Here is a 144,179-nt window from a genome sequence, read left to right as displayed (position 1 = left end):
AGAAACCCTTTTGTGAGCCTATCCAGCCTGTAGATGCTTAAGACCTCAGGTTTGAGAAGTTTGTTCACAGAGGAGGGAAGCAAATCTACTTGCATAATTGAGGTGAAAGGAAGATGGGTACCACACACAGAGACCTTTCAGGCAGAACTACGTCATGGTTCTTGGCTAAACATGGAAAGCAGCAGTCTGATCTACTATTGAGTTTAAGATGGAGACAGAAGATCTGTGACAGGGTTTTGTATGTTGCAGGGATTTCAATGAAACACAGGAAACACAGTTTTGGAGAAACTGATTTAGAGAATTATCTAAATAAGACAACTAATGTGAATTGCTGGGCAGGGGTAGGTCCTATAACACAAAAGTAAGAGATCAATGTATGAAAGGAGGCAGCCGAAAAGAAAACAAAAGACAGCCAGGAGAGAGAAAATGTGTGTATGTATGGGGGAGGGGGGGGGAGTATGTGTATGTATGTATGTGTTAGAATTTAATATTCAACAAATATAAGAAGGGAGGAACTCGTCATAAATTTGTGTTGGTTATGAATTTGGGAAAAAAATTAACTCTGAGTTTCTCCTTAAACCATATACTAAAACTTCTAAATGAATTACAGAGCTACATATTAAGATATTAAATTCCAATTACAGAAAAATTAGACTATAAAATTGAATATCAAGAATGTAAGTTTAGAAGTAATAGAAGAAATCACAAAGAGTAGATCATCAGACTTCATTACATACAATTAAAGTTTCTGCATAGTAAAAGAACCCAAAATAAAAAGGCAGATGAGAAAAGAAATGCTTCTGTAAATATGTTTTTAGAAAAAACAAAGGTAATGATTTTATTCTGTGAAGAACAAAGGAGTATCAATTTTTAAAAGGAAAATAATTAAATAGTAGATGAATGCGTAAAATATTCTCAATAAGATAAAAGGTATTTTATCACTATTCCACTGCTCTTTATTTTTATTAAATAACATTTAACAACGATTACTGCCTGGAATTATGTGAAGTGTTGAACATTATTCTGAGCCTTTCTTGTAAAAACTACTTGAAAATGGATTTACTTCCCAAGAAATGATCAAAATTAAAAATCAGATATGAAAACTGCAGGGATGATTATTTAATCTGTTTGAATATGGAACTAAAACTAAATGGTTATGGAATTTAAAACCAGAATGCAAATGTTATAAACCTTAACCAAGTAAAACCAAATAACATTACAAACAAAAATTAAGATGTGAAGGAAATGGAGATGGGAAGAAATGAAAAGTGCTAGTTTTTTTTTTATCCCCTATAGCAAGGAGTTGGTTAATAATGTGTCTGTTTAAAAGATGTAATTTTAAAAGCTTAACTCCTACCTGTTAATATTTTATAAGCTGTTTCTTCTAAATTTCAGAAGGATCTTTTGGGAAAGGAACAATGGCATGTGATAAACATTTATCTGAAATTCAGTTCTTCCTTCAGTTCTTTCTTCTGTAATATTGAAGGAAAATTAATTTTAATGTTTTTAATCTAAAGATGGCAGCTTAAGAAGAGGCCTCTGCTTTTCTCTACTCTTAAGAGTTATAGGGCAGGCAGACAGGACAGGGTCTTCTCACAGGCAGCAAGCTGTCAGGGCAGCCCTTTCTGAAGAACAGTCTTCAAACAAAGGAATATTTGGTATGGGGAAATTTTATGTAAAGCTGGAATTTTAAATTATTGAAGTGGCTAAAATAAACCCAATAGTTCGAGAATAAAAGTAGGAGGTGAAGGAGAGGAATAGAAAAATAAAAGGGAAGGGAAAATTAATATTTCTTTTAAAATACAAAAGAGAGAAAGCAGTAGAGAAGCATAAAGGCATATCAGACCTTCCTAATTAAAACAGGGGAATAGGAGAATAAAAATATATTCTATCAAGTCAGCAGAAATAAAGACTGGGAAAGAGAGGAAAGAGTAAAAGTAAATAATGGTAAACTTTAAATAAAATGAACAAGGATAAAATCAAGGCTAACACATATTATCCAGAATTTCCAAATCAATGAACAGACTACTAGACTGTGTTAAAAAGAACACTGTATTCTGCAGTTTTTACAAAAAGGTACATCTAGGGTAGAGTGACAAGTGCTGAAAATGAGGGAGACACATAGAATACCAGCAAATGAAAATAAACAAGCAAGCAGACAAAAAAAAAAAAAGGAAAATAGCAATAGTCTCAATATCAAGCAAATCTCAATTTAAGGTCAAAAACATTTAACAGGGTAGATGGTGTGATGATAAAAGATATAATGAATGATGGCATTATAGTAGTCATATACACTGTATACCAAATAACATAGCAGCCAAATAAACTTTCCTGTAATTCAGTATAACTCGAGGCAAATACAATTTGACTTTAAAATATGAACGCACTTTTAAAATTTTATAGATCAAGTTGGCAAAACATAACAAAGAACGAAGATTTGATTAAGGATATCAGCATTTATCGATTACTTGGTTGATTAACTCCATTCTTATAGACAAGGAACTTTTATAATATTGATTACATCTTTAGCCAAGGAAAAAGCTTTGTCAAATTCAAATATCTACAAGCTGCAGTCTGACCATGATTCAGTTGTATTAAAAATCAACAATGACCCTTTTTCCCCCTTTTATTGCCCCTCCCCTCTTCCCTCTCCCCACTGGTAACAACTAGTTTGTTCTCTATATCTGTGAGTCTGCTTCTTTTTTGTTTTATTCACTAGTTTGTTGTGTTTTTCAGATTCCACATATAAGTGATATCATACAGTATTTGTCTTTTTCTCTCTGACTTATTTCACTTAGCATCATGCCCTTCAAGTCCATCCATGTTGCTGCAAATGGCAGGTCTTTATTCTTTTCTATGGCTGAGAAGTATTCCATTGTGTGTGTGTGTGTGTGTGTGTGTGTGTGTGTGTGTCTTTATCCATTCAGCTGTTGATGGTCACATAGGTTGCTTCCATACCTTGGCAATTGTAAATAATGCTACTATGAACATTGAGGTGCAGATATCTTTTTGAAATATTGCTTTTGTATTTTTCAGATATATGCCCAGGAGTGGAATTGCTGGGTCATATGATAGTTCTGTTTTTAGTTTTTTAAGAAACCTCCATGCTGTTTTCCACAGTGGCTGCACCAATTTAAATTCCCATCAACAGTGTACAAGGGTTCCCTTTTCTCCACATCCTCGCCAACATTTGTTATTTGTGTTCTTTTTGATGACAGCCATTCTGCTAGGTATAAGGTGATATCTCATTGTGATTTTTGATTTGCATTTCCCTGATGGTTAGCAATATTGAGCATCTTTTCATGTTCCTGTTGGGTTATTATGGATTATATGAAATCAGGTGTGTGAAACTTTTGAAAATTGTAACGCACTGTAGAATTTAAAGAATCATTCATTCAATAAAAAAAGTCAAAAAATTTACCAATGAAAATATTAAAAAATAAAGTTCTTAAAAATTAAGAAAGTCAGGCTAAATTACAAAGGAAATCCAAATTACAAATTATTTTTAAAAGAATGCAAAGAAGAACAGAACTCAATCGAACTGATGTGGGAGACAGTATTGTTTGATGCTGAGACAGGCAGCCTGGAGGTGTATGATTCTGGAAACACTACTTAACCTCTCTGTGCCTCAGGGTTCTCACCACTGCAAAATAGTGATAATAACAGCACTCCCCCAGAGGGATGTGGTGAAGATTGAATAGAATGCACATAAAACACCTAGAAGTTGGGCACATAATAAGGGTTCTTGAATGGTTTGTATCTAGTTGTCTTCATTCCTCCCTCTACTTAACCTTCTTCCCTCATTCCTCTCCTTCCTCATTTTTAAAATTCTCTTAATGTGTTTCTATTACCTTTGTGATAAAAAATACGTTAAAATGTCTACTGGAGCTATTTCATGGCAAATGACATTATTAATGAAAGTCAAAGGAAAAAGACTTCAACTGAATAAGAAATATAATCATTCCTTAGGTCAGCATATTCTGATATTCATCCTCCTTTCTGCTGGTGGAGGTGTGCCTGAGTGTGGAGAGGGTGCAACTCAACACAGAACTATTTGATTTTGCCTATTGTAGACAGAAAAAATGACCCAGTTTCTGAGAAGGCTGTCTACTGGGACCTACCATAATTTCTACAAGGAGGGCTACAGTCTCCTTTGTCTCAGGGAGAGATGTAGCAGGATGGAAAACAAAGATGTAAGACTTACAGCCTTTTATTTCCAAAAGTCTAATTTCAAAAGAAGGAAGAGAAGATACTGGTGTAGGCTTTTCCCCAAACCTCTTGTGACCACCCCCAAACAGGAAACAGAGTCTGCAGAAGATGAGCAGTGAGAGAGAGCGAGGCGGGGGGAGAACATGATCTGTGGGTCCCAAGACAGGAAGCATCCAGGCAGCATGTTCAGCAACTGAAAAGATCCCAAAAAGAATTGTCTTGGGGGCACACCAGGGCAGCACCCAAGAGGACCCTATGCCCCAAGGGGCACATAGGTGTAAGGCAGAGTGCAGGATTCAGAGGCCATGCCAAGTGGAAAGGTCAGTATCCAGCAGTACCTGACCTCTAAGGACAGGGCACGTGAGGATCAGGTGGGCACCCATTACCGGACATTGGTCCTATGGAAGCCCTGGGATTTTGACACTATCTTGAATGTCAGGAAACTCCAGGAAAGAGTGATATCAAAGTTTCCCAGTTGCCCAGCAGAACAAGGCTCAAAATAAAAATTAATTTGGAAAATAAAGTATCGCTAATACTTTCTTTCACACCTGAGTTTATAGTGAAACTTATACCTGCCACATTACTCTTCCCTGCCTTCAAGGCAAACCCTTTTCCAAATCGTGGACCCATGTGACATGCTACCTAGTCCTGATGTGAGCTCTTCTCTGGGGTCCACAATCAGCACTTCCTCAACAGGGGTAATTGGTGTGTGGAAAAGGTGGGGCTTTCTCTCTAGCGTGTTTTGCAACCCCTTCTAGGAGACAGACCTGGGAGGTTCATGATCAGTTTTGTTGCTCTGTGCTGTAATGTAAGACCACCTCTGAGTTCCTTCCATTTTCCTCCCCTTCCCTTCTCCCACTTTACAGATGAGGAAATTTAGGATGAGCATAGAAATAACACCCCCAGGCCACACAGCTAGATAGAGTGGAACTGTAGTTGCCCAGTGGGGCTCATGAATGGAGAGTCTTCTCTCTTCCCAGGGCAAGGCAAGATATTCCTTCTCACATCCCTGGGGACTCAGCCTGCCTCACCCTCCCAGGAGCTGAGGTCACCAGCCCACAACACACCCTGGACTGCTGCATGGAACAGTGCCCCGAAGACATGACTCCAGGCCCTTAATATGTTCAGGTTTTACTGCTGGTCCCCTGAGAGTAACCTGTTTGTTGCATTAGGCACAGCTCATGAGATGCAATCACAAAGAACCTCTCTCTCTCTCTCTCTCTCTCTCTCTCTCTCTCTCTCTCCTGTAGACTATCATATCCTCTGAGCTGTCCTAGGGCTTGGAATATAGATTGTACTCAATATATTTTCACTGACACTGATTCTATTGATTTGTAATTATTACATTAACATGATAACACAATAATTAGATTCACAATAGCATCTACATATACAAAGCACTTTGTGTATGTCACCGCTAACACAATGACCTTCTACAGGCATCATCATAGATGCAATACAGATGAGAAAACCGAGACCCAAGGTTGCACAGCAAGCAGGGTTTTGAATCCACACTCTGTCTGAAAGCAAATCAAGACCTCACTGTATAAAATGGTGATTGCTTTCCTCTCGCTAAAATCGTCTAATGCCCTTTAAATTTGCTCTGTGGGATTAGTTTTCTTCATCTGCCCCTAGGATTAATTTCCAGGACTTCCCTAGTTATTTCTGGTTATTATAAAGTCCTGTAGTCATTTGAAGTCACAAAGCTCAGTTTTGACTGTGAAATTAGAAGGTCTGATTCTGTGTAATAATCAATACTTCAATCTTAATTTGAAAATAAGATTCACCCGCGGCTAGGGTTTCCCACAGTTACAAAGCTTCTCTCTTCCTGCTCAACTCTTCTACCACTTGTTATCTGCTGTTTCTTCTAACTTTTTAACATTTTGAATATGGAAACTTCCAAGCTCACACAAATGTCAGAGTAGAATGATCAATCCATTACTCACCTTCAACAATTATCACCTCGCCATCCCATGGCCAATCTTGTTGCAACTATAGCCCCACCCACCATTATCTGGCCGATGTGACAGCCCCACCCCCAGTGTTGGCCAATGGAGAAGCTTAAGGGAGGAGGAAAAGGTCTTACCTGAGTATCAGTTAAGCTCTTTTGTATTCTCTGGGCCTGGCAAGTGTTTGAAGCAGATATTTTCTTTAATGGGGGAGATTTGGTGGGTTCTCTAGAGAGTCCTGTAGGTATCTCTCCCCTGCTGCCCCCTTGATGTGAACAGACACATCTCCGTTTTGGTGAGTGGCTTAACCAGGAATCCAGTGGTCCATCTCTAGGGATATTTTCTGCTGAGGTCCCATCAGCCCTGCAGGCAGCCCTATTACACAGGAATGAAGATGACCCAGACTCTCTACCTCATTGCAGAGCCTTCATCTGCTCAGTGGAAAACACTCAGGCAGCCCTTGCCCTAATAAATTCCAGAAGCACAGGCAAATGTCAGCCTGATCACCTCTCCCTCAGCTGGTCCATCCTGCTGCAGGCTTCTCTCCCATCCTTTAGGTTTTTCAGTGGGACTCTTACTAAGGTCACAGAGTAGTTCCATAGAAGTACCTGTTGTTATTCTTCATGTGAGGAACATAAATCAGTATTGCTCAGAGTGTGGTCCTGGCAAACTAGATAAGAGTTTGTGCTGGATTGTAAATCAATGCACTGCTTCCTTCAGCAAGAAAGTCATGCTGTTTACAAAGAAATGTCAGCCGAACTAACAATCGAGTATAGCCATGTACTCGATTTACTTCCTGGTTCAAGTTCCTTATGTCATTATAGACTGCGAACAAACAGCTCATGGACTGGCTTGAACAGTTCTTGGCCATTTACTTTGGAATTTATCCACAGTGGAAGCATTGGAATAAAGCATTTGTTATTCCTGCCAAAATCTGTTCCTCAATCAAAACTGAGGCAGGAAGAATCCTGTTAACAATCCTGTGGTATATAAGAAAGATCAAGGACTTGGACCTACACAGATAAATTACAAAGGTCCAAATTCTAGAAGGATTTCACAGGCGTGGTTCCTGGTCTTGAGCTCCCGTTCCTCTGAAGTGGTCACTTGCAAATCCTGTGAAGTCATCTATTTCCAGTTTGCAGCTAAAACAGACCACACAGCCATGTCCCTGGTTCTTACCTCTTCAGAGCGAGTAGGCCTGAGTTCCAGCCTCGAGTGCTGTCTGCAGCCTTTCTCTCACCTAAGAGGCTACTTTGCTCTTCCAGCACAACAACAAAATGACTGAGGGGTTCATATATAAAGATTCTGTCTCACACTCTCCTTAAGGAGATGCACATCCTGCACTGGTGCTCAGAGTTTCCCAGTAAGGCACAGGCAAACATTCACCACATCCTGAGAGCTCTTCAAAGGGAAGATCCTTCCAGCTGCAACTTCTGGAAGGAAGCTCGCCAAGGAGCCTGTGATGCTGGCGCAGCTTGGCAATTAGGAAGCTCTGAGAGGAACATCGCGGACAAGGTGTTGCCTCTGCTTGCTTGCCCTGTGTCTGTCTCATCACCATGAAGGGCACACTACAGGCAGAGGGCCATCAAGAAGCCAGACTAGGAGAGGTATGTCCCTCGGGTCATCATAATCTTTCCGAAAGGATTCAAAGTGGACCGTTAGAAACCGCTTACCCAGCTCTTCCTGGACCACCCACTTGGGCTTCCTGTAATCCATGATCCAGGTCATTCATTGCTGACCAACAATTCCAAAGAGCATCGGAATTCTGGCTCTCACGCCCCCCCTTGCTGAGGTGATGAGTCACTCCACGGTGCAGAGACTGGCCACGCTCTTCTACCCTCTGCTGAGTCTGGTCTCCCCCTCAATGTGCCTGCCAGGTGCCGGGGGCTCCTGAGCGAACTACGCAGGTGGGCAGCACAGGATTCAAGCGCTGTGTGCAGAGACGGCGAGGCAGAGGCCGTGAGTTAGAAAACTCACGATCTAGTGGGGAGACTGGTGAGAAGACAATCACAGGCAAATGTTGTGTGAATGAGTGCACGAACGACTGAATGGCAAATTGATCAGTCAGTCAAGTAGCCCACAATATACTCTCCACACCCCGCAGAGTGTTTAGAGCAGTAATAGGAGAAAGTGGATACCGTGCACTTTGTAAAGTGAGGCTGATTCAGATTTTTAAGGCAGGAGTGCTGGAATGACCCAGGGAATCTCAGTACACAGTCTTACAGTGTGTCAGAAATAACTTCACCCAAACTGGAACCTTTATTCTTCCTTCGCCTAGATGCTTAGACCTTGGCCTTCATTTTTTTTTTCAAGCATCCTGAATGGACGAGCTCCATGGTCCCTTCTGCTCCCACAAGGACTCTGCAACGGCAGGAATCCAACTCCCCACCTCTCTGCTCTATTTATACTCCTGATGCCTCTTTATGAAAGTTAAAGTCCTCAGAAGCTGAGAGAGGCACAAATGTGCAGATAGCACTATTGATTTCCCCCCCCCCCGGGAGGGACGAGGCTGCCAAGTTTGTATGGCTACAAAGCAGCCGAAATGGCCTGGCAGGGGTCCCAGTCCCCTCCACCACCACCGCCCCCCCGCCACGGTTCTTCTCTGATCCCCACCTCCCACCACCAAAACCTACAAGACCCCTGTTTCTCCCTCCTGTGCTGTGGACCTTCCAGACCCAGAAGCCGTCACAGCTGCGGTAACGAGCCCAGCAGTTGGTTTCTGCCATTTTTATGTTTAGGCCCAAAGAGAAAATGAAAGCAAATAAAATTCAGGCCACTGCTGTTGATCTCCAGTCATTTCTGAGTATTGCTACAGCGACCTGCAGGGGGCTTTGCAGCCACTCTTTGCTTCCTCGTCACACCCTCCTCCACCTGACTGTGTGGCCCAGGCCATCCAGACAGCATCAGCACAGTGTCCTGTCATGAAAAAGCTTCTGTCCAAGGCTTTGGAGGAAAGAACCACCCAGGATCCAGGGCCAGGCAATCAGCTCTGTCCATGTGGCCCATTCCCTGACAGGCCAGCCCCACAGCCAGGCTGGGTCCTAAGATGACACACAGAGGGAGGCTGAGCAAGAAACCGATTGCTGTTAAACACTGTTGAAAATACAGGGAGAAGGAAAGGAAAGAGACCTGCAACATCTCAAGAAGTTTTACAGCCTGGACTTCCCCTGCTTCCGTCTGAGGAACTGGAAGACTTTTCAGCAGCCCAAGTCGTGCAGTCAGGGAGATTTGATTTTGGTGGCTCCGCCCCCTTCCCCTCCAGGCTTTTCACGGACCCTGTGTGTCCCCATCCCCCGCTCCATCCCACCAGGGACCTGGCTTCCTGCTCAGTCCAGTGCTATCATTTTCTTTTCCTGTGATGCATCCCAGAAGGAATGGAGTTAAAATGCATGTGCTTGAAAAGCTGCTTGACATCACTAATTATTAGAGGAATGCAAATCAAAACTACAATGAGGTATCACCTCACACCAGTTAGAATGGGCATCATCAGAAAATCTACAAACAACAAATGCTGGAGAGCGTGTGGAGAAAAGGGAACCCTCTTGCACTGTTGGTGGGAATGTAAATGGATACAGCCACTATGGAGAACAGTATGGAGGTTCCTTAAAAAGCTAAAAATAGAATTACCATATGTCTCAGCAATCCCACTACTGGGCACATACCCAGAGAAAACCATAATTCAAAAAGACACATGCACCCCAATGTTCATTGCAGCACTGTTTACAATAGCCAGGTCATGGAAGCAACCTAAATGCCCATCGACAGATGAATGGATAAAGAAGTTGTGGTACATATATACAATGGAATATTACTCAGCCATAAAAAGGAACGAAATTGGATCACTTGTAGAGACGTGGATGGATCTAGAGACTGTCATACAGAGTGAAGTAAGTCAGAAAGAGAAAAACAAATATCGTATATTAACGCATATATGTGGAAACTAGAAAAATGGTACAGATGAACCGCTTTGCAGGGCAGAAGTTGAGACACAGATGTAGAGAACAAACATAAGGACACCAAGGGGGGAAAGTGGCAGTGGGTGGGTGGTGGTGGTGTGATGAATTGGGAGATTGAGATTGACATGTATACACTAATACGTATCAAATAGATAACTAATAAGAACCTACTGTATAAAAAAATAAAATTCAGGAGAAAAAAATAAAATGCATGTGCTGAGTTACAGGTGACAGTAACATACGGGCCTGGGATGGGGAGGGGGCGCTCAAAGCTCAGCTCAGGTCAGCTCTGGGGGCTGCGGGGGGCTGGAGCCTCAGCCCCTCACACAGCCTGCAGTCTAATAACAGTTGCAATCATGAGAGCAGTGCCCATCCATTCCAGCACACGTGGGTACAATGGGTATTGACTAATACCCACTCCTGTGTTAGCACAAGATGGTTGAACAGCAAAACCCTCAACTGCTGCTGGAGTGCATGGTGGATGGCGCGAAAAACTTTATGGGAAATGTCTTCCAGGCAATAGGTAGCAAGTTCAGGGCTGTTCTATTTCCACCCGAATCAGAGTAGTCTGTAAAAGCCTTCACACGCCAGCAGCACAGGGAGTGGGAGGTGTTTGTCATAGGCAACCACTGTGGCCATTCATTGCTGAGTGTATTCTGACTGAAGGCTCCTGCAGTGTCCTGATCTCTGCAGCAGAAAATAGCCACAGATGCAGCTGGGCCTGCAGCAGTGCAATTCATGAAAATGCACAGCAACGGGGTCCCAGTGGCAGCCTGGTGCTGGCCCACCACCAAGTTCTCTCCACCCCTTTTACTTCTCTCCTCAGATCCCTCTAGTCGTGACGTAAATCCTTCTCTCTCGCGTGTTTTGTCCAAGATGCTCTCCTTGTCTGCTTCCAATCTTGCCGCCTCTTTGAGGCTTAGACCTTGAGAAATAAAACCATGAAGACTGCTGGCTATTTCTGCTTTCAGTTCTCCCTCATCCTTGTAGATCAGAGTCCGAGCATCCACTTAGCTGGAAGAAGGAGAATAAAGCAACTGGGTTACTATAGGTTCTGCCACTAATCATTCTCATCATCACTGATCTGATTCCAGGTTCACCAGTTCATACCCCACAGGAGCAGAGAACTGCCATGTTCCTTCCCGAATGCATATGTGTCCTTAAGGCCAGAGACGATGTAGTTTGAGGTGCGATGCAAATTTAACATGTACTTAGTGATTAAAATTAATGCTTATTGAATAGTTCTAAGTACTGTAAGTATGAATAGTTATAACTGTTCCAGGTACATTGCATGCATTGTTCAGTTCATACTCATAGCATCTTGTAAGGGAAGCACTATTATTGTTCTTATTTTAGAAAGAAGTCGAGACACAGAGAAGGCAAGTAATTTTCCCAAAGTCACACAGCTTGGAATTGGTGGAATCATAACTCAGATTCAGGCAGGCTGAGAGCAGAGCCTCTAGCTCTTCACCACGAGGTTTTACCACCAGGCCCCATCCTGTCCCACCCTATCTGAGATACACTCCAGATGCCGTGGGACTAAGATAATAATGCAGAGGTTAGGCAGTGCCTTCCTTCCCTGCCCTTCCCAGCTGCCTGCCCCTCTGGACCCTCAGTGGGCCAGTGAGAGTCTGGTGACTGCAGGGATGGAGGAGAGGAAGGCCACGGCTGGTGCTCAGCTGAGTTACACAGGCACAGACACGGCTGGTTTGTTGAATTTTTATAATACTTCCAAGCTGACAGAAAGTCACTGCCCAGCCCCCTCCCTGAGAACTGCTCCTCTCCCCCCCACTCCGGATCTAGCAATTAAGGGGTAAGCCCTGGCCTGGTATGGGACCTCTAGAAGGCAGCCCCTCATCAGGCTGCCGGGGCCCAGAGAGGTTGTTCCAGATTATCCTCTCAGCCCCACCTTGGCCCACCACTCTTCCTGAGTCAGGTGTCAGGGGTGACAAAGGAGACTGAAGCCCTCAGTGGCCTCCTGAGTGCCCAGCTGAGCCTCTTTGCCTGCCCTGGCCATGTGCGGCCTGACTCCTGACCAGCTTTGGTCTCTGGTTCCTGGTTTTTCCCAGCCCAGGCGGGTTGGCCAGGCTCCGAGGGGCGTGGCTCCTGCCAGCCCTTCTCTTGAAGCTGAGCTCTACTCCTATTTCTCAGGCATGGAACCAGATGGGTGCCTCAGTCTGCTTCTGGCACCCCAGCTACAAGCTGCAGCTCTCAAACCTTCCCCCTCCCCCTCCCCCTCCCTCTCCCATCAACTCTTCTGCCCTAAGTCTTGGTGGCATGAATAGCAGGTCCCTCTTGGGAAGGGGAGTGGGCACCCCTGTGGCCCTCCAGCCACTAGTATGGACTGTCCCACTCCTCACTTCCTGCTAGCAGCTCTTTTTTCACCTGGTTAAATCCAGTTCAGCATTATTGGGAAGTTACTGTGTGTCGGGTGTTAGTGTTACATGACCTAGTTGAGAAAATTGTCCTGTGCTCAGCTGATGGTAGTAACTGCTTAGCTATAAGAACTGTGCATCCAACACTGTCCCTAAGTGCTTTAAGTTTATTAAACTTAATCCTCATGTTAAACTCATGAGATAAGAACTGTTACTAAAGAGGACTCTGAGGCACAGAGAAGTTAAGAAACTTCCCCAGATCACACAGCAAGTCATGGAAGTGTCTGGATTTGAATCTAGCATCTGTAGCTGCAATTGCCATGCTGTGGCTGATGTCCAATAGCAAAAAGGGATAAGTACCAGGACAGGAAAGACCTAAGTTCTCCCCAGTCCTTTAGACATATGAATTCAAATCCAAATGGGCATATTTAAAAAGTGCTTAAAATTGATTGGTTTATCCCAAGACTTCTCACATCTCAAGGGTAGCTTCAGAGCAAATGGAATTGGCCAGCTGCTAGATGAGGAGCCCAGGTTTTCAGGGAGAATGTTCCTTTCTTGGTTACTCGGGAGCCTTTCACCCTGTTTCAGAGAGAGCTCCAGGCTGCTGGAGGAAAGCAGAGCATTCCGGTTAGCCCTGGAGCAGTGCCCACTGGCCACCCCTGCCAGCAAACCCAGGGGCTGCACAGAATTTTTCCTTCTCTCCAGCGAGCCCACAGGTAGAGGCCAGATTTTCTAGGTGATCACAAATACCCTCTTTCTCATGCCCCAGGAGAGGGAGCCAGGACAGCATCCTAATGGTGCAGTGGCAGTTCCTGGGGGACCTGCAGTTTGGGAACACCTCCCGCAGACAGTGCCAGCTCTCTTCAGATAACTGGCTAGATGGCGCCACCTGCTGGAGAAATGGAAAGTCTTCTCTCTGGCCACAGCATCAGTGAGCCCTGCTTCCCGTGGCCCCTTGCCCTGGTCCCTGCCTACCTCCTCCACCCCTGACCCTGGCCAGAGAGAAGCCTTCAACAGAAAGCTCGTGCCAGGAACACAGGTGTCCACCTCTGGATCTTCCACCGGATCAATCAGCACACTGTGCATTTCTTTATCTGCCCCGCTTTCTTCTTTCTGCTTCTCAGGGCTCTGACCATCCTCCCAGACCATCCTCACTGTCACTCCGTGGTGAGGAACTCTAACTCCTTAAACTCTTTCAACCTCAGTTTCCTCATTTATTACGATGCAGGACTGTTATGAACAAGATAGTGCATCTGTTCCAGGCACTCAGCAAGGTTGGACAGGGGACCAGTGATTGTCACACATCGGCCTAAATGAAGCCATGTGCTGAACATACGTCATGGCTGGCCGGTGACATATGGGAAACGTATGTGGGTAGATATTCTCAGGTTCTCAATATTACTGGACGATACCATTTCCTCTGTAAAATATCTACAGAAGAACAGAACCCTTTTGAGATAAGTGTTCTGGACTGTTCATTAACTACCTATGGGCTTGCAGGGTGCAAGTCTCAAATTGTAGCCCCAGCAAGGTAATAAATTACTAGTAACACTGGGACCATAGAGGTTATAACTGCAACACTAAGTTCTACTATTTCACTTAATAAACGTTATTTTTCTTCCTTTACTAGTTTGCTCCTTGTTCCCTATAAGCTTAGTATTTTCCATCTGTTAAGGGCTGAACTGTGTCTCCCCCTTCCACTCCCCCCGCCAAAAATCATATGTTGAAGCCCTAACCCCCACTATATTAGAATGTGACTGTATTTAGAGATAATTACCTCTGTAAAGGCCCTATGTTAAAATTAGGGTGGGTCCTAGTTCAATCTGACTGGCGTCCTCATAAGAAGAGAGAATATGAAAACACAAAGGGAAGCCACAGACTGAAAACAATTTTTCAAAACAAAGAGCTTGTATTTAAATTAAAGGACTCTTACAGCTTAGTTTTTTAAAAAAGAAAAAAAACTAATAAAAAATGGACAAAAGTTTGGGACAGACATTTCCCAAAAGAAGATATACAGGTGGCCAATAGCACATGAAAAGATGCTCAACATCACTAGTCCCCAGAGAAGTGCTACTTAAAACCAGAATGTGGGGCTTCCCTGGTGGCGCAGTGGTTGAGAGTCCACCTGCCGATGCAGGGGACGTGGGTTCGTGCCCCGGTCCGGGAAGATCCCACATGCCACGGAGCGGTTGGGCCCGTGAGCCATGGCTGCTGAGCCTGCACGTCCGGAGCCTATGCTCCACAACGGGAGAGTCCACAAACAGTGAGGCCCGCGTACCGCAATAAAGGAAAAAAACAAAAACAAAAAAACCCAGAATGTGATACTACTACACACTCGCTAGAATGACTGAAGACATCAATAACAAGTGTTGGTGAGGAAGGTGAGGATGTGGGAACTCTCTCCTGCATGGCTGGTAGGAATGCAAAAAGTTACGGCCATTTTGCAAAACGATACGACAGTATTTTATAATGTTAAAAACTCATTTACCACACTGTCCAGCAGTTCTATCCCTAGGTATTCACCTTACAAAAATAAAAATATATGTCCCCATGAAAACATGTATGTGAATAATTATAGCATTATTCATAAAGGCCCCAAACTGTAAACAACGTTAAGTAATATAGACTTACCATGGAATACTACAGAGCATTGAAAAGAAACAAAATATTAAGACATGCAACAACATAAATGAAACTCAAAAACATTATGCTAAATAAAAGAAGTCAAGCAGAAAAGACTATGTACTGAATGATTCCATGTGTGAAATTCTAGAAGAGGCAACACTATAGTGACAGAAAGCAGATCAATGGCTGCCTGGGGCTGGGGTAGAGGAAGGGGATCAAGAAAAAATGGGCACAAGGAACATTTTTAGGGTAAAGGGACGGGGTTTTTTTTTTTGTATTTTTATTTATTTATTATTTTACCTCTTTTATAAACATCTTTATTACATGTATTTTAAATTGAAATATATTTAATGTATAACCTTGTATAAATTTAAGGTGTACCACATGTTAATTTGATACATCTATACATTGTGATACGATTGCCACTGTAGTGATAATTAGCACCTCCAACACATTACATAATTATCCTTTCTTTTTATTGGTTGGAATCATTAAATTCTCATCTCTTAGTAAGTTTGATGATTATAATACAATATTGTTGTCTATATTCACTACACTGTGCATTTGATCTCTAGGTCTTATTTACTACTTATTGCAAGTTCGTACCCTTAAACAACCTCTGTCCTAAACACCTGCCTGAAGGATTTTTAAATTAATATTTTTAATCTTGAGATTTTAAACAAGGGGAAAGTGAATAAAAAAATCTATTCCATTATATGTATAACATGCCTCCAAAGGGTACAAAGAAATTAATAAACAGGGACTACCTATGGGAAGGAGGGCTGGAGGAGATGATATATTTTTATATATACCCTTTAAAAATCTTTCATATTAGAAACTTTTGAATGTATTTCCTAAAGACAAAATAAGCTTAAAAATAAGCTTTAAAATAAAATAATAAAATTAGCTTTTTTTATAAAAAAGGGAGAATATGTAAAATTTAATTGTAACTGGAATCACGGGTGTACAAAGAACGCCACATGGCACCTTGTTCTGATTCCTTAAAATCTACTTATTTAGAACACTTTTAGAATAGAAACATCCTCCAGTATATAGTAGCCTTCAATGTAACATTACTAAGAAAACAGAATCGAGGAGAGCGGAAGCTGAATATTCTATCATGAGCAGGCAGTGTTAGGTACAGGGAGAGCCTTGCCTCTCCTCTCTGAGCTCTCAGCACGCTTTTCATACCCTCTTTCACTCAGCTCCAGCCACAGTGGCCTTCTCCCCGTTCCTCAGTCCAGCCTCAGGCCCCTTATTTTGGATGTAAAGGGACTATTGTTAATATTGATTAGGACGGAAGTAACAGGATTGTGTATACTTAACAGAATTCATTAAAGTGTATTTTTGAAATGGGTGAATATTATTATATACAACTATAACTATTTCCATAATAAACAAAAAGAGGACAAAAAAAGAGAGACACCAGGAGTGCATGCACGGAGAAAAGACAGTGTAAGGACACAGCAAGAAGGCAGCCATCTGCAAGCCAAGGAGAGAGACCTCAGGAGAAAGCAAACCTGCTGACACCTTGATTTTGGACTTCTTCACCTCCAGAACTGCAAGACAACAGATTTCTGTTGATTAAGCCACCCAGGCTGTGGTGTTTTGCTATGGCAGCCCTAACAGACTAAGACACCACCTTAGTACAATAAAGACAGCAGCTGTTCCAGGAGATAGGACTTCCATCCATGTGGAGATCAGCCAGGAGGCAGGACTCGGGCTGGGATGGACTCGCACTTACAGCCAGGCAGGGCCTGAGGACACTGGGCAGCCTGGCAGGACCGGCCCAAGGGCCCTGGAGGATGCCTGCCTGGATTTCTGCTTCTCTCTGTCGTTACTAGAGAGTCTCCGATTCCCCGTGCAGAGGAAACGACTCATAAACCACAGTGCCCCACTTTGGGGGTCACAGCAGGGCAGGGTCACCCCTCTGCGGGGCTTTAAAGAGAGGCTGAATTTTATGGCTGTGTGAGGTGTTTACAACAGAAACATTTGTGTCTCCAACTGCTCTCAGGTTGCTGAACTAAATTTCCTCTAAAACTGAAAAGTACCCATCCATCTGCTTGATGGTGACTTCCCCGGAGGCAAAGAGAACAGAGGCTTGGGCAGCTGGAATGGGGTTGGGCTGGGAAGGTAATGACAAGTCAGGCCAAGGCTGGGGTGGTACTGTGGACGTCCCTCTACAGGCAAAGCAACTGTATATTTGATCAGAATATAGTAAAAAAAAATAAAAATGTTAAAAATTGTCTCTGATTTGTGAATTCATTTGTATGATAAGTTTTACAAACATTTATAAAATCAGTAACAGTTAATTACACATTCAAAACATTTTATATTGAACATGGTATGTCGAGAAAGCATACAGATATCATTTAAAAACTTTTATCAATTAAATCAAGAGTGTCAGGTCTCAGCTTGAGCCTAAGCTGGATCCGGATCTGGTTCAAAAGAAGCTGGTGAACAAGGACTGGGGGCTTCCCGCTCAGCGACGGGGAAATGGACCAGGACAGGCTTGACCCAGGATCAGAGAGAATGGTCCAGGGATGTGGGAGGAGTGACCACACAGATGTTGCAGAATCCGCCCACAGGCCAGTCCCAGAAACTTGCTGGCTCCTAAAGGGAACAAAAATCAAATCAAAAAGCAGCCTTTCCCTTAAAAATGCTGAAGACCCAGGCGTGGGCAGCACCTGCATTGGTCCCGAGGCAGGTTAGACTCCAAGCATTCATGGATTTGTTTTCTGTGTACTTCCTTCCTTTCCCCCAGTTACCCTGGGAGCACCGCAAGATAAAACAAAGACTCCAAGAGACAGACACCGATCCTGGTAAAAGACAGCAAGTCTCCAATGTGTTTTTCCCAAACCAGGAGCTTTGATTTTGCTCCCTGAATTTCACTTAAGACTAAGGCTGGAGAAGGAAGGGAGAGGCTGATGGAGACAAGGACAGAGGAGAAATGTGGGGAGGAAGCAACATGGGAAGGAAAAGAAAGACCAGCAAAAGCAAAAGCCCCAGGAGCCACAACTGAAAGGGCCCCGGCACAAGCTGTCCTCCAAGGCGACTCCCTCACCAGCCCGTCCTTGGACAGCAGCCCTGGACTCCTGTAAACCCCTGTGAACAGCTGCTGTGGGCCTTGGGCAAAGCTGGTGGGAGTGCGAAGAACAAACCTCGGCATGACCATCATGGAATATTCCTATGGTCCAGGGCAACGGGGGGCACAGTCCTGGTGTGACAATATTGTCTAATGCCTGGTAGCCAAAAGGACAGGGAAGCACCCATCCCATCTTGTCACAAGGTACTGCAGCGCTGGCCGGCGTCATGAGGCCTTCAGAGCCCTATGCGTGGTATCTGGCAGAAGTGGACAGCCCCCAGTGGGAGATGCCGGCTCCTGGTGAGAGCCGGAGGGAGCAGAGAAGCAGAAAGGTCTGGCAGAAGCAGCTGCGCAGCAGAAAATGGCCAGGAGCAGAGCCAACCGTTGGGGAGCACCCTGGAGCTCCAGGAGCACCTAGATCGAGGAGGGAGGGCCCAGGCCCTGGGTGAGCAGGTAGGGCAGGTACCCTGGAATCAGATGGCTCAGGTTAGTGTAACCCCGTTTGTGCTCCCAGCCAGACTAGTGAGGAACTGGGCTGATCCAAGACACGGCTGAAAATGCAACTAGCATCTGGCAAAATCCGTTTGTCAAGTTTATGACGTATCTGGTAGAGAAAAAATGATGACAGGTTCACCACAAATTATGCACATAGAAAAGTAGCATACGGTTTTTAATTCCGGGAAAATGAAAAGCTGTACAAGAAGGAGGATGTAATCATAGGACCAACTTGACCTTTAGTGAGCAGTATTTTTCATTAAACTGAGAAGACTTGGGTGGTTGAGAAGAGGACTGGGGGCAGGAGACAGGACAGCTGACTCTGCATCAATTATCTACATAGATAATTGCCTAACACTGAGAGGTCGAGAGACAGCAGTCTAATCTTGTAATTCAGAAAAATAAATACTAGGAAAAATAGCTAAAGAATTGAGGCAGGTTGTTTTTAGGGAGCCGCACTGAGTGGAACAGGAGAAGGGGAAGCAGGGGCCTCTGGGTCCTGCCTCCAGGCCTGTGAGTCATCTTGGACCCGTGAACTCTCCACTCTGGGACTCACTTTCCCCATTTGTGTCATGGTGGTGCTGTGTAAGTGATCTCTAGTGGCTGTCCGGCTCTGGGGTGTGGGGTTCAAAGCATATGGCTTTATGGGGATGTATGCACTGTGGGTACTGGGCGTGAGAATAAATGCACTTTTCATGATCATAATGACCTGAGTGTCACACAGAACTGGACCAGACCAGCCCCAGCATGCCTCTCAGAATGGTGCTCAAACTACAACAGGCGGCCTCAGCACTTCCTTAGCTCAGCCCAAGGAAACTCTGCCCACCTGCTCCCAGGCTCAGGGCCCGGCCACAAGAAGGCACCTCTGGAGTCACTGAACCACATTCTTTAGTGCAGATACTGACAGTCATCCCAGCAGGACCCATCTTTATCTCTGCAACCTCCTCTTCGTACTCCCAGCGCCCGCTTTGACCTCCTCCACCCCCATCCCATATTTCATCCCCACAAACAGACCATATTAGCACCCTATCTGGTGAACAGGACATGCATCTACATGTAGAGGGACCGAATGAGTGAATGAATGAATGAAATCATATACTAACTCCCTGTGCATTGAATGTCTTTCCTATGCACCAGAATTGAAGGAATTATGGCAACGAAGAGATACAAAGCAGATGGAAACTGACATGCACACTCCACTCAGAGAGAAGAGGGAAATGACAGTGAAAAAGACATCGGATTCCTTGTCTAAGCTTCCTCTAGAGGCAAAACTATTGTGGGGAAATGAGGGAAGCAGTCCCTGTAGAAAGTAACTTTCTACAAATCTTCCAGGAAATCTTCCAGGACCTGGTACCCAGCAAAGGTGCATGTGGCCATATGGCCAAATGACCCTTTCTTTTACGCATAAGGCAAGTCAGGATGGAAAATGCTGGTTATCTTCAAGACTGAAGCTCTGAGGGGAGAAGAGAATTAGCATGTGTTTAGGACCTACTCTACGTCACCAATTTTTATGTATTTTCTCATTTAATCCTGACAATGACCTTGTGAAGCAGGAACCATGACCCTGATTTACAAATGAAGAAACTGGACCTCTCAAAGCTAATTTATCTTCCTTTAGTTCACATAGCTAGTGAGTGTCAAAGTTGGGATTCAACCCAAAGGCCAGGTCATGACAAAACGCACTGTTGTCCCTTATAAGTACCGACTTGCACAGACTTACTCCACACAATTCTCGACCTGGCTGAGGAGGGACATGCGGTGTGAGGCCCCGAGAGGGAATGTGTGCGAGGTGCCTTCTCTGTGCCTAGCTGCCACGTGCAGACACTAAGCCACATTTTCCAGGCTGTGGTGTAGGTGGAAGGTCACAGAAGTTTGTTGGCCAGAGGGGGACCATGTTGAAAGGGGCACAGGAGAGGGGAATTGGTGCAAGTGTATTCCTTTAACAAATGAGAGACTCAGTCACGTTATATTAGCTCTATTCCCTACCAAATGGATCTGTCCGTTTTTTCCGTTTCCGTGTATTCTAAATGCATTTAAATGAACTGATTATTTAACAATTTCTATGGGTTTTCTGGTGTTTGTTTTTGAAATTTTTGTTTTTGTTTGACAGTGTTGAATCATCAAAATATTGTAAAGCATTTTTCTGGCTCACTAATTGCTACACTCCTGCCTAATTGCCTGCTGTTTCATTTCTTCTTTGTTAAAATAACACAAAGTTTTCTGTTTTGTTGCTTCCCCAAAACAAACGGTGCTGCTTCACTACCCCTCCATCTGTGCCTTCACCAGGATAACAGCACACACAGCAAATTCCACAGACCATCGGTCCTGGGCAGGGGCTGGGGAGCAGGAACTGGGAAGGACGGGATGGGAAGCACAGTGGCCGGCCTCTTCCCTGCATTCCTGAAGCTCCTTCCCCAGCCCCCCGCCTCACATTATCTAATGGATCTGCTGACATCTTCAGCACCTCTTAGTTGCCTATACACTCAAGTGCCCTATGCCATGAAGCTGGGGAACCTAGAAGCCCCTGCCTTTAGTTATAGAGACTCCACATGTAGCTCTATTTATCCATCCAGAAACTACAGCCTTAAACCAACTAGCCTCACCAGTGCCACAGAACTGTGCTCCGTTGACACCTGAAGTATGGGTCCCACGTGATGCGCAGCACATGGGCTCTTCGTAGCATCCTATGTTTCTGACCTCTCCCTGAGCCTCCCTTCCCCAATAGGAATGGGAATTGGGGATATGGATACATTTTTCTAAGCACACCTCTGCCCTTTCCATAGAACCTTGCCAAAACCAGTTGTTGGTTGGAAGCCAGTATTATGATCCTGGCCTTCTATTCTTATGGAAGAGAAAATACTGAGGCCCAACGAGGGAAAGTAGAGTCCAAGGTCACAGTGTGAGTCAATGGCAGAGCTGGGACCAGACCTGGGAGCTGGACTTCAAAACCAGTGCTATGCTAATTCCAGACTTTACTCCTGTGAGAGAAAACTCAACACCCTGATGTTCTTCTAAAGACCTGAGGATGCCTGGAAAAGTGGAGAATGTTAGCTGGGAGACCTGGCTTGTCAGCAGCATTTGTGCAAAGGGTCAGGGCTTTGGGTTGCCTGGAAGGGTCTATGAGTCAACACTATGATAAACCTGCTATAAAGTAACCAACAAATGTAGAATCAAAGTATTAATACACTACCTAATGCGACATATATATGTTATATATATACTATACACACACACACACACATGCACACACGTGTGTACATTTAGCTTAACAAAATTTTGCTGCCAGAGTAAGGGACATGATCATGTTTCCTAACCTGACCCCATGTGGAGGGTTGTGTTCACTTTAAGAGGAAAATTGACAAACTGGAGCATTCCCAAAGAAAAGCAACCGAGAAGCCAAGCTAACTCAAAATAATAATAATAATGTAAATTATTAATTTAATAATTATTAAATTAATAATAATTTAATACAATAAACATGTATCTGACCTCAAATAGCTGAAAAATAATGTGAAAAAGAAAACAGAATTGTTCTGGTCATTTTGGAGAGCCAAGCTGGAAGCCAAGCTTTCTCTTTGGAGAAAGATAAAAGTGAATTTTAACCACTGGAACTCTTTAAAATATGAAGATTATCATGTAAAGTAGTGAGTTCCCCATCATTTCAGGTGTCCAAGCAGAGACGTCTCCAGGGAGACACCAGAGGACTTACCGAGTGTGCTTTAGAAGGAATTCAAGCAACAGAGATGAGTTTGAACTAGATCAAGTGTATCCTGCCATCTGATAAACTCTACCTTCCTTTCCCTGAGGCTCAGAGCGAGAAGAGGGAGGAAAGAGGAGAGGGTAGTGGAGCTGAGCCTCCTTTTGGAGGTAGGGTCAGAGCAGCTGCAGGTGTTTTCACCAGTCTGTATACCTCTTAATATCCTTCTATATTAGCCAGGATCCCTCGGTTGCACAATGTAGAAGCTCATGCATTTTTAGGCAAAATACAGGTGTTTATTGTAAGAACACAGGGTGTCTTGTGAAAACTGGAAAACTCTCTCTCTTTCCACCTCTCCCAGAATATCATCCATCCTCTCTTTCTGCAGTCCACTTTATTGCATTCTCCAGGAATCTGGTAACATCATCTAGGGATGGAGAGAAGGGGGCATGTTTGAGTCAGATCAAGGAGACAAAAGTGACAGTGCTTGGCTACGGATTGGATATAGGACTTCAGGGCTGACTCCCACTTTCTGGGGTGAGTGACTGAACGGATGAGAAGGCCAGTCATCAGGACAGAGCATCTACAAAGAGAGGATGGGGGTGGGGAGACAATGAGCTCAATTGGGGACCTGTTGAGGTGATACTGCCTTTTCAGAAACCTTCTCCTCACCACTTAAATCTTGTCTTGATTTTTATAGGGTGCCTCTTGAAACCAGCTGTTGCTTACCTGCCTCTGTTGTTGGCATGTCATGGCAGCTCGGTTTCAAACATGTGGCGATTTAGGGAAAGTATTTCATGCACTAGAAGAAAGCCTGGAGTGAGAGCAGTGCTGGGGAAATGGCACAGGAGTTGAAGAAGGCAGACTCAGTGCACCAGGAGTTTTGGTTGCTCAGATCCTCAGGGAACTCCTTACAGGAAAAGTAAGTGAATTCTCCGTGGACAAAGCCTGCTGAATCTCTGCAGTACGGAGAGCATGCGGGGACAGAGGGAAGGAGGAAACCACAGCCAGAGGTCATGCAGGAGATGGCTGTGAAACGGTGGAGGCCCTCCGGCCAGCGTTCAACCCCAGAGGAGGCTGACTCTGGGGGCAGAACGAGTGATTTCTCCATAAGAGCAGCCGAGTAGGGTCCTCAATGCCTTCTTGCTGTCCCACTGGGCCCACAGGACAATGATGGGGGTATTTGTCCCAGGGTGGGAAGAATGAGAGGTGGAAACATGAGGATAAAGGCAAGGCGGTGCCTGGTAGGAACCACCCAGGAGGAGCCCTGTGGTCCCCAGGTGAGGTCGTGCCTTCTCCTGCCCCACAGCCCAGCCTCTCTGCACCCCACACTGACCTCCAGTCAGGCTCGCCTGCCACCCTCCCCTGCCCCGATTCTCTTCCCATGGGAAAGCCACTACATTGGTGGGGAAAGGAACACTGCGGAAGGAAGATCTAAGGAAGTCTGTATCATTGCCTATCTGAAAAATGAGCTAAAGCCCTAGTTTGTAGTGCGTATAATCTGTGTTTTAATAAAGGTTCTATAGATAGGATTTCACGCTACAACCGAGATCCTAGAATTCTGGCATTTTTTAGGTGCTTTTATGATATGGGAGGGCATCTGGTCCTGCAACAAGATGTCCTTGTTTGGGCTAATGCCCTTGTTGACTTTTTCAGTTTTGTGGTTATTCAGCTGGGAATGTGTTGTGACATTACACAGGGGCAGCACAGACCAATTACACATAGCGCTCTACTCGGCTGGTTGGAAGTCTGGGAATTAAAACACCCTTTACTGCTCTTTATTTGATTGATTAGGGAGGTAATTTATTTATGAGGATTGCTTTAGCTGCAGTAGCATGATGGCTGGTTTTCTAATGAGACGATGACAGGATATAGAATTTTCTATGTGGTGAGGGCCAAATGCATGGGTTTTAGATCCAAGTGACCTGAGTTGGAATCCTGCCCCCATCATTTACTTGCTGGGTGACCCTGACCTCCCTGTATCTCAGTCACCTCACTTATAAAATGGGGGCAATGACATCTGCCTCATGGGGCCACTGAAAGGATTAGATGAAGTAAAGCATGTAAGATACCTGCAACATAGTAGATGCTTAATACAGGTGACATTTTGTCCCTCCTAGAGAAGCTGGATTGGAAGGACAGCAACTAGGAGCAGAGAACCTGGATCCAAATGCCATGGCCCATCCTTCCAGCTCTGAAAAGCTCTTAGTGTCTGAGGCTCACCTGCCTCATCTGTAAGAGAGGATTAGTATAATTGTCCTCTCCAGTGACTTCTCACAAATGCTATGAGGCCCTCCACTTATATGGCTGAAAGTCCTTTAAGAGCCACGAAGCCCTCTTAGTTATTGTGATGTAGAAGGATGTGTGTGAAGGGTCAAATGGAGAGCGGAGGGCATGTGTTTGTCTATATAGGATTTGTATGTGAAAGACAGTCATTCAATATTCAACAGATAATTGTTAGTGTGAGTTTCAGCTATATCGACTCTAGGAGTTAGCATGGTCCGCAGGACTGTATGGAGGTGGGATTTGACCCTGCGTTAATTCAGAGGAAGACATTGGGAACACTCTTGACATGAAGTCCCCCAGGGGGGAGACAGAATTGTGGTGCACATGCCTGGCTGCAGGCCAAGGGGCCACTATGGGAGAGGTGAGGTGAGATTCCCAGGAAGACTATCCTTCACCCCAGACGCTTGTGACAGATGTCTGAGCCTTAAAGTAAGTGAATCTGAATGGGCTGTATCTTAATGATCTTCTACAACCTAGCAGTGGCCCTGGTACCAAGCAGACCCACAGTAGTATATTTTGAATGAATAAATGTGTTAAGTGTGTCTCTGTGGGATGCAGAAAAGACAAGGCACAGATAGATTTGGAATCTAGGATGGCAGCAACATTGACTTTTAGTGCCCTTGGCATTGAGCTTTGATGCCTAATGAGCAGCAACTGGGCTTAGATGGGCACTGGGTCGTGGCCCTCACTTTTTGAGTGGGTGAAGGAAGGAGAAATCCCCATAAAAGGTGCTGGAGGACAAGAGGTAAAGTGCAGATATGTTATGGTAGCTCAGAGGTCTCATTCTCAACACTCATGTGGGAAACCTTCTGGCTGCTTCAAGAACTGGCTAGAAGGAACTTGAGAGGAATCACCGTTTCCATGGAACAAGTAGTTAGCGAAATACTTTTTGATGCCCGGGCTGATGTATATGTGTAAGGAATGTTGGATAGGAACAAAGATGCATGAAGTAGAGTCCTCATTCCTAATAGAGTTTATAGTCTGGTGGTGAAGTGGACACATACATCCTTGATGTAGGATGGAAGGAAGTATTGTAATTAGGGTCAGAAGAGAGGCCAAGGACAGGTGACATAAGTACTCAATGGAGGGTAAGTGTCACCTGGCTCAGGACATCTGTATAGGGGTGGGCTTTGACCTGAGGAGGACTGGACCAGGGAGATGAGGTAGAGGGTCATTCAGTTGTCATTCTGAATCCCTGTGAGGGAGGATCCCAGTTGTCTCCACCAATGTCATGTGCACACGCTGTTCCTCTCAACAGTGGCCAGGAAGGTGGGATCATGAGAGGAAGACTTGGCCGCAGGGCCTGTGCTTCTTGTCCCTCCACTCAGATCTTAGAGGTACCATCCCAGGTCTCCCTTATCGGAGCTCTCTGCAGCTCGATACTGACAGTCTGGCTTCTACAGAGCCACCTAATTAATCTCCCAGAAGCATGACTATTTATGTCATGACTCTGCTTTCAAACTTTCAATGACTCCCAGTTGCCTCTGCAAAGATTGTCAAACTTCCCTGATGATAAAAATCACTGGAATATCAGGACTCCCCCGCAGAAACTCCATATCAGGAGTTGAATCCATTTCTGAAACAAGCACTCCAGATGATTCTTAACCTCAAGTAAACTTGAGAAAACTGCAGAATAAATTCTAAACTCATACACCTAAGACTCCCAACCTAAGTATTGGCAAATGGCACAAGGTACCCTGAAACTAGCAGGAAAAAGAAAAGATCAAGAAAAGCTATTGTATGGGGCAGAAATCATGGGGTAAGCCAAAATATAATAACTTTTATGGGAAATATTTTTGAATGTTATTCTAAAGAGTAGGATATGATTCCTCGACAAAGGAAAATGATCAGAAAAATGCATCAAGCAGCTACCATATGACAACCGTTTTGTTAAGCACTTTATAAACATTTAATCTCACAACAGCCATGCAAAATGTGTGTCATTAGCCATTTGTAAAAAAAAAAGAAAAAGAAAAGAGAAATTAGGTTAAAAATAGAAGATATTCCTAGTTTTATGCTAATAAATGACAAAACTAGAATTCAAACTCAAATCTGACTAATTCAAAGACCAGCTTCCCAGACAAAATTTTAAATCAAAATAAAGAAGATAATCTAATGATAATAAAAAATCCAAATGGGTCAAATGTACCAATTTAAAATGAGACTCCCACATTGGATTCATTAAACAATATGCATCAATATCTTGTCTTAGACACCTTTCAAACCAAAGAGTAGAGAAAACCTTAAAAACATTCTAATGGGGGAAAGACACACCAAGCAAATATTGAAGTCAGAGAAAGCTGGGAGAGCAATCTTCATACCTGACAGAATGGAATTCAAAACAAGAAGAGTAACAACGTTATATATTGATCAAAGGCAATAGCAAAATAAGAGAATACAATTAGGAATATCCATGCACTTTACAAAACTTCAAAATATACAAAGAAATAACTGACAGAACTGTGGGGAGAAATATATAAATCAACAGTTGCAGATGAGAACTTAATACCCCCTCCCAGAAATTGATAAATAAAGCAGTAGAACTGGAGCGAAAGCATGTTGGGTTGTTATTGGGTTGCGCGTTCATTCAGGAAATGCCCGAAGGAACCTTTTGGCCAACCCAGCAGAATATCCGAATAACGCGATTATTGAATATAAAGGACTTCATACCCAGTAAATACAGAGTATGCACTCCTTTTCAGTTGAACATTTAACATACACCAAGAAATGAGCATGTATTAGGCCATGGAAGTGTCAGTAAATTCTAAGGACTCACTATCACCAAGGAATGTTCTCTACTCATAATACAACAACATTAGAAATTACCCACAAAAATGTAAGTTCAAAACCTTATGTATCAGCAAACAGGATTACATATTACTAATAAATTGGGGGCTGAAAAATCGTAACTGAAGTTAACTCAGTAACAATTAAGACACTCCATTTCAAAATTTGTGGGAACAGCGGAAGCAGAACTTTTCAGATATTCATAAATTCATCAAGAAAAATTTAAAAAGTGAAAGCAAATATTCAATTCAAGAAGTTGCAAAAAATATAACAGAGCAAATAAAAGAAATAAGAAAGCAGAAAATGATAAAGGCAAAAATAAATGAAATTAATAATTTAAAAAACAGACATTTAACAAAGCCAAAAGCTAGTTCTTTGAATAAATTAACAACATAGACCTTTGGCAAGACTGATCAAGATAAAAGGGGGAAAATTAAAATAAACAACAGAATGAAATAGGAACTACCAACAGACTCAATATAAATGAAATGATAATAAATTGAACAACTATACACTAAAAAGTCTAAAAACCTAGATAAAAGGAGTAGATTTCTTACCAATGCTTCTGGCAGGGGCAGAGCATGGTCCTGACCCAGTGAGCAGCATAGTCCCCCTCCCCAAACCCCTGCCCCACAGACTAATGATCTGAGGCCAGATACCAGCAGATACCCTGAGACCCATCTCTAAGAGGGCACCCACCTTCCATCACTCTAGAGCCAGAGTTTTCCAAAAGCCAAATCTGACCAGATTTTAAAATAATTTTTAGGGCAGATAATAACGTGTGAACACCCTGTCCTTAATATTTTATTCAGCACTCTAAATAAATTTCACAATCCAAAAAAAAAAAATTCTGACCAGATAACACCCCTATTTAAAAGCCTTTGGTGGGTCTGAGAAACTGTCACAGCCAAGGGCAGCCAATGGAGACATGGCAACTAAATGTAGTATGATATCCCTAATGGGATCCTGAAACAGATCGGGGACATGAGATAAAAACTCAAGCAGTCTGAATAAAGTATGGACTTTTAGTTAATAATGATATATCAGTATTGGTTCATTCACTGTGACAAATGTACCATACTATTGTATGATGTTAATGATAGGGGAAATTGGGTGTGGGGTTCACCCAATGAATCCTCTGTTCTATCTTGTCAATTTTTCTGTAAATCTAAAAACTATTATAAAATTAAAAGTTATTGAATTATGAAGAAGCTAATAGAGGAGAAAAAACCTCAGTGGTTCTCCATCACTTCTAAACCCAAATTCCTTATCTTGGGAAACGCAGCCCTTTGTGAACTGGCATTCCCAGGGGGGCAGAGACCAGTGACCAAACCAGCAAGAATGGAGAGAGACGGGAAGCCTGCTTCTTATCAGGCTGTGGAATACGATGGAACATTAAACAAGACAGGGCCCAGCAGAGGCAGAAAAGAGAATTCTGAGAAACGGCTTGAGCTTGGGAGGGCCCTGGTTTTGATCAGCACAACAGCAAACATTCTACAAGGTTCCCCAAAAGTAGCTTTGGCATGCCTTGGGGACTTGTCACCGCTGGAGGGACCCCTGCTTCCCTGCTCCCTAATCTTGAGACCTAAGGAGGTGCAGCAGCCCTGGCTGGAACCCCAACATTGGCCTAATGGGGGTGCCCCCACCAACCAAACCATCTAGATATGGTCAGTCATGGTTCGGTCAGATCTAAATGGCCTGCCTGGATTCCTCATCATTGCAGCCACAGATCATTTTCAGATGTCACCCTCAACCCTTGGGTCTTACCAAGCACTGGACAGTAGCCTCAGGGGTCCTTGCCCAAGCTTGCCCCTTCCAGGTCAAGTTCCCAGGGCTCAGTCCAAACTAACTCAAAGATTGCCACAATGTTATAAGGGAAGGCTGGAGTAGAATTGATGACTTCTAAGAACATTTCCAGCTCTAAAAATATTCTCTGAATTTCTCCACCAAATCTGCACAGCTGGACTCTTAAATCCTCTTGTCCTTCCTTCTCCAGACTCCTTATCTTCAATTCCTCCATAGCCCTGCTGCAGATAAATAAAACCCCCTAAGAGCCTCCAGCTTTCTTACCACCCAGACCCCCATGAGAAGAGGATGTCTGTGCTTGAATACCCAGGGTGGGCTACACAGGAAAAGCCAGGTGGTCACACACAGAAGCTACTTTGCAGGTTACAGACTACATTTCCATCCATATCCCCCCATTCATCTTTTGGCAAAATGCAGAGAGAAGGTTAAGAATGAGGAGGAGGGCTTCCCTGGTGGCACAGTGGTTGAGAGTCCGCCTGCCGATGCAGGGGACACGGGTTCGTGCCCCGGTCCGGGAGGATCCCACATGCCGCGGAGCGGCTGGGCCCGTGAGCCATGGCCGCTGAGCCTGCGCATCTGGAGCCTGTGCTCCGCAACAGGAGAGGCCACAACAGTGAGAGGCCCGCATACCGCAAAAAAAAAAAAAAAAAAAAAAAAAGAAGAGGATTCCATCAAGTCAGGCAAAATTAATTAGCTGCAATTTCACTGTTGAGCTGCCAGGTAAATTTCACAGTGTGAGCACTCTGAGCTTCTGCATTAACGCGACAATAACTTCTTCTAAGCATTCAATATCCCATTTTACTCCATGCATGGGCAAGTCTAAGAATTAGGTACTAGTCCAGTTGCCATGCTTCGTTTGGAGCTGGGGATAATCAAATTTTATAGGCTGTTTCTCAAAGAGAAACACAGTAGCTGCTGTCGCTGTTTTTTCTCCTCCCACCTTTAAATGGGAATGATAATGTCTACCTCATTGGATTGTTGAGATACTTCTAACACAGCACCTGGCACATAATTAGTGCTCAGTATAGCTCTATGTGGCAACAACCTCATGGCACGCACCCAACTGCAGTGAAGACATCAGAAGAAAAACTTTAGAGGAGTGAGGGATGGTGGTATTTGGGTTACACTTAATGATTCAGAAAGCATAGAAGGAAACAAAGCTTGGACCCCACATATGAGGAGCAGCAGGGTGAACTGGAGAAAGGACACACGTCCACGCTCTGTGAGCATGGCTCACCAGCAAGCACATGTCCCACACCACCTGAGCCTGACTCAGAGATCCCTAGCCGCCGGGAAGTCTTCTCTGTGTCAAATGAAATCTTCTCAGTAAACCCAGGTGGACCCTAGCTCTTCCCTCTGCTGCTACATAGAGCAGTTTTACATCTACTTTCAAATGGTGGCCCTGCAAGAAAGCACCTCTTGTCCTCACTAAGGACCCCTCATTCCTTCCTCAGTCCCCAGTGCCCAGACTGAAGCTGTGTTACCTTGTGCTTAACTGCAAGGGCTCTGAAGTCAGACAGATGTGGAGAGAATCGAGCTTGACGCTGGTCCAGTCATTTTACATTCGTAAGACTTAATGCCTCTTCTGTAAAATGGAGAATTAATAGAGAAGATACCTCATAGAGTCTTGTGCATAACTGAACACCAGTCTTAACTCACATTAAGCGCTTACTAAATGTTAGCAATTTTCATAAAATGGAGAATTTAAAGAAGATAAAGAGTTTTGTGCACAGTGCTAGCATAAGTCTTAATGCATATTAAGCATTCCATTAAATACTAGTAATTTATTCTTCCTTTAAACTCTCTTGTATCTATGATTCTGACACCTTTAACCGTTTTGCTAGGTAGGTAAGTAGGTAGATAGATAGATAGATAATAGAGAGATAGCTATACCAGAGGCTCTCTGAAAGTGTCTAGTTTTCTCCTACCTCACTGGCTGATACCAATTGGTGTCCTTTGTTAATTCAGGCTCTTTGGATACTTCCAAATGGTGGGTGCCCAGGCTCTGTTCAAGGCCCTCAAATTTCCCATATCTACCCCTGGCTTTTAATAGCATCCCTGTGCTGAAGACCACCTCCCAACCATTTCAGCTCTAGCTCAGATATTTCTGTTGAGTTCCAGATTTGTACATCCAACTGTTTACTTCACATTTCTCTTTGGATGTTGTGAAGTAAAGAATTTAACCTTGCCCAGAAAGAGGTCTAGTCTCTGCCCTTTGCTTCTGGGAGGTTATCTCTAAGCCTTTGAAATGTCACGCCTGACACGAGTGTCTTTATTTGCCTGAGAGTCTTGGATCATGCAGAATAGTCTAAGCATGTGATTTAGGGCAGGGGATTTGAGTTCCATGGTATCAGTGAACCCCAGAGACTGGAAGTTAAGATCGGCCACATGAGCAATCGATCATGCCTACACAATTGATGCCAGTAGAGACTCCAAACACTGAGGCTCAGATGAGCTTCCCTGGTTGGCGAAACTCGGTGCATATCGTTACACATTAATACCGGGAGAGTAATGCTCTCCTGACTGCGTGAGGAGAGGACAATGAAAGTTCCATGTCTGGTAGTTCTGGGCTCTGCTAGGAGCTGCTTCTCTTGGCTGATCTTAATCTGTATCCTTTCCTTGTAACAAACCATAAATATGAGTATAACAGCTTTCAGTGAATTCTGTGAGTCCTTTTAGTGAATTATCAAACAAGGCAGTTTTTGTTTCTTGTGGGTTTTTTTTGCGGTACGCGGGCCTCTCACTGTTGTGGCCTCTCCCATTGCGGAGCACAGGCTCCGGACGCGCAGGCTCAGCGGCCATGGCTCACGGGCCCAGCCGCTCCGCGGCATGTGGGATCCTCCCGGACCGGGGCACGAACCCGTGTCCCCTGCATCGGCAGGCGGACTCTCAACCACTGCGCCACCAGGGAAGCCCCCCACCAAACAAGGCAGTTTTTAAAGTCGCTGAGCTTGCAATTGGTGTCAGGGTGAAGGTGGTCTTATAGACTGTGCCTTCTAACTTCACAGTGGGCAGATTCTTGTGGAAGTCTAAATGGCCTCTCAAACCTAATGTATCCAAAAGGAATCTCGATCTGCCCTTCTAAAAAGTAAACTAAGGATATTTTTTAAACCTTCAAAACATGGCTCCTAATGTCACCCACCTTGCTCATTTCCATCAAACCAGCAGAAGGGACAAGGACATGGAGCAGGCATGGGGGATTTTCAGAGGCCAGGACTGGGCGGGGCGTCTGTTGCTTGCACTCACATTCTGTTGGCTGAAATGTAATCAGACAGTCACACCTAATGTGTGACTAATGTGTGTGGCTAGAAAATATACAAGACTTGGGCACCCGGAAGAAGCAAACAGCTTGGTGAGTAGTTAGCCATCCCTGCCATATGTCACACTAATAGGACTAAAGCTCAGTTCCTTATTTCTGTTCTTCAAACACACTAGGTTGATTCCTGCCTCAGGCTCTCCACTGCTGCTCCCTTTGCCTGGACCTCCGCGCCTGGCTCCTTCTTGCCATTCAGATGTCAGCTCAAATGTCACCTTCTCAAAGAGGGCTTTCCTGGCCACCCAGTCAAAAGTAGCCTCCACCCACCAGTTACTTTCTGGCATAGCCCCTGTTTCAATTTGGTCACACACTTAGGCCAGCATCTGAATCAGTCTTGTCATTTCTGCATTTGTTTATTATCCGTCTCTACATTAGGAAATCCATGAATGCCTGACCCTGGCAGGTGCACACTAATATTTCTGAACGAATGAATGAATGAATGAATGCTTCTGTATGCATATTCCAATTGACCAAACATCATCTCAACCATGCAGATGAGATCTCCACAGAGCAAAAACACCCATCTTTTCTCTGGTTCTGCTGTTTCTCCGAGTAGAAACCATGCTGTCATGAGCCCTAAGACTAAAACCCTCCAGCCTTTCTGAGGCGGGTCCTAAAGCTCTGCCCCTCTGACTTGTACTTGTCTACCTGATATTACGGTCCTAGTGGTGAACTCAGGAGTTATTCCGGTTAAAACTCATTTTATTTTATCCAAATGATACAGTTTGTCTCTGGGAGTCTATTTAATGCCCCACTGTATTTGTTCTTTCATCCAAATTGCATCGATACATGAATGGATGCCCCCCATAGAGAATGGGAAGGTAAACAGTGTTCTTTCATCTCCATCTATTAGCCTTGCCCCAAACTTCACATTTCAGATGCTGTCCTTGTTCAACTAACTGCAGAAAAAATGAATAAGCCCTTGAGCCCACCTGTCCTTATTCATTATGAGTCTCAGACTCTCAGCAGCTTTGTTCCTCCTGACACTGCCTGGCAAGGTCGGCGTCCTGCCTGCGCACCCCTCCTCCCATCTCTTATGTACACATGTGCCCTGAAGAGCCTCAGGAATTTCTTCAGAGCCTTTGGGTGTCAACCACTGGGCTTTGCATCAGACACGCCAAGATCTTAAGCACGGCTCCTTCACTTACTAGCTGTATGACTCTGGGCCTCTATTTCCTCTTCTCTAAGATGGGGTGATCGTGCTCATTTGCAGGGCTTGTTGTGAGGATTAAAGAAAATAAAATGTGTAAAGCACCGAGCCTAGCACAGAGCCGGACTCCGACAGAGAAAGTTCACATCCTCAAAATAAGATGCCCCGGGCTTCCCTGGTGGCGCAGTGGTTGGGAGTCCGCCTGCCGATGCAGGGGACGCGGGTTCGTGCCCCGGTCTGGGAAGATCCCACATGCCGCGGAACAGCTGGGCCCGTGAGCCATGGCCGCTGAGCCTGCGCGTCCGTAGCCTGTGCTCCGCAACGGGAGAGGCCACAACAGTGAGAGGCCTGCGTACCGCAAAAAAATAAAAACATAAGTTGCCCCTTATGGGTTCACTGGGTCCTTTATGGTCCTAGCATCCAGCACAGCGTGTGTTGAGGAAGGACGGTTGACTGCCCCCTTCCTTAGAAAGGTTCCACGTTGGGCACACCTCAGCCATCATCTGGTGCACTCACTACCTCAGACAGGGGCAGAGCACTTACACCCCATCAGGCACGGGCTTACGGTTCATGACAACGTCTAAAAACAGGGTTCAGTAGCCTCAGTCCCTGCCTGGGCGAGGGCCAGGGGTAAGGGCGCGGAACAGACTGCCTACCCACGCGTTCCTACTGAACTCTTCACCCCTCTGTCCTATAGGCCTGACCAAAATCAGGTTCCGAAGGCTTCCATAGAGCAAACAAGAGAACCCGCCAGCCACCCAAGGCATGGTCCTACAGACAGGCCCATAGCCACCATCCCTGGCTGGAGGGGGCCTGCCCTGCAGGAACATGAACTGCTTTCTCCTCACTGACTAGAAGAGAGGTGAGAAGCCTGCAGGTGTGCGGGCTGCTTAGGCACAGCCGGGGTGAAACCAGCTCAGGCCAGGAGTTGGCATACAGCCACCTCACATCCATGTTCCCCCCCCAGCTCGAGGTGTCTCTGTCCTGGGGGATTCCCTTCTGTACAGGTTGCAGAGGAAAGACCAACACAATAGTGAAAGAAAAGGCAGCTCAAAGGTACTCCCTCCAGGAATAAAAGGAGCTGGAGAAGAATGAAAGACAGATCTTACTCTTTTCACTGTGGCATTTTTTTTCTTATAAATCCTTGTATGGGAAGGATCACTCTTCGAGGTTGATGGCTTTCATCACAATGCGCTTTCTTAGCAGCCGCGTAGCACAGGGAGGTCAGCTCGCTGCTTTGTGACCACCTAGAGGGGTGGGATAGGGAGGGTGGGAGGGAGAGGCGAGAGGGAGGAGATATGGGGATATATGTATACGTATAGCTGATTCACTTTGTTATACAGCAGAAACTATAAAAAAAAAAGCTGTAAAGCAATTATACTCCAATAAAGATGTTAAAAAAAAGAATGCACTTTCTTCCCACTCAGTCGTGGGGTCTGCAGGTCACAAGGTAGAGAGGCTGACAAGGTGGCTACTCTTCTAAAATCTTAAGCTGCAGCCATGTGAATAGCTAAAATAAAGCCTTCCGGGGCTCTGAGGTTCTGGCCTTTTTAAAAGTTGAATTTATAGGCTGCTCTGCTTCCAGATGTCCCTTGCCAATTCTAGCTTGCGCAAAGAACCATAAACCTTGAGTGAGAGGCTGGTATTCCAGAGCCTCTCAGGAGGCAGCGATTCCGGTTCATCCGTCCATGTACTCATCGTGTATCCACGCACCCATCCATCCATCCATCTAGGCATTCATCTGCTCTTGCAACAGTGCTTGGCTGAGTGCCAGCCTCTGGCCTGTAAAGTATCAGTATAGCAGGAAACTCACAGCCGTGGTCCCTGGTCCTGTGGAACTGGCATTGAAGGTAGATGGACAAGTAAACGAGTGTAGCAGGATGATTTGTTAGAAATACACTGTAACCTCGTTTAGAAATAACTGCGTCTTATCCCCCTGAAGAGATAGCCAGGGCTTTCATTCCTGAAGTTTTGGGCTTCCTTTACCTGTGGCTGGCTATGTACATGAATAAGCTTTTGTTTTAAAAATTCTGGGTGAATGGTCCCTCACTGGCCACTGAGGGCCACCCTGCAGCCACTGTTTGCAGCCTGCACAGGGCTTTTAAAGACACTGGATCTGGGCAGGTGGGAGACCCCAGATAATCCTGTGTTGATGTTAACCACTCAGCCTCTGCAGGCAGCTGGGTCTGTGCATCTTCTCTACACGCAGTAAAGAGAATTGGGCTGGCAGTACTTCTCGATCTTGGCTGCAAGTCAGAGTCACCTGGAACTTTTAAAAATCACTATGCCCAGATTTTATCCAGACCAATTAAGTCAGAGAATCTGGAGGTGAGAGCCAGGCATCAGTTTTTACAGTTCCCCAGAGGCATCCAATGAGAGCAGCTAGTCTTAGGTGAGGCGTTTTCTGCCTTGAACGTTGGGGATTGAAAGGAGTCTCGTTTCAGCCCCTCAGGATGGGCTGCAGAAGGGGACAGTCTGGGTTTCTGTTCCTAGTGGGAACCAGACCATCATCACAGGGTCCTTCCCAGGGAAGCAGTGACAGCCATTAACAGAAGGAGCAGAGAAAAGGAAACGGGCAGCCGCCGTGGTTCATGGAAGCATCAGGGCGCTTGTCTGAGGAGAACGCAGGAATGGCTGGGTGAGCAGAAGCTCAGAGCTGGATTTTATATTGTTTAGAAAAACTAGGAAATGTGTCACTTTTTGTACCTCAAGTATCACGTAAGTAATTCCTCCCTTTAGCCCACTCAGTGGTCACGCAGGGTAGCAAGCGCTAAGAGCGAGACAGACCCCTGCTTGTGGTGGCAGAGGGTCACCAAGCTGGTTGGTGCTTCTCTCCTTTTACCAGCACCCCTCAGCCACCCACACCTGCCCCACTCGGCTCCCAGCCACGCCTCACTGGGTCATGTCTTCTGGGCACTTTAACTCCAAGGTAGAGGGAGGTGGTAGGTTGGGGACCTTAGGCTCCAGGCAGCCAAGTCCTTCTCAGACTGTGTTCGCCTTGTACCTATGAATCTCAAGCATGATGCTCTTCCTTAGGCTCCCATTCTCCTGCTCACTTGCCTGCTGTCCCACCCCCACCCCATGCTCCAGCCTCCTACCCCAAACAAGGAAGGTGAAAGCATCTGAAATGATTGCCCAGCCCCTTTCCCGTGTGCAAAAAGCCCTCTCTTCCACCCCTTTGACTTTCTCCTGACGCATGTGGCTTTAAGAACCTTCCCTTGCATACTGTTGAGATTATTTACTGTATTTCATAGAAATAAAAAACGGTAAGCTTGTTCTCTCTGTTGGCACAGCCAACGAGGAACAGCTGGCAGCTTTGTAAATGACTCCGTTAAATCCCAGCTCTGTAGTGGGCCAAAGATTTCCACAGCCCAGTGCCTCTCAGCCTCGGCTGCAACTGGAATCACCTCGATGGATTTTTGAAAATAAGGTGCCTGGGTCCACACCCCATCCCCACAGATTTTGTTTTAATGAGTCTTCAAGGGATGAGCAGGGCTGTACATGAGGATCAACTTTTCAGCACCCCAGGGGATTCTACAGTGTGCCCCGGGGTGAGAACCCCTGCGGTGGAGCAGACCAATGTCTTGCCTGCCAGGACTCCCGCCTCATCATCCAAGAGAGCATCTCTGAAGTGCTGTGATCGGGGATGGGACATGATGAAATAAAGCCACATCCCTCATCCTCCAGGGGTCCTGCAGGTTCCCATCTGGTACTCTCACTGCCTCCAAACTCACCTCCAGTTGTTAAGGCACTAATGGGGGCACCCCATCTCTATGCAGATATACTTTCCAGGATAAAATATCTTTGCCTGGTATGCTTTTCAGTAGCAAACCTTTTCTGAGCATGTAGAATAAGATGGGTGCAGCACACATGAGGCCCAAGTCTGGCCAACGGGGGAGATAAGCAGGTGACCAATGGTGACCTGTACACTAATGCCTGTAAATTCAAGGTGTACAGTGGACTTTCAGAGAAGGAACAACAGTGGGTGCTGTGGTGGAGACAGCTTCCGGGAGCAGGCAGGTCAAAGGTAGGGTAGAGTATAGAGAAGGGTAAGGCCAAAAGGAGGGCTTCCTAAGAAGAGGCAACGAAGTAAAGCCCGAGGACAAGAAAAGGTGTAACAATGGGAGGAGATGATGGGAGAAACTGGGCGGAGAAAAATGGTTCTGTGGTTCATCCCTTCCCGCTAACCTACCACCACCCCATGGACTCAGGCCACTGCCATTTCGTCTTTGGATTTTTGCACCTGCCTCGTCCTTCCCCGTAGATCCCTCATGGTTGGGGACATGGGTCGTAGGAGAGGACCATGTGCTGAACCATAATCCAAACTATCGCTCGCTCGCACCCAACCAATTTACAAAAATTCCTTAGTATCAGCTGATTTCCAGACCACGTTCAAACGTCCCTACATGTTTCACAAATGTTCTTTTTATAGGTGATTGGTTCAAATGGAGATCCAAAGAGTGTCCACACATGGCATGTGGTTGATATGTCTCTTAAGTTTCTTTTCATCCAGAAGTTTCTTTCCCACCCCTATTATTTTGTTCATGCCTTTTCTTTTTCAAAGAAGTCAGGTCATTTGTCCTATAGAGTTTCCCTCATTCTGAATTTGGCTCTCTACATCCTCATTTGAGGTTTAATTTAAAAACACAGACAAACAAAAACTTAGGCGGAGAATTACCAGCACAGGCAAGAGGCAGGGAAGCCTACCTAAGGAATACTCTCTAGAAAAAACAGGAATAACCAAGCCATTAGCTTCCATTTAGGTTTATGTCTCAATTTGTGGTTTGAAGTGAGAAGGAAAAGTAGGATTCAGCTATTGAAGCCTACTCATAATTCCAGACTTTCGGAACGTGGTGAGAAAAACAGTGAATAGAAAGAAAGGATGCATCAGATAGGAGGAAAATGGCACTGAGGTTTGAACCAGCTCAGAAGAGGTGAAGAAAAATTAACAGCAGTGAAAGAAGTTTTTCTAGTCGCCCCATCCTCCACGGACACATTTCCAGGGCAGATGGGAGCAAAGCCTTGCCCAGCCATAGCCCGTGGCCTGCATCACTCCCACCCCCTGGCATGTTAAAATCCTTCAACAGCAGGGATGGGATCTCACCCCCAATGGAATCTCAGCCCCAGTTTCCTCCAGAGCTTTGGATAAAGCAGGAGTGCAGGAACGGCTTCCAGGAATACTCTGCATGCTGACTCGTTAGGCAACCTGTCATGAAAGTATAAGACCCCCAGGTCTGTCACCCCAGGAACATGTCCTACTGCACCTGGCACCAGAAGTAAATGGAGAACGGAGGAGATGCAAGGTTTAAGATGTACTGAGCCAGAAGTCAACCCGTGAAGAAGTCTTCAAGTCATCAAAGGTATACAATTGATGGTGGAGGCCAGAATTCTCACTGACGTTTAGTCAAAATGCAAGTTCTCTCCTCTCAAGAATAGACTCAAGAATATAGCATATAAGTTATAAATGCACCATATATTTTCTCTGGGTTGACGGGTATTGGGTGAAATACAGTTTCTTCTGTTTTCCTGTTTGTATAGCACAATCCTGTAGCGAGACTACAGTATGTCTGTGTCTGAAGACGTATGGTTTACACATCCCAAATATCAAGATTAAAACATAAATTTTGACCAACTCTGTTAGAGGAAACAATAGCTTATCTTTTTAATTCTTTGCTTGCAAAATATTATCAAATGACAATTTTACAGAGGTATGATCAAAGAGTATGAAGCCAAAAAATGTAGGAATTTGAAAGCACTATAGAGATGTGTTAGAGAGTTATTTAGTGAAAATATTATACCGTCTTTCTGAATTTGAGGCTGTTTGTGGTATTTGGCAACTTATTCAAATTTGTGTTTTGTCGTGATTTCTTTTCATATTTTAAATATTCACTTTTGTACCAGAAAAAAAAAATCTTAGGCAGAATAAAAGTGAAAGTTATAAAATAGATGAATTAAGGAGTGATAATTAGCTTTGCACAGTTTGATTTAACAAAATAATTCTTTTAAATAGAGAGTGTTCTCGTGGGGCGTTTTAATTATGACTTAACAGAATGTTGCAGCTTGAATTGACCCGAGGTGATCTTATGCACCTTATTCCTCAGATAGCTGAGGGAACTGAGGCTGAGAAAAGGAATCCAGGCCGAAAATCACACTGGGAGTTCGTGGCAAAGGCAAAATTAGAACCCAGACCCCCACCCCCGACCCCCAAGCCCTGTCCACATGCTCCTGCATCCATGCGCATGTTTACAGGCTGCGGAGAGGTGCGTGGGCTTTTCCAAGGGGTTAGTGCCATCACTTACCCCGAAACGCACACGTTGAGAAAAGCTGCCTCCACCTCTGGACCACAGAGCTAGGTCCTCCAGGCTAAGCAAGCGGAGAGTAAGGCTTTTTCGCCGTAGTATGCCTACATTACACCCTTCCTATTGCCATGGTCTGAGCTTCCCACCCGTTTTTCCTGCTGCCGGGGACGCTGCCTAGGCAGATACTGCAGGTGCCCCCTGCTGGCCAAACCGAATATCACAGGCCAGTCCGCCCTCCCTTTTACAGATTTCTGGCGCTGTCTCCAGCGGTTTAAAACCTGTTCATGGATATGGGGCTGAAGTAGAGCAATTCTCTACATAGAGGGGAAGGAAGATGCTCCATGAGACTTTGTCCTGTTCATGCTCAGTTGAGACTATGGCAATCAGAACTGCACCCACAAGATCCTGAAAATATGAAGCCCAGGTAGTGAAGCCCAGAGCAGTGCCTTGAAATTTAATGTGAACAGGCATCACCTGGGAATCTTGTTCAAATGCAAATTCTGATTAGCCGGGTCTAGGATGGAGCCTGGGATGCTGCATTACTAACAAGATCCCAGGTCATGCCAGTGCTGCTGGTCCAAGGACCACACTTTGAGTAGCAAGATTGTAGATGGAAGTGCTTGGACTTTGGAGTCAGACAGAATGGTCTGAACCCCAGGTTTTCCACTTACCAGCTGTATGATCTCAGACAAATGTGGTTAAGTCATCTTGAACCTTGAATTCTATGTCTGTAAAATGGGCGTGCCCACGCCTGCCTCACTGGGTCTTGCGTGGATTGTATAAGTGCCATATACACCTACCTAGGATGGTATGCAGTACGTCATGGATGCTCAGTAAATAGTGTCTATTACCATAATGTGGGTTTTCTCCCAATAGGTTCACGTCCTCAGCAGCTTACTGCTCGTGGATACTGCTAAAAGGCTTTGATTTACTCAAACATGTAAACCATAGCATCTCAAACTTATGGACATCACAGTTTCATTTATTAGACCCTCACTGCCAAGGTTAGATCTACTTATAATTGTAAACCCTGAGGCTTTTGGTCAGTTAGAGCTGAATCCTTAACAGTCGTCTCAGCCGTCCCTGATGAATGTACATCTCTCACATCCAAACTAGAAAGATACAGAAGAAGTAAGATTGATGCCTCATCGCGATACTGGAGGTGAGCCGTATTTCACATGTGCTCTAGGCAGACACTGGGACGTGACCTGCAGATAAAATCTTAAGAGAAGTGCGTAGGAAGGGACTTAGTGCTGCGAGCTGGAGGGTCTTGATTCACATACTAGCATCAGTGTTCTGTCACTGAGCCGCCTCAAAAAACCCTCTAAGTTATAGGAGCCTTAGTTTCTTCATCTGTAAAATGAGGTGACGAAAATAATGCATCCAGATTAAACGCAGAATGTGAACTGCTTTGAAAAGGATCATCCCCCTTACCTTGGTTCCCCTTACGTGAGGGGAGTTAGAATTCAAGATAAATTGGGACCCTTTCTCCACAGTTAGTTCTGGACCCAAGGACCCAGGAATTTAGAAGCAGCAGATGTTACAGAAATATTTGTTTGTAATTAAAATGTACTATGGTTTATTTTACATCAAAGAGTTTAGGTCATGAAGCGTCAAAAGCCCATTCCCCCCATCTGGGTTACATTTTGAAGCAAAGAGTGATTGAACCAATGTAACCCCATCTCCGTAGCAGAGCCTGTGAAAGCCTTCTGCCCTGGCCTCTCCATCCCGTCCCTGACTCCATCCCCAGGAACTCCAGACTCCCAGATCCTGGTGCCCTTTTACACCTCTGCACCTTTTCACATGCCCCTCCCTTGTCCTTTGCCTCAATCCTCCCCAAACTTCTGACTCAAGAACCAGTCAAGGATCTTGGTTTCAACAGAATCTTTCCCAGGTGACGTAAGCAGTGAAATCACATATCAGAGGCTATCAGGGAGCTGACAGAACCAGCTAGAAGGCGGGAGAGAACAGCTGGGCAGGTGGGGGGAAATTGAGGAAATCACAGTCAGAACCACAGCCAAGACTTCAGAGCAAAACAGCCAAGGGACGACCCCTCTGCTGCCACCAGCAAGCACTGGAAGCCGTAGGTGTGTGCATCACCCACGCCACCACCCTGGAGGCTGGCCCTGCCCTGCACTGCCACCATCACCGACCCAGGAAATGAAACTCAGCAGCTGCAGTGCAAGTCCCAGACAGATCTGTCCAGTTGGGGGACTTTGCCCTTCTTACCAGGAGGGCAGGAAATGGGGGTATTGGGCTTTTCAACTTCTGTGGTGGAATCCTGTATTCCAGCCAGACACACTCAGGTAAAGGGCTCAGAAGCCAGGCAGCCAGATGGATGACAGATACAAGGCTACAAGTCTGGCATCACAGTGGTGCCGAAACTTCCCCGACACACTTTTCTCTGTGTCCCCGAGCTGTGCTCCCAGCACCCCTTAAACTTGATTGTGTGGTTTTATATTTTTCTAACTAGGTTTCTGTGACTGCCTTAGGACAGACTCCCCAAAAAAGCAGACCTTGGGAGGGGAAATCACATACAAGTAATTTATGAAGGAAGCTCTCCAGGGAAGATATGTGAGGGAGTGGGGAAACAGGACAGGAGGAAGAGAAAGCCAAGCAAGGGGGAGATCTTGGGTGAAAGTGAAGCAGAGGTGCCTTCAAGCTGACCCCCACAGGGGACCTCAAGAGCACAAACTACACCTCAGAATTGCCTCAAACCAAGGCAAGGGGCTGGGTTCCCACACTTGATGCCCAACAGGCATGAGTTAAAGGCAGCCAGGGTTGAAGAAGGAAGGTATCAATATAAATCCAAGGCACATCCTGCAAAGTGGCTTCAGTTGCCCTAGCACAGCCCTCCAAGAAGAGCGGCAGGTGCGAGCTATTGAAAGCACGATGTTGACAGCAGCGACAGTAAAATGGGGTCTGAGGGGATGGGACGGAGCTCTGACGCCGTCTGCTCCAGTGACCCCACTAGACTGGGAGCCCCCTCGACGGCGCTGCCTGTGGCTGATTTGTCCCTACGTTCCCAGCACCCCACACAGGCAGGAGCTTAGGAGGCACCGAGGAAGTGTTCGAAAAGTGAATAAATGCTGGCTAGAAGGGGCATCTTGCTTTCGGGCTGCAAAATGAAGCAAAGGGATGAGTGCAGACCCTGACGGGAGGCAAGCAGGCAAGGGTCCGGGAATTCCAATCTGGGATTTATAATCCCTTCGTTATCTTGCAACTCCTGGCCACACGGTCTCAGACAAAGGAGAGAAAGAATTCATGGAGTTCGCAAGGTCAGAGGGCTTTGGTCGTCAGAAAGGATTCAATGTCGGGTGAGCACTTGTCTCTAGAAGGGGAACAAGCATTTGGAGTTCTCAGACACTGTGGCCCACAGCTACCCATCCCCTTGGGAAGAGGCTAGAAGCTGGAGCTGACACAGATGGCTTCTGAAGTCATGTGTGATACCCAGAGGACATGGGCGATTTGCCATAGCAGCTCACTTCTTGTCGCCTACTAGCAGGGGGAAGGCAGGACTGGACAGGCCTGTAAGCCCCTGACGAATGCGCTTTCACAGTAGAGTCCCCAGAAGGATTCATCCAGGCTGACTCTGGAGAGAGGGCTATTTTTAATCCTATGCCTTTGAATTGGCCAACCTCAGAGAAAGAGGGCAGAGCCAGTGGGGCGGGGGGAAGGGGCAGTCTCCCTCTCCCATTTTAGGATAAGAAGAGGGTGGAGTGATTTAGCAAAGGCTTGATTTGTGATGCTAGAGAGATCTGGGTCCTTCCAGTCTGAGGCATAGATGGTAGCCCCGGGAATGTGGCAGGGCACCGAGAGAAGGGACCACCAAGTAAGGCCCTGCTTAGGGTCACCATGGCCCAGGTCGTGTCATCAGCAGGCCAGTGCTTAACACCACCATTGGCCTCTGGAGCTAAGGGCCACCGGGGTGGTTAATTTTATGTCAACTTGGCTGGGCCACAGTGCCCAGATATGTGGCCAAAGATTATTCTGGACCTTTTTGTCAGGGTGTGTTTGGATGAGATTAACATTTAAATTGGTGGACCTTGAATAAAACTGCTTGTCCATGATGTGGAGGGGCCTCATCCAATGAGTTGAAGGCCTGGATGGAATTAAAGCCTGACTTCCCCTGAGCAAGAGGGAATTCTGCAGCAGACGGTCTTTGGACTCGAACTGCAACATCAGTTCTTCCCTGGGTCTCCAGCCTGATGGCCCACCTTGCAGATTCACATATATAAGTATAAAGGCTACATGGAAGTGCCCAGAAGGATGGGGTCAGGCAGTGTCACAGAGTGTCCACAGACCTGGATAGAGAGAGTTCAGAAAGCAGGCAAACGTCTTCCTGTGTGGCTTACCTAGAGGGGCTCTGAAGCCAGGGCAAGACTCTCAGCAGGTACAGTGTGAACCTTATGGCTGGGAACTCAATGGAAATTTCTGCCAGGGTCCAGCAGGAAGACAGGACAGACCTCAGAGGTAAGGTAGGTCTAGATACACCAGTGGGTATTGACTAGGATGGAACATCTCCTGAATGGTAGACCCCCAGCAGCCCCATCACACACCAGGGTAAGTCACAAATCCCCCAGTGCTGTAAATCCATCCTGGGAAGAAAAGGGACTGTGAATTGACTGACTTTAACCTGAAATAACCACATTTTATTCAGAAAATGGGAACTTGATATAAATTAGGTTCAATTACAGAAAATTAAAGTGGCATTTCTTGCACAGCTACCTGAATTATGAAGGTTGTAAGTGTCATCCATCATCACAAAGACAGCACGTCCACACTGTCCTGTGCCCCACAGGGGGTGGGGGGGGTGGGGACACTTAACCTCAGCAACGTAGACTCCATTTCCTTAAAATAGACTAATGCAGAGGCCCCAGCCCAGACCCAGGTGTCAGCATCTCTAGAATAGAAATATTATTGTCTATTTGTTTGTTTGTTTTTAAGATCCCTGGAAACTGCTTTAGATCTTCCTATTCATTCCCACCATGTAATTCTGTGCATAGACAATTTACTGGCTGGGCAGACATAAGAAGACAATTGAGGTCCTTTCCTCTCTTTGCTAGTTTGTTTCCTTTTTGTTGTTGCAAAGTTTCAAATACAGTCAAATTAGACTCTGCCTCAAGTCCAAACTGTAGTTGGGCTTCACTTCTTCCTTCTAATCTGCCAGAAATTACACTAGAAATTTCATCCCATGCTCAGATTAACCAGTGAGGAAATGACAGCAGTCATTTTGAACGGCCATCCCCTCGTTCTGCCAAAACCATAAAATAACTACACAGAGAAACTGGACAGAGCTGCCTGGTGGGTGGGACCCAAAGTCTCCACAGTGTCCCAGCAGCAGACCCCTGGCTTCCAGCCCCAGAAGGACCCGTGCAGGAATGCTGAGCCACAGGTCCAGGTGAAGAACCCCTAGGGATGCTCAGAGTGTACTGACTCCAAGTGTGTGCTTTTCTGATGAATCTCCCATGTCACCTACTGTTACTTTGTCTTTGGAGACCCAAAAAATGAGAAACTCTACACTGTGGGAAAAGTGAAGAAAGTTAGAAGAAGTGAAATAAACCTTTAACTAGAGACTTCAAATGATCACAGACAGAAATGTACCAAGAATGGGCTCATTGCTAAAAATGAAACTGAGATGCTGGAAAGTCCATCAGAAGCAGCATAACCAAGGAATGTCAGGACGTAGAGGATGCCGAGGTCCTCCATCCTGGGGTCCAGTGACCACCACCAGGCTGTCTGCCTCCTCGGGCACGGAGGGAAATGTGAGGGTCACCTCGTGGTGGAGGCACTGAAACACTACAGCCAAGTTTAAAAGCTGGAGGTTGGGTAATGAGATATGGCTTCTGTCTTCAAAGCAAGATAAAGAGGTCCATTAACAGACTTTGCAAATGGATCTAGAAAGGTGCCAGTGGTGGATGGAACAGGAGAGCAGGCAGAGACACTATCTCTGAATATGTGAGAGGACCCATGGCTGGCAAGAAGAGCTGGGACACTCTCGGACTAACTTTGCCCCCAACCCAGTACACTCTTGGCCCTTCCACCTTGGGGGACTGACTTATGTAGATTTCACCAAGCGTTTCAGACCCTCTGGATGTAGGCTGGTTCAGCCACTGGGGTGCCCAGCAGAGATTAGAAGGAGGGAGGAGGGTGAAGGTATTTTTTTCTTGCCCCAGCTGCCTCCCTGCAAGGCCACCTGAGGCTGGCTCTGTCCCTGGACACAGTCCTGACCTGCTCAAAACGGCCATCTGTATGCGTGTCTCCCTCCTCATGCCGTAACTGCTCTCCCACACACCCCACCATCCTGAGGGGCTGTGGGGTAACAGCTGGGACGCCACCAAGCCACACACAAGTCACTGCACTTTCCACTGTGGGTCCCCTGCGCCCCCCACTTTTGTGAATGAAACCTCATCAAATGGCCCTTTGTTGAGGCCCCCTCTTCTTCCTGTTGGGGCCCCAGCTAATATAGACACCGACAGCCCCTCAATCTTTTCTTGGCCATTCTCAAGTGTCTGTGGCAAAAGACAAATTACATATGCAATGGAACCAAAAAAAAATGATTCCATCTGAAGAAGAAAAAGACAAGACGAAAAGCTTGTAAGAACCTATGAAATGTGTCTCTAACTTTTTCTCCCTTTTAAGTTACCATTGTACTTTTGAGTACAATTGATTAAAAATTAGTGTTAAGAGGCTTTTTAAATTGCTGGGAGAAATGGTACCTCCCTTAAACCAATAATTGAATTGCTTAATTGAGAACATAAATCTCATTGTGAATACTGATCGTTTCTCTTAAGGGCGCTGTGTGCTACACCTACCAGCCTGGGCTCCATTGTTTTATAGACGTGTCAGGTAAGTGCTTTTAACACAAAGTATTCCTCCCTTGGTATTACTAAGTAATAACAGTTAAGTTGTTCCTAAAATGATTTTTGCATTTCTGTTTCAGCTGTGAGTTAGCGTCTGCTTTCTAAGGTTAAGAATGTTTCTAATGCAGAGCATCGTTAACTAGTTTTCCAATGGTGCACATGTTCAGGGAGTCCATGCTTCTTGAACAAATTGCTAAGCGATTAATGGAAAATGATATTTTGTTAGGCTGACTTGGGGAAGTGTCTTGATTTATTCCTAAAATAATGTGTTAGAGTCAGGCTCCGGGCTACTAAATCACAGACGTTTTTATGGATTTTAGTTATTTGTTCGAATACTAATTTTTGTATTCAGCGTACTATTTTGGTTGTTCTGTTTGTTTTTGTTTGCCTGTAAGCCATAAATGGTCTTTACTTTTCAAGAGTCCTTAGAAACTGGAAATGAGGAGAGCGGTTCCATTAGCTCAAAGAACTTTCCGTAGTTCTGTTCAACACCCAACTACCAGTAGAAATACGAGGCTGGAAACAATACACATGCCACATATAAAGGGGTGGGCCCCCCACCTTATTAAATTGCCCAGCAGCTGCTCAGAGGGAAAAGAATCACTAAAGGACGGCAAAATGAAAGGCAGTAATTATAGCCAATCAGAACAAGCCAAATGGAGAAACCCACCAAAAATCCATGAAGATGTGAGAATAAAAAAGAAATTAACCAGAGTCATGCCAGCACAAACAGCAAGGTGTAATATCGCTGAAAAGAGTCAAGAAAAGATAGATGAGGAACAAAACAAGTTATGGAAAGTCCAGGCAGAATTTTTGGGCAACACCCAAGTTATCGGTACAGATTGCTCTTGCCCCATAGGCTCGCAGGAGTGTCCAAGACGCTTGGCGGATGACTGAGAATCAGGGCAGAATGTGTCCCTTATGATGAATTTGGTTGTGCAAATGTTCAGTGTGTGTGATAAGGGAGGGGTAGATTACCGTATGCTAAAGAGCCCCCCCCCCGCCTTACACACACAGCCCCGAGTTTGGTTCTGAAGGACCCTGTGGATCATAGGGGCTTTTAAGGCTTTTTCCCTAGAACACACACACACACACACACGCACGCACGCACGCACGCACGCACGCACGCACGCGCGCGCGCACCTTGGCTTGTGCGAGTTTTTCCTCTCCCTGGAAGCCTCTTCTGTTCTTCTACCATTATTGCTGATCCCCAATGAGTCCCCCTTCCCTCTACACTCTGCTGCCACGCCCTGCCTGGGTGGGGGATGAAAGAGGGGGTGTCCACAGAGGGGAGAAGCCCCTTGGTGAGTGGGTTAAGGGTCGACCGTAGACCAGCTTGGCCACCTCCTCCTTCTACAGACCATGGGTGCCCTTGAGGCCTTTTCTCCTTCAGCTCCCCTCTGGGGGTCCCTTTGATTGCTGGGCCTCTGACACTGGTGCCCCCAGGATAACAAATTTCCCTTCAGAAGAGTACCTGGCACAGCCATTTTTGAGTCTGGCTCTGCAACCTCACCATCCTCCACTTTACACAGTCTCCTGGAGACACTTGCTTAGCGTCACAAAACAAGAGTCTTTCTCCCTCCAAATTTATGCTGAGGGTACAGGAGGGGGCATACTCCCCAGGCACTCAGGTCTTCCTGCCCCTGTGTCCCTTGTAAGGATCCCCTCTCAGTAGCCCTTTTCAGCCCGTGCTTCTTAGATATCCCCCCCACTCCACAAGTGTGCAGGTCCAACTCTACCACACAGGGACCTCCCCGAATCTATACCCCAAGATACCGTTTCAGCCCTTGAAATTTATCTGCCATTAAGTTGCACAGTGTTTTTTGCATCTCCTCCTTCTGGTTATAGATTGTAAGTTTTCCCGCTGCTGAATCTTGTAGCTGGCTGACTGTTCTTCATTATATTTGTAGGGCCCAGGGAAAAAAAAAAAAAAAAGACAATTCCTTTATTTGAGTAGCCTGACATTTATTAGCATAATAAAACTCTCAAGATGAGATTGCAGTTTTCCAGACAGTAATTTCATTTGCAGGACAACTTACAAGGAATTTATTTTAAAGCCAGGTAAAACCTAAAATCTGTGAGACGTGCAGAAAGTGCAGGCCCCAAATAAAAGGAAATAAATGTATTAGGCGTGGAAAAGCTCAGCTGTTGTCTCTCACATGTTAATTAGGGGTGACAGGAACACCAGCTTGGGGAATCAGGTTCTCAACCCATCTCGGTCTACTTTCAAAGCTGCTTTGGAGTGAGAACTTTCTTCTTGTTAGTTTCTTCTAACACCTTGAAAATCATCACATCACATCCCCCTGACACGTCCCCGCTAAGCATGAAACTGTTGCTGTTGTTAAAGAGGTCGTCATCAACGATACCCTCCATTTGACAGAGCTTTCGTATTTATCATTTAACTGACCTGCCAAAAGGCCTAGAGTTGGCCATATAGAAAATTCTCTCCTCAGTTATACTGAACTTTAGTGAGGTTAAGTAACATGAACAAAGTCACATGGTTGGTAAGTAGCAGCCAAAGCTCTAATTTGATTCCTCTGAGTCTAATGGAAAGAAGGTAATTTTAATAATAATAATAATAATAATCAGGTTTTAAAGCACTTTACAGTTCAGAAAGCAGGTTCCCTCCATCACTTTATTGCATTCATCCAGGGGCCCTGTAAGGCAGGTAGATAGGAGAGAGGACGTGGAGTCAGCATGCAAATTTGATAGTATTGAGCACGTTTGTATGATGGGTCCTTACCCTGGCTTCCCCAAAAGGCTGAGCCTGCAGCAGGTGCTTATGTGCTGCTGCTTCACTCAGGAGCATAGTCCCAGGGGAGCGGGAGAGAGAGAAAGGGGAGTGAAGCAGAGAGGGAGGAAGAACACACAGGAGGGGGTGGTACTGATCCGGCCACTGCTTGGTTTCATCGTGACTAGTTGCTCAGTCTTGCAGGACTGTCTTGATACGTCTTGCATGTGAAGAACTGCCTCTCAGAACAGTCCCTCCAGAAGGGAAGAGGAAGGGAGAAGAATTGATCACCATCCTCTGTCTCCCATTGATCAAAGGTTCCCCTCATGGGGAGTTAACCTCCAGGCTCTCCTTGGCTGCATGGCGTCTTAATTCCTCTGCAGTAACAGAAGAGAGGCCCATAGCACCACACGAGGCAAGGCACCATTGGCCGATCAACACGGTGGGAGAGCCGTGCAGATCTGGTTTCAGCGGTGGCAACTGGAGTGAAACAAGTGGCCAAGGTGATCTGAGAAACAGGTGAGGCAAGGAGTGGAGTAGAACATAAGAGATGCCTGATACAACCATCAAGTAAGGTAACCAGTTCATTGATGGCCACAGAGTCCATTCATCCTTTTACTCCCACCAAATACAATGCTGCCAGCATTATTATACTAGTCAGTTTCAGGGTGAGATTTGAACCCAAGTCTTCTTGATTCTAGAGCCTAAAATAATCCCATGATAACATGCCATATACAAATATATATTTTATATATATATATATATATAATCCATAAATATAAAATACGAGTATGCACAAATAGACACCATCGCTGAAAGTTACTGAGTTACTGGGAGAGTCTTCTTGTTAATATGAAGAACACACTCAGTATAAATGGACAGTAGAATCAAAATCAAAAGAAGTAGGAAGGGGCTTCCCTGGTGGCGCAGTGGTTGAGAGTCCGCCTGCCGATGCAGGGGACACGGGTTCGTGCCCCGGTCTGGGAAGATCCCACATGCCGCGGAGCGGCTAGGCCCGTGAGCCATGGCCGCTGAGCCTGCGCGTCCGGAGCCTGTGCTCCGCAACGGGAGAGGCCACAACAGTGAGAGGCCCGTGTACAGCAAAAAAAAAAAAGAAGTAGGAAGGCAGAGGTAATCATTTGAGTAACCTGCATAAACAGGACCACATCCTAGAAAGCAAAGGCCTTATCAGATGTCTACAAGCCATTCTTGAATTTATAATTCCCCCTGGGGCTTAGGCATATCTGTAGGAATACATGAAACCACTGCCTCAATATTGCAAAACCAGGGCCAAGATATGATTCCAAGACAGAAGAGGAATGGCAGAAGAGGGAAATACGAAGGCAGGGCAGTATCAGTCATCTCTTCTGGAAGCTGGGGCTCAGACGCCTTAGGTAATTCCACTGATAATATCAATGAGAGTGACAATGAGTATCATTTAAAACACAGTATCTATGCCTTCCATATAAATCCTTTACAATATTTCTTCTCTAATCCCCATGACTTTATAAACAGTGACAAATAGAAAACAACTTACTAGAAATCGTTGCTGATGAGTGTTGGAAAACTTTCAGAAGAAGTGCAGTCATTCAACAAACATTTATTGAATGTCTAGCATATGTTAAACTCAGAGTTCGGCACTGGAATTATTTGTATAATTAAAACATGATCCTTGTATTCTAGGAATTCAGTTTAGGGCAGCCATGACAAAAAGGCTTCATCTTCTGAGGTTGTATCTAAATTTTTCAGGAAAGAGTTGCACCAGCTGTTAGCAATTTCTGTCCTGGGCACTGGGTCAGGAACCAGCAGCACGTACACCATATATTTCATATTCCTTGAAATATGCTAATCTACTTGTCCCTGTGGATGGTGGTGGATCTTCCAGAAGGCCATAAGAATTTGAGCTGGGAAGTTCTTGAGTTCAAAAATAGGATGCCCCACGGAGTCCAACTGAGAAGGGGGAAAAATATCATTCAAACAACAGATGGTAGTCTGGCGGGCTGTCCCTCTGTCCACAGGGTTCCTGCAGCAACTCTCCCCCTGAAACAGTGATAATTTCCTCCTAAAAGGAAAAAAAAATGGAAAATTCACTTATAATCAAAAAAAGGAAATAAAGGTCCACCAGAGAGAGACCAGTTCGAGATAGAAAGACTAAGAATATGTATCTGCCTCCTCTGCATTCAAATTTATAGAAATGGCAGGGAAAATTTGCTTTTAAAAAGAAATAAATCCATAAAAGCATGGGAAAATAAGAAGGAGGACCACCAACAGAACAAAAATGTTGGCGAACACTTGAAAACCAAAGGCAATACAGGATGAGATTGTCAGAGGAGTGAATGTGGGGCAGGGGCAAGAACAAGTGTCAGTGGGACAGGCTGGGGAACTCCAGGTGGCAGAGGGCTCTGCCTCAGGCAGGTCAGGAAGTGAGGAGAGGCACGCAGTTCCTTGGGAAACCAAAGAGATCCAACTAGTTCAGACATCTCCACGCCCAAGGATGAACTACTCACCGTCAATTCCGTCCCTCACTTCATGAACAGATTGGATTTGGGAAACAGGGACTATATCCACGGATGAATAAACAGGAATTTCAAAGTTCAAAGATCCCCTCAAAGCCCCAAATTTATAAACATTTAAGGAAGATCATAACCATAAAAGAAAGATGCCAAACTCAACAATCGAAATGACTCCCAAGGAAATATCAGGTTTATAAAGCAAACAGAAAGAGTCTTTAAGAGATGCGTATTAATCTCCTCACTGGAATAAGAAGATAAATCGTCCATGAAACAAGAATGGACTATTATAAAATAGAAGAACCAGTTAAAAAACCTGGAAATGAAAGGGATGCCCATTTAAGTTAAAAAAATTTTTTTCAGTGGACGACCTGGAGAGCAGAATGGACGTAACTAAAGAGCAATTTAGTCGCCAGAAGAATTGACACATCAATAAGAAAGAGACATCTAAGGAGAAAAATGGACAAAAGACATTAACACAGTTCACAGAAGAAATCCAAGTGGCCATTGAACACATGAAAAAATCCTCAGCATCAGTGGTAATCAGAGGAATACAAGCTAAACAACAGTGAGATACACTGCCCATCTTATGGGAAAACATTAAAATGACTGATAATCCCCAGTATTGGCAGCAGTGTGGGGAAACAGCCTCATAGAGTTTGGGAAGAAGCATGAATTGGCGCTACATTTCTGGAGGGCAATCTGGCAGATCTTTTCAAAATAAAATGTGCTTAGTCTTCTATCCAGCAATTCCAGTTTGAGGGATCCATCCCAGAGAAAGACTTGCACATGTGCCCAAAGTGACACATGCAAGCAAGTCTCTGCAGCACTGTTTGCGATCACGAAAACCTGGAAGCTACATAAGTGACAAGCAAGAGGAGGATGGAGCACGAAACTGTAAGATACATCCACACCAAGGATGCGGTGCATGCACGGACATGAAAAGATCCCACAGGTGTACGTCATGACAGCCAGCACGTCCTGACAGCTTACAAATGCCAGGTGTGTTGTTTTAGTGCTTTACACAGTGATATCTTATTGAAACCTCCCAGTGACCCTGAGAGGTGAGTCCTATTCTTAAACCTACCTTACTGAGGAGGAGACTAAGGTCCCAAATTTGAATAGTTGCCCAAAGTCACACACAGTAATGAAGTTGGGATTTAAAACTTGGCAGCCCGATCTCGGGGACCATGCTTTCAAAAAATACATTCTATGAAATATTAAGCAAGTTTTAAAAAATCCAATTGCTAAGCTCTTGGTAAAGGATTATCCAATTTGTGTGAAAAATAACAAAACTATGGACATACATTTTGTTATATGCATAACAAAAAAATTCATGTACATAAATTTCTACATTAATGCCCAGGAAATACCTGGATAGGGAAACAGCAGACTGGTAATTCAAGATGGAGGATAAAAATGGGGGCTTGAAATGAACAAGACTTCCGCTTTGTACTGTATTTGATTTTTCTTAGAATGTGATCATAAATTAATTGTGTAATTAAAATGTTAATTTATAAAAGCTGACCACCAGATCTACACAGGGGCATAGACAAGATCTCTCTTCAGTGTTAGAAACTCAGTTGCCAGCCTCAGACCCTACATTTGGGAGAGGGTAAAGACCTCCAAAGACATCTGGTCTAGCCTTCCTATGCAGGAACCTGTCCATAGCATCTCTGAGAGACGGACATTCACCCTTCCAGGGACAAGGAGATCATCACTGCTAAGCAGCTTGTATTGGACAGAGAGAGCACACAACGCAGCTTAGAGGAACAAGCATAAGCTTTAGACGCAGACAGCCTGGGGCTTATCTCCTGGATCTAGCTGGTACCAGCCATGAAAACTTACACAAGTTACTCAAACTCCCTGACCTTGGTTTCCTGATCTATGAAATGGGACTAATATGCCTCCCTCCCAGAGCCATGGTGAAGATTAAATGAGAACACGGATGAGAGCAACAGGCAGAACGATCGACACAGAGAGGGTACCAATATCCACGCACCCCTCCTTCCTCTTTCCTATAGTTGTTAGAAGGCTCTTCCTGATGCAAGTAGAAATCTGCTTTCATCCTGGTTAGCCTAGTTTTCTGAGCAGTCCTCTCCTCCCAGCATCTAGGTATTTGTAATTGGGGGTTTTCTATGTGCTTTACTTATAAGTTCAAGTTAAGAGCTGCCCTAGGGCCCTGGGGACATCCATGAAGAAAAAGTAATACAAATCCAAGAGTCTCTGTTATAGCAAAAGCCCAGTGAGGCGGTCAAGTAATGCTGTGAACATTTCTACGCCTGCAAAGCTCAGGGAGATGGGGGACCCCTGAGCTGCCACAGCTCTGTCTCCCGGAAATCCTGAGCCGCCCCCCGCTTCCGGGTCACTGAGCTTCACCTCTGGCTTTCTCCCAGTTACTACTAATGCCAACAGCCACGTTAACACAAAAGTTGTTTCTTTTTATATACATCGTTTGGAAGAAAACATCTTTCACAATGAGAGGTCCACGACAGGGGACCAAATAAGAAAAAGAGTTGTGGGAAACAAGAACACGCATACATACCACTTCACAGTTGGCGCCGTTATGTACATCCCCCCATTTAACACTCACAGGATCTGAGTTAACTATTATTTACATCCATTTGCCCGGTTAGCAAACTAAAGCTCAGTGAGACTAAGGAAGCTGCCTGAGGTCACACACACACTAAGTGGCAAAGCTATCGTTGGAACAAGAGGCATTGTAACTGAAAAGCTTCTCTAACCACAGGGTTGCCTGCCCAGCTAACTTGACGAAGCTGTTGAAGGCCTGCCTAGAATGTCCTCAAGAGGGACACCCTGGAAAAAGCTGGGGCTGAGACATGGGCTGGGACAGAAGGCAGGTCAACCAGCCCCTAAGTGTTGACAGCAGGCAGCACTCAGGTACTCAAGGTGAGAAGCGGCTTGGAGACGGGCGTTTGAGGTGCCCGCATGAGTAGAGGGTCAGCCAGAGAAGAGCAGCGGCCCCAGAGCCTGGTCTAGACCACCTCTTGTCTCTTCTGCCAGCATGGTCTAGATCCCTGTGACCCTAAGGACCTTCTGGGGCTGCTTGCTCACTCTCCATCCCCATCTCTTAGAATGCCCACAGCCTGCCTCTCCCTGCCCACCCCCATCAGCACCCCTAAGAGAGATACCTTGTGGAAATCAATGAGATCCGTGAGCGTTGCATGGCGATTGGGGTCCACTCCCAAGAAGCTGTAAAAATCCCCAGAGGCATCCACGAGAAAATGCTTGAACCCTTTCTGCAGGCGGTAGGAGAGGGTGTAACCCCAGATTTTCTCACTGACCCGGACCAGAAATGCGCCCTCAGTCATATTCTCAAGGAGATCTTCAGCATCTTCTCGGCTGATAATTCCTGTTTTTTTTTTTAAAAAGAAACAAGTCAGCAGATTCTGCAACCCCTTCCCCAGCCAGCTACCCTCCCCAGATCATTCCTGCCCCTCAGCCTTGGTCAAAGGTCTAGAGAAGGGAGGGGCCTCAGGAGCTGTCCAGCACTTCACTTATTCTACTGAGGAGACACCTTGGCCCGGAGCAACTAGCAGTGAGCCTGGGGACAGAGTTGCTACTCGGACCCCAATTTAGCAAGCTTTCCCCCAAATTAAGCCACACTAATTTGGATTAATTGGGTAAAACTGGGTAAGCAAAGAATTAGTAATGAGCTGGAATTATAGCACCTATCGATTACAAATACAAGTCAACAAGAATTGCCCTGTGGAGAGTCTTAAGAGTACTGCTTTAATGACCAGACCGGAATGACTTACGATTACTGCCTCGGTTATCTCTCTGGTACCCATGAGTGAGCACCTGAAAACAGTTATTTCCTCTTAAGAAGTAAAAAGACTTCCTCTGTCTACCTGTGGACACCAGGCAAACAGTTTCTTAATAGGGGCACATAATTAAGCTCCACTTCGGCTCAAAGAACAAAACGTCCTCAGGTTCTGCAGTCCTACACAATGTGATTTCACCACAGTTAGGAGAGTCAGGTCTGACCTTGGAGGTGTTTGTACATCAGGGTCAATCCCCCAAAAGGCTCTTCAGGAGCTGCTCTCCTCTAGGGAGTGAACGAGAGGCCATGTGTCTGGTAGGTCAGGCTCTAGAGGGGGCGGCGGTGGGAAGAGGAGGGGTGTCAGGAGACCTAGATGACCTGCCCACCTCTGCCCTCACCTGCGCATGGGACCTTCAGCCAAGCCCTCAACTTCCCCAGTGTCCTTTGACGTTTACGTGGCAATCTTAATCTACCTACTTCAAGGGCGCATCACGACTTTCAAGTGAGACCAAGAATTGAAACTAATTTCATAAACAGAAGAGCTATAGAAATGTGGGCTCCTGCTCTCAGCTGTTATTTGGGGGAAAGGTAAATTGCAACACAATGTCCTCTTACACACCTACTTGTTTGCCATCTGCATTCATTCAGCGGGATTATTTATCGCCAGTCACATAGCAGAGGGTAGAAGGTAGATGGGCTGCTCATCATCATGACCCTGAAGGCACTGCACGCTGTGACTCCCCCGCACTGCACCCCTGGTGCCATTGCCATGCTTCACTGTAGGGACACTCCCTTCCCATATCCTTCCTACTTAACAGGAGGTGTGGCAGGACTTCCGTGTGCCCAAAGCAGAGGACACAGAAGCAACCACACTGTCACATGTCCCCCTTTTAAGACAGCCAACACAAATGGGGGCCACCTCTTTCCTCCTTGCCCAGGACTTACCAAGAGGCAATCAAGCCAGCCACCCGCTCCCCAACCAGGCTGTATAAGCAGAAAACCAGGGAGAGAGAAGGAGAGAAGAGGGTGGGAAGCACTCCCACCGCGGGCTGCCCGAAGAATCACACATACATGCCATGCAGGAGGGAGGATGCTCCTTGGATGGCCTCGGTGGGTTCAGCCAGAGAGGCAGGGACAGCCAAAAGAGGACCAGCCGAAAGGGCACGCCCAGGGTTCATCAGAAGACTCAGCACTGTCCCCCACCCTCCTCCCTGGCCCAATACCAGAGGACCTAGACCCTAAAGGTGTCTAGGGCAAGGAGGTAAGTAAGGGGAAACAGAGATGGAGCCAAGGGCTGCGAGGAAGAAGGACCAGAAGATGTCACCTCTGTCCCAACTCCAAGTACCTCAAGCTGAAGCCCAGCCTAGACTTGGGAGTTGGAGAGGAGGGGAGTGTTACAATGGGCGGAGGACTGAACAAACTTAAATATGACCTTTTTAATACGCAAAAGTGACCAGTAACCCCAAAATGACAATGCCATGCATCTCTGCCATCTAAAACCCTTGAAGGGCTTCCCACTGACCTCCGTCTGGCAGAGCCTGGCTCAGGAACAACGGACACCAGGCTCTGAATGCCCGATTTGTCCCAGCTGACCCTGAATCCTCATTGAAGGATTCCTCTTTTCTCCCAGGAATCACAGGCTGCTGGTCACCTACACTCTACCTTTGTGTGGGTTAGAAAAAGATGTCCCTCTGGGTGATTGAACTAGAAAAAGGTGCCTCCCTGGGCCAAAATGGCTAAGCTCACTTTTCTGTATTTCAATCCATTCTCCCCCAAACTAGCCCCCTTGGCTTCCCTTTATTCAGTGTACAACTTGCTTAACCCCGTCAGGAAATCATTTTTATCCCAGGAGGCTCCTAGAACGTCCCACCTCTGGACTTTTATAACCTTCTGTCCAAACTCTACGGTATATTAGTAAAGTGGCTGGGAATAGCTCAAGGACAGAGCCTGTGATGGCCGTGGGAGTGTTCTGTTCAGCCTCCCTTACAGAGAGACCCTGCTTCAAGGAGCAGCAATGCTGGTGAGCTGACAGCCTCCAGCTGCTAGTCCTTCAGGATCCACTGTGCACAGGGGGTACTATGTGCCTGACTCGGACAAGGGGTACTATGACGGAGCCCAAGGGGTACCAGAGCTGCCATGCTTACCCAATGTGGGACTCCTCTAGCAAGCAGTCTTTCCTCAAGAGCTTCCCATCAACCTGACCAAGATGTTCTCTGAGCTGCACTCCCATATCAGGTTCTTCCTCCCAATAATCTGTCCTTCCTTCCCTCTGCTCCTTCACAGGTGTCAGACCTGTACCATGTTCAGAAGACTCTCCCCATCTGTCCTGCTCTGTCTCCCCTTTATCCTTCACAGACATTTCCTCCAATAAAGCTCTTGGACTTCTGCTTCTGGAAGACCTGAACAGACACAGAAATCTTATCTTTGTATTCCAAGTGCCTGGAATGTTGGGGGCTTGTTTGGAGCAGTGATCGTGCACATGGACTAAAATCACAGCTCAAGGACTTGATCAATAGGTGGCTTTGGGAAGGTCACTTAAGCCCCTCTGAAACCCAGTTCAGTGACCTCATCTATTAAGTGGTACTGATTATAACACCTACATCATACGGTTGTTTGAGAATTCATTACGTTAAGGCATAAATGTGCTTATCACACATGTGAATGTGCCTGAGAACATAATGACTACCCGATACAATGTAACTCATTTGCACTGGATACACTGAGTACACTACACACATGCTAGTGTTGGATGTTACCTTGAGCTGGTAGCAGCAATGGTCATAGTACTGCCAAGCTGTGCTGCTCACTACCCGCACGCACAGTCCTCTCAAACAGAGGCTGCTGAAGGTGACTTCCTCTGAAGGGGACCACTTGGGTCCCTGGGCCCCAGCCTGGGATATTCCTGGGAGACTCTCCAGGTATCTCAAATAGTAAGCATCTGTGAACTCTGCCCCCTCTTTGATACCTACCTGGGGATCAGAATTGTAATTTGGCCCAAGACCAAAGGTGATACAGCCTCATAGTTCAGGATGGCAAAGAATTTCACAGAAAACCTGACTCCTAAGAGAATGAATTGGTGGCTGAGGGCCGTGTAGGATGATGGTGAGGAGAGGCTGTTAGGTTTTCCTGCCCCGTTCACTCTGCTCTCCATCGCTCTCTCTCTTCTGGATCACCTCGAAGCCAAGTGTACTAGGAATTAGCATTAATCATATCCCATCCCATCCCACCTCCTCTCTGAAATACTCTACAACCTCCTGGCCAGGGAAAGAGGGGAGGGCCTCACCTCACCACTTCTGGCTGGGGAGTGAGCTTACCGCTGGGATCATGGAAACTTTCTAACTCTGCTAATGACTAGGATCTTCTGCTGAGGGAGATGGCCTTACCAGACGATGTTCCAGGGTAAGTTGCTCTGGAGTGATTATTGGAGTATGCAGCTACACGTTCCTTCTGAGCCAATTCTCACCCCCAGACAATAGGAAATGTAGTTTTTCCAGAAACACTTTCTCTCCTTCCTTCCTTCCTTTTTTCCTTTTTCCTTCCTCCCTTCAATAAACATTCATCAAGAACTCTCTAGGAACCAGGTCCCATGCTGGGCACCTGGGAGTCAGTATTAAATGAGAAATAATTCCTGCCTTCCAGAATCTCTGACTCTGGACTGAAATCAAGATTAGCAAAATTTTTTTAAGAGCGGGCGGGGGAGGGGTGGTGCTCGCTGTAACTAGTGGCGATAAAGGCTATAGGGTGTGGGCTCAGGGAGGCGACCCACCCAGCCCTGGAGCCCAGGGATGGAAGCTCCAGTTAGACTGAAAACAGAAAGGTTAAAACAGAGAGGCAAGGAAAGGAGGGCAGTTTGCAAAAGGAACGAGCAGGCGATTCTTTGTGGCTGGAGGGAAGGCTAAAGTAGGAGCTGGGGGGAATTCCCTGGCGGTCCAGTGGTCAGGTCTCTGCACTTTCACTGCTGAGGGCTCCGGTTCAATCCCTGGTTGGGGAACTAAGATCCCGCAAGCTGCGCAGCGCAGCCAAAAATTAATGAACTGTTTTAAAAAGTAGGAGCTGGGCAGTGGCAAGACGTGTAGAGGCTGGCAAGGGTCAGGCCCCAAAGTGCTCTCCATACCATTAAAAAGGATTATGGACTTAATTCTGAGGGCAATGGGGAGCTACTGATCTTCCCTAAACAGAAGAATGTGAGAATGTTCAAGGGTGGAAAATGGATTGAAAGGTATGGATTGGAGTCATACAAGCCAGGGATTTCAACTCACTGGGGGCTTTTTCACCTAAGTGTTGCTTCACAGCTCCATTTCCACAGTTGTGACATTGGTATCCAGCTCCCAAGCCACTAGGCTACCAGAAACGGTTTCTGTTTTGAAGCAGAAAGGCAAAAGGATACACCAAGGGTCACATGAGAGGCCTTCTATCAAAGCCAGCACTGGGCAGTATCTGGGGACTCAGTGGCCCTCATCTCATTTAGCCTTCCTAACAACCCTACCGTCATCAGTTCATAACTGAGGACACTGAAGGTCAGCAAGAGTAGTGACTTACCCAAGGTCACAGAGCTATTAAGTGGTGGAGCCAGAATTTGAACTCAAGTCCTCGGACTCCAAGTCCAGTGCTCTTTGCTCTACACCAAGTTATCTCATGCAGAGGACAGCAAGTGCTGTGAAAGACACAAGAAGGAGGAAATTAATGAGGCCTGTAGAAGTCAGGGCAGGATTTATAGAGGCAATGAAGGGGGATGGGAAGTGCACCTTGAAGGCTGGGTAGATGCTAGGTGAGCAGAAAGGAGTGACGATGAGGTGAGAGGAGAGAAGAAGGGGTAAGTGAGTGAAGCGTCACAGTGAAGACCAAGAATGACACAACCATGGGATATTTATATAAATGTGACATAAGTTTAATCTACATCTCAGGAGCTTAAGAGACATGGAGAATGGAATGAAAGGTCTAACACATGTATAAGCTGAATCCCAAAAAAGAGAGAGGAGAATGAAGAGGAGGGAATATTAGTCAAAGACACATAACTGTGAAATGGCACAAAGCTACTCAATGTCTCATTTTGTCAACCGGAGAGAAAAGGCAGATTACCTGCAAAGAATAAAAAATTAAACTGATGGTTGACTTCTCCACTGCAACAATAGAAGCCAGAGGACAATGAGATAATATTTTCAGAGTGCAGAGAAAAAAATAATGGTGTTTAATGAAACTCTTTCAAGGTGAAGGGGAAAATAAAGACGTCTTCAGAAAAAAAAAAATTTGAGGTTTGACTACTAAGAAAATTCTAGAGGATATACTTCAATTAGAAGAAATATAATCCTACACAGAGAATCTGAGATGCTAGAAGGAATGATGAGCATGGCTACTGTAGGTCAATTTAAAAATATATATTGACTTACATTAAAATTGTAAGTTCAACATTAGTGTATCTATAATTATAATTGGTAAAGTCAAGATTATACATGGTGTGAACAGAATGCTGTATAGAAACTATATGTAAATTATTTGTCAGCATTTCACGCAAGTGTGATTATTTTCTAAGGCCCTTCTTGCTCTGGTTTTATGAAATATGTGAATGTAGTATTTTCATCAATAAAGTTTAATACGCTAAGCATTAGTTTAAAATTTGAATGAGAACAATGTTAGGTAGATATGAAGTTATTTACCACATGTTGTAATGATCATGTTTTGAATTGATTTCAATATGCAGTATTTGAAAAATGTCAATACATACAGAAAAGGAAATGAGTGCAATTAAGTCAATATATTTTTAAAGCAATTTTTATAATTTAGCAGACATTGCATCTTAATATAAGTAACTATTAAAATCGTGTCCTTGTGAAAAAATAAATAAAAATATATATTGACTTACAAAATAATAATAATGGGTAATTTGAGGGTTTGAATAAGATAGAACTATAATACTGGACATCTTATCAGTTGAGAGAAGGGTGCTTGGAGTTTAAAAAATCTGTTTGTTTAGGAAGAGGGTAAAGATATATATTAACTTTATAATATATTAAGTATGCATGTTAAATCACCTGAATTAACCACTAAAAGATAGGCATTGTTGTTCTGTTGTTCTCCAACAACAGAAGTGGGAAAATGCAATGAGAAAAAAAAATTTTTTTTTTCAATGAAGTGTGAAACAAGCCAATAACTGAAAAATAAATACACTATAGTTCCGTTTATATTAAATTGAAAAACTCACAAAGCTAAACAGTCTAGTGTTTGGAGATCAATATATAAACAATACATGAAGCAAAGAAATGATGGACAAAATACTGAGGACAGGGATCGTATCTGGTGGAAGGAAGAGGGCTGCCTGGTGAGAAGCACACGGGCTTCCAAGGATTGGTGATGTTTCCACTCCTTAAGTTTTCATTCTGCCCTGCTTTTCACCAGGGTCAGCGGCAGAAGCAAACAGAGGTGTAACCTGGAAACTGAGGCAGAATCCCAGCATACAGATGGAGGCCCTTGATGGGGACTAAGGGGAACAGGGCACTGGACCTGAGCGGGCCCACAGGTCCCTGATGTGTCCAAGGCTTCTCGGGAGGTCAGAGGCAATCCGACTAACTGCAGCGCCCTCTATGGGGACACTGCCCAAAAAGACAGGGCCAAGGTCAGGGGACAGAGGCCCTTCAGGGCAGCAGCCCCCTTCCCCACGGTTGCATCAGGCGAGGGTGAAAAGGTGGGGCAGGCAGATGGCAGCATGTACGCCCGCACAGCAAAGAAGCCCAGGCTCCCATCACCCCCACATTAACACCACAGGCAGGAGTTTGCAGCCAGCACACCTGTGAAGTGGAGCCGGTGCTCCTGACTTCTGTCTGTTACTGCACCTCGAGCACAATTCCCGAGCATTCTTCCTGCCACCTCGCCTAATCATCTCCCTGGATTCCACACACATGCTCTCAAACACCAACTACTCCACGTTCACTATCAAAATACTCAATATTTGCTCCATCAGTGCTATCCGGTGGCAGCCCCAGGAAAGGAAAGGCGCTTTAAGCATACTTGCAAAAGACCCTCTGCTCTAATGGACCCATAAATCCACATGTTAGCAAATCCTAAAGCAGACCCGGGATTCAGTTCCCAACCCCTCTGCCACCTCCGTACCTCCGTCCCTGAAATCGTTAGCTTGGAATTGAACCTCAGTAACCAAATGAGCTCCTTTTATTTCTGTTAGAGCTTCTCCCTGAAAAGAAAGGCAGGCAGGCCAGACAGGACGTTTTACTTTTTATGGTCTCAATTTATCTGACATGCGTATTTCTTAAAGCTTTCACCAAAGCTACACCTCACCGGCCAACAACTCCTCCATTACCTTTCTCATTCATTTCTGTGACTTTCCTTCCCCTTTCTTATTGCCGTACTTTCCAGATGGTATCATTAAGGGGGCTGGAATTATTAATCGCTTCATTCTCAACAGTTTCTCAGAGCATCCTAAAGCCACACAGATTGTGATGAATGAGTTCAAATGCCTTCATTTTTTATAACTCTAAATGAAATTTAGCCACAGTTAACTGCTGAGACGAGTGTTTCTCTGGACAAGCATCTTGGTTCCAGATATATTATGCACAAGAGGCACCATCCCACGCCCATGACTGCCTGCTCCAAGCTGACATGCCAGGTTCAAATCACTGATGCCGCTGTTCATGACATTGTTGCAACCACCCAGCAAAACGACTTCTGAAACTGGCTACACAAGGATCCTGTGTAGCACTAACCTCAACTGGAAGCATAAATTCATTATTTGATTCACGCCAGTCTCACTTACTGTGAGTTCCACTAGGCCAGTTATTTTCCTCAATATGGTGGACATAATTGGTCTTGCCCACTCAGGACCATTTGCCCTTCTTCTGGCAAGGGAATGGTGAGCTTCCTTTGTGAGGCCACACCATCCCACTCGGTCTATACAGTTGCAATGGGATAGACTCTTCCCTGCTCTAGGGATGGTCATGTGACTCAAGCCTAGCCAATCAGAGAGCTCATCCCTCTGGCCATGGTGATTGGTTCAGGAGTGGGCATGTGACCAAACCAGAGCCAACAAGGCAGAATAATGGGACTAATACCAGAAATTATTTGAGAGAAAAGTATGCCCTATCTTCTGTTGGATTCGAACCTAGGAGAATGAACGCACACATGCAACCACAGGCTGATGCATTGCTTGAGAATAAAAACAACATGGAGAGCAACAGAGCTGAGCGATGGAGAGAGGCCAGTTGCTAAAAACTTAAGCTCCCTGGATCAAGCAAAGCCTGAAGCTGGCCTGATGTTTGGGTTTTTCCAGTCACATAAGCCAATAAATTCTCTTTTGAGGATACCAGTACGATTATTTTTCTGTTAATTGCAAGTGAATGTAAGCCATTCGGGGAGGGAAGTTGTCAGTTTTGTTCACCACCACATGCCCTGTACTTAGTACAGTGTCTCACAGACAACAGAAGCTTAATATTAATAATCAACAAATGATTTAACTGCCTTACACAGGGAGCCTGCTCCCTGGTGCCCCTGCCCAGGGAATTCAACAACCCCAAACTCTGACAACTCCCTGTTTTACTGCATTTACTCCATGAGGACTCCATTTATTGCATTTATTGTGGAGACTGGGATAGCATCCCTCAGGAAGTCTATGGGAGGCGGCCCCAGATGCACGAGGAGCAGACACTTGCCCCAGCCAAGAATAAGGCATGGCAGCTGAAACAGCTGTCCCCACGGCCCAGAGATGGCTGGATGTCTCCTAAAGGAACAGCCATCTCTTCATCCTCAAGGAGACATCCTGGACTGGAAAGGAACTGACTCTCCTGGGCACTGCGTGCCCCAGGGCAGTTTCTTAACCTTTGGAGCCTCTAGTTCCTTACCTTGAGATGGCAGCAATGCCACAGTGCGTCACAGATAGGAGCGTGGACTGTGGAGCCAGACCACCAGGGTTTGAATCCCACCACCCCCACTTACTAACAGTGAACCGCAGGCAAGTGGCATCACTTCTCTGTGCCTCAGTTTCCTCATCTGTGAAACGGGGCTAATGCTAGTAGCAAGCACACAGTGTTAGTATGAGCATCAAAGAAGTTAAAGTATGTGATGTGCTTAGAAGAGGGCCCCACATACTGTAAGCACCATGGACCTAACTGCTAGTATTATTACCTCTTCCAGAAAGTTGTGCAAAGGGTAAATGACATACTGGATGTTCGATATTTACTGGACACAAAGCTAGCACAAAGGAAATGGTCACTGAATTACCAGGTAAAACATAAAAGCCAGTGTGAGCCCACACGAGGCCAACCAACCACACTTTGTGGATATAGACCAGTGCACACCTGACGGAGGAGTGGTACCAGGTCAGGTACCCCCTGCCCAGGGATGCCACCAGTCCAAGTGGTGCCTCTGGGCACCTCCACAGCCCCATGCAGGGGACAGGGCCTGGAAGCAGGGAAGAAGGGGTTGGTGATAACTTCATGAGATCAGAGAAATTATAGAAAAATAAAAGTGCATTTTCTTTGTGCACTTAACTAAACTTGAAATGTGGCTACACAAATGTTGGTAATGCCTTACTGTCTGCAGGGGGCGGACAGCATATTTGTGACGATTACAGGAGAAAACACACGTTAATTGCAAGCCATGTTGATCCCCTGCAGGAAGTGTTTCCAGGAGGTTGAATCCTAAAGCAGGGGACACCCTCCTGCCCCGTGCACTCCCGGGGGGCTGATGAGGGGGAGTGTGAATCACAACACCCAAAAGCAGCATCACTATTTTAAACGAAAGCTGTAAGCAAATGACGCTGACACGTGAATGTATAAAGAACTTAAGTACTAAACAGAAGGTAATTTGGGTCTAATAAACTTTTTTTTTTTTTTTTTTTTTTACGGTACGCGGGCCTCTCACTGTTGTGGCCTCTCGCGTTGCGGAGCACAGGCTCCGGACGCGCAGGCTCAGCAGCCATGGCTCACGGGCCCAGCCGCTCCGCGGCATGTGGGATCTTCCCGGACTGGGGCACGAACCCGTGTCCGCTGCATCGGCAGGCGGACTCTCAACCACTGCGCCACCAGGGAAGACCCGGGTCTAATAAACTTTTAATAATTAAGCATAAGTATTACATAAGTCATTTCCAGAAAGCTTCTCAACTACTGTACTGACCATACTTTATTCTCTAGCAAGTGTCAAAGCCGCCATATTTGTTTCTCAGATAAACAGAGAAAGCAGAGCTCACAGTAGGAAGGGGTGGGAGAGAAAAGTCGTGTCATCTGATCTAATCCCCATCATACTGGACAACGCACGCTTTCACTGTCTTGACTGAAGAGCCATCTGGCCTCTGTTTACACATCCCAGCAGTGGGTGCTCCCAGCTCCTGGAGGTAGTTTATCCCATCTCAGGACAGCTAACTGCTAAAAAGATGATCAGACTGAACCAAAGCCAGCACCTTGTGATTTTCACCCAGTGTTCCATTGCTTGAGGCCGCTGACCTTGAGGACATTAGTGGTTTGAAGACACAGCAGCTGTGCCACCCACCCCAAGTTTTCCACCTCAACCCCATGCCTGTTGTCACAGAAATGTGAGGCCAAGGGCTCTGGCATGAGCTGGAGCCCTGGGTGCCAGGGCTGGGATGAGCTTGGGGCTGGGGACTGGTGGGAAACTAGACTACAGGTCCCAGAGCCAAAAAAACCTAACGGCAGTTTCCTGGGTCTAACCTATGATAGAAACTTCCCGGAGTTAGCAAGGTAGGAGGAATCTCTTGTAACCACCAGAAATACGATGAGACTGTCAGAAGTATATTAAATCAATTACATCAACAGAAATCAAGTTTATTGTCACTCTGTGCTTCTATTTAATCCCGATAGAAAATAAAAAATCAGTTCTATCAAATCCAAGCCATCTAGGTCCCCCAACCCCTGTCCCTTCCCACACATTTTAGTTACCCACAGCTGTGCATCAGAGAACAATCTCAGCAAAACATCCAAACTAAAAGTGTTAGGTAGACGAGACACCAAGGGTCTGAAATCAGAAACACGGAATTATAGAGAGCAGAAAGGAAAGAGTTACAATCTTGGGAACACCATTACAGTCGATGCTTTCCTAAAGCAAAAAATAATTTCGCTCTCTTTGTAATCTTTTTTTTGATACCCTATAGCCAGTGCACAGTTCTTTTAAAAAGAAGGAAAAAGATTCCTTTATTTCTTAGTTGAAACAGCTTAAGCAAGAACTTAAGAGAAAAGTAGGTCAACTGACCTACTTCTTTTCTTCTTTAGAAATGTTTGCATTTGGGATCAGAGTTGGTGGAAATTTTCCATTCCAAATTCTGCTCAGGAAAGGAAAATGAGCAATCTGACTTGACGAGATGGATCATGACATGCTAATCATCCTTCCAAATGACCCACGTGTTACCCCTCACAGCTTTTAAAAAAATTTCAAGATGGGTATCATATTTAGAATGAAAAAAAATTCAGACTTTTACTTTTTGTGGGGAAGGCTAAATATGTACCATCTTCCTTTTGTGAACAGTCGTTTGATGTCATCAGTCTCTTTACTTCCAAGTGAGAGCAGCGGCATACTCTCAGGGTATGCAGCCACATTTACATGCTTCAAACCCCGATATGCGTCTCCAAGGGCTACCGTGTTGATTTATTCCATGTAACAAGTGGAAGCATTTAGTGCAAGTTCTGAACACTTTATAAATACCATACATGTAATCCTTATAACACCACCACTACTTTCTCTACCCCTGGTTTCTTCAGCTAGTCCTTGCTTCACATGGATGTGGTGCCTGGGTCCACACCACCCGGGTCCCCCATTCCGGCTGCCACCTCTCAACAGGTTCCAAAGCCTCACGTAGTTTCCTATCCTTCCACTGATCCTGAAAGCCGAGGACAAGAGCCTAGCTGGCTCACTCTCTCCATCTCAGCCCCAGACACTCTAGCCCCTGAGAATGACCCCAAAGACCAAACAGGGCACTCCCAGATTTCCCCTCAAGCTGGGCCAGGAGACCAGTGGCAGCTCTGCTCTGGAAGGCCCACGGATTGAGGAGGGGTGAGATTTAAGAGAAAGAACTCAGGCCGTGCGTAACAGAAGTTCAAGTGAATATACAGTAAGGGATTGTGGATCCAGAGGAGGCGCTTTTTCGCCCCAAGCTCCCTGCCTGGCTAGCAGCATATTCAAGGGGCCACCAGAGTGGAGGAAGAAAACCTGGGGTCCAGAGGCCCTACATCTTGTCCCAGCTCCCATGCTTACTGCTGGGTGAATAAGGGTGACTTCTCAAGCTCTCTGGTCATCAGCATCTTCATCTGTAAAGGGCTAACCATGACCAGCTCGAGGAGAAGTTGAGAGCACCTGTGAGATGGTGCCCGTCAAACCACTCTGCACGTCTACACAGCCAGGCAAACACACAAGACTTCACGGCAGCAGCCAGTGATGAACACTGATCAGCCAGTTCAAGCCTTTCCTGCTCTGTGCAGCTCAGAGAGGATGTGCTGTCCCAGTGCATGCAGTTGTGGGGGACCGGGGCCGGGGGCAGCGAGCAAGACCCCATTCCCACTCAGCCCCGGCCTCCCCAGGCACAATCCTTCCCACCTCCTAGGGGCTGCCGCCCTGCAGGACTCCTGGAAGGGTCATCCAGACGGGGTGCCCACTGCTGTGCCTCAGTTCCTGGACCGCAAACAACATCAGTAATAGGGACACAAATAAGGAGAAGAAGCACAACAGTCACTGGGAGAAGAACACCTCGCTCCACAGCCCGCAGACTCCCGCCCGGGCACCTGCTCTGCGGCCAGCCTCACGCCCTGGCCAGCCTTCCCCATTCTCCTGACCGCCTGAGAAAACTTTGGAGGTCCTGGGGCAATGCCAGCAGAATCACACTGCATCCCAGATGCTAAGGAGAGAAAGCTCTCAAGGGCCCTCGGGCCACCCATCTGAGGAGTCCAGTAGCCATCCTGCTGCCCAATAGTAGCTGCAACCACCTTTCTTCTATTGAAGTGAAATGTGTCTCTTTAGAACTCCCAGCCCCCGAGCCCCTTTAATAATCTCCCTTTCTCCAGACAGGACTCCAGAGATTGGGGAGTAGTGGCTCTGTTCCCCCCTTCTGCAACACAAACATTTCCCCAAATAATCACTAACAATGCTATGACTTCTACATTCTCCCCCCTCCCCCCTTCAAAGACATTCGGCTGCGCTGTGGTCAAGAGCAAGGTGGACAAGGAACCTGAAGGGAGGGACCCAGCCTAGAACCCTGCAGCCCTGGGACCTTCAACACTCCTCTCCTCCACGTGTGCCCTGAAGTCGCAGCATGGGCAGGTAGGAAGCAGTGCCCATTCCACTTAGGAGCTCTGCTTTGCACGGAAAGCCACCCCTGGCTGCTGGACCCCCGCAGGCTGCACCATCCACATGGTGCTTGTCAGAAAAGGCATGATGGGAACACCCCACCCGAATGCAGGACAGGCCATCAGGAGATCCACTCCGGAGCCCCAGCTCCACCATCCACTGCGCAGCCAGGAATCTGCCCCATCCACTCCCCGCCAAGCCCTAACTAAGGGCCAGTCGCAGACAGCCAGTGGGTTGCTGCCAGGACAATGAACCACGGACCAAGTGTGACTGTTTTCTAGACTGTTTTCTTTTCTCAGGAAAAGAAATGGGTTCTGACTGAGCCAGTGTTCAGACAGAGGATATTCTTAATAGTTTTAGATACATGGTGAAGTCCAAAAATAGATACTTTTTTCCCCCAACGTCAAGCTTATATGCACTAGCTTTTCTCAGGAGTATTTTTGTATACCAGAAGTCTCTCTGAGAACCACTGGAACGTAACAATGAACCGAGGAGAAACGAGGAAGGACTTTAACATTTTCTCTCTCTCTTTAACAGAGGGGACTTTATCAAGAGCCCCGTGGTCCCAGCGGGGAGCCAGTTCCTCCTTCCCTCCCGCTCTGTGCTCTGAGCCCACGTCCCCAAACTGTTTCCCGGGGAGGTGGGGTCTCTAGTGGCCCACCTCAGTGCGTCAGCACTCACGCCAACGGCTCGTTATGGCGGACAGAGCGCATTTGTTGGCTTGATCTTCATACGTATCCTGTGGAGTCAATGTTATCATCACAGATGGGGAATTTAAAGGACATACCCAAGGCCACAGAGCTGCGAGGTTCTAGAGGGGCCCCAGATCTTCAGACTCCTTGCCCACATTGCGCTTTGGATTACACCTCGACACATCCAAATAACGTTTGATAGAAGGGAAGAAAATAGAAGTCACAGCAGTCCTTTTTAACCTGCAACTAAAATCCATCTAAATTAACTAGGAATGCTTTCCCCAGGAGAGAAAAGATTTATATTGGGATTGCGATCGATGGCATTATCGGCTCAAATTCTCCTCCCCTCCCTGTCTCCATACCCTTTGACGCATGGCTTTGCAGTTCCTCACACGAAAGGAGCAGAAGATATTTCCCAGCGCCTCAATTCTGTGACGTATTGTGGCCAATGGCACGAGGTGAAAGGGACAGGATGCTGGTTCGGAGGCTAGACTTCTGGAGCCTAGCATGCTGCCACGTGCTCTCTGGTTCCTGAGAAGCGCATGCCTGGGCTAGCCTGCCAGTCCCAGGAGGAGCCTGAGAGCTACACGGGGCAGAGCCGCCCCAGTGAAGATGTCCAGCCAAGACCAGCTGAGAGCAGAGCCCCAGCCAACTTGCAGCAGACTCCCTACCAATTAGACTGTGGGGTTTCTTCTCCTGGACAGATTAACATGGGGGAGTCCCACCAAGGATGCTGTAGGGAATTGCTACGTCAGAAGAGAAGTTGGACCTACCAGAAGTTCCAGACTTTGGGGTTTTAGGTATAAGTAAAAAGGGTGGAAACCAACATGGGGCTGCTCCCTTTTTGCTCTTCTGAGCAAAGGCAATATATAAAAAAAAAATACTGCTTACTATCACCATCAATTCATAAGACATAGGACATTTTAACACTAAAACTGAGGAGAGGATATCATCTTCGAGTACAACACAGTCCTTTTCAAGCAAAGGTAGTTGGCCACCCTCCATATGTGAGCCTTTCCCTTTCATCTTGTCACAGATCAACGAAAACTTCGACACATAGCTCTCGTCCGTGGACTAGCAACGTTCCTGCACGCTTTATGGCGGAACTGTGAGAAGAACACGAAATCAGTTACGTAAATTTCGAGACTTAAATCATGGTTCTGGGGCTTCCCTGGTGGCGCAGTGGTTGAGAGTCCGCCTGCCGATGCAGGGGACACGGGTTTGTGCCCCGGTCTGGGAAGATCCCACATGCCGCGGAGCGGCTGGACCCGTGAGCCATGGCCGCTGAGCCTGCGCGTCCGGAGCCTGTGCTCCGCAGCGGGAGAGGCCACAACAGTGAGAGGCCTGCGTACCGCAAAAAAAAAAAAAAAAAAAAAAAATCATGGTTCTGTTTCTTCTGTGACAATATAAAAAGTACATGTCTTTTTCATCAGGATAGAAAATAAAGCTAAAGATAAATGTAAGCACCTCTGCTGTGCCTTCTCCGTTGGCTGCCACAAGTGCAGCAGAGCAGCCAGTGGTTCTGACAAACCCCAATCGCGACAGAACTTTTAAGTTGCACTACGCAGGTGCCCAAGATGCTAGTTTTGTGTTTCCATGATTATGATAATATACAAATGAACAGGAAAGCAGTGATGCAAATGGAACCTCTCACAGAGGCTACAGGGACACATAACAGGAACAGAAGTTAGAGGCAGGGAATCCCCGGGACCAGCTCCCGGGACACAGAGCTAGGCCACACGTGAACGTCGACTGTCGACTTTCTGAGCCATAAAGAGCTACCCCATCCTTCTGTTACATTTGTGGAGGCCCAGGAGAAGGAAGGGGTCTGAAAGTGGATGGTGGTCCCAACAGATTCTATTACCATTCCAAACTATCCGTACCACAGATGCCAGGCTGGCTCTGGCCAGAGGAATGTGAGCAACCATGGCACACGTCAGTTCCAGCCAGAAGCTCCGGGAGCCAGTGTGTCGCTGGCCATGCCCCTCTTTTTCCCTCTGTCATGAGATCACTGGCGTTTCCAATAGAAGCAACTCCTTCTGTCTGAGGCCCAGATTAAAGTTCACGACCAACTCCCACGGGGCATGTCACATGGGTAAGAAATGAGTCTTGGCTGGCAGACGTCACTGAGACTTTGCGATCATTTCTCACTGTAGCATCACTAAGCATAACCTGACTGACGCGATGGGGATGCTATTGAGGTGAAGAACTCAACATCAGTGGCAACAGAGAAAGAGGGTTCATTTGTCTCGGATGCGTTTCTCTACCTGATCCCTGAGCAGGTAAGAAGCGGAGGTGAGGGCTGAGTACAGAGATGCCTAAGACACAGGGCCCCGGCCCCTTGGAGCCCATGGCTAACCGGAAAGGCTAGCCTCACCTCTCATGTGGCTGGGTTTTCTCATTGCTCCCAGATGAACCTCACTCATCAGGCCCTGAGGGGACTCACACACCTACCAGGCCCCATGCAGAGACAGAAGATGCCTCTGAGGAGCCCTGGACGGCCAAGGAGGCTGTGAGGTGAGGGCAGTAGGCAAGAGCCGTGTTCATCCCTTCCCAGCAGAGAGGGCAGTGCACGTCCAGAGCCCTGGGGCCCGCAGTCCCCTGGACTCGCGCTCACAGATGTTGTGCTTGGTCTCTGACCATCTCCATCAAGGTCACTGAGTGTTTCAGCACGCGCCCTGGGGAGATCAAAGCTTGTGCCTTGAGCTCAACACACTCAGTGAGCAAAGAAAGGACAGACGTGGGCCCTCTCTCTACTCCACCCCAGGCAGGTGAGCCAGGAGCGCTGAGCCTTAGCCCTGGGAGACCGGCCAGTCTTCGTGGGGCCGGAGCGGAATTAGCGGAGTCTAAAGTCCTCGACTCCTCTGATTGTGGTGGCCCTGCAGGACCCCGCACCAACCCCAGAGGGAGGCTGAGATGTGGAAGTGATCTGCCCCTGCCCCAGGGATCCGGAAAGCCACCCTACCGTGGAACCAGGGGGCGATGGCTTTGGTGCTCCTCTCAAAGCCCGCGCGGCGAGGCAGCTGCTCCTCCTTAAACCAGCGCACTATGACTTCTCTGGAGACGGGACACAGGGGCCGCTCCCAAGTCCTGCTGAGACAGAGACCGAGCGTGGCAGAGTCAGGGAGAGAGCAGGGGGCCGCGAGACGGGAAGGAAGGAGGGGGAGGGAGTGGGGGAGACCACTGTGAGAGTGAACAGTCCCGACGCCCACACTCACGCCTGTGGACAGGATTAAATGAGTCCAGGTACTTGAAGGCGCTTTGCAGGTCATAATGTACCAGCTGTTATTGTTTTCCCCAAAAGAAAACTGTTGTCACTTAGTTTGAAAAAAAGCCACGCAGGTGCGAGTGCGAAGTAGGATAGGAGGGCATGTCAGAGGGAGAGAAAAGGCATATTTGCCCTCTAGAATGGCCAGGGCGTAAACAGCAGCGTCTATGAAGAAGGATCGTAATGTAATCGGAGCAAAATTATTCACACGTGCGTGTCCTCCGCCCTCCCCAAACCCGCACTGAAGAGAACTCTCATTTTGCCCCTCCCCGTCTCACCCACCACTGCCGTCTACGGGGACACCTGGCTTGGCCAGCTAGCCTTCCATGTTTTATGAGGCAGAACCAGGACAGTGAACAGCCTCAATCTGCTCTGGAAACGGCTGAGCTTCACCACCAAGAAGTAAGAGGGAAAAGGACAGAGGAAAGGGAGAGGGGAGGAAAGAGTCGCTGCACGGGCTGACTTTGGATGGAGAAGCAGGTGTGGAATTGAAGATCCTGGGAGGGAGATGAAGAGGGGCACCTGAAGAAGGTCTGAGTCATAAATCAGATGCTTTCTGCTATTTTCTCATAAGTAAGCCCAGATTTTACTTGTTATACTGTGGTTCCTGAACGCATACAGCGACGGGGCCACGTGAGCCCCACTGATATGAAGCCCAGCAAGGGTTTGACAGCACATTCCCCGTAACAACACACACCCCTGTGTGTAGAGGTGATATGCAGCAAGATCACACTGCACTGCTGTATGGGATGAAAACAGAGCTTCAGCAGACTTTGGGCCCAGCGTGAACAACCACAGCTTTCTCACCCTTCCCCCCTGAGCGACAGCAACCTGGCACAGGCTCACACTGTCACTGCTGTCTGTCCACCTCACAGCACTGGCATTTAGAATTCACCACCACTGTCGTCGTCTCTTATGAAATAAACACCAGCACGATGTCCCCAAGTCTTTGCATTTCCCCCGCACCAACCAACACTTCGATGCTGAGCCCAGCACTTCCTGGCAAACCCCAGAAGGAGCCCCTATTTTTACCTGCCCTAAGATGAATCCACACACACACACACAGTAGTGAACACTGTAGATTTTAGAAAAGATGCAATAAGACAGAGGGTGAGGTTCCATTGAACAGCCTGAAGCCATCATCAGTGGAGTCTGTTCTCCAAACCCCTTGCTTCCCGCTGCCACCTCTGCAGGCTTTTTTTTAACACCCCCTCCAACCAGCTTTGCTCCTCTGTGTCCGCCCTTGAGGATTTCCCTCTTCTCAGGAACCTCAGGTGCTCTTCCTCTTTATGAAGCGGCACACTGCAGCCCTGCCCCAGCCTCTTCCTTCACACTTGCATTCCCCAATAAATAACTGTGCTCAGGGGGAAGAAATATCCTCTGGTTTCTAGGACTCACTCTCCTTAGAAGGCAAGAGGAGGTTATAAATAACAGCAAGGAAAATTCGTTCACTCTTGTCCCTCTGTTTCTAAGCAGAGAATCTGATTCCCCAGAATATAAATGCTAGGACCAAGTGCTCCAAGAGGCCACCTGGCCAGAAGCCTCACTCCTGCACCTGGAACTCTCTCCCATCAACAATGTGTCTGCCCCCGGAATAACCGGGCAAGCGTGGGCTGGCCGCCGGTGCCACGCTTGCCCGGTGCTGAGGCAAGCTGAGGGCAGTGCTGAGGGCAGTGAGGCCACGGGGACCTGTTCCATGCGGCAGCCACAGGAAGGAGGCTGAGGCATGGCTTCTGGTGCCTGGGTCTGCCGCTCCATCTGCATGGTCCCTGATCCCCCTGCTCCACCCAAGGCAGCACACTGTGGCTGTCACTTCTTCTCCTCTACTGACAGCCACACACAGCGAGCCTGGAGCCAGACTGCAACACAGTTCATGCAGCTCTGTCTTCTGGGCCTGAAGGACAAATTATATGTCTCCTTTAAAAAAAAAAGCACAAGAGGAAGAAGGCTTTTCTAACTATGTCTCCAAATCCAGGAAACATAAAAGAAAATCTGACCTCATAAAAATAAAGAACTCCCACATGACAGAAAACATCATCATAAAAGACAAACGACAAATTGAGGGGAAAAAATGTTTATCACAAAGAAAAGCATCCCTAATATTTTCCCTAATATTTAAGGAGTTCCTAGAAACAGATGGCGAAAAGACCAATAACACAATGAAGAGGCAGGAAGGGAAATGAACAGACAGATAGAGAAATACCAAAGGCCCTTAAACATATACAAAATACTTCATCTCACACATAAACAGAAATGCAAATTTAAATTTTCACTGAGATATTATGTCTCATACAAAACAAAAATCTGACAACGCACTGCTGGCAAGGCTAAAGGATGAGAGTGTTCATTGGTACCACCCCTGTGGAGGGCAAGTTGATGAGAACTATCAATACTATAAGTGCATGTAGCCCCTAACCCAGTGGCCCCACTTTTGGGAATCTCTCTTGTAGATAATAGTTGCGTGTCTACAAGGTTACTCATTAAGGGCACTGTTGGTAATAACCAAAGATTTCAAACAACACCAATGCCCTTTAATAGAGGTTTTGAAAAATAAATTAGAGCACAGCCAGGCAGTGGAATACTATGCAGCTGTAAAAAGAAAACTAAATAAAAATAATCAGGTAAGAATCGATATGTAAAGACCTCCAAAATTTATAGTTAAATGGAAAAAAAAATCAAGATGCAGAACCATGTGTATGATAGGCAAACTTTTATGCAAAAAAAAAAAAAAAAGAAGGAGATACAACTTTTCACCTTGGCAGTTGCAAAAAGGAACTGGGAGGACACATAAACTAAGAACAGTGGTTCCCTGTGCGGGGAAGAGGGAACTGAGTAGATGGACGGCAAGGATGGGAGTCAGCCTTTCCTCCATGTATCTTTTTAAACTTTCTGGTTTGTGAATCATATAAATGACAAGGAAGGAGGAAAGGAAGGGAGGGAAGGAAGGAAGGAATGCAGATGTCAGTTCTCCCAAGGCTGCAGGGAGAGGGAGGGGGTTTTATGAATAATCCTAGATCCCAATCAAAGCAAAACCCAGACAACCCTCTGTCATCTGGGGCTGAATGGACTCTTCTGCAGGTTTATTGTGGTTCAGGGAGCGGCAGGCACTCACCATCCAGCCTCTGAGCCCTCCCTCGGGCAGCAGACAATCAGCAATAATGAGGAGGGGAACCAACCTTAGGGCTGGCCTGAGGTGGGCACAGGCGGCAGGTCGAGAGGCTCCAGGCAACCTCTTGATCCTCCGTCCCAGCAATCATGGGCAGTCAGTCACCTGAGCGCCCTTGCCAAACCACTCATCAGCCCAGCGTGTAAGGACCCTCCTGCACTCAACTGCGTTCATCTGCAACCGGCTATCAGAACCCGGGATGCACCAGCATCACCTGTGGTTACAAAAAGCAGCAGCGAGTTCTGGTTCCAGGCTGCTGGGCCACATTTAACCCATTTGAGGTCTTACATTACAAGTTCTTAACCTGGGGTCTACGGATCTTTTAGAGCTTGAAATTATATGCAGACGTTTTGGGGTATTTACATATGTGCATTTCGCAGAGAAGAGGGTACACAGCTTTCTTTAGATTCTCAAAGGAATCCTAGACCCCAAAGAGGTGAAGCCTCCCAGAACTCCAGAGTTGGTAGAAATCTCCAACCCCGACTCCTCTCCCCAACTCCTGCCCCATTACACAGACTAGGGCACTGAGGCCAACAGAGGGGAGATGACTAGCCCCAAATTAAACAGCAAGTCGGAGGCAGAGCCGGACCGGATCCCTGGTGCCCTACGCCCCAGCCGGAGGCCCTCCCCCAGACACACCGCGCATGCGGATGCGGGATGCGAGGTCCGCGACTCACCTGCCAGGCACGGCCAGGGGTGAAGGCGGCCCCGGGCCCAGGAGGTGGTGGTAGAGTCTCGCCTCCTGCTCATGGCTCTGGCCGAGCTCTCGGAACCTGGAGCTGAGGCCAGCGACCGTGCCCTTCTGGATGGCGCGGAGGGAGTGGCGCCGGTACTCTTCCCGGGCGCGCTGGGCTCGGCGCCTTCTCTCCTCATCAGCCGCCTTGGACCGACGCACTGGAAAGGAATAGAGAGCGTGTTCACCCAGACCTGCAGCCCAGGCCATGCACTGAGCAAGCCAGTACATGGCCAGGAGCCCTGGGACTCACCCAGAATCCCAGGATTCATCCGGATGCACCCACGTGTGCTGCGTGGAGGCTTGGCACCCGGCAATGGCAGGCCCGACCTGAGCCAGCAGCCCTGGGTTAGCCTGTCCCTGTGGGGATAAAGACACTCATGACAGTTTGGGGTGGTCCAGCTGTTCCTGTGGCCCTGTTCCAGAATGAGCAAGCAACTTTTGGATGGAAATTTACACCTCCATGTGTAGTTCTTCCTGGAGTGCCCTGCTCAGAGCAGCTTCTCAAACCCTGTGCCCTGCCTCAAGGACACCTGTCCACCTTGAAGTGGTTAGCATCTCAAATACCACTGCCACCACCCATGCTGATTACAGCTTTCTCTGTGCCAAGCCCTGAGCTCCGGGCCCTCCCTGCAATATCGCATTATAGACGCTTCCTCCAGCCACCAAGGGAGGAGGGCACATCACTATGTTTGCACAGAAACCCAGCCTCCGGGAGGTTAAGCAACTTGTCTGAAGTTAAATAGCTAATAAGGGGCAGAGCCAGGGTCAGAACCCAGGTGTGTCTGGCTCTGAAACCCACGCAGCTCTCTACGCCACTCCACCCCACCTCTCAAGCTTCCTTTCATTTTAAAATGAGGTGTATCTGACACCAGAGCCCCTGCTCTTTCCTACAAAAAGCCACAAGAGCATTTAAGACCATCCCATCCAACCTCCTCATGTTATTCACGTGGAAACTGCTTTCCAAGGAAGGACGCTGACTTGCCCAGCTGGGTCAGTGGCCAAGCCTGGCCGGGAACCACCCTGTCTGCTACCACAGGATGAGTTGTTGGAAACTCTGGAGTCCCAGTTACAGTGCCCTTTCTCTTTGGTTTCCTGTGGCCTTGACAGCTGGTGGGTGAGTGTGTTGGAGGGAAGGGAGGGGATCCTTTGACAGGTGTGTCACGCCACAGGTTCCAGAATGCCACAAGGCCCCTCTCTCTAGCCTCTGTCTTTTCATGTTCCTCAAGGCAGGGTGGACATCTGCAAGTTGCTGCTTCTAAAACTCAAAAGGGAGTCCTGGGGCTGGGAAAGTGCCGAGAGAGGGGACAAAACCCGCTGCAGGTACGGTCTAGAATTAAAACCAATTATTTTGTAGTCTGATTGCATCGTGTCAGGCCCCTGTTTGCCTCTAAAATCCAGTCCTTTTGTAGAGAACTCGTGGAGCTGGCCGTGTCCTTCTCGTTATGCAAGACCTGGGATTGCCCTGGCCCAAGCAGGTCCCCCTCCCCCCGGGAGTAAAATCTTACCCACAGTCTAATTCTACTCCAATCTCCATCCAATACCTGTGCAGCGAGCACCTACAACCTACCAGTCAGAGAACTGTGTTCTGTTAGCATTTGGAGGATACAAGGCACATGGCCCTCATGCTGAAAGAAAGCGCTTCTCCTTCTCAAGTTGTCAAAGTCCACCCTCGAAACATAACATCCCCCAGATCTGAGGAAGGCAGCAGGAAGTCTGTCCCTCAGAAGGTATTTATGGATGTGGAAGTCACATGCAGAGGAGCTAATAAACTGAGAGCTCCAGGGCAGGAGGGGAATTTTCTTTGGTCTATTCACTGATGCATTCTAGTGCCTAGAATACATATGTATCAGTCAGCAGGTGATAATATGCTTGGATGGCTGTGCCCAATTAAGTACTTAACTCTGCCAGGCCCTGAACTGGATATAGAGACAGCAAAGACCAGACGCTTCCCTCAAGGCACTCAGAGCCTAGCTGGGAAAATCAGACAAATAAATATCTCTAGCACAAGGAGAACAGGGACTGATCAAGTACTGTCAGAGTTTAGGGGCGGTAGCACTCACATTCTATGAGGAAGCCAGGAGCCACCAAAGGAGATGGAGCATTCCACTGGGTCTGGAAAGGTCAATAGGAGTTCTTCCAGAAAAAGAAGGAGGAGTCCACCCCAGGGGAAAAAAAACCCTATATTTCCACTCTAGGTACTAAGAACACCATAGTGCCTGCTACCACAGGCTCAAACAAGGCCAGGTTTCCCAGCACAGGCTTTGCGGTCACTAGACTACAAACTAAACATAGAAGCTTGTGCCCGCTAAGGGCCAGTGACCTTTGAGTGTTGACAGCCCCTGAGAGACAGTCACACTCAGTGACAGAAGGAAGTCACGTGCAAACTACGAAGACAGATTTTGGGAACTTGGCTAGGAGAGTGCACAAGCTGTGGGTCACAGAGGGACTAAACCCAGCCTCCTAAAACCCAGCTCTAGTTTTGCCACTGTCTGCCTCAGAAGCCTTCAGTGGCTCCCAACGCACACAGGACAAAGGGCAAACCCCGTGGCCCCTAAGGAGCATCCTGCCCGCCCCACTTTCTTTCCCAGCCCAGTGGGCCTCTGAGCTCCTGCCCACACTCTGTGTCCAGGCGCCACCGAGCTCCCCACCATTCTGCGGACTCTCCCCTGTGCAACTGTGTCCACCGACTCGGACCAACCGTGATGCCCAGGCAGAGGCCTGGAGGGCACTTGGAGGTGAGGATGCAGCTGAGGCTGCAACAGGAAGCCAGCCCTGCCGCCCAGGGGCCGATGTGGAGTCAGACAGGTTAACGGCAGCTCCGAGAGGGCTCTCTTGGGTCCTTTTCTTTTCTCGTGTTCTTTTTTTGAGACATAATTGACATATGTAAGCTTAAGGTGTACTATGTGCTGATGTGATACACTTAAAATATTACAAAATGATTACCACCATAGCATTAGCTAACACCTCCGTCAGGTTCCGTAGTTAATTTTGTGTGGTGAGAACATTTAAGGTCTAGTCTCGGGGCTTCTCTGGTGGCGCAGTGGTTGAGAGTCCGCCTGCCGATGCAGCGGACACGGGTTCGTGCCCCGGTCCGGGAAGATCCCACATGCCGCAGAGCGGCTGGGCCCGTGAGCCATGGCCACTGAGCCTGTGCATCCGGAGCCTGTGCTCCGCAACGGGAGAGGCCACAACAGTGAGAGGCCCGCGTATCGCAAAAAAAAAAAAAAGATCTAGTCTCGGCAACTTTGAAGCATATAACATATTGTTGACTGTAATCCCTAGGCTGTGCATTAGATCCCCAGAATTTATTCATCTTCTAACTGCAAGTTTGTACCCTTTGACCAACATCTCCCTAACTCCCCCCCACCTCCCCCTTCATACCCCCCCACCCCCGGCCCCTGGTAACCACCATTCTACTCTCTGTTTCTACAAGTTCGGCTTTTTTAGGTTTCACGTATAGGTGATACCGTGTAGTATTTTTCTCTGACTTTTTTCAGTTAGCATAATGCCCTGAAGGTCCATGTCTGTGGTTGCAAACGGCAGGATTTCCTTCATTCCCGTGGTCTTCATCCAATCATCCGTTGACAGATGTTCATGTTGTTTCTATAGCTTGGCTATTGTGAATAATGTTGCAATAAACACGGGAGTACAGATATCTCTTTAATAGCCTGATTTCACTTCCTTTGGAAATATACCCAGAAGGGGGATTGCTGGGTCATATGGTAGCTTTATTTTTAATTTTTTGAGGAACCTCCATACTGTTCGCCATAGCGGCTGCACCATTTGATATTCCCACCAACAGTGCACAGGGTGCCCTCTTCTCCCATCCTCACCAACACCCCATGCCAGCTTTCTTAAGAAAGCTCTATGCCTCTAGGCCTCACTTTACACCTCTGTCAAAATGAGAATGACATGAATGTCTGCCACACTGAGTTACTATGAAGATTCAATGAAACATAAAATTCTATAAACTATGAAGTACTTTTTTTAAAGCAATGTCTTACTAAATCAGGCCTCTGAACTTGATCCTTTCTTCAAATTTCCCAAAGCCTGATTCTGGAACCTAGCTGCCTGGGTTCAGATCTCAACTTCATTTACCAGCTGTGTGACACTGGACAAGTTACTTAATCACCCTGGGCCTCCGTTTCCTCAAAAGTAAAATGGACATAATAAGAGTCCCTACCTCATAAAGTTGTTATGAGTTGTTAAGAGAGCTAATAATATAAACCACTTAGACCTGTGTCAGGTACCTTTTAAGCACCATGATAAGCGTTAGCTAAAACTTTTATTTTCATTAGCCCTGGCATTGCCATGTTCAAAATGTAGCCATAAACAATTCTTGGCCAGTCCAGGAGGGGGCACCCTTGATGCTCGGTCACATGAAATCTGGGTCTGTTTACAAGCAGTGCGAGATCTTAGTTCCCCGACCAGGGATTGAACCCGGGGCCACAGCAGTGAAAGTGCCGAGTCCTAACCACTGGACTGCCAGGTACTCCCAGCTTACCCTAAATTAAGCTTTGAAATCTTAAAAGGTTGCTTCTGTTCCTTCTCTGAATCCGGGATAGATTCGAACTGTATCATATGACTGCCATGGAAACCCTCAGCCAGAATCTGAAGTTTTTTCTTCTATCCCATTGAAAACAACCATAAGCATCTGTGCCCTGAAGCAGCAAGTATCGGACAGTCCTTGTCCCCGGAGGACGCACTGCAGAGACGAGGGCCCCAACCGAGTCACCGGCTTCCTCCCACGGCCCAAGTTCCCAGGGCCTGCACTGCATGCAGAACAAAGGGGGGCCATGGCCATCTCCACTTCTAAGGTAGGTTCCAGGGTCTCCTTTCTCCATCTCATCTCTCAGAAATACATAAAGACAGCTGAGCAGCATGAAAACACTGAGGACCAGAAGAAAAGCTGAATTTAGAGACTGAAAAAATGGACCAACCACAATAAGATTCCTCTTCACACCTATTTGGATAGCTATTATTTTTTTAATTTTTAAATATAAAAAAAAGATGAAAATAGCAAGTATTGGCAAGGACATGGAGAAATTGGAACCCTTATGCATTGTTGGTGGGAATGTGAAATGGTGCAGCTGCTGTGGAAAATAGTACAGCAATTCCATAAAAAATTAAACATACAATTACCATATGATCCAGCAATGCCAATTCTGGATATATACCCAAAAGAATTGAAAGCAGGAATTCAAACAAATATTTGTACAGCCATGTTCATAACAGCATGATTAACAATAGCCAAAAGGTGGAAATAACCTAAATGTCCATCGATGGATAAATAAAGAAAATATAGGATACACATACAAGTAACAGTATCCAGCCTTCAAAAAGGGAGGAAATTCTGACACAGGCTACAACATGGATGAATCTTAAAGACATTATGCTAAGTGAATAAGCCAGCCACAAAAGGACAAACGTTGTACGATTTCACTTACACTCCACTTATTGCACTTAGAGTAGTTAAATTCACAGAGTAGAAAGTGGCGGCTGCCAGGGGCTACAGGAAGGGTGAAATGAGTTTTAGTTTAATGGGGACAGAGTTTCAGTGTGGGAAGATAACCAACGTTGGAGGTGGGTGGTGGTCATGGTAGCACAACACTATGAATGCCACTGAACTACACACCTAAAAATAGTTAATTTTAAGTTGTATATTTTACCACATTTGGTTTTTTTTACTTTTTGGGGGTGGGGGGAGGGCCGTGCCGTACAGGATGCGGGATCTTAGTTCCCTGACCAGGGATCAAACCTGCGCCCCTGCATTGGGAGCACGGAATCTTAACCACTGGACCACCAGGGAAGTCCCCTACCACAATTAAAATGAAAAAAACAAAAGGACATTCTGGCTTGGGGAACACCAGGCTGAGAATGAAGAGGCCAGAGCACAGCAGGGTGTCACCATTAGCTAGAAATGTCCCCAGCTGTGTCCCTGCTGCCATCCCTCCGTTCTCTCACCTGCAGATCAGGGGGAAAGATCCCTTCCATCTCTGCTCTCCTAGCACGAGGATGCACACACATCTGCCCAGCGTGGGACCACCTCCCAGAGCTAAGACACCACCCTCCAGGACTGCCTGGCCTGCAGCCCTGCTGCGCAAAAGAAACCAAGTCCCACAGTCTGGGGAGTCCAGCCACACCCATGCCAGAGTGGGAGTTTCAGCTGTCCCAGGCTCGGGGGTGGGGAGACAGCTGAGCATTCTGCTTGACTTTGCTCCTAACTCTCTATCTAGCCCAGGACAAGTTTTCATCTCTCTGGGTCTTAGTTTTCCCTCCATGGAAAATAGAGACCACCCCCCGCTTCGTCCAAGGGCTGCCAGAACGGCCAGGCTGCTCTGGAATCACGTCCTTGCCTGTGCCGCAGGCTCCTGCTCAGTTCTCCAATGCTGAAGAGAAACAGCAGGAGTTGGGTTTCCTCTTGGCAGCATCTCTGGGAGCAGTTGCATAGCTCCAGAGATATGGCCAGGCTAGTCATTGCAAGAGGCAGGGTTTTTAACACTTTAAATAACACATTCGGGCACTAAAAACACACTTATTCAGCACATGTGTATAGTGCCTCCCTGTGCCAGCTCCATGCTGTGCAGGCCCGAGCTGTGCATTGCACAACTCCAGGGGGCGCTGTCGCCCACGACCATCATTGATATGTACAGATGTAACAACTTCCTGGTAGATGGCAGTGTAGCGTCTTATAGAATCAGTGCCTTTTTCTAATTTTCACAAGGTCACCATATCAGCTGGCTGCCTGGCTAGGGGATGTGGATAGAGCAACCAGCAAGGCACAGTCCACGCCCTTGGAGAGCTTACTGCCTGGGAGAGGAAACATGCCAGCAAATGGTGAATGGAGCTGTGTGGGGTGTGCACAGGGTGCCGCGGGGCCCCGGAGAGGGGGCACCTCATCCAGGCAGAGAAATCCTCTGGAGAAGGACATCTAAGCTGATGCCTGTGGACACACAGGATTCAACAAAGAGAGGCCAAGGAGAGGCTATCCTAGGCAGAGGAAGCTCAGGGGCAGAGGCCCAGAGGCAAGAGGGAGTTGGAGCATCCCTCTTAGAATGGCTGGGGGGAAGCTCCTGTGGGGAGGGGACAAGAGGTGAAGATGCAGAAACAGAAAAGGCCATTTAGGAGACCAATAAATACCGGCTAATTAATTTTAGTGCTTTACCAAAGGGTGATGGACGCCACTGAAAGGCTTTAAGCAGGAGAGGAGGATGCCCGTTTGCACTTTTCAAAGACTGACTTGGCTGTGGTGTTGGAAATGAATCTGACAGGAACAAGAATAGAGGCTTGGAAACGAGAAACCTAGGCAAAGAGCAATGGGGTTAATGTCAGGACAATGGGAAGGAGGGGAGTAAATTCAGAGCATACTGAGGAGGTCAAACCTTTACAACTCGGTGGTTTGGGGATTGGTAGTGAGCAAAAAAGAGAGACCGGAATGACAGCCAAGTTTCTGCCTCTGACAGTCAGGTGATGAGGCAGGTGGGGGAAGAGGAGGATGGAGTTTTGGATGTGTGGAGTGAGAGGTGCCTATGGGATTCAGGGGGGAAGGTCCAGGGGCCACAAGGTTCTGGAAGATCATTAACTGTTGCTCTTCATGAGACCCGTCTCTAGAGCACTTGCCCATGGTTCTCCCTACCTCTGCCCAGATCGAAAAGACTCAGTGCTGAATAGAATTCAGATGAGCCAGTTACAGCCTGCCGAGAAACCAAACGCTTCAAAGCAACATCAATTTGTAGTAACCCCTTAGGTGAATAGCACAATGTCTCTGAAAATTAGGGAATAATCCTATATACAGGAAAAGGCACCAATAAAGATTTAAATTGTGTATGTGTGTAGATGTGTTTAAATTCTGCTTCATGGGAACCTTGGACAACTTGAATTACTACACCTACACTTTATTTCCTCATCTGTAAAATGAGGGCCTCGTAGGGTTACTTTGAGACATCAATGAGATTGTACATAGATGGGGCTTGGACAGTTCCGGGCAAATGGAGGAGGTTCATTAAATATTATCTATTGTTGTTGTTATGATCATGTTGACTGTGAGATAAGGGGACTGGAATACCACCTTTAAGATGGGTCCAGCCCCATTAAGGCACAAAAGGTGGGGAAGTGGTGTAAGAATGGGGGCTGGGTAGAGTCAGGAGCTCTTGTCAGGGAAATGGGAAAAATGAAAGTTCGTGAGAAGGGTACGTTTCCTGACCCCTGGGAGAAGGGAAACAGGTGGTCCGGATGCTGAAGGATATACATACAGGCCTCTGGTGACTCAACCTGCTGGAGCAGCCGTCACCTGGGGAGAGGACGTGTTTGGTGCCAAGACAGTGAGATCTGATGAGCCTCGAGGAAACCCAGTGAGGCTCACCAACAGCTAAACAAGGCCAAAGTAAGGGGCTGTCTCTACCTGCACCCCGAGGCTTCTGAGATCACCTGTCAACCATCCTTGTTCTGCTTGCAATCCTGATTGCTGCCAACAGTGACCCCCTGTGGCCACCAGGAGGAACTTCAGGGGTTCCTTAAGACCAGAGCGCTCCCCATGCCAGCGTGAAGCTCCGAAAGACTTCATTTTGGGGACAATATAAAGCGCCCAGGGATTCCTGAGTAGTTCAAGAGGGGAGCAGGACATGAATCAGGCATGTGGGGACTCACGCTGGCATCATTCTGAGCTGTAAAGCCAAAAATATATGGCGCCTGGAGTTTGGGGATCAGTTCAAACTTACGTCCAAGGAGCAACTACACAATTTCCCATCCCGTCAGCAGAGAGAAAAAAAATCCTTCCGTGCTATCCTTCAGCTTTCCTTCAAGCCCAAAACTCTTCTCTGCCCACCCCGTCGGCAGACCCACACCCCATCTCCACAGGCCCCTTCAAGCTCTGCCTGTGTCAAGCGCACAGCATTTTAGAATCACTGACTTTAAACCCAGACTCCAGAGCACATGCCCTTTTATGAGCGAAGAGAACAGAACCAGCATAACTGGACTCCCTACTGGGCCCGAGCACATATTTTCTCAGCTCTGACCAAAACCCCACAAGGCGTGCGACACTAGAGTGCTAGTTATGGGTAGGGGGGGCCCACAACCGGGATCACGCAGCTCAAAGAGGGAGGGGAGGAGTGAACAGTCACACAGCTCCAATTTTTGTAAATGATACCGTTAACCAAGTCAGGCCGGCTCATCTCTAAATCTCTGGATGACTAAAGATTATCTAACTCGCACTCTTCCAAATTCACAGTTGAGAAATTATTAAGTGAATTTCTGCCTGATATATTCAGAGCTTCTCAGAAGCCAGAGCCTGCTCTGCTGTTTGAACTGAATAACTAACTCTGTATTCAAGTGATATTAAAGGGAACAATTCCCTTTTTTTCTAACTTGGAGAATTTAATTTAGGTGTTTTATCAAAAACTGCTGCTCCCAGTAGATTAATGGCCCACTATATCTTTCATATTAAGTTAATTGAGTGCAGAATGGCTTTGCTGGATTTGAATGACAGCCTCCAGAGTTTAGCTCATCATTCTTTAAGAAAGCATAAAATGAGGAACCCAAATCATGGGCCTGAACGATCACATCTTTTCTCTGTTCAGGGTAGGTTTTTCCATTTTCGGTTGCCACACAGTACATTAATTAGCAATCAGGCAGCACTAGGGCCAAATGATTTCCATCCTCCGTCACCAATGAAACACCAGCCCAGCCCATAACTTTCCATCTCATTGTGTAGCTACAAAAAAGAGGGACACTTCGTGAGTGACAGCCCTTCACAACTTAGAGAGCACCTGTGCTTCCTCCCTCTCATTTCACCCTCAGCTCTCCGTGATTACCCTCAGCTCACAAATGAAGAAACTGAGAAACGGAGCAGAGCGAGAACTTGCTCGAGGTCACACACCAGGAAGTGGCAGAGCTAGGACTGGGCTCCCAGCCCATTGCTCCTTCCCCAGACCACAGTAGCCTCGTGTGACTTCACTCTGTGATCGTTCACTATTTTTTTCAGTATAAATTTTGTCCTGCCTTCTTTTTTCACCCATCTCTTCATCCATTCCAAATTTAAACAAATGAATTCTTCGTTCGCTCTTGCCCATCTTATCTTTCTGGCCTCATTTCCATCATTACCCACCATGAACCCCAGGCTGCAACCACATCAAAGCATGTGTCGTGTTCTATGCACGTTATGACCTTGCTTTTGCTCAGAACTGTTCCCTCGGCTGCGATGCCCTTGCCTGCCTTATTTACCTCCCCACATTTCCCAAACCAAATGCCATTTCCTCCAGGAGGCCTTTCCAAATGTACAAATATTCTGTAGCAAAATATTATAGGATTCTTGCATCTATGTTTATCAAGGGTACTGGCTTGTAATTTTCTTTGCTTGTATTGTCTCTATCTGGCTTTGGTATGAGATGATGCTGGCCTCCTAAAATGAGTTTGGAAGTGTTCCCTCCTCTTCAATTTTTTGGAATATTTTGAGAAAGACTTGTATTAATTCTTTTTTAAATGTTCAGTAGAATTCATCAGTGAAGCCATCTGCTCCTGGACTTTTCTCTGTTGGCAGATTTTTTATGACTGATTCAACATTCTTTTTTTGTTTTTTTCCAAGGCCAGTATGTTTCTTTTATTATTATTATTTTTGTCTGACTTAAGATGGTTGAATGATTTCATTTTCATTTATAAGCATTACAAGAATTCCCATGCAAAAACCAAAACCGTATATGCCTAATTCCAATCGGCCAAATTCCAACCCATGAGACTGGACATTCAAGATCAAAATCAAAATGCTGCTTGACCTTTCCAATAGTAGACATCACGGTCATCCTTTGAGAGATCGGCAGGCCGCTGAACTCCCAAACGCTACAGTATGCCATGAGTTCATACCAAAACAGGGAGCCAATCGATGCCTTGCAGCACCTAAACCTGGCAAGTAATTTCATTCATGAAGACAGGACACCTCTACACCAAGGCTGCCACCCACAGTTATCTCCTGGTTCCTGCTGTGTAGAAAAACCTGCTTTTGAACAGGCATGGTATCTTCTATTTGGGGACTGATATTAATTTTTCCTTCCAGTTTTCCTCAAAACTCTCAGTAGAAGCAAAGAGACTTTACAAAAAAGCTTACCTCTATAATGTCAAAAGAAATACAGTTGACCCATGAATAATGCGGGGTCAGCGGCACCGACCCCTGTGACGTTGAATACCCGTATATAACTTTATGATTCAATATTCTTATTAGTAACTGGACGGTTCAGATTTTCTATTTCTTCATGATTCGGTCTTGGTAGGTTGTATGTTTCTAGAAAGTTATTCATTTCTTCTAGGTTATCTAATTTGTTGGAATATAATTGTTCATAATAGTTTCTTATGATCCTCAGTATTTTTGTGGCAGTCGTTAGGTAGCTGCAAATCAAAGTCACGATGAGGTAGCACTTCCTACCCATTAGGATGGCTATAAAGCAAAACACCACGAAAAACAAGTGCTGACAAGGATATGAAGAACTTGGAACACTCACACATTGCTTGCAGAAATGTAAAATGGTACAGTCACTTTGGAAAACAGTATGACAGTTTCTCAAAATGTTACACATAGAGTTATCCTATGACCCAGAAATTCCACTCCTGGATATATATCCAAGAGAAATGAAAATATATGTTCACACAAAAACATACACAAATACTCAGAGCAACATCACCTATAATAGCCAAAAAGTGGAAACAACCCAAATGTCCATCAACTGATAAATGGATAAACAGAAATGTGGTGTATGCACACATTAGAATCCTATTCAGTCATAAAAAAGAATGAATGACTGATCCATGCTACAATGTGGATGGACCTTGAAAACGTGCTAAATGAAAGAAGTCAGACACAAAAGGTCACATAATGTATGATTCTATTTATATGAAACGTCCATCACGGGCAAATCCACAGGGACAGAAATTAGATTAATGGTTTCCAGGGGTGTGGGGGGCGGGGGGAAGTAACAGCCAGTGCGCAGAGTTTCCTTCTCTGGTGATGAAAATATTCTAGAATTAGACAGTGGTGATGGTTGCACAACTCTGTGAGTCTACTAGAAACCACTGGATTGAGCACTTTTAAAGGATGCATTTTATGGTACGTGAATGACATTTCAATTTTCTTAAGTCTGTTTAATGAATCTGGCAGGTGACTAAGAAGTGCTGAGGACCAGAATGCTGGCCAGCAGAAAGCACCTCACATCTCTGCTCTCCCTGCTGTGGCCCGAGGTCCTCTCACTCCCAAACCCAGCCTGAAGCATGTCACTCACCTTTAGAAGCTTCCAGTGTCCACCCATATTAATCATGCCTTTTTATTTTCTGTATTTTTCGAAGTTTTGACATCTGGGGCCTTGCCGATCCTTCAGAGACTGCGCCTCCAAGAGCTAGCCAATTCTAGTAGAGGACTCACCGGCAAGTGTGCCTTTCAAATGCAAACTAACCAATGCAAAGCCCACCTTCCAACCATCTCTTTTATCTAGTTCTTACACTCCACAATCTATCCATCTGCCGTAATCACCCCAGGGCCAGGTATCAGAGAACTAGAGGCAGCCCCTGGACCCCAGAGCCTGCTGAAATTATTCATATTGGCTTAGCCAATCCTAAGCCTGTTTACCCTGTTTACCCTGCCCTACCTTACCTTTTCCAAAGAAACCACAGTGAAGGCTCTTGCCCACTTTTTCCCCTTGCTCCCTCTGTCTCCTGACTCACCCTCGTGCTTCCCCATGTGGCCCTGCTCGGCATGCCATGCTCTCCATGTCTAGGAATCTGTGAGGAAAAACTTCTTCCTGCAAGACAGTCATTTCCATGTCTGAATGTCTAACCATACCTGATTAAAGCAAATCTCAAGAACATATTAAGACACCACCCTGCAAACCTGGCTCCACCCTCTCTTTCCCACCTAACTTCTTACCACCCCTGACACTCTCCAAGTTTAAGAGTCACCCCATACACCTCTAAATTCCTAAGCACACCACATTTCTTTGTCATATTCTGGGCACTCCTTCCCAAGGGCCCTCTTCAGCTTCTTTGTCTGTTACCCCTACACCGCCATCAAGCCTCACTTCATAACTCAACTGGAACAGCACCAGGATAGCCACCATGTGCTCCAACAGAACGTGTGCATTTTCCCTCAAAGCCCTTAGCCTGTGTGTCTATCTCCTGTCTGGCCAGTGACTTCCCCCAAGATAAGGACCGTGATCCCTCATCTCTGGATCCCCAGGGCTTAGCACAGAGTCAGAAAAATATTGGTAACTCAGTAAATGTAGGGTTTTATTCTTTAGTATAAGAAACCTCCCCAACAGGCAAGTAAGTTCCTTGAGGATGGAGCCCGTACTCCCTGGGTCCTTAGCAGGACCACACACATGGTTGACCCCAGGCAAAGGCTTCTGGGCTGATTGAGTGAACTGGAATGATGACTGAGCAAATAGACAGGTGGGAGGAGAGTGGGTGAAGAAGGCAGGCCGGCCCCCCAGTCCCCAAGAGACAAGCTCTACTCACGCTGTTCTTCCCACTCGCGTTCCTCTTTCTCACTGGGGTGGCTCTGCAGCTGGGCCTGCTTCAGGGTCCAGTAGAGTTCCTTCGCCCTCTGCTCTTCCTGGAGGCGAATCTGCTCTTCTCCTCGCTTCCTCTCCTCTTCCTCTTTCCTCTAAGATACCACGGGGACAGGATGACGTTAGGTGACGGTAACAGGACACGGGCAGGGAAGGGCTGAGCTGTCACGGGAAGAGGTGGGCCAGTGGTGCCCCTCCAGGCTCTGTCTCTACGCACATGAAACGGTGATACTTACACCCAATCAGCCCATGGTAAGGATCAAGTGGCCTGAAATATGTGAACGATTTGTAGACTCTAAAGCTTTCTGCAATAGTAGGACTTTGGGCCACCCTTGGTCACACTTCCATTCTGGGGGAAGAGGGGAGGGGAGGCATGGGGAGGGGCCCCTGGTCTTCCTGGAGGCCAGTTAAGCAGGATATGATTATATCTTAACCTTATTTTCAGCGAAGATATTTCAGAGAGAGAGCAGGTTTGGGGGCCCCAAATCTCCAATTATTGTTCTGCTTTCAAGCTCCAAAAAGGCCGTGTGTGTATTTTCCTCTACCTTTGTTTAATCAAAGCAACATGCACACACATGTCAATCATGCATTATATGCCAAAAGGCTTGTTGTAAAAAAAACATCTATTCTCCAATCCACTTCACCCCAACCTACCCCGCCCTCATCTACTGCCCAGAGGTCACCATCCTCGATTATTTTAGTTTTCCTTCGTGTGGTTACATCCGTGTCTGAATAATGCTGCTAATTCTTGATTTTTCCATTCTAGAGATTAACTACTACCTTTCTTTTTTGGTACATGAGTATTTAGCACTTATATTTCCCACACAGGTTCATACCCATACTTTTCCTCTCCTTTACCCTCACAATAGATTTACATCACAATTTGTGGTTAAATCAAAGATGGGTGCAGAACTAAATATAGTTCACTGTAACGCCAAATAGGGTGCTATTTCCACCAATTCTAAGAATTACATTTTTTAACTTTCTAGTATCTCTAAAATATGTATGTCTTACAACTTACTACTTGCCTTTTTCATAGCCAACAGTTTTTTTCTTTCTTCTTAAAATAATCATAGATTTTACAATTAATGGCATGTGAAATTCAGTAAAACATGGCAGTGTGATGATTTTTTCTTTCGAATAATTTTCTTTCCTGAGTTACTAGTTGCTTTATCTTGAAGTAGAGTGTTGAATTTTTGCCAAACTTCTCTAAGATCTGCAGTAAATCTTTCTCTGTGTTTAACCAAGTGCTTTTTTTTATAACAGGCAATACAGCAGTGATCTTTTCCAAGGAACGCCTGCCCCCCAGATGCACCTCTCCTTCCCCATCTCAGCTGGCTGCCATCTAGGTCTCCTGTCCGTCTGTCCTCTCAGGACTCGCCTCTCAGCCTCCCATGAGTTGAAGCCCCTGTTTCTTTGTTCCATGTTTTCTTTCTTGTCCACGTCCTCATTTTGCAGCAACATAGCTCACAACACCTCTCAGAAAAGGATGCACAGAGAGACACTTGTCTGAATATATATTTATATATATATGTATGTATTTATCTATATATATCTATAGATAGATCTATATATAATCTATACGTCTATATAGAGTCTTGTCTGAAAATATCTATATGCTACCTTCACATGTAACTTCTAGCTAAGCATAGAATCTGATTAAAAATAATTTTCCTGGGCTTCCCTGGTGGCGCAGTGGTTGAGAGTCCGCCTGCCAATGCAGGGGACGCGGGTTCGTGCCCCGGTCCAGGAAGATCCCACATGCCGCAGAGCGGCTAGGCCCGTGAGCCATGGCCGCTGAGCCTGCGCGTCTGGAGCCTGTGCTCCACAACGGGAGAGGCCACAACAGTGAGAGGCCCGTGTAAGGCAAAAAAAAAAAAAAATTTTTTCCTGCAGAAGTTTCAAGACTTTACTATCTTGTCTTCCAGCATCCAGTACTGCACTTGGATTCTCATTCTTCTGCATAAGGCACTGATTTTTCTCTTTATCACTGAATTCTGAACCTTTTTTTTTTTTTTTTTTGGCTGCGTTGGGTCTTCGTTGCTGCGCGCGGGCTTTCTCTAGTTGTGGCAAGTGAGGGCTACTCTTCATTGCGGTGCGCGGGCTTCTCGTTACAGTGGCTTCTCTTGTGGCAGAGCACAGGTTCTAGGCACGCGGCTTCAGTAGTTGCAGCGCGTGGGCTCAGTAGTTTTGGCGCACGGGCTCTAGGGCATGCAGGCTTCAGTAGTTGTGGCACATGGGCTCTAGAGCGCAGGCTCAGTAGTTGTGACGCATGGGCCTAGTTGCTCCGCAGCATGTGGGATCTTCCTGGACCAGGGATCGAACCCATGTGCCCTGCATTGGCAGGTGGATTCTTAACCACTGCACCACCAGGGAAGTCCCTGAACCTTTTTAATAGATGTGCCTTGATGTGGATTTTCTTTCATTGATTGTGTTAGGCAATCAGGATGCTTTTGATTGGAGTGTCAGGTTCTTCTAGTCTAATACATCGCTGCCTAGAATTTTTGTGATAATTTCTTCTCCTCTCATTTTGCTTTTTTCTTTTTAGAACCCCTATGTGTCAACTGCTAGACTGTCTGATTTGACCCTATAAGTGCCTTATCATTTCTCTTTTATTTTCCGTCTCTTGTCTTTTTGTTCTACTTCCTGGCTGATTTCACTGACTTTATCCCCCAAACCTTCCACTGAATTTTTTATTTCAGCTAGCACATTTGTAATTCCCAAGCCCTCTTTCTTATTCTTTGGTTTTCTTTTTGCTTCGTTGCACCCTGAAATTGTGTCATGAATGCAATAGCTCGTCTCTGAGGATTTTAGAGATTTTTCTCCCCCATATTCTGATTTAGATCTGTTTCCTCTCTTCTTTGCTTTTTTGTTTTCTTTTAAGTTTGTTTTATTTGGCGCCTGTCATTCGTGTTGGAGGCTTTCCTCTGATGTCTGATGTTCCCTGACTGCTCACATTAAAGAGAAAAAGTAAGTATGTATCTGAAACAGAGACTCAGAGTGTGTAGTCAGGGTTTCCTTGAGAGATGGGCTTAACTCTAGGAAGACTGGATGAAGGATCAGCCATTTCATTGAGGACCCTCACATGTAAGTATCTGGAGGTCCTTCCTCTGAGACTATTCATTGTCTTCTCTGTCCTACCTGGGTGGTATGAGACCACCAGCATCCCAGGAGTCTGTGGTGGGATGCAGGCTGCAGGTAGAACAGCCCTTAGACTCAAGCAAGCAGGACCCCTAACCTAAGCCCCACACTTCATGGGAAACCGATGCTTTGAGGTGTCTTTTTGCAAATTTCCCTTGCAAGTTCCCCCAAGACTGGCCAGAGATAGTACCCCCAGGACTGGCAGGGGCAGCAGTGTGGTCCAGGTAAGATGCCCCAAGCCCAGACCAGGTCCCACATGAGTCCTAGTGCCTGCTTCTCCCCTTCAAGGTGCTCTCTGACCCTCTCCTCCATGCAAGGGGTTAACCAAGTGCCCCAAGGAACTCCAGGATTCATATTTATGGAGTCATCCTGGGGCCCAGTGGCCAGGCCCTGGTTCCAGGAGGGTGGCCCAGCAAGCAGATGAATCCTATTGGCCAACACAATATTTTTATCATAGGATCACATGAGACAGGGCCACCAGAATAGAGCTAATAGGCTGATTTTATGTAGTTCAAGTTCTTAATTTGCTATAGACAAAACCACCACCAAAAAAAAAAAAAAAGTTGCCAGCCTGTACACCCTACAGGCAACCCTGGCTGCAGGTCCCACTGTTCAGAGTTCAGACCTTTGCTTGCTCCCCCTGTTTCCCACTTGGCCCCCATCTGCTCTCTCCACTCAGCCTGATATGCTGAGCCCCAACCTTGCCCTTGCAACTCCCCATCTCCTCCTGGTTAGAGGAAGGGATGAAGTAGCCTGGAAGAAACAGGTGAAAGCAGGGACCTGAGGGTCCAGCCACTCCACATAGAAACTTGCCACCAATCCCACATTCTCAGCGCCATCCTTCATGTATCTGCTGCCCCCAAGTCCCGAGCCTGTGGGGACTCTGGACCGAGTCGGTTCAGTGCCACCAGCCCTCTTCCTGCAGGAGCCCCGCTGACCCCCGCACCGCTCTCCCTCTGTCTTCCAGAAACCAAACTTCTGTGGACATTTTCTCATCTGTTCTTCCCTTCTCTCATTTTCTCTGTTTTTGTGGCTCATAACTTTTTCAGTCCACTGATATTTTAATGGATCAAAAAAAAAAGAAGACAGTAACTGTGAGTTTTGAGTCCCTCATTTAAAAAAAAAAAGGCAAGGATTTTGTTGCTTCTGAAATGGCACAGATTGAGGACTTTTCTCCAATTCAACGATTTTTTTAAATTCTAAAACATAGACAAAATTCCAACTTCCTATTGACCCACTCTCTAGGAGTCAGGAATTAAGGGCTAAAGAAGTTGAGCGGCTTCATCTAGTCATTCACCAAATCCTCACTGAGCACCCAGGAGGCTCGGCCTGCTCCAGGCACTGGGGATGTAGCCATGAACAAGGCAGACACAGCACCACTCTCTCGGAGCTTGCCTTCCAATGACAGAAAAACACTCATCAAGTAAAATAAAAAATATATCAGAAATAATAAAGCGTGCAGAGAATTAAAACAGGGTAAGTGATAGAGTCTGGGAGGCTACTGTAGGCTGCGTGACCAGAAGTCCTCTCAAAAGGGACTGATCTGAGACCTAAATAATAAGAAGGCTGATGAGTGAGTCTCAGGGAGAAGAAATTTCCAGAGCAAGGGAACCACAGGTGCAGTGGCCCCAGCACTGGAAACAGGTTTGGCATGTTTGAGTAGAGAATTATCCACTGTGGCTGGAAGGAAACCAAACAAAATTCTATCTTTAATGAGTTTGAGACGCCATCTGACATCCAAGAGGCCTGCCGTGGGCAGTGGGACGCGTGATCCCAGGACTTGAGGGTGAGTGCAGGCTGCAGATGTTGACTGAGAGGTCCTCTGCTCGGGGTGATGTTTCTCAGCCATGGACTTGATGTTATCAATGCGAGAAAGAAGGCAGATCAAGAGAAAAAAGCCAGGGTGTCTTGAGCGCGCTGAGCCATTTTAAAGTTGGGAGAAAGAGCTGGAGCCAGAAAAGGAGACTGAGAAGGCAGACCAAGGGGTAAGATAAAAACCCAGAAGGGGCGACGTCCGTGGGGGAAGCCAAGAGAGGAACGCATTTCAAGTAAAAAGGGAGTTGTAAGCTGAGCTCAGGCTGCTGAGACATCACAAAAGATAAGGATAGAGAAGCAACAAGGGACAGCAGGACGTGGTCTCAGGACGTGATGGGAGATCTTGTCAACAGCAGCCCTAGTGGTGCGACGGGCAGCCATCCAGGCAGCGTGGCGGAGGCAGGGGAGTGACCACAGACAACCCTTTCAAGACATTTCCTGTAAAAAAGGAGCAGAGACAGGAAGTGGCAGCCGGAGGGGAACGTGGGGTTAAGATAGAAATGGGGAGGGACGGTGTGTTGGTTGGCTGGTTTTAAGATGGGAAATACTAGAACAGAGAGTCAATGACTGATGCAAAAGTGGAACCAAGGTCTGTCTGACTCCAAAGCAGAAGTTGAATCTTATCCCAAGCCTGTATTTCACCTTCATCAGTCACTAGCATCTCAGAAGCACACAAATGAAGCACCACACTGGCACGGCACTTCACAGCTTATACAGTAGGTTTCTATTCCTCCCCCAGGAATCCCCAACCTGACTGTGGTCACCACATCACGCAATACACAGGGCACCAACCAAGACAGCTTCCACCCGGGGACTACAGATCCATCATGTGTCCCCAGGAGTCTTCCAGACAGGCGTGGATTTCAGGGAAAATCCAGGCAGTCAAGGCACGTCAGAGCCAGAGGGGCTTCAACCCCCTAGTCCTACTCCCTTGTAAGGATAAGGGGTGTATAACAAAGTACTTATAGATGGCCATCTCCTCCCTGTGTCTTCACATGGTCTTTCCTCTGTGTTCATACATGCCTGTGTCCAAATTTCCTCTTCTTTTAAGTATACCAATCATAGGGAATTAGGGCCCACCCTAAAGACCTCATTTGAACTTAATTTCCTCTTTAAAGACCTTAGCTCCAAATATAGTTACATTCTAAAATACTGGAGGTTGGGACTTCAACATATGTATTTAAGCGGACACAATTTAGGACACTGAAGGGTCATGACTGGCGTACCGTAGATAAATAGCATTTGACCAACCACCTCAAATTAAATGCAGTGTTCCTACTCCAACCAGCTGTGGTGACGTGAAGCAGCAAGGTCAATGGCAGTGCCCACTCCCCCGACCCCAACCCGGCAACCTCCATTCTACTCTCTGCTTCTACAAGTTCGACTTTGTTAGACTCCACATTTAAGCGAGCTCATGCAACATCTGGCTTTCTGTGTCTAGCTTATTTCACTTAGCATAATGTTCTCCAAGTTCATCCGTGTTGTCACAACTGGCAGGATTTCCTTCTCTTTTAAGACTGAATAATATTCCACCGTATATACATATATACTACTTCTTTTATCTATTCTTCTGTCTATAGATACTTAAGCTGTGTTTGATGAAAAGGCACAAAGTTTCAGTTATGCAGCATGAATAAATTCTGGACATCTAATGTACAGCACGAGGACTATAAATTAACACTGTATTGTATATTTGAAATTGTCTCAGGGTAAATCTTAAGTGTTCTCATCACACACACAAAAAGTAACTAGGTGAAGTGATGGATATGTTAATTAGCTTGACTGGGTAATCATTTCACAAGGTACCTGTATATCAAAACATCACATTGTACACTTTAAACACATACAATTTTGATTTGTCAATTACACCTCAATAAAGATGGGAAAAAATTACTCCCAATAAATAAATAAATAGATAGATAGACGGATGGCAGTGCCACTGTTCACTCAATCCTTTCCTCCTGAGATTGAGACAACACCTAAGAGCCAGAAACCTGCATCAACCTCCATCTCAAAGGAAAGCAGCTGGTAAGTTACCGTGACAAAGGCAAGCTCTTCACGGGGAGGCGTCGACAAAAGCAAACGCTTTCAATTACAAATAAGGAGTACTATATATTCTCGCCCTGGTTTTGCTAAAATGCTCAACCTTCACAGCTAAAACTGCCTGAAAACTTTCACTGCTGCTGCTTTCAGAGTCATTTGGCACATCTGTGATGACTGAAGAAAAGGCCATCTTTCTTAGGCTTGGCAGCCAAAGGCCAATGCAGCCAAAAGGCAGATAGGCAAAAACACCCGCCTTCCACCTTAGGAGTCGATTGCTTTTTTCTGGCAAGCCCAAAGCCCTCTGAGCTGTCCAGCTTATTCAATCCCCCTTCTCCTGATAACCCATCAGTAACAGCACACCGCAGGAGCCCACAGAGGCCTGGCCCGTCTCACCCCAATGGAAAATGTCACGGAGACAGATGCTTTTTCTGGAAGGTAGAGTCGTTTTCGTTTTTAGCCTGGCCCCAATGATACCATTGTGCCTTGTGGGATGATGTACTCCCAAAGGACAGGGCCAGGCCTGTGTCGTTTACTCCTCCATCGCCAGTTCCCAGCACAGGGCCTAGCAGATACTGGGTGCTCCACAACACTGACCGAAAGAGTGAGTGAATTAACGAATTGATGAAGAGAGGGTTTGTGACGATCCGTGATGGGGAAAGGGTAAACCACACCACGCTGTCTGGTTGATGCCAGCCTTGTCCAAGAGAAACTCAGATAAAGCCTACAATTTGGGAGAGAAAATGGAAATTGGAAGGTTTTCCCACCAGTTATAACCTGATTGGGAATAAGGCAGCGATAGTTTCTCTAGTTGTGGAGGATGTCACGAGGTGGCCAAAATGAACTCCAGCCTTAAAGGAGAAAAAACAAAAAGAGAGTGGCCTTGAATAGAAAACAGAGAAAAATGAAAGGACAACTTAGCTGTATGGTGTCTTCCTCATCAGGGAAACTGGGAGGAGGCGGGAGGGGGCAGGAGACTTGGAGGTGGAGAAAGGAGGTCACAGGCCCTGAGGGACAGGGAGAGAGCGGGATCCTTAACCCATGTTCTGTGGTCGGAAGCAGAGGGAGAAGCATTCAAAATCAGTCTTATGGGTTAAGAAAGCAGGGGAAAAAAATGCAAATTTTATCTGGCCTCATGATCTCCTTTTTTCTAAAAAAAAAAACTTCTATGTAAATCTCATTCAAATGGTACCAGCCACAACAGAATGGTTTTTAAACATGTTTTTAGCTGTCTGTATCTCCTATTTTGAAGTTCCCTCTTTAACCCTACACAAGGTTCTGAGATTGCTTTCCCCCCATTTTCTAAAAGGAATTTCCTATGACCAGGAGAATTCGCAGAACACGTCTACAAACTCAGCACAGGCTGCCCAAAGTGAGCCCAGCCAACCTCCCTCCACCACCAGGCTTCTCATCCAGGTTCTCTCCTCTCCTCTAGCCCCCACCCCTCTCCCCCTTCTGGGTGGTAAAAAAATAAAATAAAACAAACAAACAACAACAAAAACCCCCTCAGCACAGCCATTCCAAGCACATTCTCTCTCCTCCAAGCCTGCACCTCCTTCCCAGGTCCCCACGGTTAGAGGGTGGTGCCCTGTACCCATCCCTCAGCCTGGGGCTCAGACACTTTGCTCTCTGCTTTCCCTCATCCCGACATCTAATTGATGCCAAGCCTTGTTGATTTCACGACCACCGTTTCTCTCTGCCCATCCCCTTCTATCTCTCCATAGTCACAGACTCTGTCCAGACCCTTATTTCCCACTTTGACCACTGCAAAGATCTCCTAATTGGCCTCTCTCTCCCTGCAAACTTTCATCACTTGAATCACACCATCCGCACCAGTTATCCTCATAAAACTTGATCCAACCATGGCTCTCTGTATCCTCACAGGTCTGCTTTGCCCACAGAAAACAGTCCACCTCCTTAGCGTAGCATCCAAGGACTCCACAGCCTACCTTTCCACGTTTACATCTGGCTCCACCCATTGTGTGCTTTTTTCTCTGCCCCCAGCGGACCATTCATCGTTCCACAGATCTCCTTTCCATTTCCTGTCTTTGCTCGTGCAAGACTCCTGGAGAGACCTTCGCCCTCTATGGTCCCCTGGGCGTGGTTAGGGCTGAGGGCTGCTCATAGAGTTGTCTCTCCCCTGGCGCCCTGTAAGCTTTTTGAGAGCAGGGAGTTTATTACTACCACCACCACCTTCCCCCAAACAACCTGCACTTAGGTTCTCAGGGGGAAAAAAGTATTATATTAGATGAATATTATCGCTGCATTGCTGCATGCAAGACTCACATTATGTTAGAATCTTGGTGTTGAAAGACACATAAAAACTATCTAAACCAATTTCTAGCCCGATGCATAAATCCCTTTGGCAAAGCTGTTGTAGTTATCTATTGCTAAGTAACAACAAGCTATCAGCAAATTTAGTGGCTTAAAACACAACCGTTATATGTGCTTGTGATTCTGTGGACTATTAATTCGGGCGGGGCTTGGCTGGGTGGCCCTTCAGCCCTACATTGTGTCAGCCAAGGTCAATCACTTGGTTGAGGTCATTGACTGGAAGAACCACGAAGGCTTCACTCACGTGCCTGGTGCCTCGGTGTTCCTCCACGTAGCCTCTGTTTGGCTCTAGCCTGGGTGTCCTTGCAACTTGGCAGTCTAGGGCAAGGAGGGCTTCTCATGAGGCAGCTTCCAAAAGTGAGCATTGCCAGAGGGGCAAAGGTAGAAGCTACAAATCTCTTACAGCCCGTCCTCAGAAGTTACACAGAGTCACTTCCACCGCATCCTACAGACCAAAGCTCGCCACAAGGCCGGCGGAGACTCAGAGCATGGGAAGCAGACCCCACTTCTCAAAGGGAGGTGAGGCCAAAAACTTACCGAGAGGCATATTTAATCCACCACAGAAACCTTTTCAGATACTTTCAGCCTACACGTAACCATTTCCTGTGATGAAGAGCTCATCACAATACACGGGTAGTTCATTTACAGACAGCTCTGACAGAAAATATCCCAGCTCATAAACATGGACTGTCCAATGCCAGAGTCTGATCTGATGTTCCTTAATGAGCCCCTCCAGGGCCTCAGAGATGCTACCTGCACTTCTGAGGCTCCTCAAAATGCAGACATATCCGTCAGGGTTATTATGTATATTAAACACATCCACACTTAGAAAATTAATTTTTAAAACCCAAACAAACACATAATAACAACAACCTTCTTTGGAAATAACACCAAAGCCTGCATTTGGGTCCCTCAGTGAACCTGATGCCTGGCCACAGAGCTTTATGATCCTTCCATGAACCCCGACACAGAGCCAGCCCACAATTTATACCCGTCGATCACTGAGGTCCTCAAGAAGAACATCAACCAGGAAATCTCTGCTGGGAACTGAGCCCCAAGACCCCAGCTCCACTGAGCTACCCTCCCAGCATCTGGGACTCAGCTCACCTCTAGGGAGGAGGGAGTCCAGAAATTGGAACAGGTGACTTTCACTGTTGGAGACATATAAAAAGTATTGTTTTTCTTCCCCAGCAGATTTAAATAATCATATGCAAAATCCAACAATACAACCTAAATACCTCTCCACTGTGGCTTAGATCTGAGTTACTATTATGGAATCATATTGTTAATTTCAATCAGTGTGATAATGATTATTGTGGCTGTGACAGGACGTGTCCTTTTTCGTGGAAGATCCTTGCTGAAGGGTTTGATCAGGAGGCAGCAAACTGAGGCTCCCAGGCCAAACCTGGCTGACATGCATTATCAAAAGCCTCACTGGACCACAGCCACACCCTTTTGTTTACATATTGTCTGTGGCTGCTTTTGTGCTACGATGGTCTGGGTGAGTAGTTGTGACAGAGGCAGACCCAAAAAGCCCAAAATATTGATTATCTGGTCCTTTACAGAAAATAGTTTGCTAACCGTTGGGTTAGAGTTACTATGTCTGCCACTTTCTCTCAAATTGTTCAGCAAAATGACAGCAACCAAACAGTGCATACATGTATCTGTATGTGTGTGTGTGTGCCTGCGTGCATGGAGAGAGAAGGAAAGAGAGTGAAAATGTGGCAAAATATTAATAATTGGTCAATTTAAGTAGATAATATATGAGTATTCATTTTATTTTTCTTTCCACTTTTCTTCAAGTTTGAATTTTTTTTTTAAATAAAGTGTTTTAGAGTAAATATTGCTTCACTTAAAAACTCAAAAGATGGGAATTCCCTGATGGTCCAGTGGTTAGGACTCTGTGCTCTCACTGCTGAGGGCCCGGGTTCAATCCCTGGTCGGGGAACTAAAATCCCACAAGCCATATGGTGCAGCCAAAAAAAACAAACACTCAAAAGAATCTCCTAGAAAAAAATGCAACTCATAGGAAAGTTAACTAAGGAGACCAGTAACAATATAAATATATAAATAGCAATTGCAATAAGTTTAAAAATAATGAGCACAATAGCAATAAAAAATATTAAACCTAAAGTTTAATTAGAAAAGAAATGTAGGGCACCTAAATAAAACAATAAATTTTACCAAAGTCCAAAAATTAGAAGCCCACAGGTACGTACGTCATTGAGAATGTTTGGGATTGGGTGGCCAGTGCATTAATAGGTGTTTAAAAAAAAAAAACCTATATCAAAGACAAAAAAGCACCTTTGAATAAAAGGAAGAACATACCACATTCCTGAACAAGAAGATTTACTTGTTCATATTATAAAAATGTTCAGGGGCTTCCCTGGTGGCGCAGTGGTTGGGAGTCCGCCTGCCGATGCAGGGGACACGGGTTCGTGCCCCGGTCTGGGAGGATCCCACATGCTGCGGAGCGGCTGGGCCTGTGAGCCATGGCCACTGAGCCTGCGCGTCCGGAGCCTGTGCTCCGCAAAGGGAGAGGCCACAACAGTGAGAGGCCCACGTACCGCAAAAAAAAAAAAAAATGTTCATCCTCCACAAATACAGCAATAGCATTGATGCAATTCCAATAAAAACCACCACGTTGCTTTTTTGATGTTGGGGGGAGGGGGATAGTGAGAAAATATTTCAAAAGTATCTCTAACAGGAAAAAATGGATGAGATTAGCCAAGGACATTTTAGAAATGAAGAGTAATGATAGACTCTGACTTTAATAGATGGTAAAATTTATGTTAAAGCTGCATATAATTAAACAATTAAATCTGGCTCAGGAATAATCAGTCAAGGAAGAAAAAGCCACGAAAAGATCCCAAAGTAAGTAAGAATCGAGGCAGCAAATCCAGTGAGAGGAGAGAGGATGGTTTACACAGTAAATGATGTTAGGATAACGGGCTAGCCATTTGGAAGAAAATAAAGTGAGAGCCATACATCATACCACACTCCAGAGTGAAGAAAAATTAAGTGCAAAGAAATGAAATAAGGAAAGATATATAAAACAGTGTCGATTAGTATTTTTATAAGCTTGTGATGGCACAGATCTTTCTATGCATAAAACAAATAATAAAGAAAATGATCGATATAGTTGGCTAATAAAAATTTTAACTTTCTGTACATCCCAAACCACTATAACCAAAATTAAGAAAATAGCAACAACAACACTGAGAAAAAATATTTGCAATAGAAATGATATTAAGGGGTCAATGTCCCCATTATCTAATCATTATGGGGGGAAAAGTTTTTAAAAATTCAAAAATGAGCAAATGCCATTAACATACAATTCACAAAATAATACAATTGTTGAGATTCAGCATGATTATCATTTTTTTCTTTTTGTTTATAGTATTTTCTGAGCTTTCTATCCCCCCAAAATGCATTATTCCTGTAGAAAAAAAAAAAATCTCAAAATAGGAGCCAGGAAAAAATTTTTTTCTTTTTCGGGAAACCTAAGCTTCTTGCCAGAGGACAGTAAAGCTCCTTTAACAGCTCCAAACTCTCTCAGAATGAGTAGATACGCAAGGTTACAAACAACCTCCTATCGTGGGCAAAAGATATACATTTTTCATCTCCTCGAATCCTCCAGAAATCTCAGGTAGGGTGTTGTTACTACCCTAATATTACCGACAAGAAAGTGAAGACTCAGAGAAGTTCAGCAGCCACTCCCTTTTGCTTCCTAAGCTTCCTAAGCTTCCTAAGGTCACACAGCAGTAAGCAATAGAGTTGGAACTGGATCCCAGGCTGGTCTGACCACAAACTCAGCTCTTTTCAGGCCTCGTTTCAGGACCCTTGGGTTGGGATGCAGAGGGATGAGTTCTGATCCTGGCTCTGTCCCCAACCACCAGTACACACAGCCTTCGCAAGTCTCTTCCCCTGTCTGACCCTGATTTCCTCATCTGTTCAAGGGGAAGTGGATTGGCCCAAATGGTGTGTCAAGTTCCTTCCTGCTCAGACATGCCAGATTTTTGTTCTCATAAAGCACTCATTAGCCAAGGACCGGTCGAAACCAGAGATCAACCCCAGGGGCCTGGGGGCTAGAACAGGTGGCCTCACACAGATGCCCAGGCACTGGCCCACCTTGAATTCCTCATGGATGCGCTCCTCCAGGATTTTGGCAGCCTTGCGGTCCTCCGTCTCCACTTTCCACTTCTCCACCAGGATCCGGGCTTTCTCATTGGCCAGAGCATCCCGGAACTTCTTGGTGATCTCTGCCTCCTTCTGTCTCCTTCCAAGAGAACACCAGCAGGTATCAGGAGGTATGGGAAACTGAAGGACCACATGCCAACAGAGCTTCAAATAAAAACCATGCGCAATCATTCTTGGCCTATCAGAACGGCAAATATCTGAGGTTCACAAAACTCAGTGTTAGCAAAGGTGGGGAGTATAAATCACCAGAATTGCTCTGGAAGCCAGAAGATAAAACCTCAGAAACCCCATTTCTCACTCAAGTTTACAAAGGTGTAGGGAAAAGCTCATCAGAGGGTTTTTATAACATAAAAAGTGGCAAACAACCCAAATGTCCCTCAACAAGACCAATAAATTGGGTTTCTCACGTAATGGGATACTATACAGTAATCTTAAATAACACTGTGGATCTATATTAATCAATTTATGAAGGTGTGAATAAAGCAGCTTACAAAGCATGTATTGCCCAAATGCTCACCATGGTTATCTTAGGTGGTGGGTACTGAGTTGTTATTTAATTGATTCTTTACAGTTTTCAATGTTGTTTACATGTTACAATTTTATGATTAAAACACTGTCATTAAAAACTGGGGGAAAAATGTTGGAGTCAACTTCATACAAATTTCCAAGTCTGGCAAAAAATATGTCAAATGTGGTTTATGAAAGAAGTCTGACCCCCCAGTATCCGTAGGGGCTCAACTGTCCATTTTGTGTGAGAAATGGAGGTAACATGACGAGGAACAAGCAGATTTTAAAAGTGAATTCAAATTGCTCTGCTGTCCTTGGGACAACTCAGTGAGGAAAGAGGCAAAAGGATATCATACGCATTATCTCAGTAAATCCAACTACATCCATATAGAAAAGGTGTTGTGATGCCCAAACCACAGATGTGAAAACTGAGGCCCTGGATCAGCTCACCACGAATTAGTGGAGCCAGGATTTGAACCCAAAAGGTCTACCTGATGTAAGACTAGTGCTTGGGTCCCCTAATCTTAGCAGAGCTCCAAACAGCCAGCCAGCTGCCTGGCGCCCCCTCCCTCCCACCCGTAACCTATTGTCCTTAATGTGAACCCACCCCAAGCCTCCGTGTTCAGGACCCGCCCCAGTACCCATTGGCACCTCTCACCAGAGCTCCTCCGCCTCCCTCTGTGCCTGCAGCCGCGCCCTCTCTGCAATCAGCTCCTCAGAGATCTCTTCGTAGGGCTTGTCTCCAGGGCCTTCTCCCATGACCCAGACCCAGACTTCGCCATCTGCCCCCAGGAGCCACTGGATGTGCTTGTCACTCGCTGCCTCACAACACAGGAAGAACAAGGAAGGAAGGAGAAACAGGTCTGAGTTGTACTGAGTCAGGAATGACCTGGGCTGGCCAGGGGTGCACAACCACCACGCCACCCTACAAAACGTGGTCATCTGCAAAGAGGATGCCAGAGAGACATTGACCTGAGTGCAGGTCCACGGCCATCTCCCTCTCCCACTCCCACTAGGAAGCAATATGTCAGCCAAGTCAGTCTGCTGGAGCAGGTGTTCAAAGCTGGAACTGGTGTCCGAAGCCCAGAGACCCTGAAATCTTCAGCACAGAAGACATCAGGTGACAGCACTCGCTGAAGGAAGACTTGTGTCACTCCCAAGCCAAGGCAGTTAGGAGCCCGGGAGTCTTCTCTCTCTCTCTCTCTCTCTCCCCCTCTCTCCCTCCCTCCCTCCCTCCCTCTATCTCTCTATCTATCTATCTCTATCTCTATCTCTATCTCTGTCTCTATCTCTATCTCTATCTCTATCTCTCCTGTCCATTGGCTGGAAATAAGGAACTGGAGATGGTGTCATTGCAAGATGAAGCAGCTGGCCCCTGAGTCTCCCTGACCCACATCAGCCTGTAACCTGAGCAAGAAATAAACCTGTGTTGGATTAAGTCACTGAGATTTTTCAGTTTGCCTGTTCTAACAGATTCCATTGATAACCATGACTAAAATGGAAATCTAAAGTGGGGTACTGGCTGAAACAGGAATATCAACTAAGTGTCACTGCCTTACCAGTGATGTTTAGAGGCTGAATGGCTGGAGATCCACGTGATGCAGGAGCAAAGCACCTGGTAAAGTTATCAGACACTATCACTTAAAAGGCAGACCCTCCTGCCTTCTGAACCTGTCCCCGCTAAGGGAAGGTACTGGAAAATAGAACTTTGGTAGTGGGTTGGTTGCTAGGAGCTGTGTTTGGCAAGATGTTAAGTTCAAGGAAGAATTGAGCATTTTGCAAGTAGAAATGAAAGGGAATAAAGAGAATATAGAAATCCGGGACTTTGTAGGTTTGGAAAAGCCATCTCTTTCTAGGCATTTTGCAAGTAGAAATGAAAGGGAATAAAGAGAATATAGAAATCCGGGACTTTGTAGGTTTGGAAAAGCCATCTCTTTCTAGGGCCCAAACTGCAAGAGATGGGATTTTTAAAGGTTCTGCATGAGTGGCCCAGTAAAACTTTTAAGGTGAATAAAGGGCCCTAGGACACAGATCTCTGTGATGGTCATGAGAATGTGCTCCATGGACATGCCACAACAGGGAGCATAAGTGACTGTGCACTCCAGCTCCCATGCCCTTGTGTTTGCCCGAGGCCATGCTTCCAGAGGAGGCTCCCAGCCTTTGACTGAGCATGGCAGGCTGGTTCCTGGGAGACATGGGACTCCACTGACGGGCAACTCCCCGGAGGCCTTGACAAACCTTCCCTGGACTGCGTGGCTGCCTGGAACACCTCCAGCCAACCTGCCGTCCCCCTCTCCTTCACTCAAGGTCACGCCTGCACTGCCATGCCACGGCTCTCCCAGCCTGCTCCTTTTTCTCTCACAGGCATTTCCTGAACAACAGCCTTGTGTGATTTTCTCCCAACCCTGTCTCTGCCCCTCACAAGCACTCTCAGACTGCAATCTCTCACACTTATTTTTCAAAGAGCCTAACGTAGATGACCTTCAGTTGAAAGGTAGAGGCATCAGGGTGAAGAGGCAAAGAAAAACAGGCAATTTGCGAAATATGTCTAGAGAAGAATCTTCGCTGTTGCTCCCGGCACATGGAAGCAAACAGATCAGAAGCTTCCCAAGTCTCTGAGTCTGGACTAAAAAAGCCTCTGATTGTTCAAGACTTAAACAACCATTGGGCACCCAGCCTCGATGACCAGGGGGCAGGTTTCAAAGGCTATACTGGTCCAAGGAGGATGCGACCCTCAACACTCACTCTGGATGTGGCCAAGGGGCATAATGAACAAGAGGAGCCTCCAGGGCACAGACAGCATCCATTCAAGGCCATCCCTTCACTGCCAGGGCAGGGGGACCTCGCAGAGCCTGACCTGGAGGATTGCAGGATGCTATAGACTAGTGACTGAGTGGGGCTCACACTCCCCCCTTTTCCATAGCGGATATTCTGACCCTGCTCCCCCACTGTACATCGTGTCTTAAAGGTGGGCCGTGTTAGGATGACATGTCTTTTTAGCCATATCAGGACCTTAGAGTGCCTAACGCAGAACACGTGTAGACTGTGAACTTCGGGTTGATGCAGTGACCGGGTGAGACTTGCGGGCATCCCCTTAAGGAGGTGGTGAGTGTATTTATGCAGAGAAGAACAAAACAAGTGAGTAACCAGAATGACAGTTTGTGACAGTGACCACGCTATGTCCAGCACCCCAGCTCCACTCCCCGAGCCCACCAGATGACCACTTTTCTCAGGTTCCCTTCAATTCCATGGGGCCACGTGACTGAATTCTAGTCTGTGGAGCGTCAGGGGAAGTGATTTGTGCCACTTTCAGGCTGAGGCTGGTTGCAATCTGAGTGCCTTTTCCACATTCTCTCTCCCATCCCTTCAGTGGGAAATAAACGACTCCAAGATGGTGGAGCAAAAAACAGCCTGATCCATGAGTCAGTGTTCGAAAGCAAGCCAGGCAGACTGCTGCTACCTAATCCACATCAAACTGTGACCTAATCAGAAATAAACCTTCATTACGTTAACCCACTGGAATTCCAGCGTTTACCTATTGCAGAAGGCAGCATTAATTCCCCCGGCATTGGTATATTTTTAGTATGTTAAAGCAATATAGTAATAGAGGAATATAAGTTTAATTATGACTGATAGAACCAGGGAAGCAACCACTACTAGAATTGTAGGACTTCCAAATTAATAGTGGGCAAAAGTAAATAAGAGGCTTACCAATCCTGCAAAAATACTTAAAGGGAAAAGAGAAAACAACAGAAAATGTGTAGTTATTATAGCAGGCACCGTCAGTTACTTCCTCATCACCCACTCTAGCCACCTTCCTGCCTTACTAAAAACCCCAGTTTGTTTTGGGGAGTAACAGAGATCCCTTGGTTTCAGGAGAGGCAGGTGTCTACCCCAGCCTCAAAGGACAAATAAAATTAGTGTAAACCCATCATGTAAATTTATTCTCCTTGGCAAGTAATCGATCTAGGAGTGACCAGACATCCCCGTTCTTGACAAAGGAGATGCAGGCAGAAGTCCCAATGACGGGGACTCATTCTCGAAACAAAAGGTGAAGACTTCTTAAGGTTGCTGACAAATACTGTTTGATTCCACTCATACAAGGTACCGAGAATAGTCAAATTCGTAGAGTCAGAAGGTACATTGGTAGATGCCAGGGGCCGGGGGAGGGGAGGTAGGAGGAGTGGGGAGTTAGTGTTTAAAGGGGACAGAGTTCCAGTTTAGGAAGGTGAAAAATTCAGGAGATGGATGATGGTGACAGTTGCATAACAATGTGAATGTACTTAGTGCCACCGAACTGTACAGTTAAATATGGTTAAAATAGTATGTTTTATATTATGTGACTTTTACCACAATAAAAAAAAACATTAAAAAAAAAAAAGGTGAACACTTCTTAGGAGAAGCCCCTTCACTCTTTACTCGTTTACCTCACCTCCTTCTTCCTGCGTGGAATGAAGAAGTGATGCCAGGAGCTGCTGGAGGACTTTTGCAGCCATAAGGAGAAAAGCCACATACTAAGGATGAGTAAGCAGAAGGACTGAAGGAGACGGGGCCTCGATGATCTTGCTGAGCAGCTAAACTAATCTATCCATTGCAGTACACCTCCAGAATTCTTATCATTTGAGAAAAATAAGGAACTCCAAGGAATAAAGTTCTGTAGTTATTCAATGAAATGTGGTAATATAAATAAATATGAAAGATTTATTTAATTAGGCAACTATTAATCGTGCATTCTGTTACTTATGGCCAAGCACATCCCTAACTGATACAGATAACAAATGAAAAATAACACAGAATCCCTAAACCCTAAGTATATTAATTAACACAAAAATGGGAAGAGAATTAATTTCCCTATTAAAGATCTGAGACTGTCAGATGTAAATAAAAAGTAAAAGACAAACACTGCTTTGGGAAAACCCTAGATGTTCTCCTTACTGGCTGCAAATAATACTAAATCCTTCCTTGGGGGTGGTGGGATGAATTGGGAGATTGGGATTGACATATATACACTAATAAGTATAAAATAAATAACTGATAAGAACCTGCTGTATAAAAAAAATAAAATTCAAAAAAAAAAAAGGAAAAACACACTATTTAATGTCATTAATTAAGTCATCACTTTTTGACCCTACTTCTAACAAGGCATATTTCATTATAGCTTCAGTGTCAATTTTCTCTTCTTTTACTAAATTAAAATTCCACTAGAATGGTCACTAAATTAAATCTCTACTGGTGAACATTCTAACCCTGTAATTCTGGGCATAAGGGTGTTTCACAAGACAGCTGTCCTTAGAAAATGCTGCCAGTTTTTTATATATATATATATATATATATATATATATTTTTTTTTTTTTTTTTTTCTGTACGCGGGCCTCTCACTGTTGTGGCCTCTCCCGTTGCGGAGCACAGGCTCCGGACACGCAGGCTCAGCGGCCATGGCTCATGGGCCTAGCCGCTCTGATCTTCCCAGACTGGGGCATGAACCCGTGTCCCCTGCATCGGCAGGCAGACTCTCAACCACTGCGCCACCAGGGAAGCCCCGCCAGTTATATTTTTGAATTTAGGTTAGATAAAGTATTCCCAAGTTTTCTCCATCATGGAAAAACAATAATAATAATAATAAATCCTTCCTTCTCTTGATGGAGAAAAAAAAGTAAAATCCAATTCTGTACTATTTAAATAAAACACACATGTAAAAAAGAAAAAGTTTAAAAATAAAGATCTAGTTAACAATAGACCATACAAAGGCAAGCAAAAAGAAAGCAGAAGTGGCAATGTCAGACAAAGTAAATTCAAGGACAAATGTGTTAGACCAGACAAAAAAGTATATTACGTAATTATAAAAGATGCAACCCACAAAGAAGACATAACAGTCATAAAACTTTATACAACAAACAACATAGCAGACAACTGCATAAAACAAAAACTCCTAACAACACAATGAGAATTTCAAAATGTATATATACTCATGGTGGAGAGTTTCGCTATATTTATTTACGAGGCTGGTAGACCAAATAGATTTTTAAAATTAATAATATAGAGGATTTGAATAATATAGTCAACAAATTTTACTTAAGAACTACAGAACTTTACTCCTTAAACATTGACAATATACTTTTCTTCTTCTGATCTTGCAATTATGAGAAAATTTTATAGACCGCATCGTCAAATAATAATACAAAACTTAGAAATCAATGGAGTAAAATAGCCATCAAGAAAATATCTCCTAGAGGGCTTCCGGGAAGATGGCGGAAGAGTAAGAAGCGGAGATCACCTTCCTCCCCACAGATACACCAGAAATACATCTACACGTGGAACAACTCCTACAGAACACCTACTGAACACTGGCAGAAGACCTCAGACCTCCCAAAAGGCAAGACACTCCCCACGTACCTGGGTAGGGCAAAAGAAAAAAGGAAAAAACAGAGACAAAAGAATAGGGACGGGTCCTGCACCAGCGGGAGGGAGCTGTGAAGGAGGAAAAGTTTCCACACACTAGGAAGCCCCTTCGCGGGCGGAGACTGCGGGAGGCGGAGGGGGGAGCTTCGCAGCCGCGGAGGAGAGCACAGCAACAGGGGTGCGGAGGGCAAAGCGGAGAGATTCCCGCACAGAGGATCAGGGCCTACCGGCACTCACCAGCCCGAGAGGCTTGTCTACTCACCCGCCGGGGCGGGAGGGGCTGCGAGCTGAGGCTCGGGCTTCGGTCGGAGCGCCGGGAGAGGACTGGGGTTGGCGGCGTGAACACAGCCTGCAGGGGGTTACTGCACCACGGCTAGCCGGGAGGGAGTCCGGGGAAAAGTCTGGACCTGCCGAAGAGGCAAGAGGCTTTTTCTTCCCTCTTTGTTTCCTGGTGCGCGAGGAGAGGGGATTAAGAACGCTGCTTCACGGAGCTCCAGAGACGGGCGCGAGCCGCGGCTAAAAGCGCGGACCCCAGAGACAGACATGAGACGCTAAGGCTGCTGCTGCCGCCACCAAGAAGCCTGAGTGTGAGCACAGGTCACTATCAACACCCCCTTTCCACGGAGCCTGTGCAGCCCGCCACTGCCAGGGTCCCGGGATCCAGGGACAACTTGGGAGAATGGGAGAACGCACGGCGCGCCTCAGACTGTTGCGACGTCACGACGGCCTCTGCCGCCGCAGGCCCGCCCCGCCCTCCATGCCCCTCCCTCCCCGCCGGCCTGAGTGAGCCAGAGCCCCTGAATCAGCGGCTCCTTTAACCTCGTCCTGTCTGAGCGAAGAACAGACGCCCTCCGGCGACCTACACGCAGAGGCGGGGCCAAATCCAAAGCTGAGGCCCCGGGAGCTGTGAGAACAAAGAAGAGAAAGGGAAATCTCTCCCAGCAGCCTCAGAAGCAGCGGATTAAAGCTCCACAATCAACCTGATGTACCTGCATCTGTGGAATACATGAATAGACAACGAATCATCCCAAATTGAGGAGGTGGACTTTGAGAGCAAGATTTATGATTTTTTCCCCTTTTCCTCTTTTTGTGAGTGTGTATGTGTATGCTTCTGTGTGAGATTTTGTCTGTATAGCTTTGCTTCCACCATTTGTCCTAGGGTTCTATCCGTCCGTTTTTCTTTTCCTTAATAATTATTTTTTTATTTTAATAACTTTATTATATTTTATCTTACTTTATTTTACTTTATCTTCTTTCTTTCTTTCTTTTTTTCCTTCCTTCCCTCCTTCCTTCCTTCCTTCCTCCCTCCCTCCCTCCCTCCCTCCCTCCCTCCCTCCCTCCTTCCCTCCCTCCCTCCCTTCTTTCTTTCTTTCTACTTCTACTCATTCTTTCTTTCTACTTTTTCTCCCTTTTATTCTGAGCCGTGTGGATGAAAGGCTCTTGGTGCTGTAGCCAGGAGTCAGTGCTGTGTCTCTGAGGTAGGAGAGCCAACTTCAGGACACTGGTCCACAAGAGACCTCCCAGCTCCACATAATATCAAACGGTGAAAATCTCCCAGAGATCTCCATCTCAACACCAGCAGCCAGCTTCACGCAACGACCAGAAAGCTACAGTACTGGACATCCTATGCCAAGCAACTAGCAAGACAGGAACACAACACCACCCATTAGCAGAGAGGCTGCCTAAAATCATAAGTCCACAGACACCCCAAAACACACCACCAGATGTGGACCTGCCCACCAGAAAGACAAGATCCAGCCTCATCCACCACAACACAGGCACTAGTCCTCTCCACCAGGAAGCCTACACAACCCACTGAACCAACATTAGCCACTGGGAACAGACACCAAAAACAATGGGAACTACGAACCTGCAGCCTGCAAAAAGGAGACTCCAAACACAGTAAGATAAGCAAAATGAGAAAACAGAAAAACACACAGCAGATGAAGGAGCAAGATAAAAACCCACCAGACCTAACAAATGGAGAGGAAATAGGCAGTCTATCTGAAAAAGAATTCAGAATAATGATAGTAAAAATGATCCAAAATCTTGGAAATAGAATGGACAAAATGCAAGAAACATTTAACAAGGACCTAGAAGAACTAAAGATGAAACAAGCAACGATGAACAACACAATAAATGAGATTAAAAATACTCTAGAAGGGATCAATAGCAGAATAACTGAGGCAGAAGGACGGATAAGTGACCTGGAAGATAAAATAGTGGAAATAACTACTGCAGAGCAAAATAAAGAAAAAAGAATGAAAAGAACTGAGGACAGTCTCAGAGACCTCTGGGATAACATTAAACGCACCAACATTCGAATTATAGGGGTTCCAGAAGAAGAAGAGAAAAAGAAAGGGACTGAGAAAATATTTGAAGAGATTATAGTTGAAAACTTCCCTAATATGGGAAAGGAACTACTTAATCAAGTCCAGGAAGCACAGAGAGTCCCATACAGTATAAATCCAAGGAGAAATACACCAAGACACATATTAATCAAACTGTCAAAAATTAAATACAAAGAAAACATATTAAAAGCAGCAAGGGAAAAACAACAAATAACATACAAGGGAATCCCCATAAGGTTAACAGCTGATCTTTCAGCAGAAACTCTGCAAGCCAGAAGGGAGTGGCAGGACATATTTAAAGTGATGAAGGAGAAAAACCTGCAACCAAGATTACTCTACCCAGCAAGGATCTCATTCAGATTTGATGGAGAAATTAAAACCTTTACAGACAAGCAAAAGCTGAGAGAGTTCAGCACCACCAAACCAGCTCTACAACAACTGCTAAAGGAACTTCTCTAGGCAAGAAACACAAGAGAAGGAAAAGACCTACAATAACGAACCCAAAACAATTAAGAAAATGGTAATAGGAACATACATATCGATAATTACCTTAAATGTAAATGGACTAAATGCTCCCACCAAAAGACACAGATTGGCTGAATGGATACAAAAAGAAGACCCATATATTTGCTGTCTACAGGAGACCCACTTCAGACCTAGAGACACATACAGACTGAAAGTAAGGGGATGGAAAGAGATATTTCATGCAAATGGAAACCAAAAGAAAGCTGGAGTAGCAATTCTCATATCAGACAAAATAGACTTTAAAATAAAGACTATTAGAAGAGACAGAGAAGTACATTACATAATGATCAAGGTATCGATCCAAGAGGAAGATATAACAATTGTAGATATTTATGTACGTAACATAGGAGCACCTCAATACATAAGGCAAATACTAATAGCCATAAAAGGGGAAATTGACAGTAATACATTCATAGTAGGGGACTTTAACACCCCACTTTCACCAATGGACAGATCATCCAAAATGAAAATAAATAAGGAAACACAAGCTTTAAATGATACATTAAACAAGGTGGACTTAATTGATATTTATAGGACATTCCATCCAAAAACAACAGAATACACATTTTTCTCAAGTGCTCATGGAACATTCTCCAGGATAGATCATATCTTGGGTCACAAGTCAAGCCTTGGTAAATTTAAGAAAATTGAAGTTGTTTCAAATATCTTTTCCGACCACAACGCTATGAGACTAGATATCAATTACAGGAAAAGATCTGTAAAAAATACAAACACATGGAGGCTAAACAATACACTACTTAATAACGAAGTGATCACTGAAGAAATCAAAGAGGAAATCAAAAAAATACCTAGAAACAAATGACAGTGGAGCCACAACGACCCAGAATCTATGGGAGGCAGCAAAAGCAGTTCTAAGAGGGAAGTTTATAGCAATACAGTCCTACCTTAAGAAACAGGAAACCTCTCGAATAAACAACCTAACCTTGCACCTAAAGCAATTAGAGAAAGAAGAACCAAAAAACCCCAAAGTTAGCAGAAGGAAAGAAATCATAAAAATCCGATCAGAAATAAATGAAAAAGAAATGAAGGAAATGATAGCAAAGATCAATAAAACTAAAAGCTGGTTCTTTGAGAAGATAAACAAAATTGATAAACCATTAGCCAGACTCATCAAGAAAAAAAGGGAGAAGACTCAAATCAATAGAATTAGAAAGGAAAAAGGAGAAGTAACAACTGACACTGCAGAAATACAAAAGATCATCAGAGATTACTACAAGCAACTCTATGACAATAAAATGGACAACCTGGAAGAAATGGACAAATTCTTAGAAATGCACAACATGCCAAGACTGAATCAGGAAGAAATAGAAAATATGAACAGACCAATCACAAGCACTGAAATTGAAACTGTGATTAAAAATCTTCCAACAAACAAAAGCCCAGGACCAGATGGCTTCACAGGTGAATTCTATCAAACATTTAGAGAAGAGCTAACACCTATCCTTCTCAAACTCTTCCAAAATATAGCAGAGGGAGGAACACTCCCAAACACATTCTACGAGGCCACCATCACCTTGATACCAAAACCAGACAAGGATGTTGCAAAGAAAAAAACTCCAGGCCAATATCACTGATGAACATAGATGCAAAAATCCTCAACAAAATACTAGCAAACAGAATCCAACAGCACATTAAAAGGATCATACCCCATGATCAAGTGGGGTTTATTCCAGGAATGCAAAGATTCTTCAATATACGCAAAACAATCAATGTGATACACCATATTAATAAATTGAAGGAGAAAAACCATATGATCATCTCAATAGATGCAGAGAAAGCTTTCGACAAAATTCAACACCCATTTATGATAAAAACCCTGCAGAAAGTAGGCACAGAGGGAACTTTCCTCAACATAATAAAGGCCATATATGACAAACCCACGGCCAACATCATCCTCAATGGTGAAAAACTGAAAGCATTTCCACTAAGATCAGGAACAAGACAAGGTTGCCCCCTCTCACCACTCTTACTCAACATAGTTTTGAAGGAAAAAGCAATATTTGCTTAAATTTTGGATATGAGTTGTGAAAGAAAAAGAGCAAGAAAACTCTAACTTTTCAGCTTAAGCAATGGAATGGATGGTCATATTACTGAAAAGAGTAACATGAAAGAAACTGCTTGGATAAATCAACATTTCTGTTTGGGCTAAATTAAGTTTGAGACGTCTATTAGACATCCAATAGGCAGTTGAATAAAACAGACTTCAGAGGAGAGGCTGGAACTAAAATATAATTTTTTGAAGGCATCAGTGTATAGATATTTAAAGCCACAAAACTGGACGAGAGCAGGTAGAGAGTGAGTGTAGACAGACAACAGGAGAGGTCGAAGGACTGAAGCCCAGCACACTCCAACACCTAGATAGGAGGAGGACCCCCAAGGAGATGAGGACAAAGAAGCCTGCGAGGCAGGAGAACAACCGAAAGAGAGCAGTATCCCAGAAGCCAAGTGGAGAAAGAATTTCAGGAATTAAAGGGAGGTCAGCTGTGTCAAAGGCTACTGATGGGTCATTGGGATGAAGACTTGAGAATTGACCATTGGATTCAACAACATGGAAGTCACCAATGACCTTGACAAAGGTGGTTTTATGAGTCTGTGAAAAGGAACATTTGGACGCTTGGAAACTCTTAGAGGAAAATATAAATGCATATCATTATTACTTTGGGGAAGGGAAGAATTTCTTCTATGAGACATAAAAAAATAAACTATGAGAGACAATGTTGATATATTTGAATACAGATTAAAGCTTAAAGTTTCTACACACAAAAAATGCCATAAAGACAATTAAAAATCAAGTCACCAACTGAGAGAAGATACTTGAATACACATAACTGTCAAACGATTGCACCAATTAATAAAAGCAATAGTAACAGCTAACATATACAGAAGGCTTATCTGCTAATCATGGTTCAACATATTTTACATGTATTAACTTATTAATGTCTAGAACAATCTTTCTCTACTAGGGTCCTGTGAGAGAAATAAGCCCTATAAAACATAATTTGAATGGTCATTTTTTTTTCTCAGTTCTCCCAAGAATGGAATATAGATAGTACTAGTCTAGATGCATTGTAGAAAAGCTAACTCATTGCATACAGTGTATCCTTTAAAGCATCTGTTATCAAATAATTTGCTCTCAAGACCCCTTTATATTCTTTAAAAATATTGAGTATCTCAAAGAATTTTTGTTTATGTGGGTTATATCTATCAATATTTACCATATTCAAAATTAAAACTGAGAAAATTTTTAATATATATTTACTTAAAATAATAGCAACTTGGGACTTCCCTGGCAGTCCAATGGTTACGACTCCGTATTTCCACTGAAGGAAACGTGGGTTCAAACCCTGGTCGAGGAACTAAGATCTCACATGCCACAGGGCGTGGCCTAAAAAAAAAGTTACTTCAAAATAAAAAGTTTAAAGATTTTTAAGCAAAATAAAATTAAAACCCAGGGGCTTCCCTGGTGGCGCAGTGGTTGAGAGTCCGCCTGCTGATGCAGGGGACACGGGTTCGTGCCCGGGTCCGGGAAGATCCCACATGCCGCAGAGCGGCTAGGCCTGTGAGCCATGGCCGCTGAGCCTGCGTGTCCGGAGCCTGTGCTCCGCAACGGGAGAGGCCACAACAGTGAGAGGCCCGCGTACCACAAAAAAAAAATAAAATAAAAAAAATAAAACCCATTGGTTTATTTTGCACTTTGAATGGATCTTTTACTCATGTGTGGTTTTGCAACATTCCTCATTGGTCCTTGGAAAATATTGGTTCACTGAATCAAGCAGATCTTCCAAATTTATGATATTATAAAATAAAATACCTATTTTATTTTATAATATCATAAAACTGTTTGTTAATATTACTATGAACCTCAGAGAAAAGCCTTTATGTATTGGGAATCTAATAAGTTCATTGTAGCTGATACAAGTTTTCCAAAAATTCTAATTTTTGCTTGAAACCTGGAATTTTATCACTGGAATAAATTTTATCCATTGTTTTCCTTGAAGTGACAGATTCACTTTATTCATCTGCAAATACCCAAGTCTGAAAAAAGACATAGTTTGTCAGTCTTCTTTCAAGTAAAAATGGCATTCCATGAGTAAAGAGGCTAGTTCAGCACATAACTCAAAAAATCACACAGTGCCTTTCCTCAAGACACCCATCATACTTCAGAAATGCTTTATGCATCCTTCCATTTTGTCATACAATAAAATGAATAAGGTTTACTGTTTCATCAAGCAGTGAAACCATCATTAATTTTACTGTGAGTGTATGATGATGAAAAAATACAGTCATTTCACTCCTACAAGACTGGAAAGAATAAAAAAGTGTGATGACAAATTCTGATTGTTGAAAAGGATATGGAGCAATGATAATTCTTATAAATTGTTGATGGCTGAAGGCACTGATACAACCACTTTGAAGATATTTGGCAAATATTTAGTAAAGTTGAACATGCTACTCATTATTACCAAGGAATAGCACTTCCAAGTACATACATTGCCCAGAGAAACCTGAACAAGAAGGTTCATGGAAACATTGTCCAAAATATTAAAAATCAGGAACAACATAAATGACTAATCAAGGAAAACAGATAAATAAATTATCGTATGTTCTTATAATGCAGTACTCTATAGCAAGAAAAATAAATAGGTTTGAACAACACAAACATATCTCCTTAAAAAATGCAGAACCAATAAATTAAGTTAAATTCAGATTGCATACAGTATAATGTCATTCATATAATGATTAAGCAACCTATTGCTTACAAAATATATATTAAAGTATGGAAAAGATATAAGGATGATACATGTTGAATTTATAAGAGGCTTGCTTATGGGGAAGGAGATGGGGAGTGAAATTTTAGAAAGGCATTAAAATGGGTCTCAACTGTATATGACGTACTTAAATAAAAACAAAGAAGGCACTAAGTTAACACTTAATAAAGACATTATGGGTCCATAAGTACTTATTATATTATTTTCCATTTTACCTATATGTTTAAATATTTTATAATGAGATATTTTATAAGCTTTATTTTTAAAAAAAGATGTGGGACTTCCCTGGTAGTCCAGTGGTTAAGACTCCGCACTCCCAATGCAGGGGGCCCGGGTTCGATCCCTGGTCAGGGAACTAGATCCTGCATGCATGCTGTGACTAAGACCCGGCACAGCCAAATAAAATAAATAAATATTTTTTAAAATATGAAATAAAATTTTTTAAAAAGATGTAACATGAATAAACTAAGTTCTCAATCTAAGACATAAAAAGAAGAACAATAAAATAAAAGCAGGAGAAAATAATTAATGAAAATACTAATATTAGTGAATGCAAAGCATATACATTATAAATACAACCAAACATTTGTTCTTTGAAAAATGTAATAAAGTAAGAAACCACCTAGCATGCTTAAATTAAGTTAAAACATATATATATGTTATATGTCATATATATGCCATATATATGTTTATATATATATGGAATGTGTATACAGTATATATAATATATATGGCATTAGGAATAAGAAGACAATGTAAAATAAGAACTGATTAAAAGAGAATATCATGTGCTATTCTGTGTTAACAAATTTGAAAATATAGATATAGGTATAAATCTTCATGACCTTAAATTAGACAATGGTTTCTTAGATATGATACCAAAAGCACAAACAACAAAGAAAATATATATCAATACAATTTGGACTTCATCAAAATGTGAAATTTAAAACTTTTGTGTTTCAAAGGATGCCATCAAGAAAGTAAAAGTGGGCTTTCCTGGTGGCGCAGTGGTTGAGAGTCCGCCTGCCAATGCGGGGGACACGGGTTCGTGCCCTGGTCCGGGAGGATCCCACATGCCGCGGAGCGGCTAGGCCCGTGAGCCATGGCCGCTGAGCCTGCATGTCCGGAGTCTGTGCTCCGCAACAGGAGAGGTCACAGCAGTGAGAGGCCTGCATACCGCAAAAAAAAAAAAAAAGAAAAAAAAAAAAGAAAGTAAAAGTGCAATCCGAAGAGTGGGAGTAAATATTTACAGATCATGTATCTGATAAGGAACTTGTGCCCGGAGTGTATAAAAATTCTTACAGCTCAATAATAAAAAGACAACTCGGTCTAAAAATGGGCAAAGGATCTAAATATACATGTCTCCAAAGAAGATATATAGATGTCCAATAAGCACAAGAAAAGATGCTCAAAATCTTTATTCATCAGCGAAATGCAAATCAAAACCACAATGACATAACACTTCACATCTCCCAGGATGGATTTAACCAAAAACATAGATAATAACAAGTACTGGTGAGAATGTGGAGAAATTGGACCTCTCATACGCTGCTGGTGGGAAGGTAAAATGGTGCGACTGCTTTGGAAAACAATCTGCCAATTCTTCAAGTTATTAAACATAAAGTTATCAAATGATCCAGCAATGCCACTCGTAGGTACACACCCAATAGAAATGAACACATACATCCACACAAAAACTTGTACGTGAATGTTTATAGAAGCATTATTCATAATAGCCAAAAGTGAAAACAACCCAAATGTCCATTAAGAGATAAATGGACAAACAAAATGTGGTACATCCATATAATGGAATATTATTTGGCCACAAAAAAAGAATGATACTGATACATGCTACATTGTGGATGGACCTTGAAAACATTATGCTAAGTGTAAGAAGCCAGCCACAAAAGTCCAATACTTTATTATTCCACTCATATGAAAGTCCAGAATAGGGAAATCCATAGAGACATAAAGTAGATTAGCAGTGGACTTCCCTGGTGGCGCAGTGGTTAAGAATCCATCTGCCAATGCAGGGGACATGGGTTCGATCCCTGGTCCAGGAAGATCCCATATGCCACGGAGCAACTAAGCCTGCGTGCCACAGCTACTGAAGCCCGCGTGCCACAACTACTGAAGCCCGCACGCCTACAGCCCGTGCTCCGCAACAAGAGAAGCCACCATAATGAGAAGCTCGCGCATCGCAACAAAGAGTAGCCCTCGCTTGACGCAACTAGAGAAAGCCCACTCGAAGCAATGAAGACCCAGTGCAGAAAAAAAAAAAAAAAAAAGTAGATTAGTGGTCGCTAAGGGCTGGAGCAGGGAGAAAGGGGTCTGGCAGGTACTAGTCAAGGTGTATGGGTTTTCTTGAGGTGATGAAAATATTCCAAAATTGACTGTGGTGATGGCTGCACATCTCTGTGAATATATTAAAAACCATTTCGTTGTACACATTAAATGGGTGACTTGTGTACACTTTAAATGGGTGACTTGTATGGTATATGAATTATATCTCAATAAAGCTGTTTGTGACAACAAAAACTCTCCTGGTAATTTATATGATAAGGTAATTTATAGGGAAAAAAATCAGTTAGGGTATAGGGGTCTCAATAACATATTGACCAACTTAACCTAACTGACGTCTATAGAACACTCCACACTACAGCAGAATACTTTCTTTATCAAGTGCACACAGAAACGAGGTTGACTACGTTCTCAGCCATTCAATTTCAAATGTTTGAAATCAGTTATGGTATGTATTGAGAACCCGACTGTGGTGGCCAGACAATAAGCACATCTGTGAGATGATAGGATAAAAATAAATGCTCCCTGAGGTCCTGTCATTTTGAAAGGACGTGAGGGAAACAGGTGTGGAAATGTACCCAAAGAATTTAAACCCCAAAGTTGAATGCAAAATCTGGTTCCAAATGCAAGAATCCTAGGAAGCTTTGCTAGTTTTTACGTGAGAAAAACCTTGAAAGCAGCGATGCTACTAGCCACTGGGAGAGATAACAGAGGGGCAGGCAGCCGCCTGCAACCTGCTGCTTCAGCCCAGCTCCCCTGAGTGGGGCTGAGACCTGGCGTCAGGTTACAGGGAGTCAGGAGATAACCAGCTGGTGGCCTTTCTCAGAAACTGCCCCTGCTGACCTCCAGGTGCAAAGGGAAGCAGTGAGGTGGACAGTTAGGGAAGGAGGAAGGTGGCAGACATGATCACCCCTGAAGCAAGGGGAGGAAATTACACCTGGGCAGCTCAGCCCAGTATCCCCAGCTGGGGCCTTGCAACAGGCAGGAGAAGGGTTTCCCTCCAGCCAGAGCTGAGCAAAACTCCATCTGTTTAAAGAGCCCATGGGCTGTAGAAAAGAAACTTATGGTTACCAGGGGGGAAAGGGGGAGAGGAATAAATTGGGAGATTGGGATTGACATATATACACTACTATATATAAAATAGATAACTAATAAGGACCTACTGTATAGCACAGGGAACTCTACTCAATACTCTGTGATGACCTATATGGGAAAAGAATCTAAAAAGGAGTGGATATAAGTATAACTGATTCACTTTGCTGCACACCTGAAACTAACACAACATTGTAAACCACCCATACTCCAATAAAAATTAAAAAATATAATAATAATACACAGCCCATGGGCTTTTGGCAGCAGCCAGGAGAAAGTTGCGGGGACAGGAGAACCCCATCCCCGTGGGCCCAAGCTCCTCGGGAACCTGCAGAAAATCTGTCCCTCCACAGCCATGCAGGAGAGAGAGTATCTCTTTCTCTGGATCCCCATCAACATTACTACTAGCAAACTTCTTTAACTTTTGCTAGTATTATTGTTTTAATTTGCAGTGATGTACTGATAGTTCGCTAGTGAGGATGAACACCTTTCCACATGGTCATTGTGACTCGAAGTTGCACTCCTGTGAATGGCTTGTTCATGTCTATTCCCCACTTTTCTACTGTTTGTCTTCTGCTAACTGACTTAGGAAGTTTCTTTATTCTCTGGATACAAGTCCTTTGCCTGTTATAAATGTTGCAGATATTTTTCTCTCATTTACCTCCTGCTTTGTTCTCTTTTTAAACTCCGTTCGGTGTCTTTTATCAAGAAGATTTAAAAAATCTAGTCATATTTACCTTTATTTTTCCTTCTATTTTTATTGCTGTATCTTATTTTAAGAACACCTTCGCTCTCCCCACTATTCTCTCATATTTTCTTTGATTACTTCTATGATTTTGTTTTTGCTTTTTCTGCACTGGTCTTTAATCACCTGGAATATGTCATTTCACCATGGGAGCAGCTGTGAGGAGGAGGAAGATGTGTGCACTGCAGTGGGGGGAACTGGAGCCCCAGCAGGCCTGGACCCGATTCTAACTCCACCTCGACTCAAATGGAGATAATAACATATTTCATTAATTTGAAGACACACACCTTAACATTTCTGAAACCAGGATGTATCTTACAAACAATGGTGTATCATGGTTTAATTTACAGCTTTCTTAGTAATATATAAAAATAGTGTGTCTTTCAAGCTATGGCATCTTAGATTTCATGAAATACAAAGGACCCAACCTCAGGTCCCTAAGGGGGTGGGATAAACAGGCACTTAAAGGGCCCAGGACAGGTCAGACACACAGGAGGCAAGGCGTTCCATCTGGGTGAGTTCTCCTTCATTCCAAAGAATGCAACTGCTCTGAGGCTTCATTCTTCCTGCAGCCCTGGCCCTTCCCCCTTAGCTTCCAGAACCTGAGCCTTCTCTCTGGGAACCTCTCCAGGCTCCCCTACCAAAGGCCTTCAGCTGGACAAGGCCACACCTTCAGTTCTCTCCTTCTAGATACAGGATGCTCAGAGCTGACAGTTAAGGGCTCCACATAAGGCTGATCTCCCTCCAGAGCCAAGAAAACTGCACTCTCACCCCTGGGGACACCCACACCTGCTGGGCACCAAGAGCCCCACATGCTCTCATGGCAGCTTCTGCCTGGCTCCTCCCACTGCCTGCCTGGTGAGTCTGGGGCTTTGCAGCTTCTGCAAATGCTGGCACTGGAGATGGGGAGCCGTGGATGCTGGCAGAGCTGCCTCGGCCAGAACCACAGCGCCGGCTGGGGGAAGGCAGGGAGGAAAGGAAGTGAGCTGGTGGGCTGCAGAGGCCCCCAGCCAGGGCCAGCGTGGGAACTTTGCACAGTGGCTCCTTCAGTCTTACAGCCACCCAGAAAGCCCTTCCCTCTTCACGGAAGAAGGAACTGAGCTGCAGGGGAGCAGAGTGACGCCCTCAGCGATGCTGAGACTGTAACACGGAGGACCTCACTCACCAGCACTGCCGCCCCACCCTTCTGTCCACCATATGGAGGCCGAACAGGGCTGAGGAGACAGAAAGTGGGCTCTCCCCCTCAAGGTCAATTCCACACACCTGGGCAGAGCACCAACTGCGTGCAAGGCCCACACTGGGTCTCGGAGTCTGGGGGGGGTAGTGGTCTGGCCCCTAGCCCCTCTCTCCACGCCCTAAGGGGTCCCACACCCAGCTGCACAGTCACAACCAGGGTGGTCCCAGGCCATACACTGTGCAATTCCCCACGGACTAGTCCTCCCACCCACCATAATGCCACATCTTTGCTTCACCTGTAGGAAAGGTTATCAGCACCCAAGAACCAAGAGTCTCCTTTGACTGGAGAACTGAATTTCTTGCAATTTACCCTAAGAAGTAACCACACAAGGAGTAATGATTTGACAGACACGGGAAAAGTCCCATCCCCACCCTCATCCCTGAGACTCCAGAAAAACTGGGGTTGGCCAAGCAGTGGTGGAGCTGGGCCCATAGTCTGGGTCCCATGGGAACATTCAGGAAGAGGCTGCACAGATTCCAAGGGCATCTGCCGCCAGAGGCAGACGGAGGCAGTGAGGAAAGGAAGGAGGTGGACGTGGCTTGGCTCTTATGTGCCCCGCATGGTGGCGGGAGCTTTCCCACTTGTTGAAGAAGCTTTTTGGACCCTGCCAACAACTGCTGGGGAAGGGTTATTATTCCCATTGCACAGGTGATGTTCCAAGGTCAACCCAGTAGACCAAACATGACAATCCAGGGGACTTGCTTCTATTCCACCAAGCTAGAGACATGTTGAAAATAGCATCAACCCAACCAAAAGGTGGAGAAGTGATCTGTGACACTGTCATTTCCCACCCTTGAGCCCCTCAGGAAATGAGCTAATGGAGCATCCCTTCGGGTGTGGAAGTCTGGAAGAGCAGGCAGGATCTGCCTGCCCCCCACATACACCCTGAGAGCTGCAGTGCCTATCTACAGGTGACGGACACTAGGACACCTCTCTGGGGTCAGCTGGATGGCCTGGTGTCACCACAGATACGCTTCTCATGACGTTCCTCTTGCCTGACTCCAGGGCTCTCGCTGGGAAGCTGGCAGCACCCCCATTGCTCATCTGTTGCCTTCACTGGTCCCTCGGACACACACTCAGCCCCAATTTACCAATTATCATGCCACAGGGGACTTTTTACCTCTTGTCTACCTTGCACAGGACTCTGGACACCCTCCTGCACCGCCAGACACCTCTTTTTCTCTCCCCATCACATATACTCTGTGAAAAAGATCATTCTCCCTCCCCAAAGAATTGTTCTTTGAATATTTGCATATGGACAGGAAACATCTTCTTGACAGAAGGGATGGGACACTACTGGTGGATAATCCGGAACCGTAAGAAAACAGGGGGGCTAGATTCCCCAGCCCCCTCCCCACATGGCACTGTCCTAGAAGCACTGTTCCACTGTGCCCAGGCCATGAGCAACAGCTCCAAAGAGCTACAGTCCAGAAATCCAGGGCATCCATGCCCCTGATTCCCCAATGTTCCTACACAGTCACCACCCTCTAAGTGGATCTACTGGAAAACTGTTGGAACTAACAGAAAAATTCACAAAGGGAGCTGAAGAAAATCAGCATGCCTACCACCATATGACAGCAAGAACAGGGACGGTGCAGGACACAACTTCAAATGTGGATTTCCCTTGATGTTTAATAACTTCTGTGTGACGTGCTGAGAATCCGAACAGCAAGGGGTGTGCTGCTGGGTTGGCCAAAGCATTCGTACAAGGGGGCAAAGGGGGAATGAAATGTTTCTCACTTTCCCCTCGGAGGGAAAAATGTGGGGTACAAGTAATACAAAGTGGAGTTAGTGTCCAAGTAATTACTATTATTATGATTTGATTATGAAACCACCATTGGCATAAAAAATGTCTTGAAAGATAAGTAAACAAAAAAATCTAAAATTCTTGATTATGCTAACAAAATCATGGAGACGGATATTAAAATATCCTTAAGTTTCTCATCTTCAGTAGATAATGTTTCATTCCTGATACAGGTAAAGAAAATGGGTTCAACTCTATCTTTAAAATAAGTTCTAAACTAACATATGCTATTTAATATACATGTTTCAATAGACTCCCTTAAAACAAAATGGTATCAAAAGGTGGAGTGAGGGGGAAGAAAAGATACAGGGAAATGTACACTAAGTGGATGCAAAGGAAAAAAGTAGCATTGGTCAAACTAAAATCTAAGTCAAAATCCTAAAACAAGAAATGAAAAAGAAATGAGTTGTAAGTACGAATGACAAGGTGACAGAATTGCCATTACTTACATATTATAGATTGTAGTTCAGCTTCTACAATATATCCCAAAACACAAGTATACTGGGATTTTTAGACTTTTACTGAAGATTTTCAAGGTCTAGGGAAGGGGTCACACTGCGCAGCTCACAGTCTTCTACTCAAAAGGGAAATCCTTTGATACCCGTCTCTTCTATCAAGCCCCACTGACACACCACGCATGCAATGGTCTTAGCAGCTCCCTGCCCACGGCTGCCCCCCAACCATATCCCTCAGGCTTGTTCCAGACGCTGGGATGGAGGCAAAGCAGCCGCAGCCATGGTGTCACGGCACGTGCAGACTAACGGAGGAGACAGACCATAAACAGGCAAACAGATACATGAGAAAAGAGGAAGGTGACGACGACAAAGGCAAATTCACAGAGACAGAAAACACATCAGTGGTTGCCAGGCGCTGGGGGAGGAGAGGATGCAGAGGGACTGTTTAAAGGATACGGGCTTTCCTTTTGGGGTGATGGAAATGATAGAGGTGGTGGTTGCACAACATTTTGAATGTACTAAATGTCACTGGATCGCACGCTTTAAAATGGTTCAAATGGTAAATTTTATGTTGTGTTTTCTTACCGCAAACAAACAACAACAAAAAACACGATACTTTCAGATGTGGTAAGTGCTTTGAAGGGAATCAGGCCAGATGTTGTAAGAGAGAGAGACTGGGGTGGGGTCCTTGAGAGCAGGTAGTTAGTGAAGAGCTCAACATTTAACTGAGAAACGAATGAGGGGGAGGACCCAGCCTCATGAGGATTTGGGAAAAGAGCATTCCACACAGAGGGACCCAAAAGGGTGGAAATCGGGTTGGAAAGTAGGCAGAGGCACCCGAAAAGCATTCGTGTTTCTTTGAGTGCAGTGGACGCCACGGAGGCAGGGAGATGCCTGAGCTAATCAGTGTGTTAAAAGGACACTTTGGCTGCTCTGGGGAGAAAAGTCATAGGACGTGAGCCTGAGGCAGGGGACCACTGAGAACATGGGTGCACCGGGAATGTCTGCAGGCAAGTACTGCTTCCCACGCCCGGAAAGGAAACACACCGAGGCTAGGAGGGCCTGGGCCCAGCGGGCAAGGTTGCCGTGGTTACTGGATGGTTCCCAGGAAACAGAGAGAAGGCAGATGCCCAGTGAGAAGGACTGTGTCACACAGCTTTCATTAGAGCATGGACCAGCCCCACCTGGGCACCCAGTCCAGGGCAGACGCCCAGCGGGAGTGGCTGAGAGCCGAGACAGGATGCTGGATCGGGTGTCTCCCTCCCGCCCCAGGTCAGGGCTGCTTGGAGCGCCACAGGCTGGGCGGGCAGAGAGAGGCGGGCCTAGCAGGTGGGAGGTGCCTCTTGACCCCAGCTGTGGGGAATGGAAGCAGTGAGGGCTGGACAGCTGGACTTAGAGCCCTCCACTGGCTGGACTGGGGCAGGCACGGGGCTGGCTGTGAGGGTGAGAATAAGGCACCTCCATGAGGCTGCAGGTTTGGTTTGTGGCGTGGCCAGTGTCAGCCACGTTAGAGAAGAAAGCAGGAAGGAGTTTGGGGAAAGAGGTCTTGTTCCCAGGCCGATGACGTCCAGATGGATAAGAAGATGGTCACCGAGGAACCAATTTAACACTGACAGAGACTGCCAATCACAGCAGAGCCAGCAAGACCAGGCAGGGAAGCTTCCTGGGTCACAACAGCAGTAGGAACACATGTGTCCTGAGTCCTGTGTCCCAGGCAACACCCAGCTCCAGCCCCAAAAAGCTGGGATAACTGGGCCAGCCCAGAAGGGGCCAAGGGTTGTAAAGGCTGCAGCTCCTCACACGGGGTGTGGGAGGCAAAAGGGCACGAAAAGGGGAAACGATGTTGAAGGTCATGGTAATGCTGGATGGGCGTGGCTTAAATCTAGCGAGAATGTAATGTGATAACCGCCTTCCCAGAGTCTCAACAAACAACACAAATTCCCACTGGACCTCAAGTGTTGTCAGAAATGTGACAAACAGCAACCATGACGGCAGATGGGAAAACAATGTAAGCTGAGGGTCTGTATCTTCCATGATGCGGCCGAAGACCAGAAGCTTCTCAGCAAAATATAAGGTGAAAACAAAAAGACACACCTGCATGGTCAGGGGAGTGACGTGTGCCCAGCCACGACCGTCATCTTTCACCCCAGCTTACTTCTGTGGACCCCAAATGTGTGTCTCAGGACCAATACAACCCCTGAAGTTCTGTAAAGTGGAATAAGCCCTATCACCAGTGTTTACACCTACCCTCTGCGGGAGAAGCAGAGAAGTTTTCAGGGACAGGGTGCACCTTGCCCTGCTAAGCCCTCAGGTCAGGCCCGCTAGGAGCTGGGAAGTGTCCTCAGAAGAGAGAGGGTGGCAGAGAGGTCTCAGGGGACAAGCAGGACTGGGGAGATGGATGGACAGGAGGAGGTGCAAGGTCATTCCAGTCTGACCGGAACCGAGTAAGCTGTGCTCAGGGATCCCAAGGGGCTGGCACACACATCAGGACACAGCAGATGCTTCCTTCAGGACAGACTGGAGGGAGGGAGGCAAAAGCTGGGGAGGAAGTGCCCGTGAAAGGAAGGAAGAGAAAAGATCCAGCCCATGGAGTCTGTCCCCACACACCCTGTCCTGAGCTGCTGTGCGGCTGCATTGCCCCAGGCCACCCTCCTGTCACTCCCGTTGGCATGTTCCCTGGGATCTGATCTGTCTACCCACGGACTCAAGGGCCAAAGCTCTGTCCAGTTCACCAAGGTCAGCGCTTAGTAATGTTGGCTAAGGGACTGAATGAATAAATGAATGAATGAACAAATGAACACATGAACAGATCGTCCATCGAATGGAAGTCCCAAGTTCAGGAGTGAATGAGTAGAAAAACATCAGCCACTGGACCAAGGTCAAAGTCACGGGGGGGACATCCCGCCTCCATTCTTAGCAGCTAGGTGACTTTGGATGGAGTGTGTCACCTCTGTGAGCAGTGGCTTCCTCATCTGAGATGGGGTCACAGGGCTATGGGGGCATTCAGTGAGGACAGGCACAGGGTAAATATTAAAGGTCACAGACCAGGTGGAGGGTTGTTGCAACCCTTCATTGTGATCCTAGGACAGGAAGCAGGCACTGTGCACCCCAGGCCCACAGTAAGAAGCTCTTCAGCCTCTGGGGCCGCGCCTGCCCCTCAGGGCTTCCCCATCTGCCCAGCTCCACACCAGGACGGAAGCAAAGAGCTGAGATCTGAGCGGGATCCTGATCTGGAATACACACACTCCTCCTCTTATCCATGCTTTATAAATCAGAAAATTAATTATCTGGAAAAGAGTCTTCTGCACCAGAAACCCGAATGAGTTTAATGTATAATTTATACACGAAAATGTAGATGTCAACGTGTGACAAATCGCTGTAAAAACATTTTTGCAGTTAAAGCTTTAGGCGTCTGTCCTCCTCGCAGAAGAGCCACCTGACAGACAGCATGAGGCCTCAGGGCTCAGGCCGGGTGGGGCAGGAAAGGCAGCCTGTCATTTTCAGGGAGGCAGCTGCCGGTGCAGCCCCACCCTTGGCACCGGCCACACGCAGTCACGTCAGAGCTCCCCCTCCTTGGGGTCCTACTGTGTCCTGTTCAAAAGGGGATTCCGCGCTCTGTGCCAGCTCTGTGCTGGACCCAAGGATGGAAGACAGAACGGAGAATGTGCTCACTCCTGTGGCTTTGCGTCCCCTGGGACAGCCAGGTGAGCAGACGGTGCATGACACTGACAGTGCGGCAAGTGCTAGGGCAAAGACGGGTCCTATGTGCCGAGGAGCAAGTACTTCCCTATGCCAGGAGCATCCCCAAGAGACTCCAGGAGGCAGGGGCTAGAACTGAAGGAGTTTGTCAGGAGGACGAAGGCGGGAGAACACTCCCAATGGGAAGACTCACATGTGTAAAGACAGAGGCTAGAGCAAGGTGTCCAGGTGGGTGCCTGGAGTGGCCTACGGCACACGGCAGGCGCTGTCTAGCAGTGAGCCTGGAGTAGAGAGGGAGCCAGGTCACCAAGGGGCCTGTATGTCCAGTCCAGAAACAGGACTTTTTCCTGGACTGAAAACTTACAAACAGATCAAGTCTGCACTTCACTCTGGTCAACAGTATGGAGACCAAGAGGAGGGTTGCTGTGGGGAGTGAACGAGAGAGATGAATGGGCTTTGCAAACTGTGAAGTGCAGCATCCACGTAAAGTGCCCTTCCCGGCAGGACCTTGAGTCCCGCAGCAACTCAGCAGCCTGCCTGCGTCAGGTGCGCCGTCACTCACAGGCGCCCCGGCGACGGCCTTGACTGGCACGTCACTGCAGAATAACCACCGGAAACGTGGGTTGAACCCTTGCTTCTTGTCTGCAGTTGCTATCGCCATTGGGGTTGGTCACTCTTAGCGCGGGACATTCCCTGACACCCTCTCTCCAGAGGCCCGCAGGGGCTCCAGCACAACCCAAAGCATCCTCGCACACAAGGACAGGGAGGAGGGGCACGGGCACTGTGCTGGGACCACTATGCCGCACACGCAAGTGAGGGACGGGCGATGTGTCTTTGCTGCACCCTGGCCCTCTGTCCGGAACCACCGGGGAGGTTCAAAAACATGGCCTCGGGCTTCCCTGGTGGCACAGTTGTTGAGAGTCCGCCTGCCGATGCAGGGGACACGGGAGCGGCTGGGCCCGTGAGCCATGGCCGCTGAGCCTGCACGTCCGGAGCCTGTGCTCCGCCACGGGAGAGGCCACAACAGTGAGAGGCCCGCGTACCGCAAAAAAAAAAAAAAAAAAGAACATGGCTTCTACCCACCAGGCAGTCACCAACAGGGTCTGAGCACAGTCTGAGATCCCAGTGGTGTCTCCCCAGAACCTGGGCCCTCCACAACAAGACAAAGCAAGTCCCCGTGCCCCAATGCCATCAGGGTCCCCAGGCAGTTCCCTGTGCGGCCTTGGAGCCCTACAGACCTAGTCAAAAGATAGACGCCCAGGCTAATGGGAAGGGATGCTCACAGAACAAGGGTTTCAAGCCCCCAGCCCTCATCACACCAGTGCCCATTTTGAAGAAGAACGTAGCCTGACATCGATAACTCTTCTACCTCCCGGGAGGCCAGGGGTCAGCCCCTTGGTGACTCCCACCCACATACCTCGCTTGACCTTGGGGGGCCTGAGTCCCTCGAACTGGGCCAGGGCCTCCCAAGCCTCACGCTCCCTCCAGCGTCTCAGCTGCTCCTCTCGCATCTTGTAGAAGAGGATGTGCTTCTGCACATCACTGAGCTCGGCCAGGAGCTCGGGGTCGATGTACATGTCGTGCAGGATCTGCTGCAGCATGGTGCCACCTGGGATGCACACGCCAGGAGGGACACCCCAGGCCGCTCCTCGCCCCTGGCTCCTCACGCCAGGGTCACTCCCAGAGCCTCTTCTGTGTGCAGCACCATCGCTCGGCCTCAGCTCCCGGCCAGCCACGAATTCATCTCCTCTGCCCAGGACAGCCACAGGGATCAGGCAGCAGGAAGCCAAGAGGCAGCCAGGACCTGCAAGGGGGATCCAGCACCAGGAGCTGTCCAGTCCTTCTACTGGGTCACCAAGAGCCACATCCCAGCAGAGCCTGTGTCTTGACCTCCCCTGGGCTCTGGGACAATGGGAGAGTGAAAGCCTCCAGCTCTGCGGGCAAAACCCAGGCCCGGCCCTTCCTGGCCCTGGCAGGTGTCGAGTGATCTGTTCATGGAAGGTAACGATGACACCAGCTATATCAATGACACTGCCCCAGCCAACCGGGAACCGATCTCTCCTCCACAGGTAAGAGGAGGAGGAGGAGGCAGCTTTGCCTATTAATTCCATGTCTTTTGAGCCAACGTCAAACAGGCCAGAGGAGCCAGCCAGGAGCTTCTAGGCTGCCCGGCCTCTCGCTCTACCTGCTCCATCATTGCCAAGCTTCCTCTTTTCCAGGACGTTGGGCTACTGAGGTAATGCTTCTAACACTCGGCCTTGGAGGAGAAAAGAGCTTTCCTTCTTTCTGCGTTGCAGCCAAGGAAGAAAGCAAAATAGAACCAGTAGGGCCACCCGAGGGGCTTGATCATGGAATTCAAGGACATGAAGGAGGCAGACATCCTCTGCCTTCTCCCTATAATGAGGTTCTAAGGCTATGCGTGTGCTGACAGATTAACCCTCAATTTGGGGTCAATTTTCGTTGTTGCTTATCTTTTTGTTGTTTGCAAGTACCTGGAGATGATCACAAACAAAGAATGCAAGTGTGTCTTCTCTGTCGTCTCCATGCCCTGAATGCGAAGCACCCTGGACAGAGCAGGATGTTGCTTTCTGCTTGGAGGGAGCCCACCTGTCTTTGGCCGTGAGGATGGGCAGGCGCTGCTCGTGCTGAGACCCAAAGTTCACCCTACCAGCTGCTCAGAGCTACTCCCAGCTGACCCTGTATTCAAACTGGGGTTCAGAGAAGGTAAGCAACTTGCCTATGGCTACCCACCCTGGGACTCCATCCAACTTTCAAATATGACAACCACTGGGTACTGTGAATCTTTTGATGGTTTGTAGCACTGTGGCCTAGTTGGGCTGGTGACCTTCATGTCCCCTTCCCTCCCCATGAGGACTAAAGGTGGATCAGGCACCCAAAACTGATGGAACCCGGGTGTGAGTGGGCGGTCTTCTCCTGCAAGGTAGACCCACAACAGTAAGGATTAAGCGGGTTCAGATGAGCTTTAATCCCACGGGGTCACAAAAAGTGCGGAGGGCCAGGCTGCCCCTCCCCCAGGTCTGGCTGGCTTGTCCCCGGGTGACCCAGACCTTGGAGACTCCACACAGAGGCTCTTGCCATGCAGCGCTGTGGCCCTGGACCCCACCCGCCCTCTTCTCTCTCCTCCCCACCGAAGACCTTTCAGGGCTCGGCGTCCCGGCTCGCTCAGTTTCTTAGACTGAGGCCATCCGAGCCTCCGGCACAGCTCTAATCTCCCTTGTCCTAACTGTGGCTGGGTGGGAGCCCGGCGTCCAGAGAGGAAACAAGGGGAGGAAGGGCACGAACGGCACGAAGGGAGTCTAGCTTCCCGCGGGCAGCTTCTTACTTTCTGGGTCCACCAGATGCCTACAAGAAGAGGGGAGAGACAGCACAGTACGGGGCCGTAGGGATGGGACGACTGCTGTGGGTGTGAGGTCCAGTCCTCTGGCTGAGCGGTGAAGGTGTCATCCTTGCGGTGGTGACACCGTTGAGAGAGGGTGGGTGGCGGCCGGCTGGGAAGGGCCCCGCTAGCTGCCCGTTTTGTGCCGCAGCCGGCGGAGCGCTCCCTGGTAATCCCAGGTCAGTGGGGCAGGAGGCCGAGTGCGCAGCGCAGCCGGGGCGCGGGCTGGATCCGGTTTCCGGAAAGACGCTCTAGGGCCGGCGCCGGTGGGAGCTGCCTGGCCCTGATCGGCGCCACCTCTGGGCTGGCGTCCTCCCGCCCGTCGCCCTCCCCCGGCGGAGGAGGCCGCTCAGCCCGGCCTGTGGCACCCCCTGGCGGCCGATCCGAGCGGGAGCGGCAGCACGTGGGAGAGCCGGGCGCCGGGAGCAGCACAAGGTCGGCTACGCCCGCCGGGATGCGCCGGGATCTGGGTGCGGGAGGACCGGCGGTGCGGCGGGTACACGATGGCCGTCCAGGGCCCGGACCCCGGCCCGGGAGGCGCGCAGACCAAAGGAGCCCGCGGCGGTTCCTGCCCAGGCAGCTTCCGGCGACTGCAAACGAACGAGATGAGGGGCCCCGGGGTATTCACACACGCTTTTCTGCCGCCTTCCAACTGCTTTTATTTTGTTTTCATTTTTTATTGGCCGATGTGATGTGTTTAACTTTGTATGCTAAAGCAGTTCCCTCTGGGGGCGGGGTACACGCACGCAATGTTGTTATGAAAGTGACTGGAAACCACCTGAATGTCCCTCAGTGGGGTGGGGCGGGGAGGGCCCCTGGGGAGGAACACTAACATTTGTCACAGAGAATGAAGTCCATCTGTCTGCTTTGGCCGGGGAAAATGTCCAGGGCAGGAAAATGAAAAGGCGACACGCAGAATATTGTGCACGGTGTAATCCATTTTTTAAATTCTATGTTTGATTATTTTTGTATGGGCAAAGGAAAAAATATGGAAGAACACACACATGGTTTCTTTCTTCTTGGAAGGGGGAGGAAGCCCACTTTAGACAATTCTGTATTGCTTTATGCAGTGACTAAGATACATAATTCACGTGGCTGAAATAAATGTATTTCAGAAGTTCTAAAACGTGACCCAAGAAAATTGGCCTCTGGAGTTCAGTACTCGTGGGGCAGGATGTGCACAGCCTCGTCCACACTGGCACCCACCCCCAGAGAGGGACATGCAGACAAAGCCAGACCTCCGTAGCCTGGGAGGCTACAGCGTTGGCAGGGATAAACCGTTCATGTTGCCAGAGTTCCTAAACTGGAGAAGGACTCGGAGACATTTCTCTGAGACAGGGGAGCAGGAGGCGGGGAGAAGAGTCAGCAGAGTCTGGCCAGAGTCTAGGAGGGAGGTGATGAGGATGTAGTGGCATTGCCAGTGGGTACCAAGAGGGCAGAATTGGGGGACATTTCCTCCTCCCAGAGCCTCCTATCAGGTGTCTCTGCTTCCATCAAAAATCATTTTAAAACTTAGATCATGTTACTCCTCTGCTCAAAACCCTACAGTGGCTCCCATTTTACTCAGAGAAGCCCAAGGCTCACAGGATCTGCCTTCCACCCCCTCAGATAGCCCCTGGCGCCACCACTCCCGCTTCCTTGTGCTGGCTGTCCGTCTGCCCAGAACCCGGCTAGCTCATTCACCCTCTTCAAGTCTTTGCTCAAACTTTTAACTCCTCCGTAGTCCTGATCCCCCATTATTCGGCTCTATTTCTTCCCGTATCACTCACTTCGTAAAATACCATTTTACAGTTTGTTTGGTTTTGTCTCTCTCTCCCGACTTGTAACAAGCACCACAAGGGCAGGTGCTTTGCTGATGTCCTCAAGAGCACTGTCTGGCGTGCAGCAGGTGCTGGATAAATACCGTAGCTACTGGAAACAAGAACGGATGAAGGAACGTTCATACCGGAGTTGACCAGAGCCTGTGCAAATGCTGGGGAGGCATCCGGAATAGGGCTCTGGAGAGAGGTTGCTGGAGACTCGTACCTGGAAGTCGTGGGCAGATGGGCTAAGTCTGTGGAGCATTAGGTGGACTGGCCCTGCCACAGGCCGCCTCCCCTGGCTGTCCCCCCATGCCCTGAACACAGGGCTCCCTCGAAGGTAGGGTCACGTGTTGGCCAGAGGACCCTGTCACCTCGGCCTCAGGCAGCCCGGAGCACAGGCACCGCGAAAAGATAGGCTGCAGGAAGGCCGTCCTTACGTTCCCCCCGCCTCCCTGGCACACAGTCACTTGAGGAAGCTGGTCCCAAGAGCACATTTAGGATCTTACCTGGTCTCAGTTTTGTGATCCAAGGGCTCAGTGAAAGTCTAGAGGAATTTCTGCTTTGTCACCCGTTAAGCTCCACGGAAGAATCATGGCCATAAAAAGCAATAGTGTCCCTGTATGAGTGCAACAACTACTTAGAAAATACGATGTGAAAGAGATCCCGTTCACAATAGGAACCAGATATAAAACTCTGGGAATAAATTTGATAAATATTGTGGGGGACCTATATGAAGAAAAGTAAAAATCCTCATTGAGAGCATACCTAAGATTTAAGTTGATATAGAGACACACCACATTCACAGTCAGGAAGACCTATTACCGTAACATGTTCAATTCACCTCTGTGTTACTTAGCCTCCAAGATGGTTCCCGATGATCCCCGCCACCTGGCAGCTGTGACCTGGCGTGGCCCCTCTCACGCATATCCGGGTTGGTCTGTGTGATCAATAAGATACGCCAGAAGTGATGATCTGTCACTTCTGAGATTAGGTTATCAAAGACTTTTCTGCTTCCCCCTTGGTTTCTCTCTCTCCCTCTCTCTCTTCCCCCATCTCTCTCTCTTTCTCTCGTCATTCACTCTGGGGAGACCATGTCATGAGACCCCTATGTCCAGGAACTGAAGCCTCCTGCCAACAGTTACGTGAGTGCGGTTGGCACAGGACCTGGTCAGGGGAGACTGCGGCCCCAGCCGGCAGTTTCAGTGCAACCTCATGAGAGACCCTGAGCCAGAATCCCCCAGACAAGCTGTTCCTAGATTCCTGACCCTCAGAAAGAGTGTGCGATGTATATGTGCTGTCATGCAGCAATGCATAACTAATACAACCTCACAGAAGTCATCCGTTTAATACAATTTCGAGCCAAACCTGAAATTTAATTGGGACGTGGAGGAGAGACTCAATAAAATGATCCACAAGTTAACTGAAAGAATGAACAAACGAGAACAGCCTAGAAAATATTGTGGAATATTGAACTCCATACTGCCGGTATTCAGACTTCTAAAACAAACATTTCGGTTGTGACAAAAACAGGTAGATTGAAGTGAGAAAGTCCAGACAGTGATCCAAATACATATGTAATTATTTCGTATGTGATCAAAAGAAAGTTAATAATGGGGTGGGGGCTTCCCTGGTGGCGCAGTGGTTGAGAGTCTGCCTGCCGATGCAGGGGACGCAGGTTCGTGCCCCGGTCCGGGAAGATCCCACATGCCATGAAGCGGCTGGGTCCGTGAGCCGTGGCTGCTGGGCCTGCGCGTCCGGAGCCTGTGCTCCGCAGCGGGAGAGACCACGACAGTGAGAGGCCCGCGTACCGCAAAAATAATCATCATAATAATAATGGGGTGGGGGAGAATGGATATTTGTTCAATAAACAGAGTTGGGTTAATAGATCCTTGCCTATCACTTGTGATTCTACTATGCAGCCATTGGAATTAATGTTGAGAATATCCGTTGGCATAAAAGTGTACTCATGATGTATTACTTGGGGGAAAGCGTGTGTAGGATAGTCCCAGTTTTACGTATCAGGAAAAAGAGTATTTTAACCCTCACTGCCTTCTAAGGAGAGTAAGCAGGTCCTATGAAAAGAAAAGGCCTGTGAACTTCTGCAGACCATGCTAGGTTTGGGTATGCACATTTGGGAGGCCAAGCTGGGGTGAACTGCGTTACTCCATGTAACACAGGACTGAAAATCAGGGTTCCTGAGCCCAGAGATGGCAGTGGAAGAAGCGAGGGGCACAAGCCACACACCCGAGACTGTGGACCACCCTGCCCCAGGTCTTTATCAAAACGATTTAACTCACAAAACGCTTGCTGTGAGGTTTCTTATTTAGAAAAGAAAAAAAGTGAACTTTATTCAATTCTGCCAGGACAGATGAGGGACATAAAGGGGACCATTAAGGGACACAGGAGTGGGAGGCACAGGGGCACGAGTGCCAGGAATTAGCAGAGTTCGTGGGAGAGGGCTTGGGGCTTTCCCCACCATGGAATTACTGGGATCGGAGTACCTGTGCAGGGTGAGGACACCAATGCTGACATTTGTAAACAGAAAGACAAGAGCACGAACACACGAGTTTATGAGCTCAGCTTCAGAGCCCAGGGTTGCAGCCAGCCAGGTCTGACCGCCTGGGCAGAGCTTCTCAAGTAATCAGGGTGCTGCACAGGGCTTTTGTCAGAATCATCTGGCCAGGCTCACGGTAGGTAACAGTGGGAGTTGTTTCCTGCTCCTTCATATGGGACCTGGTTCCTCACTAACTTGGTGAGTCAATATATTAGGCAGGGGTTGTGGGTGCCGGTAACTAATTCTGTGTCCCCAGACTCCTTCTGGTTTAAAGGAAAAAGTCCTGAGTCCCGCACAATCCCTGGGCCAGGGATTGATACACAAACACTGGCAGAAATCGGCTGATTTTCTGCTACGGTTCTAACTTGGGGCTGCTGGCTCTTGCGTCTCCCCACAGGGGTGAGGGTCTGTGTGTAGTAGGGGAGATGGGCCAAGCTGAAGAGAGGCGGAGACTGATGGAGAGAAGAAAACACTGGGCAGTGTGAAGTCTGTTCCAGCCTCCAATGCCCCGCTCCTCTCTGTGACTGTTCCACCCTCCCTCCCTGTCATAGGAGTCCCCTTCTGCTTAACCTTGTCTGAGTTAAGGTCATTGCAACCGGTGTGTCCTGACCACCGCAGTGGCTTGGCTCGCCCTCCAATTGTCTTGCCAAGGATGCTGCGGAAGTGGACAGGACGTGACACTAAGGACCTGGGCCAGACCCTCTCTCAGGGCCCCTCCTGCTGGCCCATTTCCCACAGGAGGTCCTCCTGGGCCCCGATCTCTCTCTGATTGCAGCCACCCCATCTCCTTGCTGCCCAGAACCCCTTCCATCGCCTCCCCTGGGAAGCCAGTGACACAGCAAAGAAAAGGAGGTTTCCAGAGAAGGCCAGTCCTCTGCTCACAGGATGCTGAGTCCTTTGGCCTGCACACAGCTGGTGCAGTAGGCAGCTCCGGGTCCTCAGGTGGAGGGAGTATTGAGCCAGCCGCCCCCCTCTCCATCAGCCGGCACTCTGATGCAGACAGATGACCTATACTCGCCTGCACCCCTGCCCCCAAAACCTCTCCAGGAGCCCCAGTCCTGCTAATTAGAAAATACTCTACTCCGTCCAAATTCCCCTGGAACCAGGCCACTCAGCACAAGTATAACAGATTGATTCAGTCTCAGCCCAGGACGGATTCTTATTAACTCAAAGGGCAGGAGGAAACTCTGAGGCTGCAGACGGCAAACAGGCTTCAACGCTGGCAACCCCCACACAGCCCTCCCCAGGTCCCCTGGCACCTACTAAAGACCACACAGTCGGCCAGCCCTGCCTGCTGCCCCTCTCAGCTGCAGAGTCACCTCCAGACCACAAGCCCAGCCCCAGCAGGCCCCAAGGCTGTCCTGCCCGGTAGAGAGGAGAAGCAGTGCCCTTGCCCTGTAAGCAGCTGAGAACTCCAGTGAGCCCTGGGCCCCCCATCCCCAGGCCCTCCTCAGAAGAGCAACCAGAGATTACTGCTAATATTTCCTACACACCCACCGTGAGGCAGCAGGCACTGTGCCAAGGGCTTTCTTCTCCTAGCTTACTTAATTCTCAGAACAAGATTATGAAACAGGCAATTTTATTATCCCAAGGTCAATTTTTTTTTTTGCAGTACGCGGGCCTCTCACTGCTGTGGCCTCTCCCGTTGCGGAGCACAGGCTCCGGACGCGCAGGCTCAGCGGCCGTGGCTCACGGGCCCAGCCGCTCTGCGGCATGTGGGATCCTCCTGGACCGGGGCACGAACCCGTGTCCCCTGCATCGGCAGGCGGACTCTGAACCACTGCGCCACCAGGGAAGCCCCTGCCAAGGTCAATTTTATTGTCAAGGTCAAACAGCTGCTAATGCTCCAGGACTTAAACCCAAGTCTTACTGAGCCCTAACAGGTTCCTGCCCTCCCATCCTCCACTCCCACCCCGTGGACTCCTGTTCTGAGCTGGACAGCCCTTCTGGGGCCACGCAGCGGTGCCTTACCTCCCCAGACAGGAGTTCGTGTGCCGTCTGCCCCCTCATCTGCTCACAGACCACATCTCTAGCCCCGTGGTATCCCACACACCCATCCACAGGCTGGGCCCTCAGTTCCCTACAGAGGGGGATTCCAGTCCCACTCTTCACTTCCCTAAGCTGTGGGTCTCGGGGCACACCACTGGTGTCCTCCGATACCTGGCCTCGCCTCTTCCTCCTGCACACACAGCGAGGCCTTTTCCAGCCCTGGTAGTTTGACATGGCTTCTGAGTTGTGGCCAACAGAACGTGAGCACAAGTGATGTGCAAGCCATCCAGGCCTCTTTCCTAAGATTCTCTCTCCCGGGATCTTCACCCTCTTCCCCAGCCACCAGCTGACTAGACTAGAGACTTCAAAGACCTATCAGAGGGTGGAGTCACAAAATGGAGGGAATCTGGGTCTCTAAAAGACTGCGCAGAGTGTTTGCCAACCCAGCCCCTCAGCCTTCCACCAGAGACTGTGATGTAAGCAAAAGACATTTATTTTTCAAAGCCATCAAAGTTTAGGGGACATTTGCTATAATGGTTAGTCTATCCTGACTCTAATGCAATGGTCCTCTAACTTGAGCTTGCATTCAAATCATCAAAGGGCTGATTCAAACAGAGACTGCTGAGCTCCCTTCCCGAGTTTTTGATTCCACGGGCCTGGAGTTGGACTAAAGAATTTGCATGTTTCACAAGTTCCCAAGTGACACGGTGGCTGCCGGTCCAGGGAGCCACACATTGAGAACCACTGCACTTTTAGCCAAGCTGCAGTGTAAGAATCACTATCTCCACTTTACAGAGGAAACAGTCCCAGGTTCCTGGCTCTTTCACTAGCACTGTGCTGCCTTCACACTGTGCCACATCAGTGCATGTCCCCCCCACACACCTGCCCGCTTCTGTGCTCACTGATTGTGTCTTTTGAGTTAGTATCCTCAGAGGGAGAGAGAACAGTCCTTGGAGTAGACATCCTGGGCTGTAAACCCAGCTCTGCCCCTCACCAGCTGTGTGGCACCAGGCAAGTCCAGTTTCCTCTCGTGTCAAAAATACCACCCCCCTGCCCAGCAGTGTTGCCCACAGTAGGTTTTTTATGAGGCTGTCTGACTGTCGCACTTCAGTAGCATATACTTGGAACAGCAGGAACAAACGTGGGTCCTAGATGAGCCCGTTGCAGTAGTGTATGGGGACATGGGGCTCTGAATAAAACCCACATGGTCTTAGACACAAAGATTTTCTCCTGGGGGCCTGGGCTAGCACAGCAGGGCTCCATGCACATGTCTTACTCACACTCACACTCACACACACACACACACACACACACACACACGCGTGCTTCCAGTCCTGCTGAGGCTGCCCTGCTTCGGGGATGCACACCCTCACTCGTCAGAGGTGGGAGATGCACAGACCACCTCCTGGACTCAGCGCCTCACTCTGAGGCCTCGGGTGGGTCCCAGCACTTCCCTGAGCCTCTGTTGTTCTTACCATGAGTGGGACCAGATGGGGTCTCCCCAGCCAAGACCCTCCCCATCCTGTCCAAACAGGTCATCTTGCTGGTTTCAGAGCATCTATTCCGGCCCTTTCTTCTTTCCTATCCAAGCTCCTCTAACCCCTGTTCTCCCCCAGATCATCCCCCCTGGAGCCCTTGAAGGCAGGCTGTGGCCCTCTGCTGGCTCCCTCGGGCAGCCTCTGCAGATGGCCTGGCCCCCTCAACAGGTGAGGACCATCTGCTTCCTCTGGGGGCTCCAGGAACGACTTCTCAGGCTGTGTTGATTTCTGGCAGGATCCACACCCCAGGCAAGAAGAAACCCCTTCTCCCCCCTCCCCACCCCCATGACACAGAGAGCAAACAAACAGACCTTGAACTCCAGATGCCTGCTGAGCTCCCCACAGATCTAAGCCTTGCTCCTGAAAGGACAGGGAAGTGGGTCTTTTCATTTCAGTCTGGCTGGGAACTTGAGCTGTATTTCACGTAACCCAGGCAGCTAAGCCTGGTGGGGACTGGTAGTTACAGATAAAATTTCTTCAATAATTGCATTAGCAGTAATTTTGGGGGGTGCCTACTAAGTAATCTAGACCTATGTCAAACCGCTTTACCCACCTCATCCCATTTAATCCTTGAAACAACCCTGTGTTGGGGTGTTTTTATCCCAATTTTACAAAAAAAAAAGACTCAAAGAGGTTTAAGTAACTTGCTAAAGGCCACAAGGCCAGTGAGTAGTAGGTGGCTGCGGAGTCGGTAACACCTGCCAAGTTTACCAAGCTCTCATCTACACGAACTCATCAAATGGTTCCAGAAACTTTGTGAAATAAAGAAATAAAATGATCTCCACTTGACAGATGAAAAATGGAGGCACTAAGGTGTTTCGGGTTTGCGCGTGTGTGCGCGTGATTTTTGTTTGTTTTCGAGCCCCAGCTCAAACTCAGGCTCAGTGCTCTTCCCACTGCAGCACAGGCCTCACTTAATCCTTAATCCAAAGCAGTCTGCCTGGTGCGACAGAGGAAACAGATACACCGCAACCCCACCCGGTCTCCCTGGGAATGCAGCCCCACAGGGCCGACACCCCCTCTTCTCCCTTCCCCACTTACCCTGGGTTCACTGTCTAGGCACATAGCTGCCTGTCTGGGGAACTGGCCACGTGGGCAGGCAGAGCCCGCCCGAGTGTGCTGCCCTTCTCCAGCAACCAGGCAGTGAGCCGTCTGGACCCCAAAGCCCCATCGCAGGCTGGTCTGCCGGGCTCTGCAGCTCCCTCCCTGGCAACCTCGGGGTGGCACCGGATCTCCAGTGCATGTCTTCATCGGTACACAGGGATGCCACCCAAACCACTGCTCTCCCACATGACCAGCTATCTCCGAAGGCAAAGGCGGACTGCAGGGCCACCTTGCTGAGCCTCCCTATGGAAGCTGTGCTGTTGCAGGCCACAGGCTACTGGAGGAGACGTCACCGCACCACTCCCAACTACCCCTCTTGGCCCAGAAACAGCCCGTACATCCCTGGTGCTCAGGCCGCCCTCACACACACCAGCCCCAAGTAGCCGCTCATTACGAAGCCAGCCCACCTCACTGGAGAACTTGTTTAAAAACATGTTTTTCTTATAAAACCTTCTAGGAAGTAATTCTAATAACAAAATACCGTGGGGTTCTCATAAGCCCTTGTAAGAGCAAAACACCCCGTAACTGAAACGTCCACCCACAGGAGTTAATGGGGGTGGTTGGCAGCCTTCCCCATGTCCATCTCCTCCCATAGGAGCCTGGTTTCCCCACCACGTGGTTTCAGCGGGATGGACTGGGGCGGGGGGGGGCTTCCCTCAATGGGACCACCATGCCGTCCTCACCAGAGGCTCAAGGTGGTCCTTGGTGGGGTCTTGCCTCCCTCTGCCTTGGGTGATGGGAACACTGTGACAGGCAGAGCAGACAGGGTAAAGGAAACCGGATCCTCGGCATCACTGAGTCACTCGGATCAAACCCTTAAAGTCACCCCACCCCCGGACTTTCCAGGTTCAGGAGCCAAAAGCCTCCCTTCATTGTTTAGGCCAGTTTCAACTGGGTTTTCTGTTACCTGTGACTGTAAACATAATCCCCGTTCCAGAGCAAGGTTCATTCACTCATGGCAGTCCTGCAGTGGGCTGTGAAAACACACGGTGGATGCGTATGCGGCCACAGAGAAATATTTCTGAGATACACTGAGTAAAACTCATTGTAAAACACAGTTCTCATTTGTGTGGAAAATTCTCATTTGAATATGCATGGACATTTCCTAGGAGGGTACTTAATGGTGGATGCCTCTGGAAAACAGGACACATACTTTTTACACTCTGTGCTTGGATACTGAAAAAAACAGATTAGTTTAAGAGCCCTTTGAGGTAATAAAATTACAGTCCGAGGGGATAATTTAGTTTGGTAGTTACTAAGCCATGGTTTTGAAGCCCCTGCTGATGTACGAGACGCAGAGCATGGGAAGAAAGCAGAGTGAAGACATAACTCTTCCAGACCTTTACAAGGCACATAGCCTTCCTCCTTTTACAAACCTGGAGTCTCTAAAGTTGGTAAGTACACCAGAACAGTATCCATTTGAATGTAGCCTTAACTTTCTCCTTCCCAAAGTTATACTGCCATTGCCATTCTATAGTGCCCACATCAGGTTTTCCTGAGGTGTCCTGGAGACCCCAAAAGCATTTTGAGAATGAATCTACCTTCACTGTAGCCTTTGAGGAGGAAAAGCCAGGTCTTACTGAATTTACAAGGAGCTAAAAAGGACCTAAAGTTGTATAATTCTCTGGATTTTTGGAAAGAGCACCCAGATGAAGGAGAAAGGAACTGCGGGAGGCCCAGTCTGCCCTGGAAGGCTGGGAGGCATCCTCTTGGATGACAGACAAGCACGTGGAAGCACCTGTAC

General features: G+C 46.7%; 1 protein-coding gene across 1 annotated transcript; it reads right to left on the bottom strand.

Annotated features, from left to right (window-relative positions):
* Window positions 1-50,739: 50,739 nt before the first annotated feature.
* SH2D4B (SH2 domain containing 4B) lies at window positions 50,740-131,860 on the bottom strand. The gene is made up of 8 exons (XM_060125703.1): window positions 131,469-131,860; window positions 105,312-105,471; window positions 104,078-104,225; window positions 90,564-90,711; window positions 77,017-77,233; window positions 72,871-72,995; window positions 55,292-55,512; window positions 50,740-51,691 (listed from the first exon to the last, which is right to left on the bottom strand). Exons 1-8 carry the CDS (start codon window positions 131,650-131,652, stop codon window positions 51,599-51,601), a joined length of 1,296 nt encoding a protein of 431 aa, XP_059981686.1. The 5' UTR covers window positions 131,653-131,860; the 3' UTR covers window positions 50,740-51,598.
* Between the last annotated feature and the right edge of the window lie 12,319 nt (window positions 131,861-144,179).

The sequence above is a fragment of the Lagenorhynchus albirostris genome, chromosome 16, assembly GCF_949774975.1.
Source record: "Lagenorhynchus albirostris chromosome 16, mLagAlb1.1, whole genome shotgun sequence".
NCBI classification, from domain to species: Eukaryota; Metazoa; Chordata; class Mammalia; order Artiodactyla; family Delphinidae; genus Lagenorhynchus; species Lagenorhynchus albirostris.
The sequence above is the reverse complement of the archived record's forward strand: the minus strand, read 5'-3'. Positions and strand labels throughout refer to the sequence as shown.

What these genes read in the sequence shown, in the direction of transcription:
- SH2D4B (XM_060125703.1), bottom strand. Translation starts at nt 131,652, where the DNA reads ATGCTGCAGCAGATCCTGCACGACATGTACATCGACCCCGAGCTCCTG. An exon ending in GCCCCCCAAGGTCAAGCGAG is followed by an intron (nt 105,472 to 131,468) that starts GTATGTGGGTGG and finishes GTTGTGAGGCAG; the next exon opens with CGAGTGACAAGCACATCCAG. An exon ending in CCCCTGGCCGTGCCTGGCAG is followed by an intron (nt 72,996 to 77,016) that starts GTGAGTCGCGGA and finishes CTGTCTCAGCAG; the next exon opens with GACTTGGGAGCGGCCCCTGT.